The 138,200-nt window shown below is 45.9% G+C and overlaps 1 protein-coding gene and 1 long non-coding RNA gene across 2 annotated transcripts; one reads left to right on the top strand and one right to left on the bottom strand.

Moving 5' to 3' along the window:
• Positions 1-38,993: 38,993 nt before the first annotated feature.
• On the bottom strand, positions 38,994-71,105 carry MEX3C (mex-3 RNA binding family member C). The gene is made up of 2 exons (XM_074995778.1): positions 70,158-71,105; positions 38,994-42,287 (listed from the first exon to the last, which is right to left on the bottom strand). Exons 1-2 carry the CDS (start codon positions 70,855-70,857, stop codon positions 41,062-41,064), a joined length of 1,926 nt encoding a protein of 641 aa, XP_074851879.1. The 5' UTR covers positions 70,858-71,105; the 3' UTR covers positions 38,994-41,061.
• A 239-nt stretch (positions 71,106-71,344) lies between these two features.
• On the top strand, positions 71,345-117,825 carry LOC142013245 (uncharacterized). The gene is made up of 3 exons (XR_012645591.1): positions 71,345-71,481; positions 73,094-73,198; positions 117,728-117,825. It is a non-coding gene; the product is annotated as an uncharacterized LOC142013245 (long non-coding RNA).
• Positions 117,826-138,200: the final 20,375 nt, after the last annotated feature.

Here is a 138,200-nt window from a genome sequence, read left to right as displayed (position 1 = left end):
ACCATCTTGATGTGGTTTTGGGTTTTTTAATAGGTTATTGGAGAATTGGAACTTAAATAGGCAAAAATACTGAGTGTAAATCTAGTGTTACATGCAAATACTAATAATTAAAACTGCCTGCTTTGTTGTGTTGAGAGTCTAACAGCACAGTTTCAGCAGGTAGCACAGTAAGGAAAAGTCTTGAGGTTATTATTGAGTTTGTTTTGTTAAGTTCGTAGTATCAAATCAAGAATGTGCAGAGCACCATGATAGCATTTAGATCGAAAGCTGTGGATGAAGAGGGTTCTAAGTGCTTTAGGAAGGTGGTCAGCAGTCATTCCAGTTTTATAAATGAGCGCACAGAAGGCAACTGACTTGGCCAAATTAGTGATAGCTGGGAATAGAACCTGAGCCATTTCCCCATACTGCACCCTTCTTCCTGATCTGTACCCCATTGTTATGTTTATGGTCAACTTTAGGTCAGGGTAAGTCCTTCCTCCACGTTTCTCACATATTAGCTCCTTGCCTGATCCGAAATTAGCAACACTCATTAAAGTATTTATCAAGGTCTTGCCTCAGGCACCTATCGTCCAGCTTAGGTGATTTTATTTTTCTTTCTTTTTCTCCTCATACTTTAACTTGTTCAGAAAAGAAAGTGGATTCCTCCACTGGGGTGCTTCTCTTAGGTGGTAGGGTAGCTTCGAAGCAAATGGTTAGAGATCCTGACTCATCCAAAAAAAAGGGGTGAGGTGCAGAGATAATCTTTAGGAGAAGGTTTTTTTTTTGTGTTAGTGAAACTAGTGAAGCCTGACCACAGTTGGTTCTTACGCAGATGGTTGTTGAATTATCTGTTGTGCCCTTAATCCCAAATTCTTGGTTCCTAGCCATCTGGAAAGCTTACAGACTTCTGACTAGTTAATTGTCATAGGGCAGTTCACAAGAACTAGATTCCTTGCAGTTTTCCTATGAAGAATCGTGCATCTCCTAAAGACACTCATCATTTTCTAATTGCTGATTTTTGCACATCTACATCAGACATCCTCCAGAATTTTGTATCCAAGTCCCCAGATTTTCTACCAGCTCGGTGTTGTAACAGAAGATTCCTTCTACCTGATTTAAAGTAAGCCAAAATGTTCAAGGGAATCAACAGATTAGGCTGCACATGCAGAGGCATCACAAAAAGGAGCAATGATCTCCTTCATTTCTTGTCAACAGCATCTGGAATACTGTGTTCAGATTCAGCCAAATGAGAGTATTTAGATAAGAGCAACAAAATCAGATGATTTGAGGGATTAACCAAAAGTACAAATTCCAGATTTATAATCAGGAAAAAAAAATGTTCTGCCATGTCTATGAGATTGTGCAGCTGTGGTTACCTCCTTCTAGAGATACTGATTTAAGAACAATCTTGAGCTGGCAGGGAGATAAATTAGAGCAACAATTCCCAAACTTTGGGCTCTAACCTCCTTACAGAAATTCACCTCCCATGTGCACTCTTCTCTTCAAAAACAGGCCCATGAGCTGCTTCTGCCCACGGTTATGTGCCAGGTGGAGCAGTCTCATCAGGACACAGACAGCAGGGCTGCACCTCTCTCCTCATGCCCCACTCCTGTAGTCCCCTAGAATCACTCAGTCTGCAGGCTTCTCTGCTTGTGGCACAGTTCCCGGCCTGAATGTGGAAGAGCCTCTGTAGACAGGAAGAACTACCTCCTAAGCGGGTGTATGGGCCTCAGCCTCTGGAGAGGTGAGCAGGCAAGAATGGGAGAGGACACACTCCTTTGCTTTTCATCCTTCCTTCCTTTGTTCTTTGGCCTCAATGGAGAAGCTGCAGCTAGTAAGAGGACAGTCAGGTCCTCACAGCCCCTAGTAGCCCCCTGGAGACGCCCTGCAGTTTGAAATAAGAGGACTGATTGGTCTGTCTTCCATGTCTTTTTCTTTGGATTCCCAAGCTGTGATCAGCCAAATGATGAAAACTTAGGATGGGTTTCATCTTCTGGAGCTTGTGCGGTCATTCCTGACAGGGGTGTTTTAAAAGCTGAATTCCACTTAAGACTAAATTTGATTAGCAAAGATCACATACTTGCTAGGCTCTGGACAAGAACCTCTTGTCTGTAAAATAATGGCTGCTGTGAAAGAATCTGTACTGGTGCTGGACTGGTGGACTGTCACAACTTACACTCTCCAGAGATTCCTGGGTGGTGCTTATTTGCCGCAGGCTGACCTCAGGACAGCTGACACGAGCAGTCCCTGTGTGGCCATCTGCAAAAGCTAATGAACATGAATGTACTGTGATTTTTTTTATGCTGCTTGTCCAGCCATTGACTACATGAAGAACAAAAGTGAATTTGATTATCTTGAAGGCAGACAAATGCTGTGCTTATTTTTTTTTTATACAGCAGGGAAAACGTCTGTCTGTCTGTCTCGGTGCTTCAGCCCTGGCACAGGCAGCCACCCAAGCTTAGGGCTTCAGCCCCTCTACTGCTGAAACATGGTTGCCAGGGTTGCTGGCCCTGCTAGGTCACATGGTACTCACCCCTGCATGGCAAATAGCTGGGAGCTGCAGGAAGAGCAGCTGCCTTCTCTCCACACAGAGCTAAAGCAGGGGTTCCTCCCTGCAGCTTCAGCTCTTTGCCAATACCTCCTCATGTGGTGCTAATGGGGGGGGGGGCGCTGCTGAGGGTCAGAGGTGTGTGTGCACCTAGGTGTGCCTCAAGCTGTTGCAGGTGGTGAACTTTAAATTTTGCTCCCCCTGCTCTCAGTTGGCACCCGTCATAATTTGCCAGGATTGAGTCTGTGAGAGAGTATTTACCAGTTGATTGATTTTTTTAGTAAAAGCTAGTGACTTTTTCCTGCAGTCGCCCTTGGATTGTCTGGTTCTTTTTCATTCAGGGAGTTGAAGGCCAGACAGGACCATTGGATCATCTAATCTGAACTTCTATGTATCACAAACCATTAAATTTCACCCCTGACCACAGCTTGTGTTTGGTTCAAGTCTATCTTCCAGAAAGGATCCAACTTTGATTTGAGGAGATGGAGAATCTACCACCTCCATTGATGGTTTCTTCCACTGACTGACCACCTTCCCAGTTAAATTTATTTGCCTTATTTCCAAATCAGTTTGTCTGGCTTCAGCTTCCAGTCGCTGGTGGTGGTTACGATTTTCTCAACTAGATTGAAGAGCTGCTTTAATACCTGTTATTTTCTCCCTGTGTACTGCAGTCAACAGAGCTGTGCACGGAACAAAATTTGTATCCCCATCTCATTTACAAAAACGAGGTGTGGAGATACACAAAGCTGCAGAGTTCTAGCTCTACAAGGTGTAACAGTAGCTGGAAAAGAGTTGTGGGTATAGGAAGCAAATACCTGGGGATTTACAGGGCTCTACTAATCAAGTTACCTTTCACATTTCCTGCTGCACGAAACACATTGAGGTCTATAAATCTCTCACATAAGGAATTTTTTTCTGTGTCTCCAATAATTTTTGTGGCTCTTTTCTTCATTGGCTCTAATTTTCAGTGTCTTTTTTTTTTTTTTTAAATGTGAACCAGAACTAGAGGCATCATGAGTGTTACCTTGCATTTGTACTACTGCAGCATCTAGTTCTAGACCAGAACCCCATGAGCACTGGCCTCACTGGTACCACCTAGAGGTAAAATCAATGTCCAACTCATTTGTTTATATAATAAACTCTCAGTTTAACGCACCCCCATTTAACGGCCACTGTCTTCCAGCCCCACCCCCCCCGGATAAATGCCAGTGACTTGCCAGAGCTGGAGCTGCTGCTGCCACTGGAGCTGTTGGGGCTGGAGGAGCCAGCATCGTGTGCGCGAGGCTGTGGCAGGACGTGGGAGGTCTCCTACGTGGGAGGTCTCCTACGTGCCCCTTGTGTACAGACCGTGTTGGCACTCAACTGCTGCTGCCGCCTGCCATGGCGCTGAGCAGCAGCTGCAGCATCAGAGGCGGCAGGCTGGGGGTGGCAGCCATGCTCTGCCCTTGCACGGGTAGCTGGGGGCTGGAGAAGCAGCAGCGTGAGTGCGCTGAGAGCCTCAGGGGGTGGAAGGAGCCAGGCTGGTGTGCAGCTCCTCTCCCAGCAATTGGGAGAGGGAGGTGTGAGGGGAGGAAGGGGACAGAGGACAGGAGTGAGTGATGGGTATGCAAGTCAGTGCATTGTCATGCGGTATTCTGATTTAACAGACTTCCCGCATTAACAGATACCCTTCCCCATTTAATCGGTTAAATTAAGGGTTTACTCTACACCCGAGGGTCAAATGAGTCCTCTTTGCCGCAGCCTCATACTACACGTTATGTGCAGTTGCTTGTTCACTGTGACAGTTAAATCCTTTTCAGTCAGTGCTTAAGTACAGCCCCTGGCTTCTGACTTTCTCTATGCGAGGCCTGCGTACCTTGCGCCTTGATGTTTCATTTTGCCTTCGGCTGTATTAAAATGCATTTTGTTTGGCCTCTTTTCCAAGTGACCCAGATCTCGCTGTATGATTGCCCGGTCCTTGGTGTTGTTTACCACTCCACAAGTCTGCGTGTCATCTTCAGCTTTTATCAGCGGTGACTTTATATCAACTTCCATGGATGAAAATATTGGCTAGTACTGGGGCTACTGCTGATCCCATGGTTCCCTAGTAAAAATACTCCGAGTAAACGCTGATTCCCCATAGGCAACTACTTGGTTTATGTGAGCCCAAGGTATTACATCTGTGTAGCGACCTTTTACACCCAACTGTGTAATCTCATCAAAGAATGAAACCAGATGTGTTTTTGCCAAAATTTAGCTTTCCATAAAAATCATGCAGCCTGGCATTAATTATATCACTTGCCTCATTTTTATCAGTTCAATCAAATAGTAGTTTTCCCCCTTGATTTGTTCAGGATTCTGCCTGTTGACACCAGTTACCCTGTAGGCCCAGGGTCCGCAACCTTTCCCAGGCAGAGTGCAGAAATTTGACCTTTTGACCTCCCTGTATGGTCCAAGTGCTGGTGATACTTTTTAAAGTCACTAATAGTCATCCTTACAATATCTTCATTAATAAATACATGAAGATGCGGAGCTTTACCATTTAGGTGGTGATTGGCAGCATTAGCTGGTCTTCTGTCAATTCACAGGCAGCATGCCTTTGAGCAAGCTCCCAGTTGCATGCAGGAGGAGGAGGAGGGGGCTGAGCTCCTGCCTTGCGTGCCAATAAAAATCAGCTCACATGCCATTCACCCGTGCCAAGGGTTGCTGACCCTGACTTTAGACTCAGCTGCTTGTTGATACCATGCTTATGCTTTTTAGAAACTGGCACAGCATTGGGTCTCTTCCTGTCTTCTGGAATGTCCCCAGCATTCCAAGTTTTAACAATTAGCATCACTGAGCCAGAGAGCTCAGCCAGCGATTTTGCTGGCCAGAGCCGGCACTTCTGAAGGATCAGTAAGTCTAAACCAGGTAGTTTCCTGTCATGTACTTTCCCTCCCTGACCACCTCTTATTCAACTCCATCCTTCCTGAACTGGTGCGTTCCCACAGTCATGTGAGACACCTCACTAGGTTTCACTAATTATTATCAAACGTCTTCTGAGTGACAACTTCCTCTGCCTTGTGGTACCCACAGTCCCAGCAATGATGTGTAGATTGTGGCATTTGGAGGGGAGGACAGTGAGAGAATCCCCTACATCTCCCATCTGTCTTGTGATTAATGTTCTGGTTAACTTGAGTGTAGGGGCCAGGAGAGTTTAGATGTTTGAGGTTGGTGTAAGTGAGGTGGATGTGGGACTGGTGAAGGCGCAGGACGACATCCTTTGAAAAGATCTATTAATGAAGACCCAAAAGCAAACAAAGGGAAGTCTTTCTTGACTCAATGCACAGTCAGCCTGTAGAACTCCTTGCCCAAGGATGTTGTGAAGACCAAGACTTTAACAGGGTTTATAAGAGAACGAGGGATGTTCATGGAGGTTAGGTCCCTCAATAGCTATTGGGCAGGATGGTGTACCCGGACTGTTTGCCAGAAGCTGGAAGTGGGTGACAGTGGGTGACTGACTAGATGATTGCCTTTTCTATTCATTCCCTCAGGGGCATCTGTCATGGCCATTGTCAGAAGTTAGGATACTGGAGTAGATGGACCTTTGTTCTGATGCAGTATGACACTTTTTTGTTTCCTTTTGGGCAGATAATCTTTTAAGAAAGGCCAGGCAGGAGGTCTTAGGCCAATGTCTGGCCTATCTGAATAAGCTGAAGATTCAGTTGTGATCTAACTCTGAGCTCTGTTTGGATGCGGCTGCAGGCTCGGCTTTGGCATAGTTGGTTCTGAGTGAATGAAAAATTTCTGGAGATAACTCAGGCTCAACTGGCCATTCTGGGGTAGCTGTGCAGCTTTCAGGGTTAGTTACACCAGGAATTGTCGTCAGGAGTTGACACACCTGGAATCACGCTCCAGTGTGTTTCAGCCATCCCGGGAAATTAGGGCTCAGTTGGTGTAGGTGACTATTTGTGCCATTGTTGGTGGATTTCAGCTGCAGTGTCCCTCAGTGGGCTGCCTCGTTGCCTGTGCTGTTCAAAATACAAATCCATATGTTGAAGGGAGACAGAGTCCAGCTCTTGCCCTGTGGAGGCCACTTCCATCACTGTGGAATGCTTGAGTAACGTGGGTATGTCTACCCTGCCCTCGGACGTGTGTTTGCTGCGCGGGTAGGCACAGCCCTAGTTATTGTCAGGTGTGCAGGCTGAAAACTACCTTGTTGGAGAGACTCTCCAGCAGAGAGCCTGGTTCTGGACTCATTTACATTGGTTCATAGTCACTAACTTCAGTAGGATTCCTCCTGACTCACAGTGGTGTAAAAAGCATCAGATTTTGGCCCTTTGACTCTAGATCTCTGCCATGTGGCTCTGCTTGACTGTTTTGTCTGCTTTTAATGTACGTTGTAAGTACTAACAGTATTAAGGTGTAGAGCTGCACCCCTACTTGTTGCTTTATCAATAAAATGATTATAGAGAGTTGTGGCTGAGCAGCTGTTTGAGGCAAAAAATAGAGCTTACAGACGGCAGCAAAGGATGTGACCTGCACTTCAATGAGAAAAGTCTCTTCACGCACACAGAAATGCCTTCGGTGGAGGAAGGAAGAACAGAGTCATTTCGTTTTTAAGTGATGTGGGTGTTACGCTGATTAATGTGAGGTTGTACTGAGATGGGTTTGTATAACCTGTGCTGATGAAACCATTTATTCTGATCTTGTTCTGAGCTGCCCGCATTTTCCCCTGTTCACATCTCTGTACTTAAAGGAGAAATTAAAAAGCCATCAGCCCCACAGCACATGTAGAAAAGGAACAAATGCCTTTAATGATTTTTATTGTATCAAGAACAAGCAAAATGTTCCTCGAAGTTGGATTACACCTCATGCATTGATTATGCTGCCTACTGAATCAGTAGCCCCTGGGCATTTCCAGGGGCGCTCTCATTCCAGCAGGAGCTCGGCTTAGCTTGCTAGAGCTGCGTGGGGCACAGTGTCGGGTACAGTGGAACAGCACCACAGAAACTTGACTCATTTTTCCGACTCCAGCCCAGCCCGTCTTGTGCTAAGTAAAAGCAGCCTGAATTCTTTGCAGAGACCTTCACCTGAGGACACCCTAAGACCTTTACAAATGTTAATTAGATCTCACCACACCCTTTTGGAGCAGGTATGATTTACAGGTATAAAGGGGTTAAATGAGGTGAGCGAGGTCACAGAAGGAGCTGGGTGAAGAGCAGAGAACAGACCTCAGGACTGTAGGCTACTGGCTCTCGCTCAGGTATCAAAAACTGCCTGCTAAAATACAGGTTGGTTGGTTGCTTCCCTGATAGATGGGCACAGTCTCTGCCTTAGCAGGGACACATCTCCTGCTTCCACAGGCCAGAGGCTCAGGCTACCAACTGAGGTGAGTGAGTGTTCATCCCCTGCTTGGTCCTTGTCTTGCTTCTGCTTTATTTAGCCCAGGCCTTCACCAGCTCTGTCAACAGCACTTGCCACTTCAGCTCTGCTACAGGCAAGGGCTTAACAAAGTCTAACATTCCCTCCTTTGTATGCTGTCTCTGTGCAGTCTGGCCTCCCACCCTCAGACACACCTCCTCCCTGCTTTCTGTCTGCCAACACCCTCTGACAGAATTCAAACCTTCTAGGGAGGAGCCTGCATCAGTGAGTGGGGCTGTGATGGGCAGAGGCTGCTGCATTTTGAATGCTTAGGCAACGATTTCCCTGAAACCTTTTGTTTAAACACTGCAGTTCCTTCGTGATCTGAGCCTGAAATGTGCATGTCCATTAGCTTTTTAAAACTCTCCCAGGTTTGCCATGATGGGCCAGCTGGTGTGAAAAAGCAAGTTAAACACACCAAGTTAAATTCCTCCTTGCTGAGACACCATTGGCTGTAGCGGAGGATGATGGGCCTTTTGTCCCTAGCAGTCTGACACTAACTTTCCCAGCACTGCATTAAAATCACCAAACATGCACGAAATGCCAAATGAGAGAGGGGTTTGTTTAAATTTTATTAAACTTTTGGGACTGTAAGGTTGGCAAATTCATAATTTGCGTATCAAGCCAAGCCATGTTAATGATCTTTGTTTAGCTTGCAAAGTCAAGCCTTCAAGTGCTAGGAACCATTTGAATGAAGGCCGTCTTCATTTGCAACATGAGATGATTCTGAATTACTTGTCCACATGTGTTCTTTCCCCCACAGAGCCTTGGCCTGCCTCAGTGTCCACGACAGAGAGTGCTCAGGGAATGAGGCGGTTGTTAAATATTTCTTTTTATCTTCCCTCTTGCATAGTCCCAGGGCTTTTCTTCTTTGCACACTCCCCAATATCTGCACTGTTAATGTTGTCGTGGGCTTTCTCATAGGGCTCATCACCGCTATTGAATGCCCCAGAATGCTGTTGAACCTGACTTCCTTGTGAGTAACATGGCTTGTCCAACTCCACTTTCCAGAGAGGGAAGCAGCTTGTTGCCATAATTTGCAAGAGTCCATTCACTTTGAGAGTTTCAGTGCTGAACTGACAAAGCTGGGGGGCCTGATTTTCCAGACTCTGAAGGCACACACCATACTGCACTAGACACTAGTCGCCAGATACCACCACTGGGGATGGGGTATCTCTATTTTATACATTGGCAAACTTGATTTACCCAATGCTGCACGAGGAGTCTGCCAGAACTGGGATTAGAACTCAGGACAGGCCGATTCCTTGGGCTGTTCTGAGGGCAGGTCTCCATGCCAGGGTGGTTGAATTAAGGTATGCAATTCCAGCAATGTTAATTACATAGCTGGAGCCCTTAATTTGGGCTTCTGCACCATCTCCACTAATGGAGGTCAATGGGAGCGTGCGCCCTCATCGACTTCCCGTTCTGGTGCCGACGCAGGTGCTCTGTAAGTTCAATGTAGCTTGTCCCTACCGGGACATGCTAAATCGAACCCCAGAAGATCGACTGCACTGGGGTCATGTTCTGCATTGCTGCAATGCAGCTGGCCAGGCCCCAAAATGAACAGAGATGAAAGTAAGGTGGGATGCCACATGGGCAAGAGCCAGCTAGGGCACTCTGTCATAGGAGTGCTTGGTGCAGCTGGGGCTTCTGCTGCAGGCTGGCACGGGTGGCCTGGTGCACTCAGCAAGATGAGTCAGGCAGATGTGAAAAGGACCCGCTGGAGCCCCATTCTCAGAGAGACTGTGCTCCCAGCTGGGCTCCTGGTGCCCCTCTCTTGCTGGACACCAGGCAGTGCATGCAATCCCTGCTGCTGGGGGTCCCTGGGCGTGGCAGGTCAGGGGGACCCTTGCATGGCCATTGTTTTCCCTGCAGCAGTGTCCCATGCAGCTGGCCCACAGCTCCTTTGTAGCAGCGCTGAGAACAGGAGTGGCAGGGCAGGGACCTGTCCCCCAGCCGGAGAAGTTAATCCAGGCCCGGCCAGGACTGCCCCAGCCCCGAGTGTTTCCCCCTGCACCTCTCCTAAACACACTCCCCCAGCCCTGAGCTGCCCTGTCCCACACACACCAAGCCCCTCACCTGAGAACTGCAACCCCTCGCACCCAAACCTCTGCCCTGGGCCCCTCACACCAGTAGCCCTGACTTCTGCACCCCCTTCCTCCACAGACCAAGCCTCTGCCCTGGTCTTTGCCTCAGGCCACACAACCCTGACTCCAACATGCCCCCAACCCACTGCCTGAGCCCCTCGCATCCCAGCCCTGACTCTTGCACCCCCCTATGGCCCCATCCTCTGCCCTGATTCCTGCATCTCTCCACGCACCCCAGCCCTCTGCCCTGAGCCCCTACCTGCACCGGCCTTCACTCCTGCACCTTCCCCTATGCAAGCCTGGAGCACCCGCCCCCGCGATCTCCAGCCCCACACTGAAATCTCCTACAGGTACTGTTGAATTGCAACCTCCACTGTAGCTACTGCCCTGAGGCCCCACCCCCAAGCGGCAGCCTGGGCTAGGACAGTACCTGTAAGAAATTTAAGTTACTTTCACCCCCTGAAAAATGAGACACGTAGCGGCCACGTATGAAAAGGCTGGTTGACGTGACTTGCCGAGCGTCCTGTAGGAATGCTGGGGCAAAGGCAGAGCTAGAATTGCGTTCTGGGGCGCAGTCACTTGCCTTAACCAGAGCCTTGTGTGCTGCTTTTCAGGAACAGTTGCATACTGGCAGTGGAGACTAGTGGTGAGAGACAGAAAGGGGGCACCAGCTCAGGGGGGCATACCCCTCCCCACCCCTGTGCTCTCCTGGTCGCCCATGGCATATTTGCTGGGGGGCAGCGCTTGCTAAGCACTCGCCCAGGCAGCCTCCAGCCCCCTCCTGCCTGGGCTGCTGCTCTGCAAAGTCCAGCAGCTGCGTGGAACAGAGCAGCCACCTCTAGGCAAGCTGCATGGCCGCAACCAGAAGATGAAAGTCTCTGGCCCTGTTTCTGCCATTCCAGTTCCGCCGCTAGCCACCCATCCCTTGGTATGAGAGCGGAGGCCATGTGCTCATTCATCCTTGCCTCCCCCACTGCAACCCCCCCCGACAAACTAGCGACACTGAAAAGGTTTGACTGTCAAACAAGCTCACTGTGTCGGTGTGTGGGTGGCGGGGGGGGTTCAGGCACCACAAACCAGCACTTACTACCTCAGATTTCTTTTCCAGAAAAGCCGGTTGTGCCATTTGCTCCATTTGGCTGTTGCTCTCAGGCTGAGCACAAGGCCACACGGCTCCGCCTGGTCTGCAGCAAGAGCTGCGTTTGATGGCACCATAATCAAGAAGGCAGGCGCTTGAATCCCGCGCTGGTTGACTACTGTGATCTCAAGCAGTCCAACCTGCAGAAGAAGGCTGGCAGTGCTTCAAATGAAACGGCTCAGTTCGCTGCAGCGGTCTAATCAGCACAGCTGTGGCTCCAGGACAGTATTATTGCTCCGCTTCTGCACATAGGGTAATGAGACAAAAATATTGGCCTGAAACAATGAGCTCTAATCCAGGCTGGCTGCTATGCTGTGGGTTCAAATAGAGGGTTTTCTGACAGCGTCCAGGTGCTTTGCAGACATTAACAATTGAATCTTCCCATATGCACAAGGCAGATAAAGATCATTATCTTTCACTGATCGCTGGCTGTAATACCTACAGGGTGCACAAACCTTTGATAATGAGCTCCTCAGTCTCGTGCACAAAGGCACAATACGGTCCAATGGCCGGAAGTCAGACATGTTCAGACAAGAAGTCAGGTGCAGATTTTCAGCAGCGAGGAACAATTGACCAAGGGTTGTGAGGGTGTCTCCATCACTAACAAGTGTTAAATCAAGGCTGGCGGCTTTCATACCAGGTGGGGTCCTGTTCAAACAGGACTCAGTTCCAGGAGGACCTGTAGTGGGGCGTGGGTGGCTGGCCCTGCCAGTGCAGGGCCTGGGTGGCTGGTGGGTGGACAGCTGACCCCCAGCAGCGCAGGGCTCAGGCTTCTGGCAGGTGGGTAGCTGGCCCCAGAGGCGTGGGGCCCTGGCATCTGGCAGGCAAGTGGGCGGCTAGGCCTAGCGGCTGGCGGATGGGTGGGTGGCTGGCCCTGGCAGCACTGGGCTTGGTCAGCTCAGGCACGCAGCTCTGGCAGCACAGGGCTTGGGCGGGTGGGTGAGAGGCTGGTGTGGGCAGCTCTGGCGGCTGGCACAGAGCTTGGGCAGCTGGGGCTGCACCAGGCTCCCACAAGGGGCCAAGAAAAACCATTTGTGCTTATTTTAAATTTTAACTAAAACATTGTGTATCAACTTCATTTTAAATTACAAAAGGCATATTTTTGTTAAAAGGGGGTTGGATGATGGTAAAAGAAGAGGGTGCGGCGTGTGAAGGTTTCTCAAAAATCAAAGGGAGTGGCATCATGCTGAAAAGTTTGGGAGCCATTGGACTAGCTGAACCCAGCAGTCTCTTGGCTGCTGTATGCACTCTGAAGCGCGTCTACAGCTGGCGGGGGCTAGACAAACTTTGTCTGCCGCACGGTTTTGGTTTGCAAAATGTCTCCCAGGTAGTGGCTCCAGTGAGCGTGCCCCCTCTGAGCTGCAGGCAGTGCGACAGCCGGCGTTAAGACCACTGTGTAGTGTGGCCCTCCTCGGAGCAGGTGGGTGGTGAGGACCTACTGGTTAACATGCTGGTGAGTGCCTGGACTGTGGTCTCACCTCATCATTGCTAGTCCTAGAGCTACAAGAATAGGAAAGTTTGCAGCAAAACGCCAAGTACAAAGACCATCAGGAAGGTTTGTGTGTGACTGGCACACTGCACACATGGAGTGGCAGCCAGACGGCAGGGCTGTCAGCCCCACAGTTATCACTGCCACCACCAGGCAGGCTGATAGGTCACATTTTTCTGATATGCTCCCCTCTGCTAATACAAGTGTTTTAAAAATGGTATCACCTTGTTGCAACCCCTGGCAAAGCCTTAGCACTGCATGCAATCTGGGCAAGGCTGTTTCTTACATTGAATGTTGAGCTGAATTGCCCATTCCAAGTATTATGTGGGCCCAGCAAAGGGGTGTTTTTTGTTTCCTTGGGGCAGCAATTCTCAGGTCAGGCTGACAAAGGAATCCAGTCCAAGGTTTTCCTACCATCTCGGTGACAACTTTAAAAGTAGAGCTCAGCCAATGAGGTCCTGTCAGCTAGTTAGTAAGTTGCTAATTTTAAAGCAAAAAAAAAACAAAAACCCTTTTAAAACAAAATAGGTTTCTACTCTGAAAAGTTTCTAGGTTAAAAAAAAAAATGGCACCATCCAACTCCACAAGCTGCTATGCCTTTGTTATAGCTCCAGCGACTTGTAGCCAAGACAATCTGCCACTAGATGTCCCCAGTGCATCACTTCCCGCTGTGATGAAAACAGTTGCTTTATGTTTAGTAAATGGGAAAACCCCTTTTATTTGGCAGTTATCTAGCCTGACCTTTCATCAGCCCTTGCCACGGCTGGCAGGAGGGGCATTTTCATTTCCTGTTCCAGTTGACAGGTGCCTGAATCTTCCACAAAAGTTGTGCAGGCATCATAAAATAGGCAGCGTAGAGCGATTAAGGCTAAAGCAATGCCTTTGCAGGACCATGACAGGCTGCAGCTGGCTGGCGGGCACATGCCTGAGCTGGGCCCAGCTATCTCAAGCAGGGCTCTATTCCCTGACTGGGAATTAAAACCCCCACGACAGCGGTGAGAATGCTGAATACTAATGAATAAACCATGGGGGGGTAGATGAATGCCCAGGCAGGGCTCAGGCTGGCCAGCAGTAAGGCTGCCCTGCTGCAGGCACCCTCCCCGACAGCCTAGTGAAGGGGCTACTTGGAAGGCGGCACAGGCGCAGCGCCCAGGGCCAGAGCCAGCATGCGGGGTGTCAGACGTTGGCGAGGGGTGAGGCTTGGCTGAGCTTAGGAGCACTCTCTCGGGGAGCAAGTTCATTGCTGAAGCAGCAGCAGGCTAGGTCCCGCCAAAGGGACACCCAGGCGAGGGGGGCAGGGTATGGGCCAGACGCATGCAGCCCTTGGGGCTACAGCACTACTGTCCGGTCGCCCCAGGGGTGTGGCCTGTGGGGCAAACATGGCAAAGTGGGCAAGGCAAGCGCATCATTGGGCCTGTCTGCTGGGGGAGCAGCCAAGTGGTGCAGCTCACACAAAGCTCCTCAGGCAGCAGCTGTTGCATGTTCATGGCTGTGCTGGGCGCTGCCCATGCTTGTGGTAAGAGCTGGGCCCTGCCCTGAGGCGCTGACACAAAGGGCCAAAGCGGGGGGTGGGGGGGGCAGCATAGATTATAATGCCAGTGCTTGGCCTTCTTCTTTCCAGCCATGAGGGAGACAGACACAGACTATCTCCCTCCAAGGACAGGCCCTCCAAGCTTCTGTAAGTAGGGTAACGTTTAGATAAATCCGTTCGGCTTTATTGTTTTATGGCTTGGGAAGTGGGATCTGATGTGTGTTGGAAATGGCAGAGGGTCCTGGAGAAATTTGGGCATCCTGTGAAGGGCGGGGTAATGGAAGGAGCAGGGGCTTTGCAGTCGGGTGTGGCAAATGGGGGCCGTGGGGGGGACGGACGAGTGTCCTGATACAGGCCAGTGGGGCTCTAGAGGAGAGGGGAGCTATGGGCAGTACCGGGGTCCCAAACTGGGGGGAAGGGGCACCATTACCAGCACTTTCTGGTGGAATTTGAAACCCTGCTTGTTCTGTTGTTTGCCTCATTTTGCCGTGTGCGGGGGCTCCCCTGCCTGCCCCTTGTGAGGGGGTGGGGCAAGGGGGTAGTCCAGCTGGTTTTGAGCAGCATGAGCAAAGAAGTCACTTCATAGAGACCGAAAAGCTGGCAGGTATTTCTTTTCCCCATCTCCCCCAGCAGGAAGAACAGGAGAGGGGTTTTGTCCACCATGGGAAACTTCCTCTGAAGCAGAGGGATGTTCTGCCAGTGAGAGCGTGAGACAGGGTGTTTGTGTGATGGCAGTTTGTGTATTATTACATGGTCATGTTCCCAAGGGCCTCAGTCAGGATCAGGGCCCCATTGGGATGGGTGCTGTGTAAACATGTAAGTGACATGGCCCTTGCCCCGGGGAGCTTACAGCCTAATACAGGGGTGTCCAATAAGAATTCAAAGATCATGACATTTGTGGTCGTCATCCTTCCATTAAAGCCCCCCCTCCCACTGCTTGAAATGAATGCCCTCCCCCACCCCCAGAGCCATGGTCCCCCAGCCTCCCTCCCAAATAAATGCCCTCCCCCAGAGGTCAGAAAGGGCCATTCATGGTCATTTAGTCCCGGGATTCTAGATCCTCCTTGAGGAGCTTGGCTATGGTTTTCCACCTGTGCCCCGCAAGGCAGCACTATCAGGAAAAGGAGTGTCTGAAGAGAAGAGCCTGAAGAGCGATGGTGGAAGGTGGACCTGGGGGCGCTGAGAGCAGCTGGGGGGAGAGGGGCCAGTGCAATGAGGGCGGACATGGGAGCAGATGGGGGTAGTGGGTTGGGGAGGGTCCTATGGTGATGGTAGCTGGGGGGGGGTGCGGCGAAAGGTGGGGAGGAGGGTCCCGGGGATATGAGGTCATTGCTCCACAGGGAGCTATGGTGACTCGTGGTGACAGGGAGGTATGAAGTAGTGGGATCCTTAACCACATTCTCCACACCCCACTGCCTTGTGGGTTATCCTGGGAAGGAGAGAGGCTCAGGAAGTAAACCCTGACAGAAAATCCGGAGTGGAGTCCGAAGGCAGTTCAGTGTCAACTTCTGGCCCTGTCCCAGCAACTCCTGCAGCTGAGCTGGTACCAGACGTGGAGGTTATCCTCTCCTTTGGATTATATCAGTAAAGCTGAGAGGGGGACACTGGTGTCTGGGCAGCCCAGAGTCTCCATAATAACTGCCCAGGCTCGCACCCAGAGAGGTGCTCCGGCATCGCTGAACAGCATTGCGTCAACACGGGAGGCAACAGATACTGGTTATAAGCTCTTGCTCGACTGGCGTAGAGAATGAGCGCCAGGGGTTGCCTTCAACGGTGGGAGAGATCCTTGCATCTCACTGAACAGTCACCACCCGCCTCAAGCTGGGCAGCCCCCAGCCAATAGGGTACTGTCCCGCCACAGTTTACCTGCCTCGCTGGGTGCGTGAGGCTTAAGGTTCCTGAACCTGACAAGTGACTGAAATTTGGGCACCAGGCAAACCAATAAGAAAATCAACAAGAAATGAGAAACATCAACAGTTTAAGCTTGCTTGCTGGAATGTGCGGACCAGGATGACCAGCTTGACTGAAGATCTTCAGGCCATCAGTGACACCCAAAAGACCGCTGTCATCAACGAGGAACTGAAGAGGCTCCGAGTTGATATCGCTGCACTGCAAGAGACGCGACTCGCAGATTTGGGATCTCTAAAGGAAAAGGACTACACCTTTTTCTGGCAGGGTAAAGCCCAAGAAGAACCCAGAGAGCATGGTGTTGGCTTTGCTGTCAGAAACACCCTTCTACAAATGGAGGAATTAGTCATGGGCGGATCAGAAAGACTTCTTCGGATCATGCTTCAAACTTGTGCCGGTCCCGTCCACCTGATCAACGCTTATGCTCCAACCCTGTACGCCACACCAGAAGTAAAAGACAAGTTCTATGACGTGCTTAGTGCTGCTGTAGCGCAAATACCTGCTCGTGAACAACTGTACATCTTGGGTGACTTCAATGCAAGAGTTGGAGCTGATTGGGCCTCATGGCCTTCCTGCTTAGGACACTTCGGTGTGGGAAAAACGAATGACAATGGACAGCGTCTCCTTGTACTGTGCACGTACCACGATCTGTGCATCAAAAACACATTCTTCCAAATGAAGCCACAGCACAGAGTGTCGTGGAGACACCCACACTCGAAGCACTGGCATCAACTAGACGTGGTCATCACTCGGCATAATAACCTCAAAAACGTTCTTCTGACATGCAGCTATCATAGTGATGACTGTGATACAGATCACTCGCTAGTTTGCTCCTAGCTCAAGATGAGACCCAAGAAGCTGTACCGCTCTAAACCTGCTGGAAGGCCCTGCATTAACACCAGAAAGATGGCAAACTCGGAGAAAGCTGAAAAGTTCAGAGAGACCCTCCAGGAAAATCTGCACAGCGGCCCTGGGGGCGCCAGTGTGACATCCAAATGGCAACATCTGAGGGATACAGTTTACAACACGGCCTTGTCGGTGTTTGGAAGAAGAGCTAGAAACACGAACGACTGGTTTGAAGCTAACTCCGATGAGATGATTCCAGTCATTGAAAAGAAGCGCACTGCACTCCTGGAGTACAAATGCTCACCGAGCCAGAGTACCCAGCAAGCACTTAGAGCGGCTAGAAGAACAGTACAGCAGACAGCCAGGTGCTGTGCCAACAACCACTGGCTCCAGCTATGCAGCAGCATCCAGACCTGTGTTGACTTTGGTAATCTCAGAGGAATGTACGAGGGTAGGAAGAAGGCATTAGGACCCACTCAGAACAAGATGGCAACTCTGAAATCCAAATCTGGTGAAGTCATCGCTGACAAAGCCAAACAGATGGAGCGCTGAGTTGAGCACTACTCTGAGCTGTACTCACGCGAGAACGTTGTGGTTGACGCAGCCCTCGATGTCGTCGAGCTCCTACCAGTAATGGATGAACTGGATCAAGAACCGACTGTGGATGAACTGAAGAGAGCCATCGACAGCATTGCAGCAGGAAAGGCCCCTGGCCAGGATGGTATACCACCAGAGGTAATTAAGCGTGCCGCGGACACACTCCTGGAACCCCTACATGAGCTACTGTGCCTGTGCTGGAAAGAGGGTGAGGTTCCACAGGATATGCGCGACGCTAACATTGTAACATTGTATAAGAACAAAGGAGACAGAAGCGACTGCAACAACTACCGTGGAATCTCCCTCCTAAGCGTCACTGGTAAACTGTTCGCTTGCGTCATCCTTGGCAGACTCCAGAAGATTGCTGAGAGGGTGTACCCCGAATCACAGTGCGGATTCCGCGCACAGAGATCTACTGTTGATATGGTCTTCTGTCTAATGCAGCTGCAGGAGAAGTGCAGGAAGCAGAGGAAGCCACTCTACATAGCCTTCATCGACCTGACCAAGGCCTTTGACTTGGTCAGCAGGGATGGTCTGTTCAAACTGCTCCACAAGATAGGCTGTCCTCCACAGTTACTCAAGATGATCCAGTCGTTCCGCAAAGATATGAGAGGAACCATCCAATATGATGGCGCATTATCGGATGCTTTCAGAATCAGGAGCGGCATCAAACAAGGATGCGTGCTTGCTCCGACATTGTTCGGGATCTTCTTTGCACACCTCCTGAAGCATGCCTTTGGATCTTCAACAGAGGGCATCTTGCTGCACACAAGATCTGATGGGAAACTGTTTAATCTTGCAAGGGTGAAAGCTAAGTCTAAGGTGCGGGAAGACATCAGAGACATGCTGTTCGCAGACGATGCTGCTGTACTGTCTCACACAGAAGACTAGCTTCAAAAACTGCTGGATCAGTTCTCCAAAGTGTGCAAGGACTTTGGGCTTACCATCAGCCTAAAGAAGACAAACGTACTCGGTCAGGATGTTGCTGAATCCCCATCAATCAGCACTGACAACTATACGTTAGAGGTCGTCCACGAGTTCATTTACCTCGGGTCCACCATCACTGACACCCTGTCGTTGGACACTGAGCTAAATAGGAGGATCGGAAAAGCGGCCACAACTCTGTCCAGACTCAGCAAGAGAGTGTGGAATAACAACAAGCTGTACACTCGCACCAAAATGCAAGTCTACAGAGCCTGCATCCTCAGCACCCTCCTTTATGGCAGCGAGACTTGGCCCCTGTATGCCCACCAGGAAAAGAGGGTGAATGTCTTCCACTTGCGCTGCCTCAGGCGCATCCTTGGAATATCATGGAAGGACAGAGTGACCAACACCGCCGTCCTCGAGCAAGCTGGAATCCCAACCATGAACACCCTCCTCAGGCAGCGTCGGCTCCGCTGGCTTGGCCACGTCCACAGGATGAATGATGGAAGGATTCCAAAAGACATCCTGTATGGTGAGCAAGCCTCTGGCAAAAGACCTCCCAGATGCCCCCAGTTGCGCTACAAAGATGTCTGCAAGAGACACCTCAGAGAGGTAGACATTGAGCTGGACAACTGGGAAGAACTAGCAGACGACCGCAGCAGATGGAGGCAGGGGTTACACAAGGGCCTTCAGAAGGGCGAGATGAGGATCAGACAGCTAGCAGAGGAGAAGCGAGCGCACAGAAAGCACGCTAAGGACTTGCCAGACACCCACCACATCTGCAAGAGATGCAGCAAGGACTGTCACTCTCGTGTGGGTCTTCATAGTCACAGTAGACGCTGTAAATGAAGTCCTCAATTGAAACTATAAAGGGCGCGATCCATAGTCTATGCAGACTGAAGGATGCCTACTACTATTACTGCTTGGCTTGTCACAGCTCCATCAGCAAACAGCCTGGGGCAGGGAAGGGGTACTGCAGTTGTACTAGTGCAGACTTTTGTTCACACTGGGTGCAGAGGGCTCATCTATTCCTGTCCCTGCTCCCTTAGAAAGACCTCAGGGAAGCAGGCAGCAGAGAGCAAAAAAGCCAGCAAGAAATAATTAAAAAAAAAAAAAAAAGAAGCCTGAGCGTGGAGCACTCCTCAGCTAAGGTGCCTCCCCCCATCCTGCCACTAGCGGAGGCTTACCAGTTATGTCTAACCAGCACAGGCTAGGGCAGCCCCCTGCCTCCCTCAGTCAGGGACAGCTCTGGCTGGGCCAAAGAGCCTCTGCCTGCAGCACTCCCGGGCCAGGCCAGTGCGGATGGCAGGTGCGCTGGCTGTGCTGGAGTGTCGTCATCATCGTTCCCCCCCCGCCCCCGCCCCCGCCCTGCCAACCTCCACCCCTCCAGCAGCACTGCATGCACCAGGTGGGATGAAGCAGCCCAGTCCACAGCCTGGCTGGCTGGAGTGGCCACCCCAGCTGCCTCCTAATGCATTAACCGATTCACTGAGATAGTTCCATTCCCTACTGTGCCCATCACCCAGTCTCCTCTGCATACCGGCTTCTTTTGACACTAGTCCTGACTTAGCTGGCCCCGTCAGCTAACGTTAGCACTGGCAGTGACCTGCTGACCGGTATCTGGCATTTAATCCTGAAGCCAAACTGTTCATTCCCCCACGTTCATGGCGAGCGACAGGAGAGAGTCTTGGTGCACATTCCTTTTCTCTGCCCCGTAGCAGGGGAGGATGTGGCTAACCAGGGCCTGGATGGGCAAAAGGGTGGGAAGTGGGGTCCTTGATGTGGGGACAGGCAGGCTGACAATGGGGGGAGGGAGGTAGGGGGGTCTGTGAGGAGCAGTTATGGCAGCTCTGCGATGGAGCAAGTGAGGCTGGTGGTAATGACTGGCATGGCGGCTGGGAGGGGTATTGGGGAGGCGAGGAGGCTGAGGCAGGGTCTATCGGACAAAACATGGTCATGATGAGCATTACAGCCAATTTATTTTTTTGTTTTGTTTTATTGTAGCTAAAGGCTTCCCATAGAAAGCATGCGTTCAGTGCACTGAGCCACACAGTATAAACTCCAGGAAGGACGTGTTGGTATGACAGCCATGACACACACTGTTCTGAATGGTGCCACAGTGCCCAGTTTTCTGTAGGAAAACTGGGTTGAAAAGAGCATGTGATAATGCCCTGTCAGCTCTTTTGATTGGCCACGTAAGTCCAGTTACTGTGGGTATGGGCCAACTGGGTCATCAGCTCCTCCTCAACTGGTGTTATCTACTCCCTGCATCCGGCAGCTGCAGCTCCCAAGCCCAACGCCTACTGGAGTGTGCACTCTTTAACTGTTACAAAGTTGGCAACCCCAGCGATGCAGCATTGAGGGGGGGGTGTGCGCATCAAAGCCTCTGCCCTGATGAATGTTTCCTTGCTGGAGGGGGGTATTTCTGCAAGTCCGTGTGCTTAGTCTCAAAGCGTCAAATGCAAAATTACAACTCCTGTGCAATAGGAGGTAGATGAAGCCCAGCTACGGGAAACGGAAATACAGCATAACATGGGCCAAGCTACTTACATGATTACCCATATATATATGTTTAATAAAACGTCCTGTTCCATAGCTACAAATGCCACAGTTGACCTGGTGCTCCAGCACCTTGGGAAAAAAGATAGAGGGGGCTCAGCACCCTCCAGCCACACTGATTCTGGCCTAAGGGTTGGCTGCTGATCTGTTCACCTAGATCCTGGGGCTTCTGCCAATCGGCTGTTTGGAGGCAATCAGAAGCAGAGGAGGGAGCTGCAAGTCAGTGTGCGGGGGAGGGATAGCTCAGTGGTTTGAGCAGTGGCCTGTTAAACCCTGGGTTGTGAGCTCACTCCTTGATGGGGACATTTAGGGATCTGGGGCAAACCGATTTAAAAAAAAAGAAAACCTGCCAGGGATGGTGATAGACCCTGCTGGGAGTGCAGGGGACCTCTGCAGGTCCCTGCCAGCTCTATGAGACTGGGAACCCTCGGGGAGGGGCAGACTCAGCAGGAAGAGGTGGATTAATAGGATCTCAGGAGAAGGGGCAGAACAGAGGTGTTACACCCCCTCAGAAAAAATACAAGTCTGTATCTGTGGAATAAAAACTAAAGGTCCTTTACTGACAGCCCCTCAGGGCAGACAGGCTGTACCCTCCTTTCAGCATCAACCAGATGGCACATAAGGACCCATAAACTTTCATACAATGGGCCTGTCACACCCACCAGTCACCTGCTGTGATCTGAGCCTTTGGCAGCCTGCTGCTCCAGGAGGCTGTGTTCTAAGCTGCCTGCTGTTGTGAAGATTGACCGGAACATGAGGCTACAAGCAACTCTTAATTTGTTGATATTTAGCTCAGACAATTTGATATCAGAGCATCGAGGGAAAAGAAAAATGCCACAGGGCCTGACTGCCAATAGATTTTTGTGGGGGGTCAAACTCCATCTAAGCACTTTGCTCTAGGAAAACACTACAGCCATAGTAATTACCCTCTGGAATGTTTTTCCATTGGCCTATCAGACTGTCAGCTGCAGTAACACACTGCACAAGTGCGAGAGCTCCTCTGAGTGCTTCAGGAGTTTCCCCTTCAGTCAGTCGCTGCTTCATTCAAGCACCAGTCCGTGCCAGTGCAGTTTCAGCAAGCAAATCGTTTGGATTAAAAATAAAGCGGCTTTCTAGCTGGTGAGAGCCTTAGGCTGATATTCCATAGATTCAGTCCTGGCCTAGAGAAAGTTACCTGTTCATTATCAAGAAAGGTAAAGATTCTGAATGAAAGCAAAGAAATCAAAGTTGTGGATCCTCCAAGGTGTTTAAACACCTAGGCTAGAGCTACACTCATCCCAAGTGCCCATGGATAAGGGGCTGGTGACAGATGGGGGTTTTGCCAGCAGAATCATGTCTTCACTGCTTGTTTGCTGCAGTGAATACACAAATGAGATGCTCAAAAATGCAACTGAGTGGTCATTTTGCATTTTCAACACTGCTTATTTGCCTCAAGCTGTCGGCACTAGGGGTGAGTGTAGCACTAGCCCTACCCTCCATCGGGCTCAATTAAAATAACTGCAGTCAGACACAGAACATTTTTGAGGAGCTGAGAAAAAGATGCCTACATGAGCCATGTTCAGTAAGCACTTACTTGCACACACTGACTGGCTCCATAGTACTCATGCGGCTACCAAGAACGGGTTTAACAATGAACTAACAAGGCAACACTCATATACGTACAGACTGGAAAGGTACAAGCCCAGCTGATGCAAGAGAAGATTCTTTGCATACTAAGTAGCGATGGATTCTACTGAAGGTTCCAGCTCAGAAGACCCTGAACTTTGGCACAGTTGCATTCTAGACTCAACCTCCCCAGCTCGAGCCTCTCTTTCGTAATAGCACAGCTCCTACAAGTCAGCTCATTTCAGGCTGGTGCTAGGCTTTCAATGAGTGTCCTACTCAATTGTTCTGTGTGGGCCTACATCTGGGGTGGGGGCAGAGACACAGCTGACTGTTACAGAAGAGGAAGTTACTTGCCTTGTGCAGTAACGCTGGGTCTTCAAGCTGTGCCCCCCACCCCCGCGGGTGTGCCATTCTGGGTGTCCATGCATCCTTGCGCTGGTGGTCCAGGATTCGTCTATAACCAGGGCTTCCCATCCCACACATGTGCAGTAGTGCCTCCTCATGCTCTGTAGCATACACCCAGCATGGGCCCCTCTGCTCCATCTCTACCCTAGCAAATAGAGCAGGTCGCTCCAAAGCAGAGAAAGGAGGGAGGGAAGTGGAGCACCTGTGGGGACACACATCTCAAAGAGCCATCATTACTGCATGGGGTGAGTAACTTCCTCTTCAAGTAGTGGCCCCATGGGTGCACCACCCTGGGTGACTATAAAGCAATAGTCACACTTTGGAGGTGGGTTTTGAGACCAGTAACAATTAGTCGGCCAAACTGCTTGACCCACTTGACTGGAGGAGGCAATGGCAGATGAAAGAGTGCAGTGCTGTGCAAATGTGTTGCTGGAAGACCATGTCACCCCCTTGCGCATACACGTAACGGGTAAGGTCTTGAAAAAGGTGGTGGTGGAAGACAGCCTGGGTAGAATGGGCAGTGACAACACCCAGAAGCTCTTCTTGGTGAAGCGCATAGCATGTAAGTGGAGAGCCACTTGGCCAGTTGTTGAGATGAAGAGAGCAGGCCCTTGGAGCACGCCGTGAAGAATAGGAAGAGGCTAGGGGACTTATGCCAAGGCTTCATGTGATCAACGTAAAAGACCAATGCTTGGTTAACACCCAGCATGTGCCATGCTGCATGTAAAGGGTCACAGTATGTCTTCGGGAAGAACGCAAGTAAGTGGACAGGTTCGTTGATGTGAAATGGAGAGGGAACCTGCGGGAGAAACTTAGGATGAGGGTGAAGAGTGACTATCTTTAGTAAACACCGTATAAGAAGGTTCAGCCATAAGAACAGAAAGCCCCGCCCTCCCCCCCCCCCCCCCCCCAAATGCCGCTGGCTGGTGTGAGGGTGACTAAAAACGAGACCTTCATCGATGGAGCCAGGAACATGCTGCCAGGTGTTCAAAGGGTGGTTTCATGAGGCAGTTGAGTACATGGTTAAGATTCCAAATAGGGACCAGCAGACTTATTTATGGAAAGGTGTTTTGCAGACTTGTCAGAAAACATACGGTAATGGGATGGGTGACGGAGGAAAGCGCATCCTCCACTTGGTGGAACACCGCAGCATTCACCCAGACAGTACTGAGGGTGAGGCCTGACCCACATAGATACAGCAGGTAGGCCAGGAGAACAGGAAGGGGAGTGATGTGAGGAGGCATGGAATGATTAGCGCCCAATCACTGAGCGAACCATGTCCACTTGTAGAGGGAGGATTTAGGGGTGGACGCCCATCTGTTGTTAATGAGAACCCTCTTTGCCGCTTCAGAGCATGCAATTTTGGCATTCTGGAACCATGAAGGAGTCACACGTGGAGATGCAGCCTGAATGGATCAGGGTGAAGGGTGTAGCCAAAGTCCTGAAACAGAAGGTTGTGGCCAGGAGGAAAGGGATACGGACTTGCCACTGACAGGCAGTACAGGTAAGGACGCCAAGTTTGTCTCGGCCACACCGAGGCTATCCGGCTGAGGTGAGCCAAATCCAGTCTGACTTTGACCAGAAGTTTGTGAATCAAGGGAAGGGGAGGAAACATGTAAAGAAGGGGCACATCTCACTTGAGGGAGGCAGCGTCCCTGAGGGAGCATCTCCTCAGACCTACTTTGGAACAATACTGATTAAACTTTCTGTTGACTTGGGTCGCAAACAGGTCTATGCACGGCTGGCCCCAAAGCTGGAACACATGGTTGAGGGCCACTGTGCCGATTTCCCACTCATGATGATTGCTGAATGAGCGACTGATGGTGTCACAGAATCACATGGCTGGAAGGGACCTCAGGAGGTCATCTAGTCCAGCCCCCTGCTTCAAGCAGGATCAACCCCAACTAAGTCATCCCAGCCAGGACCTTGTCAAGCCAGGACTTAAAAACCTCAAGGGATGGAGAATCCACCATCTCTCTAGGCAACGCATTCCAATGCTTCACCACCCGCCTGGTGAAGTAGTTTTTCGTAATATCTAACCTACACCTCTCCCTCTTCAGCTTCAGACCATTACTCCTTGTTCTGCCATCTGACACCACTGAGAACAGTTTCTCACCCTCCTTTTCAGAGCTCCCCTTCAGGAAGTTGAAGGCTGCTATTAAATCACCTCTAAGTCTTCTCTTCTGTAAACTAAACAAGCCCAAATCCCTCAGCCTATCCTCATAGGTCTTGTGCTTTAGACCCTTAATCATTTTTGTTGCCCTTCGCTGAACCTGCTCCAGCAAATCCACATCCTTTTTATGCTGGGGGGCCCAAAACTGGACACAATATTCCAGATGCGGCCTCACCAGTGCTGAATAAAGAAGAATAATTACTTCTCTAGATCTGCTCGAAATGCTCCTCCTAATGCACCCTAGTATGCTGTTAGCCTTCTTGGCTACAAGGGCACACTGTTTACTCATATCTAGCCTTTCATCCACCATAACCCCTAGGTCCCTTTCCATCGTACTGCTGCTGAGCCAGTTGGTCCCCAGCCTGTAACAATGCTTGGGATTCTTCCACCCCAGGTGCAGGACTCTACACTTCTCCTTATTGAACCGCATCAGATTTTTTTTTCTTTCGGCATGGATGCACACTCTTACAAATCCAGCCTCAGGAAACAGAAGTTACCATGCTATGATTTAGACCCAATTTAAATTGAACTGCTTCAGCTTGTGGCTAGACCCAGCCTGAGAATACAGCCTTCACTGGGATTTGCTTACATTGAAAGCTAGCACACAGTGGTGAATGCAAGGTATAAGTAGTACTTGAATTACAAAGATAGATTATGAAGCTGTGGTTTACTCAGGAATACAGTCATTTATAGGTTCCTGAGGGCTAAGCAGATTATCTTTATGGCTGTTTAAATTCTAATTAACTGTGTGTGCGCGCATGTGTATTTGGCAGCAGGTCCAATGCATCCAAATAGGGCTTGTTTGTCTAAAATCCCTCTGTTGCATCACCCCCCCCGCCCCCAGCGCTAACACTGGCTCTCACCACAGCACCTCATTCTCGGTTGCAGTTTCTCCGCCGTGATCTGACACTGTTTTCCCCTGGATAACTGTGACAAGATGTTTCCACAAATATTCGTATGCCATTGCTAGTTTTGTGTGATGTTGGCTTCTCCCGCAGGTTGGATTTCCACCTTATCCCAGGACATTTTTGCCCCCATCTTCACACTTGTGATAGTTGAAAAACTGGGGGAAAGTTCCATTTACAAGACATCAGTCAGAAGAGTAACTGGGTGAGAAACGATCCGGAGGTCTAATTCCCACTTTGCCCTGGCTGGCTTTGTAACACATCCATGAAATAAGCAAAATATCACTCTCTTCATTTATAGAGAGGGAAGCCCAGGCTAAAGGTAAGGGATGTAGCCAACGTCGTAGCAAGGTGAGAATCTGTCTGAGCTCCCTGTCCTATACCTAACCCTCCAGCTGAAAGCTAGGGAAACCCAGGCTGAGTGACGTGGCTGTGATCATAATAATGCAAGCCAATGTTGCAGTTAGAGTTGGGTGGAGCGTGATGACTCCATTTCATGAAGGAGTTTGAGATTTGGTTTCTGTCCAATTCAGAATGAAAACCAGAATTCAACATTCTCCATTTACTGGAATTACTGTGCTCCAGCATCTGCATAGCAAGTCCCTGCTCCTAGGTCATCTACTTAGGAGGGAGCCACCCCAGACTGGAGGACCCAAGCTGCCAAGGAACAATGACAATGAAAGGACTCCCGAGGCTTCTGGCTCTCAGGTCCCTGACAGCCCATGATGTAAGCTTCCAAGAAGCCAGGCAGGCAAGATGGCAGCCAACCAGGCAGTGGAAAGATCCCTGTTTGCAGCAGAATTTAGCTGAAACCGACACAGTCCCAGACACGCTTCCATTTTGACGCACCAGCAAATTCAGATTTTAAAAAAAATGGTTTGTCTATAATTTGCTGGACCAGCTTAAATCACAGCCAGAATTAGAGTCTCTTTTGGTGCCCTGTTGTGTAGCTAATCCACCAGATTACAGATCCTGACTCCCTGAAGCAACAATGGGCAACCTAAAATGGTGCGTGTGGGCCACAAAGAGTGGCCCTCCATCTCAGCAGGCTGCAAGATTGTCCCAACCCAGACAGTCAACATGGGTCAATGTTGCAAATATTTAAAACAAATAAGAGACCAAGGTATGTGAAGTGGCATTTGTGGTCCTTCATCTTAGCTTGAATAGTCTCAGAGGGGTAGGCATGTTAGCCTCTACCTTCCCAAAACAAAACAAGCAGTCCTGTAGCACCTTGAAGACTAACAATATTATTTATTAGGTGATGAATTTTCGTGGGACAGCCCCACTTCTTCAGATCTGGAGACTAACAAGTCCATTTTGCAGGAATCTCTACCATGCATATTTGAGACATTTCGTATCCTACTTAAGTTAATAACAAAATTCAAATAAGGAAGTGAGTCCAGTATAATGCCAAGATTCTGGAAAGAAACAATTCCTTACCGTGGGACTGTTCAACTGTCTTCATTAACCATTGGGAAGCTGCAGCCTGACCTTACACTGGAGCTAGGTGAAATACGAACTGAACTGAGATTTCTCAGCTGTGACATTTGCATAGATTTCCATGGCCTGGCAGCACTGCGTGAGTGAGCTCACCTTTGGGAAGGATGGCTCCATTTGCAGGGTTGTGAGGACAAGGAGCTAGCTCAGAACTTACTGCTCATGTACAGTGATTGCCAGGAGAGTATGTTGTCTTGGAAGCTCTCCATATTTTAGCACTGAGCAGAGTAGACACCTTTATGCTACAGTGACAGCAAGAGTGGAATAATGATTTCTTTGTCACATAAAAAGCTGCATGAACTGTCTGCTGGCTGCTTTTCATGTAGGTTAACGCCTACATGGAGTTTTGAAATGGCACATGTGCCACATTGAGGTAAGCTGCACAAGTGGAAGTCAGTTCACATTGCAGAGCAGCTGTCCTGGGATTTGGTACCAGTGTAGCCTGACTGATGCAAGATGCTGTGTGCAGGCAATCAGAGCCCTGCACAGATACAAAATGTGTATCCGCATCCATATCTGCAAAAATCAGCTGCAGGTACCCATGGGTTGTGGATATTCGGATATAAAGCAGATACCTGCAAATTTGTAGGGTTCTAGATACAAAATTCCTAGCCAAATTTGTATCTACAAAAATGAGCCATGGATTTCCACATCCCTGTCTGTGGTTGTGGATACCTGTACATAAAAAGTGGATGTATCTACAAATTTGCAGGACTCTGTAGAAGAGGCCTACAGCATGGGTGCAGACCTCTTGCAAGCAAAGAACAAGTAAACTTTCCACATTTAAGGAAATAGGTGATGTGTGCCTAGGATCAGATCTTTCAGACCAAGAGGAAGAGCATGTGTTGTGATTGCACCAACATTTCCTTCCATTATCATACACTGGAGGTTACAACCAGAGCTGTCCCTCCTTGCATGAAAAAAACCTTTCCTTTCAATGCCTCACCTAACAACATCTTAAAGATGGACATACCCATGCACAGCTCCTCTTTATGGAAGGAAGCATGTTCTTCAGCAACAACAGTTTGGGAATGTTCACAAAACCTTGGACCTTTAAGTTTCCACTGGGGTCAACCAGCAATCCTGAATCAGCAGTTAATGATCTGTGCTCGCCCTTCCCAGTCCAATAGTATTACTAACACACAGCTCTGACTGGTTTTGAGCTTAGATATCTGTGTGTTTTGCAGAGGAAGGTTCACAGAATCATCCCTATTGTATAGATGGGCAAAGGGACACATGAAGGAGAAGTGATTTGCCAGCAGCTGACCCTTCAGGTCAGAGGCAAGGCCAAGGAATAGCGATCACACCTCCTCAATCCAAGTCAAGTGCCCTGACCATGAACCATGCTGCTTCCAATAAGGAGTGTTTCGTCAGGTAAAACACAGAGGCACAAGCCCACCTGCATACGGTTTGGTCAGGAATAAAACATTATGAAGCTTAGCTCCCCACCCAGTTATCTTTTGTGTTTCCGATAACGTTGTCTTCATCTCCTTGAAACACAGAGAAGCCACCTTACTCAGCACTGATCATCCTGTTACTTCCTATTTTACATGTCATCATGCTTCATTTCTCAGTGGCTAAAATGGGTTACTGCCCATTTTAGCCGCTGAGAAATGAACTCTTCCAGGTACTGCAAAACAGCATCAACTACTTAGCAAAAAGCCTCCTTGGGCACTTGCTTAAAAGTGAGTCACTAGTGAAACTGCTGAATCCAAAATGCGTCTCCCACAGACACCCAGGTTTCAGTCTGAGACTGTACCACGCCCTGGAACATGTTAAAGCCCATGTAGTAAACAATGAAGGGAAGCTCCACACTGGCTCCTAACTGCTTATCTGAAAAATAAAAGTCCTGGCAGGAGTTCTACATAGCCCATGTTTGCTTAAAATTGTTTTTGAAGGAAGAAATGACAGAAGCCAAATCTGAAATAGATGTCAAATTTGCAAGAAAGAAGCTAAACTGCAGTGCCTAAGGAAAGTTGCCAGTTGGTTAGCAGCACATCATATTATTGTATTGGAAATATATATTACACGCTCAGGAATCGTCAATGGTGTTGTCTAATTACTACACACTTCTAGGGTCGATTGTCTCTTCTGTCACTGACTCACTGTAGAACCTTGGATAAGTCTCAACTGTTCTGTGCTTCATTCACTGATTTAGATACTTACACGCACCTGACAAAGTATCAGCACTCCTCACAAATATGAGCTTTACAATGGGCTGGCAAGACCAGGAAGCACTCGCTTTCTTTTGCATACAAAAAGCCAGGACCCACAGACTGAGCAACTTGCCCAATGCACTGAATGTTCAGTCAAGTTACTTAGGCCTACTGCCAAAGTTTTGCTACCCAGCACAAATGGGGGGAGGGGGAAAAGGTGATTTTTAACTGTTTATAACTTGGCTAAACTTTAATAAATTTCATTGGACCTCTTATTCCCTGAGGATTTTCTCCCAGCCAGATTTCAGAAGCCTGCTGCAACCTGTGGCGGTGTTGGAACTTTGCAAAAACAGGGTTACACAAAACACAATGGAAGTGTTACGCAAACTTAATAGTGTGCAGTCACGGATCCTCAGGCTCTGTGCTGCTCGCCAGCTTTTAAACAATCCCTTGGGGAAACCCCTTCAGAGTGCAGACATGGAAAAGTGGAGGGCCCTTAGGGTAGGTCACAGGGTCACACTGCCTCTACGACTGAATTTCTGGGCTCCAGCACTTGTCTCCTCCTCTGAGTGCTGCACCACAAGTCCAATTCTTCTCTACAAAGATTTTTACACTCTCCAGGGATCACTGCGCCTCTTAGTATCTGCAGTCACAGCAGGCAGCTTTGCCACAACTTGGCTGTGTCTACACTAGACAAAAACTTCAAAATGGCCATGCAAATGGCCATTTTGAAGTTTACTAATGAAGTGCTGAAATACATATTAGCACCTCATTAGCATGCAGGCGGCCGCGGCACTTTGAAATTGACGCGGCTCGCCACGGCGCGGCTCGTCCTGACCGGGCTCCTTTTCGAAAGGACCCTGGCTACTTTGAAGTCCCCTTATTCCTATGAGCAGATAGAAATAAGGGAACTTCAAAGTAGCTGGGGTCCTTCCGAAAAGAAGACCCGTCTGGACAAGCTGCGCAGCAGCGAGCCGCGTCAATTTCGAAGTGCTGCGGCCGCCCGCATGCTAATGAGGTGCTGAATATGTATTTCAGCGCTTCATTAGTAAACCTCGAAATGGCCATTTGCGTGGCAATTTTGAAGTTTTTGGCTGGTGTAGACGTAGTTCTTGGGCTTTAAGCTCAGTGGGGTGTGGGGAGTAGCAGGGACGGAGCAAAAATCAGCTCCAGAAATGCTGCTGTAACCCACACACCTCTGTGTGGTTAACTGTCTCATGTAGTGGCACCTAGCCTACTGTACTGAGAAAGAATAAGTGTTCTCTAAGCTGGAGCTAAAAGCAAGCAGGGCTTTAGCTCAAGCTGTAGAGGTGCCTACCCTAAATGCCAGAGGTCACTAGTTCAAGACTGCCTGTGAGCAGAACAGTGTGAGGGTCAGGGAGCACTGGGAAGTGTAGGGCTCTAATGCATGAGGCCCATGGGGAAAGGGGCCAGAAGAGAGGGTACCAGGGCTACACAGGTGGCCCACTGAGACTAAGGTGGCCTATTTATCCCTCTAGGTTGCACATTGCTCCTTAATCTGTTAACTGTTCTAATTTAGGCCTGGGTGTGCAACTTGGACCCACTAAAACCATGAGATCCCACCACCTGACCCTTCTGTAGCTGGGGCAGCTATGGCCCTACTGCAACTGGCCACTGCCAGCATTCATTAGCAACAGCAGGTTAACCTGTAAGCATAGTGGCAAGCCTCATGCTTTACTGGTTACCCATTTAACATCCCTCAGTCCCTTAGCTGCCTCTTGCAGAGAAGGGAGGTTCTACCTGCTGGAATTCCCTGTTCCTAGGGGGTCTTTAGTTGTTCATTCCCTTGGGTTCCCATTGTCTTTCTGGATCCCTCACCAAAGGGAGGAGGCTTCAGCCAGACATTAATAATCCAGTCACAGTACCCCAAACACTTACCTGACATGGATTCATTGTGTGGGGGCAACTTTTTAAATCTTTTTGCCCCCAAGGGGGCAGCAAACCATCAAGTAACTTACTACCATGGAGAAGATTCATAAAAATATTACAGAAAATTCCCACTTTAGCACCAGGGCTCACTAATTACCAGCTCCCTTTCTAATTTCTCAGATGGATGTCTCTCACCTGTGCATCAATGTAGTCTGCATCAGCTGTTTGAAGGTTAACAATCTGCAGGGCAATTGCCATCCATCTGTATCACCCCAATAGGGAAAATTATCCCCCCCCTCCCCCACCCAGCTGCCTGTTCTCCTTTTATTGCTTAGTTTGCCTTGAAATGAAAGAAAATCAAGCCTTAGCCTTTTTATTACCTGCACATTAGAAGGAATGCACACTCGGGTAATATAAAGGTATGCTAATTCACTCCACTTTATTCAAACACTAACAAGGAACTAGATGTGCCTTACAATGAAACCTTGGAGATGAAATCTGGATTAAGCCACATGCCAACCCTTACTTAGAAGGCTCCAAGGAGCTTCCTCAGACAGCACAGGCATCATTAGAAACTTGGACCCTTCCCCGCGCCCCCCCCAAGATTATTCAGCCAACAGGCCTCCCATCAAACCCAATTTATTGTATATGGCACCACAGGAGTCACAGATCATGTTGAACTACACTTGCTTCCCTGCTGGTTTTGGCACTATAGAAAGAGCCGCATTCCTCTGTGGCTGAAGGCCAAGGCTCAGCTCAGTTTTTCCACTCTCAAGCCACCAATTGCTCTTGAATGCCTTGAAGTATGTATGCAATATGCACCCTCCAGCTACCCTGCGACCAGCGTCAGTTCCAGGCTGCTTGGTGCTCACATGCACCAGTAAGATTTTCTACACAATTTCTCAGGTGAAAACCACTGATGTGTATTGGCCTCCCTCCTGCAACTTACACATCTTTGGCCCTCCCACTAGTTTTCTTCATCTCTGCCCTAGACCCTCTTCTCTGAGTCCAAAGGAGTCTTTTCATCTGCTGCTGCTGGGGCAAGTGAGTTCCATGGGCTAGCACGTAAACAGTTCCACGCAAAGCCCAACTAACAGCCCTGGCTGCTAGGGGATTGTGCATGAATAATCCACAAAATACAACTACTGTAGTGGGAAATATGCTACACAACTGACCAGCTCCTCAGCTAGTGTCAATTGCACAGTGCTCCTTTGCGCTTCAATTGAGCTATGACAGCTGACCGAAGTTGAAGATCTGACCTATGACATGCAGCATATTTAAGGCTATTTATTTAGCCTCTCTAAACAACACAAAGTATCTACCACCTGGCAGCTCACTACAAGAAATCCTCCCTCCAGCTAGGCTGATGGTGGATGTTGCCTAGTGTCCATCTGAAGCTATCCCTTAGGAAAAACAGACCAGTGGCTCTACTTCATCCACATTCAGTCCTCCCAAAAGAGTGCCATGGGTTCCTAAACATTCAAAAGGAGCCTCACTGCTTTCTTCCTTTCACAGGGGATGTGGAATAGATCCAAGGAGAGAGGCATTTCCAACCTAGCACCCATAATTAGTACATTAAACTGGTGCTTGCCAAGTGAACAAAAACTAAAAAAAAAAGTTTCAGTTCATCCAATCCATTTTTTGGTTTTGGAAATGCAACCAGCTTTGATTTCTTGTGGTTGTATATGGAGGGATACAAAGGACCTCATGCTGAACTTACCTAAGTGTTTTGGACCCACAGTTTAATTTCCACTCAGGGTTAAACACAACCTTTTATCCTTCTCAGGAAAATACATGGGAGGACAATTCAGTTTGTTTTCCATCACTTGTAGGTCTTTGGCATAAGGTCACTCTAGTCTATTAATGTAAATGTTAAAGATCTCGTGACACTTTGAGAAGGGCGTTTGACCCCACGTCTTCACCAGACAGTTGCCGTTTTGGGGGCACTTGAGTCATCCAATTTGTATAGGACTTTGGAATGAAACAGGCAAATAACACTCTTCCACACTCCATCCTGATATCTGAGAGTCCAATAAGTGGCTTTCTTTACTTCCGTCGTCACATGATGCCCTACAGTTCTTCATAAACAGAAGTGTTCATTCTTAATAACATACTTGAACTGAATGAAAAGATTTGAAATTCTCTCAATCCCCCCCCCCCGCAATATGTCTGTTTTAAGCCAATTCTATTGGCTACTTACAGGCTACTATAGCTGAGTGCTTTGAATAGTGGGTAATTTTACCACTTAACTGATTTTTACAAGAGGAATTAGTGCCATGGTATAAGTAGATGCATCAAAAAATTAAGCTACCAGGCTATTAACTCAGAGTTGGCTCCTGAAACTTTAAAACTCTGTCTGGTGTTGCTCCTTTTTTCCCCTTTTTCAAAAAAGATCAGCCAGTTGGGTTTACTTGTTCCAGGACACTGTGGGAGGCTCAGGGTAATGAACTGGCATATTACCTCCCTGTCCCTTCCCAAACCTGCTCCTTGGGTGTTGAGACAGAACATTTGGAATCACAACTAAGCAATGCCTGGAAAGCATGTGGGAAAAGTGGAATCTACTAACAACTCAAACATTCAAGAGCCTAGGTGATACTAAAGAAACCATCTCTCAGCAAAGCAGCTTCATGCTACCACCCATCGTCTATAGTGCATAAACACCAGAGTAATGGGTGACCTACAAACACCTGCCCTCCCACCTCCTGAGCTAAAGGAAGCTTAGGTAACATTGCAGATGTTTTGGCTATCAGTGCCTAGGGCCTGATAACTAGACAACACTGGTGGATGCCCCCCGCCTAGTCCATAGACAAGGGCCATATTTCCATATTCATCTTTAGACTCCATAAGCCACAAAGCTCTATTGTGTCCTCAGTAACAATCAGCACCCTTATGATGGGGATGCGATGAGAGAAAAATCAAAAGCAGAGCCATCAGTATTTACATGACACCTCACTCTGCTTTACATCTGCAGAGCTTTCTTAGGAGCACCGTCAAGATCAACACCTGACGGAAGTTGAATCTAATGGAGCTGGAAGCTCATTAAGGAGCTTGTCTCCACACCTAACATCCCCCTCTGCTGACAGTAGCTGCTTGCTCTTCTGGGGCTCAACTAGACTTACTACTAGTAGGTGACAGGATGGCCACAGCTATGAAAAATGTCCATTTTCATCTGTGTCTGACAAGTGTACCATGCTTAGCCTATCGGATTCAAAGGTGGCCATAGTGAGCCAAGTTTCCATGAGATCTTGGTCCAAACACTGAGAGACTGTCCTCAACCCTAGATAATACCGACAGGTGAAGAATGCAGCAGCCTAGCTACAAGGCACAACGAAGCACATCATCCTCAACAGACTTCTGCCTAAGTAATGTGATTTTCAGAAGTTTAGTGCACAAGCAGCTCTCTCAACTTTGGTAAGAGCTGTTGATTGCTGAGCACTTTTGGAAAATCAGCCCACTTATTCAGAAACCTAATTCTAAACTGTAAAAAGTCTTGATCAAAGTTATGAAGAAGCAAGGTGCTCCAATACACAGCCAGGCATGCCATAGAAATCTAGATGTATTGAGACCTCTGGGCCCACCCCTGGAATGTTCCATTCACAGAGCACTTGTATTTTTTAAACCTTCACTACTCCACGTTCTAACTCAAATCATACTTAAGACCATCCCACTAAGGCTGTGGCCACACTTAGACAAAACTTCAAAATGGCCATGCGCATGGCCAAATTGGAGGACCCTAATGTGGTGCTGAAATGATTATTCAGCCCCTCATTAGCATACTGCCAGTTGAAGCACTTTGAAACTGCTGCTTTCGATGGTGCAGCTCAGCTACATGGGGGTTCTTTTCGAAAGGATTCCACCTATTTTGAAATCTCCTTTAATCCTGTCATTTCAGCCTCATTAGTATCCTCCAATTTGGCCATTCTCATGGCCATTTTGAAGTTTTCGCAAAGTGTGGCCACAGCCTAAGTATTCTATGCATATCAAGCTTTGGCTCTTTGTGTAAGCGGACTATAATCTTTACTGTCACTTTTGCTTACCTATGCCCTAATCACTGGGGAGTCAGGCATAATTCTTCATGTTTAAGGAGCAGCTTACATTATAGTTTCATGGAAGCTAAATGAAGTAATATCAGAATCATTATCCTGTTCCCCCTTGCTGTTTTGAGAAGGCAAGAAAAAAAATGTCAATCTTAAAAGTTCTGACTATAAATCACTTTTATGTAAGTATAGAAATGCATCCATGTCTTCCACTGGGAAATCGTAATGAACTATTTTTGCGGACTGCATGATGGCACTTTGCCTTCTGATCACCTTGAAAACACCTCAACACCTTTGTAAGGCAAATACTAGCTCCTTCATGAAGATGAAGAAATTGAAACCTGAGGGTAAAATGGATGCAGCATCTCTGCCAGCATTTGAACCCAGGAACTTCTGACTGAGTTCTGGGGTACAGGATTCATTGTGTATGACAATTTCCAGGCCACCAGATTTTTGAAAGGTTAATTCTTCTTGGCATCTGTAGTGTTCAAAATTAAATGCATTTAACAAAACTCAGGACAAAACAATCCTTTTTTGCCCCTTCTACCTGCCCCACACAAACAGAGGAAGGGAAGCCACACACTTGCACATTTACTCAAATTACAATACACTCGATCACATATTGCAGCATGGCGTATCTGTAGCACTTGACATGACCAACTCAAATATGGCTTAAAATGTATAGGATATTAAACTGAACTTCTACAAAACCAAGGAGGGATCTAAAAGATAGTTTTAAAAAAAACTGGACACCCCCTTAATGTTTGCAGTTTTACCAAAATCTAAAAATAATATGACTGACTTTCTACTACCCAAGCTGAAATAAAACAGATTAAAAAGTGTTCTGTATTAATAAACGTTATACAGGGGAAAAAAAACCAAAAACTATGAGGCTTTAAAAAAAACTAACACTGACTTGTCAATGAATTAAAGATTAATGGATATTGTTTAAACTATCTAAACAGACACTAAAATTCTACACTTTAGTCACTGATTAGAAGAGTTTGATGGAGAAAATAAAATATAAACAGTTATAGTAATAAGAAAATTAAAATTAATCCTTTAAGCCACTTCCAGCCTTGTACAATCTAATATAGCTGGAACACTGGTTAAGAAACAGATTTTACTGGATAATCAGCTGTGTATTTGAATGTTGTAACAAACACCTCTAACTGTGGCAACTGCTCACAGCCTGAATGATAAATTATTTTCCTTGCCAGGCGGCACCTCAAAGTGAGCATGTGTTTAATTTGAGCTTTATTTGCCTTGCCCAGGAATCTACCAAGTAAAATAAATCAATAAATGAAAGAATGAGGGAGAAGAAAGTTTTCATTTCAATCGCAAGATGGAAATTTCCAACATCTTGGTGTTCCACAGCAGTGGGTTTATCACACAGGAGGACTGGACATCTCTAGAGAAGACAAGGCATACGACTTTCAGGGCAGGCAATGATTAGAGAGTAGCAGGATGTCTCAAATAATCAGGGCCTGACATGTTTAGAGGCTTGAAGTAAACAGCATGACTTTTATTCGATACACTTGTTATTGCCGCTAGTAGAGAGCAATCACTTCAACAGTGCCTACTAGAAATTGATTACTGAGAGAGCTACTCTATAAAAGTTTGCACTGAAGTACAGCATGGTTCTGAAACAGCTAAATGCTGCAGATACAGGTCCCTTCAAACGGAGAGGCCAAAAGACATTTGTCTTCATGCTTTTCTTTTAATCCTAATGGAACAGACAAACACCCAAAGCAGCGGCATCAAAATCTGATCAAGTGGTAGCACTCACGTTTATGCACACTGTTGGATTATTTTGAACACACAGACCTCCTAGTTCTGGACAGTTTCAGAAGTTCTACTCACACTCAGTCATAGTTCACAGAAATCAGAGGACAAGTATCCCAATGGTTAGGGCAGCAGACGAGGATTTGGAAGACCCCCTCCCCCCATATTGCAGGATTCTTTTGCAACAAAGGATAAGCAGCTTAATTGTTCTGCGCCTCAGTTCTCCATATGTCCAATGAGGATAAAAGCACTGCCCTCTCTCTTAGGGATGTTGTGAGCATATATGCATTAAAGTTTGTGAGAAGCTGACATATTACAGGTTTACACTCCTTCACCTAACACCCTTGGGACCTGACTGGTGCCGAACGACTGAATTTGCCAGATGACAGGAGGTCAATATTGTCTAGCACATTATCAATACTTCCACTGCTCCTTGGGCTCTCAGAAGACATTTAGTGTTAAATTACAGTAAATTACAGCACAGAACACAGAGCTGGGACTAATGGCTGGAAACAAACTTTATGGGACCATGGGAAACTTGACCACACCCATGGTAAGTGGCTGTCTGTCTAACTAAAATCATACTGGATTATGGATATTGCCAGACGAGAGTGTTCTGGATCAGTAAGGTTCAACTTGTACGGCAATGGGAGCTATAAACTCCTAAAACAAGTCAGAGCTGGGCAGCTTGCAGAGCAAGTTACAGATCAAACTGAGGGTGAGCAACAAAATCTGACACTTAGTAAACAGAACAGATACCATGCTTCAGATCTCAGCACATCCATGGTTCACATTCAGTTTAACAGCAAATGCAATACGCCTGATAAAATTTATACCTGCAACTCTAAATCAGCATGGAACTCACACTGCCGAAATAAAGGAAAAACACCACTTCAAATACATAAGGGATTATTCTTTTCTGCTGCTGTATTCGTGTGTCTCTAAGAAGAAAAGTATCTTAGGAGTGCTTGGAACAGAAAATTCCCAGATTATTTCAGCTACTTGCCTTCAGACATTACCAGTCCGAAGAACAGTCATAAGTTTGGTCAGTCATTGCTACTTTTTAAACATGGTGGCTACACTAAACGAGTTTTGCCAACAAAACCCCATTTTTGTTGACAAAACTGGTTGAACGGCCATATGCAAACTGCATTTTGTCGACAATATGCCAACAAAAATCAGCACTTCTGCTGACAACCTTCTTCCTCTCCCAGATGAGGAAGAGCGGCTTTTGTTGATAGATTCTGTCAACCAAAAATATTGTATGGATGCTCTTGGGGGCCCACTCTTGACAGACTGAGCATCCAGGACAATGGGCAGCCCTGTCTGCTGTGTTTCTGGGTGCCTGTTTGTCGAGGGGGCAGCTGGACAGTCTGGCCGCTCTGTCGACAGAGCGGTGCACTCTTCCCATTGGCTTCTGTGTATGGCTGCACTCTGTCAACAGAAGTTGTGTCAGGAAATCTCTTCGGACAATGACTTCTGTCAACAGATGGCTGTAGTGCAACTGTAGCCTAATGGAAGAGAAGCAAAAAGATTTCTTTTGTATGAAGTCATCTAAAACAATAAAAGTAAAGAGATCTGAAAAAAATACTGACTTACAGAACATGTAATACACCCCACCTAAGTTTTAAGGGAGGGAAATAGAACAATAGTTTCACAAAAGCTGCTTGAAATGAGAACCATGAATACAGCAAAATCAGAAAACATTCAAGTTAATGGAAACAATTCTTTATTAAGTAACTTTTAATATCAGAAAAATAAAACTCTTATTCTCTTTACAGCAAATATATAATATCAGTGCTTTGGCCATCATAAGTTAAAGGCCCTTTATCATAAAATATATGGTTTTTAAACTTTACTCAAATTGAATTTATAATCCCTATGACCTCCCTACATATACATAACAAAAAGAGTGTAGTAAAATTAGCAAATACTAAACTATATTGATAGTTTATCATTGTTAGTTTGTGGTTTATAGAAAGGGTACACGCACCTAATATCTGTCGATTCCTTGGCTTATTAGTTGCAGTGTACAATGCAATAAAATATAAAATACATGCTTGGTGAACATTTGTTCATATCTACAAGACTGCATCTAAAGGTTAGGTTTCAATACTGACATTTAACTATTCTACAAGCAATTAGCATTAAAGTTATGCATTACATAATAATATGCCATCAAGGCAACTCTTATACTGAAAAATCATAAAATAAAAACCATTATTTGTAAACTTTTATACGAAATGTAACTCTTCAAGTGGAAATAAAAATAAAATTTCTGTATATTTAATAGTTCAATACATAGGATTTATTTTGCTATACTGAGGAAAAAAAGCTTTTGTGCGCCTTGGGAAACTAATGCTTAAAAAAAATAGAAAATTCCACTAGAACTCCACTTTGGGAGGGGAGGAGGGGACAAGGGAGGGAAAGGGGTGTTTTTTTGTATGCCAGCACAGATTTTGGAACATACTGAGGATGAAGAAGCTAGAGACATCCACAGGTTGAAATGTAAGCAGCATACTCAAAAGACATTTCTCTTTGTGATTTGAAGCAGTTTTGAAATGATGTAAAATGGCTGAAGGGCCATGGTCACAGCTACTTTCAAGAATTATACAAGAGCACAAACATGCCCCCCCATTTTTCCTTTACGTTACTAAAAATAAACTATATATATTTATATAATGTGCAAGACAAATATGGATTGAACATAAAAATGCTTCACATTTTGAACTATATAATTTCTAAAATGTAATTTAAGAATACCTTGATCAGACTAGTGAATGGAATGTTAGCATCCTCACTATAAACCAAAGTATGTGCACCCCAAAGCCCTTAACTGAAATGGGATTGAGCCCCAGGCAGGCTATTCCACATTACATTAAGAAAAATAGTGGGTAGGAATTTGCAATGAAGCAGCCCAAATCATTCCTGAACCTCTGAACATATTGTTATTCACAAAAGGGTGAGATGAGGGTTGATTTGGCAGTTTCTCTCCCCACAACCCAATTAACAACAATCTATTTAAAACTGCCAACAACCTAACCCGTTCTCACAAAAAAATCAAAGGATGCATTAAAAAGTAGTTTGTGATACTGAAGAATTAGGCATAATTGTTCTAAAGTAAAACAAAACCCAAAACCTAGTTCAAAACTGGCAGTGTAAAGAAGGCAGCTTTGGAAATATTTCTTGATACATCAGTAATACCATGAACTCCCTCAGAGAAGACACTCTCTGTTTAGGCTATCAGGTTCATTGTCTTCAGAACACAGAAGTTACCAACACTTAAATACAGATCACTAGGAAAACCTGTAAAATTCATTTGTTTACTTGGTTGTGAAATTCATCCAGAAGTTTCTCCCCTACTGATCCTTAGCCTGATGCCACACGTATCTCTGCTAAACATGCAATCTGTTTCAACCAAACAGACAGAGACCATCTACGCTTAGTGTTACCGTAGCAGCCTTTTAGAAAGCATAAGTTTACTAATAACTTTAGCCTAATCCCAAGAAAGCCCAGTAACAGTCAGAATTAATTAGGAAGTTTACTGGGTGGGGGAGGGGGTTACTATTACACCCATGCCTTTAAGAGTTAAAAAGTCCATATATAATATCTATATATATTTAAGAGTGAATCTGGATTGCCTGAGTAACAGCTGTCTGGCAAACTGGACATGATGGCGTTTCTTTTTCACAGATCTTGTTGGCACATTCCATACAGAAGAGATTGTGGCCACAAGGAACCAGGGCAGCAATAACTTCATTCTCAAAGCATATCACACAGTCATGTTTTCGTCTAGACTCGGGTGGTGAACTGGATGTGGAACCGCCATTGGAAGAAGAGTAGCTGTTGGTACCATTAGAAAAAGCAGGGATGTATATTGGAAGGCCAGCCTGGTTGCATGTACTGGGTGGGTCACTTCTTACTCTCCTAGCAAGTGGATGGTCCAGAGTTTCAGGAAATGTAGGCGACAGTCGAGGCGTGGACGGCTGACTCCCTCGACGCTGAGTCTTCATGTTACCAGTAGGGTCGCTACCAAAGCCAGAAAGTGGATTTACTGGTTCAAAAGGGGTCCAGATGGTTTGGGAAGGTGTTGGTAAGGAGTCATATGCAGGAGAGTCAGCTGCAAGATCTTCTGTGCCCACAGGCGGCAACGTTTCTCCGAACCAGAAGTTTCCTGTGTTGAATGGACTTGTTGGGCTGAAGTCAGCCAATCTATTGCTTCCAAAATACGAATCAGTGGAGCCACTTCCTAAGGAGCTGGAGCTGTCATTTCTATAATTAGAAATCATTCTGGTGCGGCTAGGAGGGACAGGATTGGAAGTAAGCCAAGCAGAGCCAAGCATGCCTCCTTCAAAGCTCACATCCGTACCATTGTAATGGAAATCATTTTCTTCATTCAGCTCAATGTAGTTTCCAGTGCGCATGGCAATATGCATTTCTATTTCTTCACGTGCACGGTCTACATTTTCAGGCATCCCTGTAACCTCAAAGACTGGTTCCTTGTCTCTGCTGGGGGTAACGATGTATGTGTGGGTCTGCTGCTGAATTCTTTTGATTGTAGCTCCTTTGGGTCCAACCACTAGCCCAACTACACGGTAAGGCACCCTGACCTGGACTGTAGTCTGACCTGGCAGGTTGGGCGTACATGGCAACCCGCCCAGAGCAGAACCGTTTTTGTTGCGCGATGCTCTGATCATGGAGAAGTGTTCAGCAGCGGAGAGAATTTCCCTTTTGGCCATGGCTACATCCTCTTTTCGTCCAGTGACGACAAAAATGGGTTCTTCTCCACGAACAGGGGTCTTAATGTAAGTATTCGTCTTGGCCCTTAATGCTTTTATTTTGCAACCTGTTCAAAGCAGAAAAAAAAAAACAACAAAACCACACATTTAGTAAAGAATGCTTTGGAAGACCACGAGAAAACAGTTGCCTGTTTTAAACTGTTTGCGAACCTTACAGAACTGCAAGTGTGAAACCTGAAGCCATCTGTTCTCACAAGTCATATCAGTGAAAACAGCAAAACCTCAGTTATTTGCATGCTGATCCATGGTGAACATAAGGGTGAGACTAGCACACTGGGCAGTAACATTTTAAAACTGTTTTTTCTTAAATCATTTGAAAAAGTGGTTTTACATTAGGTCTTAATACTACCATCTTTTCTGAAGGCAACTCTTCCTAATGCTCAGTCTATTTTTTTTTAAACACACACTATTAAAAACAGCATCTTTGCAATGTTTCCAAGAGAAGAAAGTGAAAATAAATGCAGTGCAATAGAGTTGTACATGATGCAATAGAAGTTTTCATATCCTCAAATCTTGGCGTTTATAGCATCAAGGGGAATTTTATGGAATGTCAGTTTTACTGACAATAGTAATCTATTATTAGGTGCCAGTTTTCAAGATGAAAAGAAATTCAGTTGAATGCAAACAGCTCACCCATGAAAAGGTTGGGGGGGTGGGGGGGGAGAATTTTTGCTACTCAGATGTTCAGTTCAACTCTTTAACTCTGTCTACATCAGTTACTTTGTGATAATCTTCAGTGTTAGCAGTGGTAGACCTCTGCAAGTTGTAGCAACAATGGCAACACCAGGCAAGGTGGAGGCAGCCTTTCAATGCCATGTCAATTAGGCCCATGTACCTGAAGCCTTGTCTACACTCGTGGTCCATGAGTTGTTTAAAAAAACACTTTGGCTAAATGTTCACCACCACCACATAGCACTTAGTATATTTACAGGCACTGTGAAAATTAACCAGAATTCTGCCGTTGTGGGGATATACTTTGTCAGTCAATTCAGGATGCACACCGAACACCTGCATGATTAAGTTAAACCCCTGGGAGATGGGGGAGGAGGGAGGAACGACAAACAAGGCACATTAATGTGCATTAACATAAGGTTGCCAACTCTGGTTGGAAATATCCCTGGTGTTTTCATCACATGATAATCTTTAATCAATCTTTAAATTCCCAGAGACTCCACAATAATCCTTGAGGGTTAGCAACTCCACATTCTTCTGAACCCCCTGCCTCAGCCTCAGAAGTACTCAGTACAGAAAAGTCAAACATTGACAAATGTTAGGGGAACAGAAAATACATGCACAATAAGCTAAAGGTACTTCAATCAACATCCTTAAACCATGACATTTACCAATAAGGTGTCTCTGTTGCCAGTGAGTACTGGTATAGTAATTTGTGCTTTACTCTTGCCTCATTTGAGAGCTGGATATGTCCCTACCAGCCCGGGTGAGTAATAGCCTGACAGTTTTCTCCTCATGCATAATTTCGTATAAAATCTTTGTAACTTAGATGCTTGCTGGGGTTTTCAGGCTGCATTAGCATAATGAATGCGGAGAGCAGAGATCAATAATTGAAGAGCTTTTCACTTATATAATTCAAAGTTTGAGGACAAAGAGGCAGGAAGGTCTCTTCCTAGGACACAGGAGGGTATTTTAGCATTTTGCACATAAGCAACTTGAACCCACGCTGTACATCAGAACCCCCAAGTAGCCAACAGATTTGGTCAATGATCTGCAAAAGTTCCTTAAGACACAGGACATGTCTATATTGCAGCTTGGAAGAAGCCTCCTACCCCAGACACACAAACTCCGGTTAGCAGTGTTTGAGTCAATCTGAGAAGTACAGGAGCACTGACACTGCTAAGTCTGCAGCTCCAACCCCTAGGCTTGAAAGCCCAAGTCACAAAAATCTCACTGTTACCCTTCATGTGTTAGCTCCAACCCCACTAGTATAACCTTGGTGTGCGAGGCTTGTTTCCAGCTACAATGCGCACATAACCAAAGGAGACCACCTTTAATAGTAGCTACTGAAGAGTCTTGGGGGGTAAGCCAATTCAAAGAGCACTTCAGCAAGGAAAACTATCAATTTAAGCAATTGTGAGGAGTTAGGGTGGTCAAATGGAGAAACGCTCCTGTTGACCTTCCTTAGTGAAGACAGTCAGGTAAGTCCATTTGCTATACATTGATTCTAGCTACACAATTGCTGTAGCTAGAATTGCATATCTGAAATTGACTTTCAGGTCTAGTATAGAGCTGGACTAAGAAGTCCTGCATTACAATGTTGCTGTGAAGGCCAGAAGAGAGGCACAAACAGGGTAAGTGGTATTGTGCGTGTATCCAACTACTCTCCCCTGCTGAGCACACTCCTTAGAAACCAGAAAACGTTGTAAAAAGGTTCTTTAAACATTAAGGATTTTCCATTAAATATTCCAGGCTATAGACTGTACAAGAGTGCTTGCAGAAAGGGAATTTAACAAAATTTTAAAAGTGACAATGTGTTCCTTTTTCCCTTAGCAAAGCAAGGTTTTAGGCAAGTGGTTTGGGAGTAAAGTTTGCTCATATTCAAATCCATCAAGCAAGACTACTGCCACACCAGCAATTGGTGGGGAGGACTAAAAAAACGTCAGATATAATAAGTACTGTGGGAACTTGTAGGGATCAGGTTTTGGGGAAAAGTTTGATTTCTCTACTAACATTGATGTACAATATAGGTCTTAATTTAGGTGATTTTATCATCTCCCTTGACACCCTTGATTGTGTTGTGGGCTTCTAAGAACATAAGAATAGCCATACTGGGTCAGACCAAAGGTCCATCAAGCCCAGCATCCCATCTGCCGACGGTGGCCAATGCCAGGTGCCCCAGAGAAGGAGAACAGAAGACAAGTGATTTATCTCCTGCCATCCATCTCCTGCCCTTGTTATGAAGGCTAGGGCACCATACTTTATCCCTGGCTAATAGCCATTTATGGACCTGACCTGCAAAAATTTATCAAGCTCTTTTTTAAACCCTAATAGAGTCCTGGCCTTCACAGCCTCCTCGGGCAAGGAGTTCCACAGGTTGACTGTGCGCTGTGTGAAGAAAAATTTCCTTTTATTAGTTTTGAACCTACTACCCATCAATTTCATTTGGTGTCCCCTAGTTCTTGTATTATGGGAAAAGGTAAATAATTTTTCTATATTCACTTTCTCCACACCATTCATGATTTTATATACCTCTATCATATCGCCCCTCAATCGCCTTTTTTCCAAACTGAAAAGTCCCAGTCTCTCTAGCCTCTCCCCATATGGGACCCTTTCCAAGCCCCTAATCATCTTAGTCGCCCTTTTCTGAACCTTTTCTAATGCCAATATATCTTTTTTGAGGTGAGGAGACCACATCTGCACGCAGTACTCGAGATGTGGGCGTACCATAGTTTTATATAGGGGAAGTATGATATCTTTTGTCTTATTATCGATCCCTTTTTTAATAATTCCTAACATCCTATTTGCCTTACTAACTGCCGCTGCACACTGCGTGGATGTCTTCAGAGAACTATCCACTATAACTCCAAGATCCCTTTCCTGATCTGTCGTAGCTAAATTTGACCCCATCATGTAGTACGTGTAATTTGGGTTATTTTTTCCAACATGCATTACCTTACACTTACCCACATTAAATTTCATTTGCCATTTTGCTGCCCAATCACTCAGTTTGCCGAGATCTTTTTGTAGTTCTTCACAATCCCTTTTGCTTTTGACTGTCCTGAACAACTTGGTGTCATCTGCAAACTTTGCCACCTCACTGCTTACCTCATTTTCTAGATCATTGATGAACAAGTTGAACAGGATCGGTCCCAGGACTGAGCCCTGGGGAACACCACTAGTTACCCCCCTCCATTGTGAAAATTTACCATTTATTCCAACCCTTTGTTTTCTGTCTTTTAACCAATTCCCGATCCATGAAAGGACCTTTCCTCCTATCCCATGACCACCTAATTTACATAAAAGCCTTTGGTGTGGGACCGTGTCAAAGGCTTTCTGGAAATCTAGGTATATTATGTCCACTGGGTGCCCCTTGTCCGCATGTTTATTAACCCCTTCAAAGAATTCTAATAGATTAGACAGACACGACTTCCCTCTGCAGAAACCATGCTGACTTTTGCCCAACAATTCGTGCTCTTCTATGTGCCTTGCAATTTTACTCTTTACTAGTGTTTCTACTAATTTACCTGGTACTGATGTTAAACTTATCGGTCTATAATTGCCAGGATCTCCTCTAGAGCCTTTTTTAAATATTGGTGTTATATTGGCCGTCTTCCAGTCATTTGGTACCAAAGTGGATTTAAAGGATAGGTTACAAACCACTGTTAATAACTCCGCAATTTCACATTTGAGTTCTTTCAGAACCCTTGGGTGAATGCCATCTGGTCCTGGAGACTTGTTACTATTCAGCTTATCAATTAATTCCAAAACCTCCTCTAATGTCACTTCAATCTGAGTGAGTTCCTCAGATTTGTCGCCTAAAAAGGCTGGCTCAGATTTAGGAACCTCTGTAACATCTTCAGCCGTGAAGACTGAAGCAAAGAAATCATTTAATCGCTCCGCAATGGCACTGTCTTCCTTGATTGCTCCTTTTATATCTTTATCATCCAAGGGCCCCACTGCTTTTTTAGCAGGCTTCCTGCTTCTAATGTATTTAAAAAACATTTTACTATTGTTTTTTGAATTTTTGGCTAGCTGTTCCTCAAACTCTTTTTTGGCTTTTCTTACTACATTATGACAGTTAATTTGGGAGTGTTTATGTTCCTTTCTATTTTCCTCACTAGGATTTGACTTCCACTTTTTAAAAGCTGCCCTTTTCTCTCTCACTGCCTTTTTAACATGGCTGTTTAGCCATGGTGGTTCTTTGTTAGGTCTCTTACTGTGTTTTTTTATTTGGGGTATACATTTAAGTTGGGCCTCTAGTATGGTGTCTTTAAACAGTTTCCATGCAGCTTCCAGGGATTTTAGTTTAATTACTCTACCTTTTAGTTTCTGTTTAACTAGCTTCCTCATTTTAGTGTAATTCCCCTTTTTGAAATTAAATGCCAGAGTGTTTGACCGCTGCGGTGTTCTTCCCAACACAGGAATATTAAAAGTTATTATATTGTGGTCACTATTTCCAAGCGGTCCAGTAACAGTTACCTCTTGGACCAGATCCTGCGTTCCAGTCAAGACTAGATCGAGAATCGACTCTCCCCTTGTGGGTTCCTGTACTAGCTGCTCCAAGAAGCAGTCATTTAAGGCATCAAGAAATTTAATCTCTGAATCCCGTCCTGAGGTGACATGCACCCAATCAATATGGGGATAATTGAAATCTCCTATTATTACTGTGTTTTTTATTTTGATAGCCTCTCTAATCTCCCTCATCATTTCAGCATCACTATCACTGTCCTGGTTAGGTGGTCGGTAATATATTCCTAATGCCATATTCATATTAGAGGAATGAATTGTTATCCATAATGATTCTATGGAACATTTTGATTCCTTTAGGATTTTTACTTCATTTGATTCTATATTATCCTTCACATATAGTACCACTCCGCCACCCGCACGACCTGTTCTGTCTTTCCGATATAATTTATATCCCGGTATGATAGTGTCCCACTGATTGTCCTCATTCCACCATGTTTCTGAGATGCCTATTATGTCAACTTCCTCCTTTGATATGAGGTACTCCAGTTCACCCATCTTATTAGACAGACTCCTAGCATTAGTGTAAAAGCATGTTAGAAAACTACCACTATTTATATGTCCGCCTTTCACAGACGCGTTGGATTTTTTTATGCACGATTGTTTCACATCTGATCTTGCCCATATATTATTTCCCACATTCCCTATCTGACTAACTTCTAGGGAATCCCTGTCTATGGAGCCTCGTGTAAGAGAAGTCTCCGTCCGATCCAGGTGCTCCCCCGCACCAATCGGCTTTCCCCCACCTCTTAGTTTAAAAACTGCTCTATGACCTTTTTAATGTTTAATGCCAGCAGTCTGGATCCACCTTGATTTAGGTGGAGCCCATCATTCCTGTATAGGCTCCCCCTACCCCAAAAGTGTCCCCAGTTCCTAATAAATCTAAACCCCTCTTCCCTACACCATCGTCTCATCCACGCATTGAGACTCTGAAGTTCTGCCTGTCTATCTGGCCCTGCGCGTGGAACTGGAAGCATTTCAGAGAATGCCACCAAAGATGTTCTGGATTTCAGTCTCTTTCCTAGTAACCTAAATTTGGCCTCCAGAACATCTCTTCTACCCTTCCCTATGTCATTGGTACCAACATGTACCACGACGACCGGCTCCTCCCCAGCACTGCCCATAAGTCTGTCTAGATGCCTCGAGAGATCCGCAACCTTCGCACCAGGCAGGCAAGTCACCATACGGTTCTCCCGGTCATCACAAACCCAACTATCTATATTTCTAATGATCGAATAATTTCTCACTGAGTAAGTGCCCAGCCTGCCCTTGTCTTTTGATGACATCACAAGCACTATGTTTACAAAGCAACACGAAATTTGCCTTTTGGGATAAGTTAGCCGTATATGCTGCCGCTAAACTTTTCAATGCAGTAAAACTGATTTATCTGAACTCCTCAAAGAGAAAGCATAACCTCCTGATAGGCACCAATTATCTCTTCTCCCTCCCCACGCAAACATTTCTTTCATTCCACTTGGATAACTGATTCTAAGCCCTTATACTTCACAAAGGGTATGAAAATATGAACATTTAAAGAAACAACACCTGAGAGGATTTGACATGAAGAGTGATTTTAACAGGCAGATGTGAGCTTGAGTACAAGGTTCCACAGTGCTTTACCAAGTTGTATAAATTACATATTCCAAACAACAACAGAGAGGGAGCCATGCTAGTCTATACACTATCAAAACAAAAACCAGTCAAGTAGCACTTTAAAGACTAGCAAAATAGTTTATTAGGTGAGCTTTCGTGGGACAGACCCACTTCTTCAGATCATCTGGCTATGGTCTGAAGAAGTGGGTCTGTCCCATGAAAGCTCACCTAATAAACTATTTTGCTAGTCTTTAAAGTGCTACTTGACTGGTTTTTGTTTTGATATTCCAAACAAGTTTCCCTAGTAGCTAGTCTCTCTCTAGCACCAAATCCCACAACCTGCAGTGCCACACTTGTCATTTCAGACGAAAACTCCTAAAATGCTGCTCCCAATAAAGTTTCAGTCATAGTGCATTTTTACATGTATAAGATTTAACAAAAGATCAGATTCAGAATGGTGCACAGACCAAGAGGACCATGGCTTTTAAGCAAGGACTCATCAGCCTGGAAAAGCAAAGCCGCAGACAGGTTTCTTACCAGAGGTGGCAGAACAATACTCTTGCACATTTAAAAACTGTTCACAACAAAAGCTGTTTCCATCAATTCCTGGCTCACGTGAAGGATAGAAAAACTGCCACTGAAGAAATCCTTAGGGCCCTTACAAATTCATGGTCCATTTCAGACATAAGGTTTTAAAAATAATCAATTTCATAGGGGTACAACAGGCAGTCTAAGAAGTGGCACTGACCCAAAAGATGGTTGTAGGAGTTGCAAGATTATTGTAAGGAGGACATGAGATTGCCACCATCACTTCCGCACTGCTGCTGGCAGGTACATTTTCCAAAGACCTGGACACCTGGAAAACAGTAGCTGCTGACCAGGCATGAAGCACGAAAGTAAATGCCACCATCAACAGCACAGAAGTCAGGTCAAGAAGCGTGGAGAGGTGGGTTACCATACTTCCACATTTTCCCAGAATTCTCCCACCTGGTTGGAGGCTATTCCAGTCAGCAGTCACAAAGCTTCTCTCCACTGTGTGAGGTTCCCAGAGGTGGGTCTGACCCAGCTCCCTGAGTGGCCCCTACAGGGAAAAAGGAAATCTCATTCCTTCCTACCTGGTACTTGGACCCTAGCCCAGGGTAGGACCCTCTTGATGGAGCGCCACCACTCTGCTCTTACCCTACAATAGCCAGATTTTATGGTCTGACACGTTTGTGGCTGTGAATTTGATAGGGACCTAATCAACATGAGCAACACTGGAGGCTGATGAATGCATCAATCAATACCAGTTCAGTTTAGTTTGCAAGGTTCCCGAGAAGGACACCCATAACAGGTTATTGTAATAAACAGCCATGTCAAAACAAGATCATTACACTGCATTATGTAGTTCTATTAGAATGACTTCTGTTGGTTTTTACGTAGTTGTTCCAGTTCAGTATCCTCCTCTATGAGTCACAGCAGACATAGTGATACACAGCTTGGCTAATTCCATTTCCTTGTACAGTATACTGTAGCTGAACACATTGCCTCCATTCTGACATGGAATCATTAACCTATTAAGAGTCACATGGCTACTGTACAAAATCAAGAAGTTTCTAAGCCTCATGGGCCAGAAACAAACCCCATGTGTATGAAGAGAAATTCCCCAGCGTCTCCAAATTCCTGAACAGAATAGATGTTCTGATACAAAACAATATAAAATACCCGAGTAACACAGGAAGAGTGAAATCTGAGCCAATGAGCAGACTGGAGCTGCTCTACACTTACACTGACCTAGATGCATTGCTCAGGGCTATGAAAAATTTCTCATCCTGACCACTGCAGTAAGGATGACCTAACTCACATTCTAGGAGCTGCTAGGTTGAGAGAAGAATTCTTCCATCAACCTAGCTGCTACATCTTGGAGAGATGGACTAACTCTATTGACCAAAAGTTTTCCATTGATGCTGTGCTGCTGTAGTACAGATATATCATTGTCTTGAATAGTTCCACTGATTTTAAAAGGGCCTACGTCTACCTGTGCTTAACTCTACCACAAAATAAAGGCATGATAAAACTAAGTGTAGACTGGCATAGCTGGTGACAAGGGGCAAAGACTTTTTCTTTAAAGTAGGGGGAAGGTACCTTTTTTGAGGGTCAGGTGCTGGCCTCTGAGTGAGACACTCCCCCCCTCCACCCCACAACAGTGCCATGGGCAGGAGGATGGAGTTCGGGGGGCAGGGAAGAGAACGGAGGCTTCCCTCAGGCCACATCAACTATTCTGCTGGTCCGGGAGGCATCTGGACGGGAGAGAGGGTGTAAGAGCAAGCTAGGGCTGGGGCATCTGGGTAAGAGGTAAGGTGCATAAGTGGGCTGGGGCAGTAGCATGGGTGGTTCAGGATCTGGGCAGGAGGGCGGGTGCAAGAACAGCATGGAAGTTGGGGGGGTCTGGGCAGGAGGGGTGTGCAAGAGTGGGCCTCTGCTGCTGCCCCCTTTGCCGGGGGAGGGAGGGGGGATGGCAGCATGGAGAAACACTCCTGAGAGAGAGACTTTTCCCCGCTTCTCTTCTAGGCCCCGCCCTCCCATCAACTGTTTGGACCACAGCAAAAATCAATTTTAGATGCGTCAACTTCGGCTATGCAATTCTTGTAGCTGGATTTGCACATGTAAAAATCGATTTTACCTCCCAGTGTAGATCTGACTGGAGTGTTGTGGTTTTCCTGAATTTGGCTCATCTTTCTCAAACTTCCTCCCCATTTGTCTTCAAAGAGACTCATCTAACCAGAAATTTTATGAGCGATAAACATTATGCTTCCCCAAGAAAATTCCCTTCTTCAGAGAGTTCCTCTTTTCTCAAGGAAGAGTATGTTGAGGCTCAAATCAACATCTAAAAGGACAAAATAGGTCTTCAGCTACAACACAGAATTCATACAGCCTAAAAACCCAGATTTGGCATGCTGAAGTCGGGGGGGGGGGGGGCGCTTTCTTCTGAAAGTTGTGATTTGTAAAACAAACAGCCCCCCAAAAAGGGCGAATGGCTGCAAGTGAGCTTCCACACTGTATTAGACAATGTTTATAACACGAGTGCTGAGAGCATGCTGAGCTCTGTGCATTGTAATGCAGGGTGGGTTGGGCTGGGGGGGGGGGGCGGGGGAAGGGTTTACAGTGAACTCTTTCATATCCGGCAGCCCCAGGACCAGAAGCTGCTGGATATTTAAGTATGCCTGATGAACTTTATCTCCCCATCCCCAAGCACCTACTCCTGCTCAACTGCTGCCCTGTAACCTTGTTGGTGCGGATGGTGGAGAGCAGCCTGAAGTGCTTGGGTATGGCTGCGCCATGTGGGGAGCCATTGCCGGTGGTGGGCACTGGGCAGGGAGCACCGCTCTCAGGGCCGTGGCTGCTCTGGGAGATGAGCACTGGGCAGGAGAGCGCAGGAGCCAGAGTAAGAAGGGGATTACCAGGGCTGGACAGAATGCTGGTGAATTGAGAGTTCTGGGTGATCAACTACAGGATAAGCAAGAATTTAACTGTATTCTAGGACAATATTGCCCAGGCAAAAGGCCTTAGCTTCCCTGTTAACATGTTAAATGTACATACATTTACAAACAATCAATCTAGGACATTTAGGAAGAAGATACAATTGTTTAGCTCGGAAGTGGGAGGGAAGATGATTTGTGCTGTATGCGATTGTCATAATTACACAATGGATGTCCACATTTATCCCGTACAGTCATTAAGTCTTTTTTAAAGGGCAAGGATTATTTTATGGCATCAGTTCCAAGATATTCTGCATTTGCTTCTACCAGGTTCCACCACTGCAGATAGGGCAACTCCAGACAGACCTGATCTATGTACCTAGCCATTTTATTTAGCATTTGTTTATTTAAATCTAATCTCAAAACACGGGTGGAGCTGAAGTGTCAACTCCACTGTAGCTAGTGATGCCTACCAGGAGCAAAGGAGAGACCATTTTTAGTGTGTGTCAAGTTTCAACTTTTGCCTTCAAATTTTTTTTAAAGCTAGTTGAGGAGAAAACAGATGTTCCTAAATGGAAGATGTGAAATGGTAGCACTAATGCTCCACGCCAGTAGCCCCCAAACTGTGGGGTTTGCCCACTCAGTGGATGTAAAGGACCATCAGGGACCAGGTGAACCCCCCACCAAGGGGCAGGGAGGGAATGTCACGCAGCCCAGCTCTTTCTCAGTCCCCCTCTGCTGATCCAATGGTGTAGCAACAAGGGAGGCGAGAGCATGGATAGATGCCATTGCTGGTAAGAGGCGGTCGGGCAGCAATGTTGTATACCATTCTCGCTACTTGTTAACAGGCAATAAAAAATGTCACACTGAGGTCTGACTTGCAGACTTTGACATCATGAACCTGATAAAACAAACATAAGTTTCATGAGCCAAGCCTTGGATGGGCAAACTCCAAAGGACTTGATCAGAGAACCATCTAGAAAAGCAATAGCTACTGGAGCCCCTTCTTGTGCAGCTCAACACAGAGGACGCTGTCTACACTTGAAAACGAGATCTACCTAACTATATTGCTCAGAGTTGTGGAAAACTGTGTGTTCTCAGCACTGCAATTAAGCTAACCTCTGGTGCACACACAACCAGGTTGCCCTAGCTACCATCTATTGGAAGAGTGTAACAACTGCCATGACAGAAAGACAGCTTACTTTGAAGGAAGAGGCGTCTATACTATGGGTACTATTGTGTCACAGCTATTCGGCTGTACTGTATGTACACTCAGAAGCATTAAGGAAGGAATGGCTGTTCCAGTCACCCTCAATTCTTTCCTTTCACTAAAGCTGAAGAAATTCCGAAGCAATTCTTCAGAAGTAGGAACTAAGCATAGATCTGCAGAAACAGTATACCCACAACGTCTTGTGGATTTCACAACTGATGTAGTCAAAATATCTTCAAGTTTTTATTTGATATCTGGGCCATACAAAGAGTCATTTCCTTCATGGGTAAAATAGCGGTAGGGAAATGTCTTGGTTAACATGAGAAACAGAGACCATCTTAGGTAAAAACGCAGGGTGAGATCTCAGCCTAATCTCGTCCTCGTGAAACACTGCGTACAAGAGGTCCGCTGAAAGTGCCCTCAAGTCAGATATGCTCCTGGCTGAAGTGACTGCTACCAAAACCACTGTTTTTAACTCAGAAACAGCAGGAAGCAGGTAGCCAGGGTTTCAAAGAGGGCCCCCATAAGCTTGGCTAACACCAAAGTGAGATCCCATAGGGACAGTGGAACCCAAACCTGGGGCTTGATTCTTTCTAAACCCTCTTGTGGAGGGTTTTCTACTATTTAACGATACTTCCTTTATGGGATCCAAACATGCCAGCTCCCAGTCCCTCAGCCACAGCGATCAAAGGGGAGGTCCTGGATCGTCTGCTGGATGTCATGAGGCAGGCCGGAAACCTGCAACTAAGCCCCCCTGCACATTGCCACTCCAGAGGCCATAACCCTCGTGGCAGCATCTGCAGCATCCAATGCTGCCTGCAGGACCGTCCTTGAAACCCATTTGTTCTCCTCCACCACAGCTGTGAAGTCCTCGTTGGCTTCGGATGGCACCATCTCAGAGAATCTAGACAGGGCGCTGACTGCATTACAAGCACATATGCTAACCAGAGCTTGCTGGTTAGCAATTCTGAATTGCAACCCTCCAGGTGAACAGACTTTCCTCTCATAGAGGTCCAAGCACTTAGCTTCTCTATTTTTCAGGAAGGGACCCTGGAATCCTTGGTGCTCTCTATGGTTAGCAGCATCCACTACCAGGGAGTCAGGTAGGGTGCGTGAGAACAAGTTTTCATTGCCCTGGGATGGGACAAAGTACCATCTCTCATTCCTACCGGCCACAGGAAGGGCAGAATCAGGGGTCTGAAACCATTTTAGCTGTAGTGGTAATTGTTTTGATTATGGGCAGAGCCACCCTGGTGGGGCCTGCAGAGTACAAGACATCTGTGACAGGGTCCATTGCATCCCAGGCCGCCTCCTCCTCTTGCACCCCCCCCCCGCAAAGTCCAAGGCCACTCTCCTAAGGAGCTGTTGAAAAGCCCTGCTATCCTCCGATATAGGTGAGGCCAATAAGCCTGCCACTGCCCCATCCAGGGAGAAAGAAGACAACAGCCCTTGCTCCTCCATTTGGAGGGGAAGGGCAGTAGTGACCTGTTCAGGTACTTGGCCCCCCCCATGGAAATTATGGGCAAACTGGAGGGCACCATAGGCGGAGCTGGCAGAAGCTCCAGCTGGCCAGAAAACCCCGCCACAGGTGGCACGAATGGTGCTGTTACTGCTCCCTACACTTGAGCTGGTACTGGTGCCTGGGCTGGTGCCTACCCCGTTGGAACCAGAGGTACAATTATGGATGGCAAAAGCACTGAAGAGGTCCAGTCCCGCTGCGACGGCGCTGAGGTTGATGCCACTGAAGTAGATGCAGGCGGCTCCGTGACAACTGCTGCTTCCTGTCTTTGTTCTGGTGGTGGGGTGCCCAGCAATGCCGATAGTGTGGAGCACAGAATCAGCAGGATCCCTGGCACCGTTAAAGACACTCCAACGGCCTGGCCCTGTGTCATGTGAAACGCCCACGGGGCCCAGAAGGGCCACTACTGAATCGCCTGCGAAGCCAGCAGCCAGCTCATATCGTCTGAGCAACGACTATTGTGGCTGTGATAGCTATGGGTGGGAAACCAATACAGCGGGGCACAGACTATCCAGTAAGTTCTTGGATTGTATTGGGGACAAATTTTTCATTCCAAAAGGCTGAAAAAGCTACCGGGAGGGAAGCTGTTTTAGAACTGATTTTAACAAACAGGGAGGAATTGGTAGAGAACTCGAAGGTGGAAGGCAGCTTGGGTGAAAGTGATCATGAAATCATAGGAGCTCACAATCCTAAGGAAGGGTAGAACAGAAAACAGCAAAATAGAGATAATGGATTTCAGGAGGGCAGATTTTGGTAAAAACCTCAGAGAGCTGGTAGGTAAGGCCCCATGGGAAGCAAAACTGAGGGGAAAAACAGCTGAGGAGAGTTGGCAGTTTTTCAAAGGAACATTATTAAGGGCTCAAAAGCAAGCTATCCCGCTGTGTAGGAAAGATAGAAAATATGGAAAAAGACCGCCTTGGCTTAACCAGGAGATCTTGCATGATCTCAAAATAGAAAAGGAATTGTATAAAAAATGGAAACAAGGAAAAATTACAAAGAATGAATATAGGCAAACAACACAAGAATGCAGGAGAAAGATTAGGAAGGCTAAGGCACAAAATGAGCTCAAACTAGCTACAGGCATAAAGGGAAACAAGAAGGCTTTTTATAAATATATTAGAAACAAGAGGAAGACCAGGGACAGGGTAGGGTCATTGCTCAGTGAGGAGGGAGAAACAGTAACAGGGAACTTGGAAATGGCAGAGATGCTTAATGACTTCTTTGCTTCGGTCTTCACTGAGAAGTCTGATGAAGGAATGCCCAACACAGTGAATGCTAGTGGGAAAGGGGTAGGGTTAGAAGTTGAAATAAAAAAAGAACAAGTTAAAAATCACTTAGGAAAATAAGATGTCTGCAAGTCACCACGGCCTGATGAAATGCACCCTGGAATACTCAAGGAGCTGATAGAGGAAGTATCTGAGCCTTTATCTATCATCTTTGGAAAATCATGGGAGACGGGAGAGATTCCAGAAGACTGGAAGAGGGCAAATATAGTGCCCATCTATAAAAAGTGGAACCACCACCACCCAGGAAACTACAGGACAGTCAGCTTCACTTCAGTACCAGGAAAGATAATGGAGCAGGTAATTAAAGAAATCATCTGCAAGCACTTGGAAGGTGGTAAGGTAATAGGAAACAGCCAGCATGGGTTCGTAAAGAATAAATCTTGTCAAACTAATCCGATAGCTTCCTTTGATAAGATAACGAGCCTTGTGGATAGGGGAGAAGCGGTAGATGTGGTATACCTAGACTTTAGTAAAGCATTTGATACAGTCTCTCATGATATTCTTATAAAAAAACTAGACAAATACAGTTTAGATGAGGCTACTATAAGGTGGGTGCATAACTGGCTGAATAACCATACCCAGAGAGTAGTTCTTAATGGTTCTCAATCCTGCTGGAAAAGTATAACAAGTGGGGTTCCGCAGGGGTCTGTGTTAGGACTGGTTCTGTTCAATGTCTTCATCAATGATTTAGATATTGGCCTAGAAAGTACACTTATTAAGTTTGTGGATGATACCAAGTTGGGAGGAGTTGCAACTGCTTTGGAGGATAGGGTCATAATTCAAAATGATCTGGATAAATTGGAGAAATGGTCTGAGGTAAACAGGATGAAGTTTAATAAGGACAAATGCAAAGTGCTCCACTTGGGAAGGAACAAATCAGTTTCACACATACAGAATGGGGAGAAACTGTCTAGGAACGACTACAGCAGAAAGGGATCTAGGGATTATAGTGGACCACAGGCTAAATATGAGTCAGCGTGATGCTGTTGCAAAAAAAACACACCACACGCAAACACGATTCTGGGATGCATTAACAGATGTGTTATGAACAAGACAGGAGAAGTTATTCTTCTGCTCTACTCTGTGCTGGTTAGGCCTCAGCTAGAGTACTGTGTCCAGTTCTGGGCACTACAGTTCAAAAAAGATGTGGAGAAACTTGAGAGGGTCCAGAAAAGAGCGACAAGAATCATTAAAGGTCTAGAGAATGTGACCTATGAAAAAAGGTTGAAAGAATTGGGCTTGTTTAGTTTGGAAAAAGAGAAGATTGAGGGGAGACATGATAGCAGTTTTCAGGTATCTAAAAAGGGAGTCATAAGGAGGAAGGAGAAAACTTGTTCTTCTTGGCCTCTGAGGATAGAACAAGAGGCAACGGGCTTAAAATGCAGCAAGGGAGGTTCAGGTTGGACATTAGGAAAAAGTTCCTAACTGTCAGGGTGGTCAAACAGGGGAATAAATTGCCAAGGGAGGTTGTGGAATCTCCATCGCTGGAGATATTTAAGAACAGGTTAGATAGATGTCTGTGAGGGATGGTTTAGATAGTACTTGGTCCTGCCATTGGGGCAGGGGGCTGGACTCGATGGCCTCTCGAGGTCCCTTCCAGTCCTCATGTTCTATGATGGTGCAACCTTCGAGCTCCTGATCTATCCAGAGCTTGAGTAAAAGGAGTCTGACTCCGACGCAGATTCAGAATGAGTCAGTGCCGATGACGGTGCTGATGCCAGAATACAGGGCACCTGAAACTGGCCCACAGTCTGCTGGGTCGGCACTGGTGCTTGGCACCGAATACTTGTCGGTATCGACATGAGTGCAGGGGTTGGCGCTGGTATCACGTACATGAGCCCCAATTGCTCTGTTTCAGTGCTACGGTGTGTGTTCTCCATAGACAGAGAAGGACTCAGCACCATCATCTGCAGGAATCCTTGTGCCACTCTCAACACCTCCAGCGTTGAGGGCAAGTCCAGCGCCTGCGAGCTCCCGTTCTGCATGGCTTGAACGGACGCGCCTCCTGCCCTTCAGCAGTACATACCTGAGCCTTGGACTTGAGGCCGCCCTGCTTTGACTTTGGTGAGTGATGCCTCTCAGGCCTCCTCCTTCATTGGCACCGGAGATTGATTCCTATGGTGCTGAGAAGGCAGTGGTGCCTGCACCTGCTCGTGGTGCTGCGAGTCCTTAGGCGGCACTGTGGTTGACTGTGCTAGTGCACTTTGCACCAAGGAGGCTTCAGTCTCTGCTCCTGCTGGACACTCTGGAGGCTTAAGAGCCATCTCTATTAAGAGAACTTTAAGGCATTGGGCCCTATCTTTCAAAGGTCTGGGCTTAAAGGCCTTACAAATTGGACAGGGATCACACATGTCCTTCCCCCAAGCAAATCAAACAGGCTGAATGGGGTCACTTTTGGGCATGTTTGCCGTATTTTGAACACGCCTTAAAGCCTGGGAAGCCAGGCATTCCCGAGTGGGAAAGTGCCAAGGGGGATGGAAAGCCCTGCCTTGGCTATTAGTTAAAACACTAACTATTAAAGTACTAGAACTATTTACACTTCTTCAAGAAGTATTTACACTACAATAAGCTACTAGCTAAAGAATTGAGCAGAGAATGCAAAAGTACCAACGACAAGCAGCACAGCGAGAAAGGAACTGAGCTGTGTGTTGAGAGTGGTGGTGCATATATTGGTCGCCATATCGGCGCCACTCCAGGGGGTGCTGCACCAACCCTATGGCTGCTGGCTAGGGAAAAAGCTTCTGGTGACTGGGTGGGCACCAGCACACACCCAACTTGGAATGGACATGAGCAATCACTCGAAGAACAGGTTATTTAGAAAAAAGCCTCTTCTATTGGAGAGTAAAGTTTTACTGAAGTTTTTCCCCGCTAGATTACAGCAGATTTTTTTCCACTTTTATAAGATGTGAAAGGTAAAATGTAATTTAATGTCTCATAATTCATACAAGGCAAATAATTCCAGACTGGGATGGAAGGCAAGACAGAAGGGCTTATGATAAAGGTAAGAAATGCCTAAGGTCCACTAAAACATCTGTATGCTAATTACATGCGCCCACGTTGCAGCAATAACTGTAACTTGGGTTCTAGCCATCTTTATGAACAGTGATAGAATAGACAATCAAAGGGCACACACTGTGACTTGTAACAAATCCGGCTATGTATGCATGGCTATCCTCCTTGAAAAGCAGACACATCTGTTTAATGCATCAATTATGACGTTCCTGAAGTATATGAACTGTTACTGTGTTCACTTTGAGTTCCAGATAGAGAAATCAAGGGTGCACTTGGGCAGTGAGTAATCCCATAAAGCCAATATCTCCTGCCATTGTTGTACCTCCTCTTCTGTTGATGTTATACACCAGCGTTTCTCAACTGTTTTTCCATAAAGTACCCGCAGTCTTCCCTTGCATACCCCTAAGGGTACGCGTACCACTGGTTATGAACATGGCCCTAAAGTAATCCGAGATCCTGAAACAAGTGCCATTCAACCTTTTCAAATTACTCTACCCTTTTCAAGAGTCAGATTTGCACATGACCAAGTTACACGTCACTTAAACTACTTACAAACACATTGAAAAATATCAGAATACTACCGAAAACTTGCCAACTTTCTACCATCAAAAAAATTAATCAGAATAGAAAGTGTACTTACATTTCAGTGGAAAACATATGAAGCAGTATAAACAAGTGACTTCATTAGTGTTTTTATGTAGCCTGTTGTAAAACAGGCAAGTACCTAGATGAGTTATGTAGCCCCTGGAAGACCTTGGTGTACCCCTGAAGGTACAAGTACGCCCCTGTTGAGAAACACTTACATACAGCCTGTAACTCTGTTTGTTGGCATTTGAACACTGCAGCCATCCATCAGCCTCAGAGATTTTACAAGCAGTCCTGTGGTACCTTTGAGAGTAACAAATGTATTGGGTCATGAGCTTTCATAGGTAAAGCCCACTTTATCAGATGGATGGAAAAACAACAGAATCCAGGGTATATATAGCAGCAAAACAAAACCAAAAAAGGAAGGAAAAGTAAGTTGCTTTTCATTAGTAGGACCAGTTAATGAAGCAAATTAAGCTGGATGTGTCTCATTGATAACTTGATGCAGAAGTGGGAATGTCAAAGGTGGGAAATTGCCCTTGTGATAGCCGCTTAAGATCTTTTATTTAAGCTAAAGTTAATGGTGTTAAATTTGTAAATTAATTCCAGTTCAGAGGTCTCCCTCTGTAATTGGGTGGGGAAATTGTTTTGTAAAACAATGGCTTCTTTTAAATCCATTATTGAATGTTCAGGCAGGTTAAAATGTTCCCATTTCTGATGTCTGGTTTGTGTCCATTTATCCTTTGGCACAGGCACTGTCCAATCTATCCAGTGTACGTGGCAGATGGGCACTGCTGGAATTTGAGGGCAAATATCACGTTAGCGGATGTGCAGGCATATGAGCCCCTGATGATGTGGTTTATGTGGTTAGGTTCTGTGACGGCGTCACTTGTATAAATATGTGGACAGAGTTGGCAAAAGGGTCTGTTACAGGTACCTGAGTAAGTGTTTCTGTGGCGTTGTTTGTAGCTGCTAGTGAGTATTTGCTTCAGTCTGTCGGGCTGTTGGTAGGTGATGGCTGGCTCCCGAAGCCTGAGTGTGAGAGAGAGGTTCCATATTGTTAAGGACGTGCTGGAGGGGTTTAAACGTGGGTCTGTAGGTGGTATTCGGTGGTGTTCTACTGTTTTTCTTGTTGGGGGTACCCTCAAGTAGATGACTTTGGGGATTCATGTGGCATTGTCAATGGATTTCCTTTCTTTCCCAGGCAGGCATCTAAGTTTTAAGAATACTTGACAGAGATTTTGTAGATGTTTGTCAGTGGGATTGGAGCAAACCTTATAACTTTTGGCTCCTCAATTCTTGCAAGCAAGTCTCTCACACATTCTGACACCACCTAAATGGCCAGCTTCTGGTGATGGGCTCTTCAACCAAAATAGATCTGTTCCAGTTAATATTGCTGGGGCTGAAATACTGAAAATTTCACTTCAAACACGTGGTGTCAAGTTGCAGACAAATCGAAGAATAACCAGCAGAGCTCTACCATCATCCACATTCACAGTGAACTGTTGCTAACCCTGCTAACTTGAAATAAGCTTTTATAAAAGGTCTCAAATGAGAAGCCATCTATTCCATTAACCTCTGTTGAGAGCTCAGTGATTCTAGCTTAAATCACTCAGAGGAAGACAGATTTAGGGACACTTAAGCTCTGTTACAGGAGGGAAAAAAATGTCTTGGCCCTAGGTCAGTGCCCTAATAAAGTTATTTGGCTCGGTACAATGCGCCATTCAACCATCAATGTTATAAATCTACAGACTGAAAGAGCCTGCAAGTCTTACGAGAAGAGGACTCAAAATCAGCAAGTTCAGAAACATGCTCATGTTAAAGACAGGCAGCAACCAGTGCCAAGCACTGTGAAGACACTTTTGATCCAACAGAAACAAGTAATATTTATTATTATTGACATTATTGCAGCACCAAGGAGCCCTACTCACAGACAAGGACCCCACTTTACAGTGCCTAGCACAAACAGGACAAAGACAGCCCCTCACCTAAAGAGCTTGCCATCCACTATAAATGTCATCTTCCACATAAAAATGGAGGCATTTTCTGAGTTAGTCCAATACAGATATGAATTTAGGCACCTTTACGCCAAGAGCCTGAATTTAGTCTAGAGGGGAAAGGCAGGGAACAATGGAAATTGTACTCAACTAAGCTACCTAATGAAGCTGATCAATCTTCGGAGGCCAACTGTGGGAAGAAGGCAGTCTCAATATGTGCTCTAACTGCCCAAACAAAACTGAGATACCTACTGTCTCTTTCTAGGTCAGAAAACCCAACCATCAGAACTCTCAGCTGCCCTCCCAACAGTGTTGACTACATACCGACGTGTTTTCAATTCAAAACCCTATTGTACAAAACTTCCATGTTATCAATGGCAAAACAGGGATAACTACTCTCTTGCATTTGCAGGCAGCAGAGGCTCCTGGCAGTTTGCTTCCTAGAATACAAGACCTTCATATGAAACAGTAGTAGCACATGGCTTGTACCATCAACCTAGATTTAAAGTAGGCAGAAGTAATCTTATGAATTCAGGAAAAGCCTGTGTGTGGAAAATATGGTCAGAGAAATATCTGAATAGACAGAGGACGTACTGGGAGAGCTTCTTTGTAAAAAAAATACCTGAAACATGAAGTTGAATTTAGATTTTCCTGGACTTTTAGGTTGCTTCCCTAAAAACAAACCAACCAACCCCACCGGAGCTTTCAAGACAAAAAACTAAATTATTGAATTTTGCAGACAAATTGATAATCCAATGGCAGTTTAAAGGGTTTCAGAGGCCATTTCCTCCCCCACCTCCACAATCATCTTTTTCCATCTGCACCTTGGAACTGGCCACTTCGTCTTTCAGCTCAATTATGTTACATTATGATTTTAAAGAGACACTTAATCCACCAGTGCACAGCATCTAGTAAAGCTTGTGTGGTACACCAGAATCAGAGTCTTTGCTCACATTACAGAGTTCGTATGTAGCATGCAGGGAAACACTCAAGAGCCAGTAGCTTTGCTGATGCAATGTGACATCATTTCCCTCCAGGGCCAGTTAGTTCAGCATGACTGAGAATTACATTAATCTGGATTTAGCTGGATGTTCACACATGGAAGTCCACAACACCTTTGGCAACCTATAGCAATAGAAAATCTTCACATTTCACATGCAAGTTGGATAGGAAGGAAATCAATCACCACAAGTCAAACAAGGATCCTCAGGAAGCATGTAAATCAGAGGTGGGAAACCAGTGATTCTCATGCAGCCCACTGGAGATCCATCATGCAGTCTGTCCTCTCCTGCATGTCTCTCCTGCACTGCAACCCCACACTTACCTGCTCCCTCACTCCCAGCTAGAATGTCACAAATAGCTGTTTTGCAATCAACTGTTTATGGCATTCCAGCTCAGGGAGGGAGGAAGGGAGGGAGTACAAATCAGGTGATCTGCGGTGGGCTGAAAGTGCTGAGAAGGAGAGGGAGGAGTAGGAAGTGTGGGGCTCTGGTACCTCAGTGCATGAGACCCATAGGGAAAAGGTGGCACAGAGCTGCAGGTGAAAAGCCACAGGCTGCTGAGGGCCCACCAAGGTGAAGGAGGGCCTCTCATGCAGCCCATCTGCTATTCCTGACTGAATTTCCATCCTAAAATGAGCAAATTTAACTAGTTAACCAGTTAACTGATTAAAAGGAGGTGACCCCCTCCCCACCGCAGATGGGGACTACTCTCACCAGTCTGGATTTCCCTGCCTGCAGGGCTCCTGGACCAGCCTGATACAGACAAGGGCTGCTCTGGAGGAGCTGAAGCACCCTTCTGCCCATGGCAGGCCATGTGCTCTGCACGCTGGAGGAGGGCTGCTCTAGCCCCCACTGATTAACTGTAACTGTTAAGCCTCATGCATTTAGGGTGAGGCTTACTGGGTTAACCATTAACTTCCCTGGCTCATTCTTGATGTAAATCCACAAGGGATCTTTACTGAACCGTTGGGACCTTTTAACAAACTTTGCAGCTTGGACTGAATTTTTATATAGCATAAGGCAAATCCTTTTGACAAACTGCATAAAGCCCACTGAACCCTCAGCAAATATTCCAAAATCTGCCATCCACTAAACACATGCATATGTTCCTGTTTCTAACACAACTAACTATAAAAATAGAGATCAACTTCACAAAAAAAGTTCGTGCACTAAACCTCACCAAGTACTGTTGAAAAACAAAATTGGAAGTTACAGGCCAAGTATTTGAAATATGACATGACAAAAAAAATATCACCTTTGTAATAAGCTGCAACAGAAGATGCTGGAAATTCAGAAATTAAGTTGGAGTATGAGCATTCATTTTGATATTGCTGGCATTTGTCAAATTAACTGAATAACTTTTACACTCAGTCTGGTTTGTGAGCTTCTTGCATGTGGGGATCAAACTGCCAAGAAGGCTGAAATATGCACTCAATTTTGTCATGCAAGTTAGGTTTATTGCTAGAAATATATAAAACAGCAATTTTGAAGACTTGTGCGCTCAGGCTATGTCTACACTACAAATTACTCAGATATAACTTCTGTTACTCAGGGTGTGAATAATCCACATCCCTGAGCGACGTAAATTATACCAACCTAGCTGACATAGCTACTGACGCTCACACAGGCAGAAGATGTAAGAGCCCTTCTATTGGCTGAATTAGTCATATACTGACTGTCCACACGTTGCATTCAAGCACGCACACTTAACAGTAAGTGGAGTTTTTCTGTCATTCTACAAACACTGGCTCCTTGAGCTTTGGAAGCTAGGTCAACTTAAATGTTCTTCCACAAACCTAACTGCACCCTCATCAGGAGTTAAATCAGCTTACCTATGGTACCCAGGCATGTTGCTTTATCATTCCTCCCTCCCACACAAGCAATGTAGCTACACTGACCTGTTTAAGGGTAGACAAGGCCTCAAGTGGCAGACCTCAATGAAGTGTCTGCACAAGAGACATCCACATTTGCAATTTACACATTAACACCACCACTATAGTATGCACTAGTGAAGGGTGTCCGCACTATGCATCCTTGCTAGTGGAAATCTGTTTACTATACCCACACAACTCCTTCATCTTGGATTCCACATTAAAATTAGGTCAACCTAGCTACAGCACTCAGGGGTACCACCACTGCTATGCCAACCTAATCTCTGATGTAGACCAAGCTAGACTGACAGAAAAATGTTTGTTGACTTAGGGCTTTTATCCTCACCCAGGAGATTAAATTGCAGCAAACTGACCCACCAAGGTTGATTTAGTGGGTCTAGTGCAATTGATTTTAGCAGGCCTTCACATCACTCTTTTGTCAACTCCAGCACTCCATCAGAATGAGAAACAAATTAAGCTGATGAAGAAGTTTCTCCCAAAGACCTAGCATGGTGTAGAAGCCACAGCAAGTCAAACAAAGACACTTTAACCCCAGCTACATAGCTGGAGTTGCACAATGTAGATAGACTTAATACTGTAGTAGCTCCCATGGCTCAAGAAGTGGAGTTCTTACTGTGATGGAAAAATCCCTCCCATCATTGTAGTTCCTCATCAGAGCTCTGAAGTTACAGTAGCACAGCTATGGGGCTGCACATGTGGTTATACTGCTCATAATGTAAACAAGGCCTCCAACTGCTCCAGTACCTAGACATTAAGAAGCTGTCTGTTGCCTATACAAGCCCCCAAAGTCTGCTGGAGAGTTGCAGGAGTAGCAATCCAAAAGGGTAAGTGCTTAACAAGATTTTTAATACAAAAAAACAAGTGTTTTGAGAGTTTAAACATAACCTATAAAATAAAAGCCAGCTTACACCTTTTTTGCTTTGTTATGCTACACAAAGAACACCTGCAGTCCACTCACCATGCCTGTCCTTTAAAAATTCATCTAGGCTAAAGAATGTTTTTGTAAGTTCCCATCACCCTAACACTTCCTTTTAAACGTGCACAATAAATATACCCTTTAGATCCCAGGAGTCCCCCAGAAAAAAATCCACTCCAGACTTGACAGTCCTGATATTTCAGTGATAAAACAATCAGGAAACACATAAGAAAACATCTTCCAGGTTCTATTTGTACATAATAGAAGAAGAATAAATACCAGAAGGACACAAATGCAATTGCTGTAGGATCTTTCACAGACCACATTTAACTGCATGAGCACTGTATATTAATATTCTTTATTTTTGTGTTACGATATTATAAAAACAGGAGAGCCATGCATGGTGTTACAGAAGCTGTATTAGTTCGATACCAGAAAGCAACCAGATGTTCAGGGGTTATAATGGGATAACTACATTCAACAACGCAACAGCAGGTCCTTAGAAACAGTGAAATGAATGTAAGGAAGACAAGAATTTAGCCTTTATCTCAGTACCAGTTCCCAAACTGCTGTGTGTGTAGGTTTGACGTCATACCCATTCACCTCAACACTCTTTTTAAAAGACGGTGGCAAATGCACAAACTATGTTTGAGAGTCATTGCTCTATCAACATGTGGCTAGAGTGTGTGAACAAAAAAAGAGAGCACTTTGATTCAATAAGTAAATACTAGAAGAGTAATGAGTATTTCTAAACGCAATTTTGAACATTCCTTTCATATACACCAGGGGTTCTCAAACTTGTGATACTGTGACCCCCTAAAATGGTAAATGAATTTGTGACCTGCCCTCCACTGCTCCATGAGTAAAGCTAAAACACGTTGTACAGTTAGGTCTCAGAATATGTGAGCCCAGAGTACGCAACACACTCTTAGGCGGCTGACGCCCGATTCCTACAGTAAACCCTCAAAATGCAGAGTTTTGACTTGCACTTAACTCACATTAACGAGTTAAGCGCAAGTCAAAAATCTCACTTCTCCCAGCCCCCCACAAGCCCCACTCAGGGCTTCGGCTCATCCCCGCCTCTGGCTCCTGCTCAACACCCCGGGCCTGGCTCAACCCCCTGCTGCTGGCTCACCACCCGCACATGGCTCCAGCTTAACCCACTGCCCCAGTTTAAACCCCTGCCCCCCACAAACATGGCCATGGTTCCTTCCTCCGGCCCTGGTTCAACTCCCCCGCAGCATGCAGCCCTGGTTCAAACCACCCCCTTCCCAGCCCAGCTTACCACCAGAGCAAGGCTCTGGCTCACCATCACCTCTTGCCCTCCTGCAGCCCTAACCCACCCCAGGCTTAGCCCTCCCTCCCACAGCTTTAACCCACCACCAGGCTTAACACTCTCCAACTGCTGCCCCTCCCCTCCCCCAGGGCTTGCCTTTCTCCTGCTTCCCTGGCTGCAGAATGTGAGTTCTGCTGGGGAAAAGGCCGGACCCTGAATTTTCCAAGAGAAAAACCAAATCCAGCTGCAGCCCCCTGGAGGGCCAGGACCCACAGTTTGAGAAACGTGGATATACACCATTTTTATACTAACTCTTTACCTATGTGAAATACAGACTTTAATGAATTGCCAACACATCTTTAAGAAAAAACAATACTTTCATGCCAGTGTTTTGGTAACAAGAGATATGATTTTCATTACTCAGTTCTCTCTTTCCAAGCTGTCATTCTGTTTGACATAATCCACTCCACAGCAATTAACTATTTTATCACAAACTAAAAAGTAAGACTTCAGATTATGAATAAAGATCTTGTTTTCATACAAACGCCATTCTGAGAGTCATTTAAAACATGAAAAAAGTACTGAAGAATATACTACAAGGAACAAAACTAAACTGGTGAAGAATAGACTACATGGCCTAATGAGTCATTCATTTCTAGTGTCTATGATTCTCTGAAAGAGGAAGAAAAATACAGAAAAAATGTTTTCAATTGTGTGAGACCAAGCTTGGAGTCACTCATGTTTGTTTCCTGGAAAAACATTTTGTTTCTGAATCCCGACATTATTTGTTGCTCTGCTGGACACACACTTTTAAAGGGCCTCATACCTGTGTAGCAGACCCTGTTGCACATGGAAATCAAGGAGCATATGTCTACTTTAATAATCTGATTTTGAAGTTTGTTAAATGAATTCAAGTAAAGAAAAGAAGTACTGTGTATAGGCTTTTTATGAATAGAGAAAACCCTTGACCATAGCAATTTACAGCCCGAACTGATAACACAAAGGATGAGGGAAAAGTAAACCCAATGAATAAACTGTGTTGAAAATGCATCTTGCTCCACTCATTTCACACTGATTAATTTTATTACTTTAGGACACATTTCTTCGAGAAAATATAACAGGGGCGGAAGATTGTTTAGTTTAATTCTATTTGACAGAGCAATTGTAAACAATGTAATATATAAAGGGAAAAGGAACAGAGTACTTTTGTTTAGGTGCCTAACTTTAGGGAATCATGTCTGATAATTTTGACTACTCCCTTCACAAATTAAAAAAAAAAAAAAATCACTTTTATAATATTTCTCCTATTTCTTTGACACTTTCCAGAAACACCCCCATCTTTCTCTCCCAATGTGACACAAGAAAGAGACAATACTGAACCTGTGACATCACAAGCGTGACCTTACCATGAAAGTATGATTTGAAAACAGACATGTGACTTTGCAGTAAGATCAACAGGAAGCAAAAACTGGAGTGTGAGGGCAAGAACACTGTCAAACAAGCAACAGTTAAAAATAGCAACAAGGGAAACAACACACACTTATTGCCCATGGTGGAAGTCTCATCACATCTATCTGAATGAGCATGACCAGAAGTTTACCATAACACAGAATTAAGCATGCAATTCTGCAAACATTCAGGCAAGTGACTATCTTCATTCATATATTAGTCCCACAGAAGCTAATGAGACCCTCACGTTTAAAATTTACTAACTTTAGGCCAGATTCTGAAAACTCTGCTAGATCACAGATTTTATTTTCAAAAATCCCAATCATACTGAAAGCAAAACAAACTATTTGTGCCCAACCAGATTATACTGAAATGTATGTTTTAAAGTTTCACACACAGAGCCAAGGAATCACCACTAAATGGATGAGTCTGAACAAATATTGCACTCAGTTCTTCATACAGGCTTCCCAGGCCAGTCTGGTCTCATGTTTTATTACATGCAAGGGCCTGTTCCCAAAAATCCTGAGTCCTGGTTATTGTATCCCCCAGACAGGGAGTTAGTTTAAGGGACCAGCTGGAGAATCTGCCCCACTGACTGAGAATGAAGAAAAGCATTCATTCAGCTCTTTCATACCATTCTGCAAACCTGAATAGCTGCAGCTACTAAAACTGAAAGAAAAAAAGAACAACTTCATCAAGTTTAACCAAGCAGTCTGATTCAGACAGGCTGTCCAGAAAAAGAGATCACAGTGCTGCCCCTTCACAATCTGACCTCTGCCTAATGGCAGTGGCTTGTGCCGGTGTATGGCCCAGCAACCCCTCTCCAACGGAGAGAAACTACACTCTACAATCCACATCAGGCTGGTAATGCCAGTCTGTTAAGCAGACTCCCTCTACCAGCAGTACCCTGTGCAGCTCAGGTCTGCAACCATGCCCCACTAGTGCACCCAGGCTTCAAGCCACTGAACTGGTGAATTTCCTCTCTCAGAGGCCCACTCCATTTAGTACAGACACAAACCCCTACCTTGCAAAGGCCAGTGAGAGCTGCTCGCCCTGGCTCTGGCAGTCTGCAAGCTCCCCGCCAGGCGCTGCCGCCCTACCGACCCACCACACAGAGCTCTTCCCACCCAGCGCCCAGCAAAGCCTGTGGCCCGTCCCCCAGCCAGGCTGCTATTGTCTAGCCACCTGGCAAGTCTCGCCCTGATGCTCCACCGGGATAGCGAGTCTCCCGGCCCCGGTTCACCCCGACCCACATCTCCACCCGCTCCGCAGCCTCCAAGCGCACCCCGAGCCCCCCCAAGGATCACCTTCCCCCCAGCTGCCCATGCCCCAGGATTACCTCAGCGCCAGGGAGCCTGCTCGAGCCCCCAGCACCTCCAGGGCCTGATCGGGCTGCAGCCTCACCTGCGGGGCGTACCCCGGCCCGCACCGGGTCCTCTCCGCTCCCCCCACCCGACCAAGCGGGAAGGCCTCAGCCCCGCACCCCCTCCCGCTGGCCTCGCCCGGGCGGGATCGACTCACCCTGACGCCCGACGATCTCGGCCACATGCTCGGAGCTGGGCACCGGGACGCACTCGGTGGTGTTGACGCTCTTCCTCCGCAGCAGCGCCGCCTGCTCCCCGTTCAGCGCCGGGGCCGCCGCCGGCCCCCCGCCTAGGCCGCCACCGTAGGCGTGGGACAGCATCGCCGCCATCATGCCCGGGGGATCCTCCGCCCCGTACAGCGCTCCGGCCGCCGCCGCCTCCTGCGCATCGAAGGCGGCGGCGGGGGAGAGCAGCACGGAACCGAGGCCGGGCAGCAGCGGGTGAGGCGGCGGCGGGGCCCCCGGCGGCGGCTGCGAGGGCGAGGAGGAGGAGGACGAGGAGAGCAGCAGCAGCGAGGCCGGGTCCTCCTCCTCCTCCTCCGCCAGCAGCTCCTCCTCCTCCTCCAGCTCCAGGTCCCCTTCGTCCTCGACCTCCTCCTCCTCCTCCTCCTCCGCCGCCCCGGCCGGCCCCGTCTCTCGCACCGGAGCGGGCAGCCCCGCCAGCCGCTGCCGGGCCTGTTGCCGGGCGGCCGCCTCCCCGCTGCCCGCTAGGCCATGATCGTGGAGGCCCAGCCCGGCCAGGCGCTCCCGCAGCAGCAGCGTGTCCGGCTGCCGGAGCAGCAGCTGCGGCGGCTGGGGTAGCCGGGGGGCCTCGGGGGGTTCCCCCTGGGGGCAGGCGGCGGCGCTGCCGCTCGGCATGGCCGCGAGCGGGGGCGGGAGGGGCTCGCCTAGGTCCGGGTCCTACTGCCGCCGCCGCGCAGCCTAGCGGGGCAGCGCCGCCTCCATGCCGCGGCCGGGGACACCGAGTGACGCGGGGCGGGAGGCACCGGGCGCGGCCTGGGCGCTGCTGCCGCCGCCGCGCTCAGCGCTTCTTTTGTTCCATCGCTTCCCACTCCAGAAAGAGCCGCAGGCGGCGGCGAAGGCAGCCGCGGCCCCGCCCACCTGCGCTCTCCCCGCCCAGCGATTGGCTGCGGCAGCCGGTGCCGGGCAGGCCTGCGAGAGCGGAAAGCGCCGCGCGCCGCCCCGCCCCGCCCGCGCCCTGAGCAGCCGCTGATTGTTGGGTCTGCCCGGCGCTCATTGTGACGCCGCTGGGGCCGGGCTGGGTCCCCCTTTCCTCAGTCTCCTCCCCCGCCTGGGGGCAGGCCGCAGTGGTCGGGCTGGCGCGCCGACCACGTGCGCCCGGGCCGCGGGGCTGGCCGGAGCGCGGCCCGCGGGGGCTGCCGGGGCCTGGAGGCGGCGCTGCGCGCGTGTCTGTGGCCGACTGCGGGAGCGCGCAGGGGTTTGTGTGTCTGTGCCAGTGTCCCGGGGCCGTCCAGCCCAGCGGTGAGTATGTGCCCTGGCCGAGTGTCCCAGTCCCTCCGGGATTAAAACGGGGGCCGCCTTTCCCAGCGCGTGCGAGGCTCCGACGGTGGCGCTTCGCTGCGCGAGCGTGGCCCCTGTTCAGTCTGCTCCTGCAGCAGTAACCGCGCGGACTGGGCACGTGCGGAGGGTGGTTGCCTGAGCAATTAACTCGTAAAATATCCGGCTTGAGGGGCTCCGGCGCTTCACAGCAGAAGTGGCGGGGGGGTCTGGTGTTCTCCTCGGCCTCTCCCTGTTCATTTCCAACGGTCCGCTTCCTGGAGCACAGTCGGACCTAGGATTAACAGGAGCAGTTTTGTAGCTTCTGCGAACTGAAGTTTCTTTGTGTCTGTCTGACTTTCGAAGTTTCTTTAGCCAACAAATTCCAAAGCTCTCTTGCTTTCCCCAGAGTCACTGTACTCACCAGATACTATTTATCTTTCTCGCTGTCTGCTTGTGCCTCTTGCTCTGTAATTGTCTGTCCTTGCTGCCAGTGTGTTCTTTCCCGTGCTCAGACACGTCCTCCCACACCTGTTTGAGGTACGGTCCCTTAACTTTCTTATTTAAATGGCAGGCATACTCGCACATCAGTTTGAACAAGTTTTAACCCTACCTATATACCATGGCTTTACTCAACTCACAACAGTATTTTTAACCTTTCATGTAAACTGTGTGTGCATCATCTTCACACTTGTGGCCATATTCCTTAGACCTCCAACAAGTTTCACTACATTCAAACTATTGTCTCTCAAAAGTCAATGAAAGCCCTTGGATAACAGTCTGGTATTTTCCCAGCGCCATTCCTCACCAAAGGCATCTATCAAGCACACAGCTGTGATACTAATTTTCACCATACTTCTCAGCTGTCCACAGCTACCAGAGATTTTGAATATTCAAGTGTCCTTGATCCTTCAGACCTAGTCTGTGACATTACTAAAGATTATGTTTACATCACCAACTTTACATCTGTACTGCTGCACTTGCATTGCTGCAGTCTCCCATGTAGCTGCTCTCTTAACCTCCGCCACCAAAGAGCAGCAAGCTGTCTGATTGGGAGCATATCTCCCTTCGACATAGCACTGTCAGCGGAACTTATGTTGGTCAAGAGTGTGAATGTGCATGTTTTTCACACCCCTGACTGATATGTTTTGCTGAGAAATGTGCTAGGTGTAGACAAAGCCTAATGCTTATACATGTTTGCAGGATGAGGGCTATGGCAGGAAATTAATCTCACCAAAAAAAAAAAAATTGAACTCCATTTGTTTCACATTGGAATGTTTTCTTTGTTAGAACCAGAGGAGGACCAGTTGTTCTTTCTACATAGGTGGAAAGAACAACCATTTTCCCCTGCACTTTTATTAGTCTAATATATAGAGCCCCTTCAGTTTTTCCCCTAGCACAGGCAATGTTTTTTGCTCATTCCCTGTACAAGAGCCTTGGTAAAGCCATCCCATTTAAGATACATTACTGAATACAGCAAAAAAGAAAAAAGTACAGCATATTATTAAATTTGATTTTGTTTTAGTTTCTAATGCAATAGACAATTAGCATTCAAGTGTTGTTGGTGTATGGGTTGTTTATGTCTCAATTCAAATAGTTCTCAGCCAGCCATTGAAGGGAACCATGCAATGTGAGTTGGAGCTGGAAAACAGAATGCACAATCCTGTGTGAGGGAAGACTGCGACAAGAAGACTGCAAAATTGTACGGTACTGTTTCTTGCGTCGAAAGGCTGTTTGTGAATATAGGTAGGAAGATCAGCAACTGCCTTCTTTTCCAGGTTATACTTGCCAATTTGCTTGCAAAGACTGGTTTTAAGTATCAGGAATGAGGAGTAAAGATTCAGGTGTAAAACTCATCAAGAAGCTACTCTGAGGATGTAAACCCTGGGATTTTGAGAACAAGATTGTTATTTCTTAAAATGTAATTAATGAAGACTGCAGGTCACAGATACAGAATGACCTGTTCGATAAATTGAGTGCAAGCAAATACCTTCAGCTGCAAAACAAAAAGCAGTCAAGTAGCACTTTAAAGACTAGCAAAATGGTTTATTGGGTGAGCTTTCGTGGGACAGACCCACTTCTTCAGACCATAGCCAGACCAGAACAGACTCAATATTTAAGGCACAGAGAACCAAAAACAGTAAGCAAGGAGGACAAATCAGTTAAAAAAAACAAACAAACAACACACCTTTGGCTGCAGTTACACTACAGCAATGTGTCAACAAAAGTCACTGTCAGAAGAGATTTCCTGACAGAACTTCTGTCGACAGAGTGTGGCCCCATGTAAAAGCCAATTGGAAGAGCATGCTGCTCTCTTGACAGAATGGCTGGACTGCTTGATTGCTCTGTTGGCAAAACAGGTCCCCAGAAGCACAGCAGATGGGGCTGCCCGTTTTTTCTGGATGTTTTGTCTGTCGAGAGAAGGCTCCCCAGAGTGTCCAACCAGCTTTTTTGTCGACAGAATCTGTCAACAGTAGTGTTATGCCTCATGGCTGAGAGGCAGAATGCTGCAGGCGAAAATGCTGAGTTTTGTTGACAAACTGTTGACAGAACGCATTTCATGTGTGGACATTCCAACTAGTTTTGTTGACAAAACCAGGAATTTGTTGGCAAAACGCACTAGTGGAAGTGTAGCCTTTGGGAACAAAGAACATAGGAAATACTTACAGGATGGGGGAATCTGTCCTAGGAAGCAGTGACTCTGAAATAGATTTAGGGATTGTGTTTGATTGCTGAATACTAGCTCTTGATAATATCCTTTGGTCTAAAGGGCTAAAGCAGTTCTTGGATGCACAAATAGGTGGACCTCATTTAAGATAAGAGGTTTTTTTTACCTTTTCATTTGGCACTTGTGCAACTGCTGCTGGAATATTATATCAAATTTTGGTGTCCATAATTCAAATATGATGTTGAAAAATAGGACAAAGTTCACGGAAGAACCATGGAAATAATTACAGGATTAGAAAATACGCCTCATTGTTATAGACTCAAGGAGCTCAATATATTTAGCTTAACAAAGAGAAGGTTAAGGGATGACTTGATCACAGTGTGATGCTCTGACCAAGGCTGGGGTCATTAGCTGTGGCAAAGTCATAGCTGGAAGCCAAACCAGTTCACCTTTATATGTTAGTTTTATCCAAAACCAACATTAGCCTTATAAGAATATAGTTAGTGTTTAGCCTCTCTGAAGTAGTTGCTACAAGCATTAATCTCACCTATAATATCTCAGTTCCATCCTATCAGGTAAAATAAGTGTTATTTTAGAATTGTAAAGATGTCTGCTCTTCACGTGTGAGCCCAGATGGGAAGAGTACTTTCCCTCTGCTCATGGAGAAGAGTTGTCAAGACTTAATGGGCCAGCTGGGACAAAAGGCATTGCTGCCTGTTGCATCCACCCGTGAAGAAGTTGCATGCAGGAACCCTCAGCCCATCAGTTTGAACTCTAGGGCTGCATCTGCACTAGCAAGTTCTTTTGGAAAATCCAGCCCTTTTTCAAAAGAACATGCAGGAGTGTCTACACACAAAATGCACTCTTTCAATCTGAAATGAAAAGACTGCAGCTCTTCTTCTGGAAGCCCTCTTCCACTCCTGGATCAGGAAGAGTGACTTCTTTCAAAGCTTTTTTTTTTTTAAAAAGGCATGTAGACACTCTGTGGGCCCTTTTTTCTTTTTGGCAGATTTTTCGATCCCAAAGCCCATTCTTTGAAAGGGTAGAGGCTGTGTGGATGCTCTCTAGCAAAAGAGCGTATTGATTTTTTGATCCCCTTTTGTGTGTGGACATGCTCTTTCCAAAGAAGTTTTTTTGGAAGAGATCGTCTGGAAGAACTTCTTTCAAAAAATTGCTGTAGTGTAGACATAGCCTAGGAGAAGGTGATGTAAAGATGCTGACAAGCAGAACTGGGTTATTATTTGAGCTCTCCCAGAGCCGGAGACACTAAACTAAGGCAGAGATCCTCTGGGGTTATCCTTGGTTCTGATCGGAAAGACATTTTGAAGTTATAGATAACTGCATCTCAGTCATCTTTAGGAATCGTAGACAGTAATTCATTTGTGTGTACATATTTGCTTGCTTTAACTTGTAAATAAATTCCTCTTATTTCTTTTGGTCAGTTTATTACAAGACAGGCTACAGGTGTGTGTGGTGTGAGTTGTACGTTACAGTTTGATCTGGGGTAAGTGACTGGTTGCTTGAGACTGGAAGTGACCTGAATATTTTGTCATTTTTGGTGTAAGTGGGGTAGGGAACAGTAAGGAGAGGAAGAGACAGAGGAATTGGACAGGGAAATGGAGAGAGAACAGTAGGCTAGCAAGTGTTGTCCCTTTAGCAGTAACAGCAGCTGGGGCTCTCCCTGTTAATCAGCTCATCTACTCCCTCCCCACCCTGAATGAGCTCCACCCCCCTGCACCTGGACTGGCCTGAAGAGCACACTGCACCTAGACACCCCATTGAGCCCTAACCAGCTGTACCTGGACTCCCTAGCCACCTCGGCCTACTCCCTGAGCAGCCAGAACCACCCCTGTTACCCTGTTGAGCTTCCCACCCTCAGATCCTCCCCACTGAGCCCCAACTGCCTTCATGTGGATCCTTTTGCAGGGTCCCATTGCTCCTGCACGTAGAACCCCTCAGCGAGTCGCTGCGCATCCAGATCCCCCACTGAGCTGCCCACACCCAGATTACTCCACAGGTAGATCGGCCCACACTGAGCTCCTCCACACTTAGATCCTGCTGGTCTGAGCCTGCCTGCCCTCACCTAGTGTGTCTGGTGCAGCGCTTCGGAAGTTTCGGGGGCATCCCCAGCTCTTGTGCTTTGTTGGGATCAAGTGAAGCTTCACTCCTGACTCTCTGTACCGGTGTGGGGGAGGAGGGCTGCAGGGTGATCTCCCACCTCCATGCACCCAGTGGCCTGTGCTCCCCATTGCTGTGCTAAAGCCTCCACATTTATTGAGAAAGCTTGCAGAATTTTAACATACAGGTTGAACCTCTCTCATCCGGTATCCTCTGGACCTGACTGGTGTCAGATGAGAGAATTTGTGAGATGATGGGAGGTCAGTATTGTCTAGCACATTACCAACATGTCCACTGCTTACTGGGTTTGGAGAAGACATTTGGGGTGAATTACAACTAAATAACAGTATAGAACAGGACAGGTGGCTGTAAACAAACTTTATGGGACAACAGGAAATTTGGCCATGCCTATGATAAGCGGTCATCCAGCTAACTAAAATCATGCTGGATTGCATAGTTTGCCAGAGAAGAGAGTGCCGGATTAGAGAGGTTCAACTTGTACTGTGTTCAGAATATTTATTTATTTGGTGCAGAGTGCCCTCAGGAGTAAAGACTGGGTGTTTTATTAGAAGGTATGCTGTAGGAATCATTATTGGGAAGTTTTGTGGCCTGTGTTGTGCAGGATCTGAAGAAGTGGGTCTGTCCAATGAAATCTCATCACCTAATAAATTATTTTGTTAGTCTTTAAAGTGGTACTTAACTGCTTTTTTGTTTCGATAGATTACAGGCTAACACAGCTATCTCTCTGTCACTATTCAACGTGGTATGAACAGAGACATCAGCTACATCGCACATTGCAAGGACTCGCATGTTGATTAGTAACAGAGAGAAAGCCATGCTAGTCTATATACTATCAAAACAAAAAAGCAGTCAAGTAGCGCTTTAAAGACTAACAAAATAATTTATTAGGTGAGCTTTCGTGGCACAGACCCACTTCTTCAGATCATAGCCATACCAGAACATACTCAATATTTAAGGCACAGAGAACCAAAAATAGTAATCAAGGTTGACAAGTCAGAAAAAAAATTATCAAGGTGAGCAAATCAGAGAGCAGAGGGGCAGGTGGGGGAGTCAAGAATTAGATTAAGCCAAATATGCAAAAGAGCTCCTATAGTGTCCCAGAAAATTTGCATCCCAGTTCAAACCACGTGTTAATGTGTCAAATTTGAATACGAAAGAGTTCAGCAGCCTCTCTTTCCAAAGCAGTGTGAAAATTCTTCTTCAATAAGACGCAAACTCTTAAGTCATTAACAGAATGGCCCACGCCATTAAAATGTAGACTAACTGGTTTGTGGATCAGGAGTGTTTTGATGTCTGTTTTGTGCCCATTAACTCTTTGTCTGAGAGAGTTTGAAGTCACACCAGCCATGACTTGTAAGCAATCCCAACCCGAAAAACTCCATTTACAAAGATTGTCTAATTGCTTGTTTGAACCTTTCACCTCTAAACACCTTTTGTGACACAGCAAAACATCCAAGAGACAAAACACAATGTTGTGCCATAGGTCCTTCTGCATCTGATAGCCAGCTTGCACACTTTTGTCAATTGTGCAACCTTTTTCCCCTCCATTCTGCAAGTTTCATTGTGTGCGATGGCCTCCACGTGGTCTTTTGAATGTTTACATTGGCATTCCCTTGCTGTAACATGGAAGAAGCCTGTTTTATGGTTGCAGGGAAAGATGAGGAGGTTGACTGGAAAAGCAAACAAGTGAACAGAACAAAGAGGCAAGATTCAAACTGTTCATCAACCAAGACTGCTGGAGGAGTTTTGTCAAACTGTTCATCAACTGAGGCTCCCCACAAGGAGTTTTAACAAAGACCCATGCTTTTTAATACTTGCCTTTCTTTGAGTGAGTTTGAAGTCACACCAGCCATGACTTGTAAGCAATTCCAACCTGAAAAACTCCCTTTACAAAGATTGTCTAATTGCTTGTTTGAACCTTTCACCTCTAAACACCTTTTATGACACAGCAAAACATCCGAGAGACACAACACAATGTTGTGCCATAGGTCCTTCTGCATCCAATAGCTGATTGTGCCATTGGTCCTTCTGCATCTGATTGTGTTTGTGTTGGGTGAAAGGCCTTGTCTAAATTAACAGGACTATTTTTTCCACCAAAATCCAGCACGCAATCTGTTGTTTGTGGCAAATTAGCTAGATCTGCCTTGTGTCAAAATGAAAATTCTGCCCTACACTTTCAATAATCAAACCAGCTTCAGTGTCCACACTCATAAATCATGTTAGCAGTCAGTGCCCCAGAATCAGTGCCCCAGAATCAGACTCCCACATCCAAGAAGTCACTGTCAAGTTCTGCATTGGATGCAGACTCCAGCTCTTGACAAGCCTAAATCAACATCCTCCCTAGGTAAGAACAGCTCAGAAGTGCAAGTAGCAGAACCATTTTCGGATTGTTCACTGAGTACATGACAAAGCTTCACATATTTCAAGAAACTTTGCAGCACATTTCTGATCTTTCTCGTAGATCTGCTGCAACTTGCCCTTTTGGGCACCATTCTTGTTTTTTTAGATATTCATTGAGGAAATGATGGTCGACTATAAGAATACTCACACCACACTCCTGACAAAATGAATTACTAGGGGCAGGTCTGGGCTAATTAATTACACAGCTGGAGTACGTTGTTTCGGGCTTCTGTGCTGTCTCCACTGAGGGAGGTGGATGGGCATGAATGCTCCTGTCAACTTCCCTTATTTCTAACGAAGGGCAGGATTGTTGGTGCCAACATGGGTGCCTTGTAAATTTGATTTAGTGCATTCCTACCAGGCATGCTAAATTGAACCCTAGGAGATAGACTGCAGCAGGGTCAATCCTCCCTGAAGTAAAGATGTATCCTAGGTTGGAATGACTGTGTTGGACCAGGTGGAAGATCTAACCAATAACTCTGTAAAACTCTTGAGAGAAATCCAGGGGAAGTTCATATACATCTGAGTTTCACAGAGGTTATCAGGTGAAACTGATGAGCCAGAGTTCAGGAACACAGATGAAGTCAATTGAAGGGAGCAGTTACAGAGGAGACTAGTGACCCATGACTGAAGAAAAGAGCAAGAAGTGTGAAATCAGGGCCTTTAGGGGGTCCTGGCCTGTTTGCACTGGAGCTATGTGTGCCCTCCTTAGCGTGGCCCTGGTTACGTGTCCTCACTTTCAAGGCCATTCAGGATCTGCCCACACCATACCTATTTCTTTCATTCACCATTAAAAGGTTGACTCCCATATCTGATTGGCCCATGATGTCAGTCTCCATCACGCAGTTGTTAAATTTTTAAACAGACAGCTTTTTGCTTTCTCCTGGGCTGACCCACACACATGGGAAGAGCTCCTCAGAAATATCTGCAAAGCTAACTCATTCTTCTTCAGTTCTCTCCTTAAAACTGAAGGCTTGTGGGGCTCGGGTGGCTAGCCAGCTTACGGGACTTGGGTGGCTGGCCCTGGCTGTGCAGGGCTCAGGTGGTTCGAGCTGGCAGCTGGCCCCTGCAGCACAGGGTTCAGGTGGCTGGCCCCAGCAGCGTGGTCCTTTGGCGGCTCAGGCTGGTGGGTGGGTGGCTGGACCTGGCAGCATGGGGCTCGGGCAGCTGGCCCCAGCACCATGGGGCTCGGGAGGCTTGGGCTGGCAGGCAGGTGGCTGGCCCCAGCAATGTGGGGCTTGGGCCGCTGGCCCTGGCAGCATGGGGGGGCTCGGGATGGCAGGCGGGTGGGTGGCCCTGGCGGCAGGTGGGTGGGCATGTGGCTGGCTCTGGCAGTGTGGGGCTCGGGTGGGCAGACGGCTGGCGTGGGCAGCTCTGGTGGCTGATGTGGGGCTTGGGCAGCTAGGGCTGCACCAGGCACCTGCAAGGGGCCAAGAAAAACTATTGTTAATTTTAAATAACATTTTCATATCAAGTGTTTGTGTTTATTTTAAATTACAAATTGAATTTTTTGTTAAAGGGGAGGTTGGATGATGGTAAAGAAGAGGTTGGGGGTGTGAGGGTTTCTCAAAAATCAAAAGGGGGAGTGATGCTGAAAAGTTTGGGAGCCACTGATCTAGATCGTCCCTGATAGATGTTTGTCCAATCTGCTCTTAAATATCTCCAATGATAGAGATTCCACAAGCTCCCTAGGCAATTTGTTCCTTTTCTTACCTACTCTGACTGTTAGAAAGTTTTTTCTGATTTCCAGCCTAAATCTCCCTTGCTATAACTTAAGCCCATTGCTTCTTGTCCTGTGCTCAAAGGTTAGGGAGAGTATTTTTTCTCCCTCCCTCTTGTAACAACCTTTTAGGTACTTGCAAGGGAATGGGACATTATTATAACAGCTTCCATATCCATATTCTTATAAACACTTCCAATACTGAAAGTATGTGACTGCTAATATTTTACATTTAAAGCCATTGTCCAGTTAATGACTACCATTATAATTACTTTAAGAACTAATTCTTTTACTACAAACTCTTTTTTTTAGCCAGGCAAATAAAATTCCATTGCTTGAATTATAACAGATGAGAAGTAACTTTATAAAAGTGTGTACTACAATGGGAACTTCTCTTACTCTTCACATTCAAATCTCCTCCCTTCACTCCTTGATACACTCAGAAAGAGCCATCTTAACACACATTGTGGAGTCCTTCATTTTTCAAGTGTTCCTGATTAGCAAGATCATCAAAAATTTTAAATGCCTCTTTGCCACAGATCCCTGCTGAAATCTCATTTATAAATGTAAATTAATAGTTTTAGAGTTACAATTGGTTTTAAAGAATTCTGTAACACAGCAGTATTTTCTTGATGCTCTCTGGCCCTTAAGCAGTTGTTGATCCTGCTGGGAAGGGTTAAATATGCTATTTTTGACTTGTTAGCTTATAACCCTCCTCGAATATGGCACCATGTGCAGGGAGCAGTTCTAGGAAGGAACCCTGGGGGGGCAGTCCAGCCTGGGAAGAACACCTGAACTGTTGTGTTATCTTTTTATTGTTATCAGTCTTTGCTGATAAAATTAAATTGCAGGAAAGGGATACATTTAAACATTACACAGGGTGTGTGTACACTAGGAACTAACTTCAAAGTTAACTTTGAAGATAGGCACTACATCGAAGTAGCCAGCAGAGAGTCTACACGCATTTTTCCCTTACTTTGAAGTTAGCTTCGAAGTAGGGAGCCCAACTCGAAGTCCTTACTCCATTCCTGGGAGTCAACACACATTTTTCCTTACTTTGAAGTAGGGTGTGCGTAGATGCTCTACTTTGATGTTGCTCACTTGGAAGTTGTCCTTCGAAGTAAGCAACTTAGAACTTATTTTTGTGTTGTAGACACAGCCATACCGTATGGACTGGGTTTGTAGAGTTGAGCAAGACAGGCATCTGCTCACACCAGTGGAATGTTTCCTACAATATATTAATGAATCACACCTAACTTAAATCTTCTTTGGAAAATCATGAGAGAAGAGAGATTCCAGAAGACTGGAAAAAGGCAAATATGGTGCCCATCTATAAAAAGGGGAATGAGAACAATGCAGGATACTACAGACAAGTCAGTTTAACTTCTGTGCTGGGAAAGATAATGGAACAAGTAATTAAGGAAATCATTGCAAACACTTGGAAGGTGGTGAGGTGATAGGGGACAGCCAGCATGGATTTGTAAAGAACAAATGTCAAACCAGTCTGATAGCCTTCTTTGATAGGATAACGGGCCCTGTGGATAAGGGAGAAGCAGTCAGTGTGGTGTACCTAGACTTTGTTAAGGCATTTGGTATGGTCTTGCATGATATTCTTATCAATGAACTAGGTAAATACAACTTAGATGGAGCTACTATAAGGTGGGTGCAAAACTGGCTGGATAACCATACTCAGAGAGTACTTATTAATGGTTCTCAATCCTGCTGGAAAGGCATAACAAGTGGGGTTCTGCAGGGGTCTGTTTTGGGACTGGTTCTGTTCAATGTCTTCATCAATGATGTAGATATTGGCATAGAAAGTATGCTTATTACGTTTGCAGTTGATACCAAGCTGGAAGGGGTTGCAACTGCTTTGGAGGATAGGGTCAAAATTCAAAATGGTCTGGACAAATTGGAGAAATGAAGTAAACAGGGCGACGTAATAAAGACAAATGCAAAGTGCTCCACTTAGGAAGGAACAATCAGTTTCACACATACAGAATGGGAAGCGACTGGTAGGAAGGAGTATGGCAGAAAGGGATCTAGAGGTTCTAGTGGACCACAGGCTAAATATGAGTCAACAGTGTGATGCTGTTGCAAAAAAAGCAAACGTGATTCTGGGATGCATTAACAGGTGTGTTGTGAACAAGACACAAGAAGTCATTCTTCCTCTCTACTCTGTGCTTGTTAGGCCTCAGCTGGAGTATTGTGTCCCGTTCTGGGCACCGCATTTCGAGAAAGAGGTGGAGAAGTTGGAAAGGGTCCAGAAAAGAGCAACAAGAATGATCAAAGGGCTAGAGAACGTGACCTATGACGAAAGGCGGAAAGAACTGGGCTTGTTTAGTTTGGAAAAAAGAAGTTTGAGGGGTGACACGCTAGCGGTTTTCAGGTATCTAAAAGGGCGTCATAAGGAGGAGGGAGAAAACTTGTTCTTCTTAGCCTCTGAGGATAGAACAAGAAGCAGTGGGCTTAAACTGCAGCAAGGGAGGTTTAGGTTGGACATTAGGAAAAAATTCCTAACTGTCAGGGTGGTCAAATGCTGGAATAAAATGCCAAGGGAGGCTGTGAAATCTCCATCTCTGGAGATATTTAAGAACAGGTTAGATAAATGTCTAGCAGGGATGGTCTAGACAGTACTTGGTCCTGCTGTGAGGGCAGGGGTCTGGACTTGATGACCTCTCGAGGTTCTTCCCAGTCCTAGTATTCTGTGACTCTTCCTCTAATATTGTATGCGTCATTTGGCAGCTGTGGTATATATTTTATGTATATGGAACCATAGGTATATATTTTCAAAGAGCAGTGCTTTATGAGAGCTCTGTTATCTGGGTATTCACAGAGGTGAGTCCTGATTCAGCAACAAATAGAATAAAATAAAATAAAATAAAAAATACACAACTGTGGTCTCATAGAACACCATTTCAGTGCTTGGGCCGCAGTCAGTGACCTTTTTGATGTTGTATCTCTATTCGTGAACACATACAGATAGCAGCCCTACTGAAGACCGCATATGCTGTTGTAGGAATATGTTTGGGTTTTCAGAAGCAGGAACTGAGTTAGTTTAGAGGGGACACTTGGTAGCCTATCATAAACCTACCTCAGCCAGATCATATGTATTTACAAGCAGAGGATTAAGAGATTTGCAAATGTCCCTTTGGCTTTAGATGACCTGGAGTCCTACTTAGATAGTTGCAGCTGCAAGCTGGAATCCAGGCATCATTCTGTGTAAACTCATCAGAATTGGTGTAATCACCCTTCTGTAACTTACCCAGGACTGACTTGCTGTGGCCTTATAGAGAGTAATTTATGAACTGGAGAAACAAGTAATTTATCTCTGGGCTGTATTGTCTCCAGGGCAAGGGAAAATGTGGAAAGAGGGAAGACTTTGGGAGATGAAGCTTGTGTCCCAATGTGTGAGGACAGAAGGGTGGAATGGTTTCAAACACATGAAATGGGAGAAGCTCACATTTCCACTTTCAGCTTCTGGTTGTATTGTGCTCCTTCTCCTATGAGCTTTGGAAGGACAGAAGCCTATCCACCTACTAAAGGATCCTGAGTCACTTTAACTGAAGCAAAAGACAGACCAGGCGTAATAAGAACATTTCAAAGAGCTGTCCTGAAGTAGGCTGCTTGCTTGATGGAGTCAGCAGAGAATCAGCATGCCCTGGCCTTAGGCTTGCCTCTGCAAATATCCTGATTCTGGCCGTGGGTCAGATCCCGACCATTGACTTTGGCTGGGACCCTGGGCTTTGGCATCTGGCTTTTGGCTTCTAACTCTCATCTGGGCTTTGATTTGTATTGTAATCACTTGTCATAACTCGTGCTCCAGCCTCTAGGCATGACCACCCACCCCTTGGTCCCAGGGTCCTCTCCTTAGCTCTGTCCTACAGCCCCACTCCCAAATGGCATGCAACAATCCATTTCTAATATTCTGATCTTTTCCTGCTTAAGGGATGTTATGCAAAACGTGAGCTTGCTATTTAAACAACATGTAGAGCGGAGAAGAATATCATTCCGTGTGTACCCTGTCGTCTTTCACTGTGGATCACACAGCTCTCTGTTGTGAAAACAAAACCTACACTGCTGTTTTGTAGTAGTTTTTCTTCATGAATTTAAATACGTTACTCATTTTCAGTCACGTTCCCAGGCAGAGTAAGATGCTATCATAGTGCAACTTCCCACAGACCCCTGCACTTGGTCATAATTTACCTAATCCCTTAAAGAGAGCTGTTCAAAAACTGGTGACAAACGTATCTGTTTTTTGTTCTTCTCATTGGTTTTTGGTTATTTTTAACAGTGAGAGATTATCTTTTGGAGCAAACTAAATTGGAGAAACGGTCTGAGGTAAACAGGATGAAGTTTAATAAGGACAAATGCAAAGTGCTCCACTTGGGAAGGAACAATCAGTCTCACACATACAGAATGGGGAGAGACTGTCTAGGAACGACTACAGCAGAAAGGGATCCAGGGATTATAGTGGACCACAAGCTAAATGTGAGTCAACAGTGTGATGCTGTTGCAAAAAAAGCAAACATGATTCTGGGATGCATTAACAGGTGTGTTGTGAACAAGACACAAGAAGTCATTCTTCCGCTCTACTCTGCGCTGGTTAGGCCTCAGCTGGAGTATTGTGTCCAGTTCTGGGCACCGCAGTTCAAAAAAAGATGTGGAGAAACTAGAGAGGGTCCAGAAAAGAGCAACAAGAATCACTAAAGGTCTAGAGAATGTGACTTATGAAAAAAGGTTGAAAAAATTGGGCTTGTTTAGTTTGGAAGAGAGAAGATTGAGGGAAGACATGATAGCAGTTTTCAGGGATCTAAAAGGGAGTCATAAGGAGGAAGGAGAGAACTTGTTCTTCTTGGCCTCTGAGGATAAAGAGGCAATGGGCTTAAAATGCAACAAGGGAGGTTTAGGTTGGACATTAGGAAAAAGTTCCTAACTGTCAGGGCGGTCAAACAGTGGAATAAATTGCCAAGGGAGGTTGTGGAATCTCCATCGCTGGAGATATTTAAGAACAGGTTAGATAGATGTCTGTGAGGGATGGTTTAGACAGTACTTGGTCCTGCCATTGGGGCAGGGGGCTGGACTTGATGGCCTCTTGAGGTCCCTTCCAGTCCTAGTGTTCTATGATTCTACTGAGGGAAGTGGTAGATTCTGCACACTTGAAGTCTTGAAATCAAGACTGAGGGCCTTTCTTGAAGATACACTTTTAGTGAAACCAAGATTTTTGGGCTGAAAAATGTGCTTGTCAGACAGTGCGTAAGTCCAGCCTCTAAACAAAATAAGTGTATTTACTCATCTGATGACACATTGATCACAGGCTGAGGATAATGTAAGTATATTTACACATATAAAGGAAAACAAAACCATTAGGCTAACAAGCATGGGAGCAGACCATTTAATAACCACAACAAGGGACGGAATCTGTCCAGTTAGAGCAACTGGATGGTGCAGAGATGTCTCTGGGGAAGTAGAGCTCCCTGTTACCTGGAAGGCAAAATTCGTACAGACCTTGTTTTAAAGTGGAAATACACATCTGACAGAACTGGAAGGGACCTCAGGAGGTCATTGAGTCCAGTCCCCTGCCCTCTTGACAAGGCCAAGCACCATCTTTTTTCTTTAAAAAAAACTACTATTTGCCACGGTTTCCTAAATGGCCCCCTTAAGGACTGAACTCTCAACCCTGCATTTAGCAGGGCAGTGCACAACCCACAAGTGTTTGCTGACAAGATACATGAGTCAGTGGCTACATCTACACTTAGGAACAACTTCAAAATGGCCATGCTAATGGTGAAATTGAAGAATACTAACAAGGTGCTGAAATGCATATTCAGCGCCTCATTAGCATGCCAGCTGCTGCGGCACTTCAAGAGTGTTGTGGTTCACTCGCCTGCGGCTCATCTACACTGGGGTCCTTTTTGAAAGAACCCCACCAACATCGAAATCCCCTTATTCCTGTGAGGTCATTTATATGGAATCATATAAACTCATGTGAGCTCATAGGAATAAGGGAATTTCGATGCTGGTGGGGTCCTTTTGAAAAGCACCCTGGTGTAGACGAGCCGCAGGCGAGCGAAACACAGCACTTTTGAAATGCTGCAGCTGCTGGCATGCTAATGAGGTGCTGAATATGCATTTCAGTGCCTCATTAGTATTCTTCGATTTCACCATTAGCATAGCCAAGTTTTTACTAAATGTAGACATGGTCAGTGTGTCAGGGATCTGACCCCTAGCTTAGCAGCTGCAAAGGTCTCACGTGTTGAGGTTGAAAGGGACAACCTGGTGCCTTTCAGTTCTGGGTATCCTAGAACCTTGCTTATCCTAAGCAAGAATAACATATGCGTGAAGATGTCTAAGCATGAATGACACAGAGTCCCTGATGCTGGGAGGATGGGACCTTGAAAAGCTCAATGATTGACAAAAGCCTCACTTTGAGTACCTGACTCCAGGAGCATGTTTGCCCTTTCGGGAGAACTGGCTTGTTACTGTTTAAGACCCCAACACTCCCTTGTTCTGTTACCTACACATTTCTTTATTTGTATTCCCAAGTGTCTTCCCAGGTCTGTGTCCCCAGTGCCTACACTCACACCTCTCCTTACTGCTGCTATTACGCCCCTCTGGGGTCCAAATAATGTTTTCCTGCTTCTGTATTCCCTGTCTGCAGACTATGGCCACTGCTTGTCTGGGCCCAATCCTTATTTTCCTGATACCACTGCTGAAATAGGTGAATATATATTGCAAGTCCCTTTGGGCAAAATTAAAATTGTAAAATAATTGCCACTGAGTCTGGGCATGTGGTAAAACTGGATTACAGAGAGGAAGCTGTTGTATTACCAATACGATCTCTGCAGAAAATTGAGCTGGACCTTACAGGGTTAAATGTGTCCAAGGGCATACCTCAATGTGACCCGTACGTACAAACATTCCAGAAAGGGTGCGCAGCCCAGCTAAAACTATGGTATAGTGACAAACCTGTAAGAAAAAGACCCCCCCACGGGTGTACTGGAAACTGTTTTGGGTGGAACTGGAATAGGAATTGTAGCACTGGATGCCACTACAAGAGATATTGGAAAACAAATTACAGCTGAAATACAAGAGCTGGGAAAGCCTATCAGTGCATCTTATCAAAATTAGGAATGGGACAACTGTTTACTAGAATCTTGCCAGTGTGGCATCATCAAGAGGAAAAAGATTTGTTCCTGTTTGCAGGAACTATGGGGTTAATACAGGGAAATCTGTCCCTAGCATTAGCCTGTACTCAAGCTCAGGAAATAAGTCAGCAGTTGGTCATTCAAATAATCCAGGAAGGTATGCAAACTCAGTTCTGGGTATCTTAAACAAGATGACGTGCACCAAGATGTGTCTCAGCATGGATGACACCAGAGTACCTGATGCCAGATAACTGTGACCTTGAACCTCATGATGAATGGCACAAAAGCCTCAGTTTGAGTGTGTGACTCCATGAGCATGTTCACTTTTTCAGGAGAGCTGGCCTATTAGGCTGTGTCTACACGTGCCCCAAACTTCGTTCGAAGTTTACTAATGAAGCGCTGAAATGCACATTCAGTGCTTCATTAGCATGCGGGCGGCAGCGGCGCTTCGAAATTGACGCTCCTTGCCGCCGTGCGGCGCGTCCAGACGGGGCTCCTTTTCGAAAGGGCCCCGCCTACTTCGAAGACCCCTTATTCCCATGAGCTCATGGGAATAAGGGGACTTCGAAGAAGGTGGCGTCCTTTTGAAAAGGAGCCCCGTCTGGACGCGCCGCGCAGCGGTAAGGCGCGTCAATTTCGAAGCGCCGCTGCCGCCCGCATGCTAATGAAGCGCTGAATATGCATTTCAGCGCTTCATTAGTAAACTTCGAAATGGCCATTTGCATGGCCATTTTGAAGTTTGGGGCACGTGTAGACGTAGCCTTAGTGTTTTAACACCGCAAGTTCCCCTGTCCTGCATCCATGTGGAAGGAGCTTGTGCTGGAGGAAATCAGAGTTATGCCACGGCAAAATGTCCTACTCTCCCCCTGGCAAACAGGAATGGTGGATGAAACCCACATTTGGGGAGGTTAGAACTTTGCCCTAAGCTTGCAGCTCTAGTCCACTCCTCGAGGAGTGGGGGGTGGGGAAGGATGCAGTGGGTGGCCTCAAGGAGTGGAGGTGAAGAGGGATGAAATGATAGGGGGACAGACACCAGGAATTGGCAGGGGCTTTGGGGAAGGGGCACAGCAGATAGGAGAAGAGGCAGAGTGTAAATGGGGCCATCGCAGCCCGGACATCCTGCAGCTGAGCCTCCCCTGGCTCATAGCTGCTGCCCATGCTGGCACCATAGATCCACATCAAGGGGTATCCATCTCAACAGAGTTGTGGGCTGTGCGGGGATTTGTTTGGTTTCATATTGTCCTTCACCGTGACCAGTAGTTTCATCTATTCCTGACTGCACGCTAGACCCCCACTTTGTGGGGAAGGCGTATGGTAACAGTTATAGTCAGAGTCCCTGACAGCATGGCTCCAATGGACTGATCCTGACAAAACTTCTGGAATGGAGGCCTTAAAAGGCAGAGGTTTCCCCTCACAGAGATGACATGGGAGAACAATGCCTCCAAATGGCTGACTTTGTGGTGCTGACAGATCCTTTGTGATTCACTCCAGTTCCAGGGAACCTGCAGCCAGCACCCCAGTGGAAGATTTCCCAGCAAACCATGTGAAGGGCAGGTTGGGGCCCTTTGAGATTAGAATTTGCTCACTGGGGGAAAAGATTTCCTGTTTCCTTTTTGTCAGGTGTCTATTCAAACCTGGCCTCTGCCAGAACACACTGGAGTTTTCAGGCAATTTCCTGAGTCTGAGTCTCTCTGTGATCCCTTTCTTCTTTCAGGCTGTTGTTCACACACACTTTACCAGACTAATGTTTCCTCCTCTCTCTTCAGACTTCCCCGTACTTCCCCTACTGCCCAAACACAGGTGTTCTTCTGTGTCCAACAGTCAGAGAACCTCCCAGCATTTTCTGATTGCAGCCTTCTCTTTGAAGGGAATAGTAGTGCTTAAATAAAACTGGGTGAAATTCACCTCTCAGTTGCAGTACAGTGACTAGGTACACCATCTGCCTGCATCCCAAGGAGGGGGATCATGTCAGCAAGTCCTGGAACTGCAGAGCAGGAAAGGCAGCGTAACTTCAGTCAGACACAGCAGGGCAAGGAAAGAGTTGGAGGCCGTTAGTTTTTAAAGAGCATATTACAGGTAATAAGCCAATAGCAGGGGAATGTAGCTAGAAGTTTCTGAGTCGCCCAGTGTGGCACTGATCAAGGACTCAGAAACATTACAGATTTCATGGTCAAACCTTTTGGTTACAGACATCTTTATTCCCACCGCCTGCCCCCATCATCTTCCCCTCAGGGATTAGCATTTAGGAACTGTTGGGTTTCTATTTCCTGCCTTGTCCCATCCCCCAAAGGGCTTGTTCTGCTCAACCTTAAATAGGGAAGGAACTCCAATGACGGGCTGCAAAACAAATACAGACTAAAGAGCTAGACTTGACTTCATTTGGAAAAGGGAAGAAATCCCAGAGGCTGGGCCCTTGCTTGTTAGGGGCTGAGATCCCAAAGGATCTTTCAAAGTCAGGAAAGAGGTTTGTGAAGCTGATCTTGCCTACTGCCTTTATTCAGTGTCCACATTGGGAGCTCTCATGTTCATGGCAGGCTCCCTGTGCCCTCCTGCAAAATGAAGGGATGGCTGCTGGAAGCTTGATTAAAAATATTCTGTTGTAAATCCAGAGTCATTCCACGGGCATAGGGGAGTAAGTCTAGCTGTACACCTTGCTATATGTTGAACAGAGTCCGGTCAAACCTTTCCAAATATACTCACGGTTGCAGCTAGCAGGCACACCACACTCTCGACAGTGTTTAGGTTGGGAATGTGCCTTTGGGCTGGATGGTTTCTTCCGGCAATGAAATAGTGTCATATCCCTGAAGATGGTAATTCCCTACTCTAGGGCACAAGTGCCTAAACCACATTTTGTAAAAATAAAATATGAGCCATCAATTGGACAGCTGCATTTACAGGGAAAATAGATAAAAATCACATTTTATCTGTCAGCTGACTTCAGGGCATGGTCTGATATGACCAAGAGACTACTCTGCTTTCCGCAAAAACAGTGTGAATGGGCTCCTGGAACTATCAGCCATACACTTGTTCTTTGCAGGTCAGAACAGCTGGAAGTGCTTGTGAAACAAGCAATAGCACTTTTCTTGCAGGAGGAAGATTTGCTCCACCCTCTTTGTGTTGGAGGAAGCGATACACTGCGCCTTTCACCTGAGCTTCTTGCACTTGAACTATTTCAACAATGCTTTTAACACTACACCAGTCTTCCTGAGAAGAGCATAAACAGTGCAATTATTTTGTTGTGTATTGTTTTGGAGCTGGCCAAATTATTCACTGAGACCCATTTTTTCCCCTCCCAGCTAATGTAGCCATAGTTGATTATGTAATTCACCAAGCTACCAGGGAGCTGTAAATGTTGACTATTAACAGAAATGTGACTAACAGGATCAGCTGTCACACAAGCACCCTCTGGTGGCTAGAGGTCACTCTGCAGCCCTCTGTCTGCCCTCCTGGTTGCCCAATACTACCACACATCCCTAGTTAAAACACTCACTTATGGGGTTTGCCAATGTATGTGGTTTTACCATCCATCCAGGCCCCATTTGCAGTTCAATGTCACTCTCCTCGGGGCAGGAAGCCTCTGCCTTCCTCCCGCAGGAGGTTTCAGCACATCATCTCTCAGGCTTTACCTACCGGTATACTTCAGTGTTTGACATCTGAACTCCCATGGTGTCAGCACTTCCCTCCGACTTCACCAAGTGGCTCCTAGTCCTCTCACCTAGAGCAGCTCCTCTGGTCTCAGGATCTTCCCTGAAGGATCATTCCACGATCTGTACCACAGGTTTCTAACCTTCACTTTAGCCTCCTGATGCTCCTTACAGGGGACTCAGCTGTCTTCCATCAGGCCCCATCCAGGGTGTTAACATGGCACAGGTGGGCTGGAGCAATTCCTTCAGCAATCAGGGTTGGACTTGCTGACAGGCCTCCAGCCCTGAAGGGGGAAGCCACCCTGTTATGATACCTTACCTCATTGGGTATCACTTCTGCTCCCTGAGTGGATGAGTGAGGGTTTTAAAACACTTGACACACAATAATAAATGCCCTTGTTTATCTGCACACACAGTCTTTGTAAAAAAAACCAGCCATTTCCTAGATAGTCCTACAAACAAGCTAGTTCTGTGAATGGTCATGAAAGCATGATTTGCACCTCTGTTACAATAATGCCTGGTGGATATTTGAGAGGGGAGCACCATATCTTTTGGGATCTAAATAGCCAGTACCTGCTGCTTCATTTCTTCCACTGGGTGATCTAAGAAAACTATCTTTTTTTAGAGGCTGTTAAGGAACAAATTATGCCATCTGTAGCCAGAAGGTTGTATACATGGCCATGCTTAGATAAGTGGGGGGTGGTCCCCCTTGGAGGACGGCATGAAATTTCATAAGGGGGGGTGCAGCATGATTGGCTGCTGGATCCATCTCATTACAAATGTTGAAATATGTTACCATTGTTATGTAAGTGTATTCCCATTTCTACACCGATTAATCATGTTTACAGGCTACCTATTTATTTTTTACATGTGCCAAAAAGGGTTGGTTTTTTCCATATGAACAAAATTTCTGTCGGTTTGAATTACGACAGTTGTGCGGGGGGAGCTGCTAATTGCAGGGATGAAAAGTGGGCCCAATGTAAAAAGTTTGCTCAGCCCTGCTGTAGACCAGCCTATGAAATTCAGGACCAGAGACTATTATGGAATGTCAGTATTCCAGCTATATGAAACTTTAAAAATACACTGTTCGGAATTCTCCAGTTTACTGCTCTAGACCAAGACATGGAAGAACATCATGGGTTTGGGTTGTATGCTGAGTAGCAGTGAGCAGTGCCTCACTGGATCACAGATACTACAGTCTGAGAATGCATCATTGTTTTCTGGTCTGTTCCCCCCCACTCCTCTTTTGGAGGTTTGATAGAATGGATTTCATTTTTGTTTTCCATTTTTCCATGGAAATATTTGGATTTTTCCCTAGTAGCTCAAAAGCTGAAGGTTTTGCAGTTGAACTATTCTGGAAAAAGCACCCCAAAAGTTTTATAGAGAGCAGACAGTTCTCACTAAATGTCATTCAATCAAAAACCCAACTTTGTGTTGGAAAACAGCCTCAATGAGAATTTTTCAACCAGCCATATTCCCTATTGTGTATTTTCTAATGTTTTGTCCTATTTTAGGTGACTTGAGCAGTGGGTCATCCGCCCTGGTCCATGGGAGACTATAACAACTCGATATATCTCACCATGAGGAATTTTTCTCCCCAATAGCCTAATTTTTCCTTTGCTTAGTTCCAAGTGGGTGAGTGATCAGACCTCTTAATACATATTCTAGGGAATATTCATTTGCTTAAGTAGGCAAAAATGATCCAGACATCTAATTTGGTCACTAACAACTCACCTTATAATCAGGAAGGGCAAAGATTATATAGCTTTACAAATAAGAACTTCCAAGAAAGGAGAACGAATTCCCACAAGCTCTATTCTCTGCACAGAAATTGGTGTCAGTCAGGTTTTCCCAGCCTAATACATGTCATTGGGCTTGACTATGCTTAGGGGAAAATCAACAGTTATTTAAAGAAGTTTACCAATTTTGAGCCAGAAAGGACCACTGTGATCATCTAGTCTGTCTTCCTGCATACACAAGCCATATAATTCCCCCTGTGATTTACCTACAGGCATTTCTATAGCACTCACCACTGTCATATCTGCCTACTTAGTTACACTGGCTCATGCACACGAACAGGCAGAGTTATGTGGTACATCAAAAGCAGCCCAAGAAGGGGAGAAACTACTATATTCCCCTGACCTGCTACACAGCAGGTATTGAACAGGTTGCCATGAATATAAATAACTGGATCAGTGCAGATCAAGGTGTGACTTAAGAAGCCTCTCTGCTGCAAACTATCCATATTAAATTCTATTAATTCGGTTCTGGTATGGCTATGGTCTGAAGAAGTGGGTCTGTCCCATGGAAGCTCACCTAATAAATTATTTTGTTAGTCTTTAAGGTGCTACTTGACTGCTTTTTTGTTTTGATAGAATATAGGCTAACACGGCTCCTTCTCTGTTACTACTAAATTCTTATAATCCTTAAGAGAGACACTCTCCAGCCCCTTAATCATTGTGCTGGATAAGGAGTGTGGCTTTTGGTGGCTAGAGAACGCTTCCTCCAAGTCAGTTGCCATCAGAGGCTTCCAGAAACCCAAAGGCAGAAAGCAGAGAGCTACTCCATGCCACTGACCCAGACAAGAGCCGGAGAGTTTTGTCTTTCTCTGAATGGTGGTGAAATGGTACCTTGTACTTGATACTACAGCTGTCATTTTCCACCTTGGTGGTTTTAAGCTGATGAATAAACAGCATACTAATTGTTTCAGCCTGGAGAGCAATGGGCTTTGTGAGGTGGCCTCGGTCACGCCTGGAATTTGTGTGTCTGTAATTCACTGTCTGCTGTGGATTGCAGGCATGTTGCTGTCTGCCTGGCTGATGTATGGCACTTCTCTCTTAAAAAAGTATTCACTGCAACACTAGCACCAGCCTCAGCCTTATGCTCTCCATGCAGCTGTTAGAACATCTACCGTGCAGTGCAGTCCCCGAGGTAGCCGAATCTCACACACCGTAGAACTAGGGCAACAAATATGGGACAGGGAGAAATGCAGGGCTGGGGTGGCCCCTCCTGCCTCCACCAATACCCCGGGAGCAAGGAAGGAGGCGGCAGCCATCACTGCTCTCTGGGAGCCCCAGGGAAGTGGTGCCACTGGCCCTCCCCTGGACCCCAGGGAAAGTAGCAGCCCAAAGTGGTCTCTGGGGTAGCGGCAGCCACTGGTCCCCCTCCCCCCCCTCTGCCGGAGTCCGGGGAAGTGGCAGCCCCCAGCGCTCTCCAGGCACCCTGGGGAAGTGGCAGCGACGTGGCAGCCGCCCACGCTTCACTGAGGCTTGGGGAAGTGACTCCCGCCAGCTGCTGCTGGTTGAAAAGGTCAGCGAGGGAGTGAGGGAGGAGGGCCCAAATATGGGACAATTAGTCCCTTTTTAAAAATAAGTTCCTCAGTATGGGACACATGGTCATAAGAAGATAAGAGTGGGTCCGTCCATAGGCCCATCAAGCCCAATATCCCATCTTCTGACAGTGGCCAATGCCAGGTGCCCCAGAGGGAGTGCACAGAACAGGTAATCATCTTGCAAACAGAGGCTAGGGACACCATCCATGCCCATCCTGGCGAATAGCCACTGATGGACCTATCCCCCATGAACTTATCTAGTTATTTTTTAAACTCTCCTATTGTCTTGGTCTTCACAACGTTCTTCGGCAAGGAGTTCCACAGGTTAACCGTGCATTGTGTGGAAAAAATATTTCCTATGGTTTGTTTTAAACCTGCTGCCTATTAATTTCATTGGGTGACCCCTCGTTTTTGTGATGTGAGAAGGAGTAAATAACAATTCCTTATTTATTTTCTACACATCAGTCATGATTGTGTATTCCTTTATCATATCTCCCCTTAGTCATCTTTCTTCCAAGAAAGAAAGTCCCAGTCTTATTCATCTCTCCTCATATGGCAGACATTCCATAACCTTAATAATTTTTTTTGCCCTTTCCTGAACCTTTTCCAATTCCAATATATCTTTTTGGAGATGGGGCAACCACATCTGTACAGACTATTCCAGATGTGGACGTACCATGGATTTATATAAAGGTAACATGACATTTTCTGTCTTATTCTCTATTCCTTTCCTACTGATTCCGAATATTTCGTTAGCTTTTTGACAGCACCTTATGTACAACAGAAGTCAGAGCTTCCTTTTATGTTTGGTTGAAGGAGCTTCTGCAACCACGACTCCAGGCTGGAGGCCCCTCTAGAATGTGTGGGTATAGCAGAGGCAAAAGAGACAGACAATCATTTAGGTAGCTTCCAAAGGCATGTGTTCCATACAAATAAAATGGCTATGTATTGGATTGAGGGAATAACTTTCATTTCATAAATTGGGGGAACTGGTGAGAAACAGACAAAATATTCCATTTTTAATGTTCTGTCCATGTGAAGCCCAAAAGCAACAAGCATGGTGCTTAGGAAATTTGAGACTATTACGATAATCAGTGAATGGGAGTAATAAGACTATCAAGATAATGTAGAAAAACAGGAAAATTTGGTGGGATAATAGTAACTTGCAGTTAGCTAAGGCTGATTACATATACATCACCCTGAATGCTTTACAAACTGAAACAGAAAAGAGGCAAGGGGACCAATTTCAACCTTCCCTATAATGCAGCCACCTCTGCAGTCCAGCATCTGACACACATAGAGCACTAATCTATAGCAACAGGCAGCACCAGAAAACAGACAAGGAGAAAGAGTAATGATGCATGCGCTTGAAATTGTCTCTTGGTCTGGTCTGCATATAGATTTCCCCTGGATTTCCAAAGGCAAGTAGGGAGTGGTTAGGTACCTCCCTGGTACCATTCTTCCCCTTCTTAGTATTGTAAAAAATATGACAATTTCCTGCAATATCCTGGACAAATCTCACTGAAGTAAGATAAACTTTATTGATTTCAGCTTCTGTATTTTAGGAGGTCATTGCATTGAAACCTTCTTTAGCAACATAGCCAAGGTAAACCTTAGGGCTACGTCTCGATTGCAGGGTTTTGTTGACAAAAGGCCATTTTGTTGACAAAACCCTTGGAGCATCCAGATTGTAAAGTGCATTCTGTTGACAGTAAGTCAGCAGAATGGAGCGCTCTTGTGGACAGCAGTACCCCACTCGCCACGAGGAAGAATGCCGCTGTCGACAGAGATCTATTGACAAAATGCCAGTCTGGACCTTCTGGGGCCCTTCTGTCAATAGAAAAGGCCTCCAGGATGCTGTGTAGGTGCTCCAGCAGACACCCTGTCCACAGCAACTAGCGCTCTATGGTTTCTGCCTCCATCCCTTCTTAAAGCCACCAGGAGCCCTGGGAACCCCATGGCAGGAAGCCAAGAACGTGCAAGCAGCAGAGCTACAAGCTGCTTATTGCAATGCTCTCACAGCTGCATCCAGCAGCCAGAGGCAACAGCAGAGGCCCCTGAGCACCTGCCCCCACAGGGCCTGCAAGGGATCAGCCTGAGGGGTCCCAGCACCCGCTAAGGTCCCAGTGCTGTGCCCCTTCCTTGAGCAGGGCAGAAATCCAGGCCCTTGTGGACTTGTGGGCAGAGGAAGAATGCCTGCAGGAGCCCAACGCCCGATGCAGAAACGTGGAGATTTATAACAGAGTGGTCACCGCCACTCCCCAGCACATCCTGGAGCAGGTCTGGGCAAAGGTAAAATAACTTCACCAGGACTATGTGTGGGCCTGGGATGCTGCGTGATGCTCCGTGTTGGACCAGCAACATGCCTCTACTGCCAGGAGATCAACAACATCCTGCGATGGGGGGACATATCAGCCCTGTGTCTGAGCCTTGGCATGGGGCTCAAGGGCTCCCCACTGCAGCAGGAGCCCCTGCAGGAGGAGGAGGCATCTCAGCTCTAACCCCCACTGGAGCTGGACTCAGAGACCAGCAGCCTCATCCTGGACTCAGTCCCCGCCAGCCAGGCCACCTCCTGGGCATCATCAGAGCTGGGGGAGGGTGCCTCTGATGAGTACCCCCTGTCACACACCCTAGGGCAGAGGAGGGGGGCACAGACGGGGTGTGCTGTGAGCATTGCTCGGTTGGCACATACAGGACCTTGCACTGTGGTCTCAGCATGTGGAACCCCATGAAAGGTGGTGTGCACCTCCCAGACCCAGCAGACAGCCCCTGAAAGGCCCTCCTAGCACCTGTCATGGCTGGAAGCGGGCGAGCCACAAGGGCACCGGCCTGACCCCAGGCACACCAAGGAATGTGGCATCCGACACACAGGCACAAGGCAGCACCCACTCCCATGGGCAGTGCTGCAAGCTACAGGTGTGTGCGTGGGCTCCAGGGAGGGCAAGGATGCTCCCAGCCCACCCACCATGCATGAGGGACCCTTCTGTGGCCGACACCCCCCCCCCAGCCGCTATTCCTTTGAGTAGTGGGGGGTGGGGTGCACTAGTTAGTACGGTCCTAGAGGCACTACAGAGTTCCTGTGGCTTTGCTCCCAGGACATCCCCATCCCTGGGCCTGTGAGGGTGTTGGTCACTGCTCAAGGTGAGGGGACGGACCTTAGGGGCTGCACTGCACAAATGGCTCACCGTCTCTCCTCCGTGGCTTCCTTACACCTGGATCCGTACCATCCACGGGCTGGGCCACCCCACACTTGTCACTGGGCCAAGCCAGCCCCACCTCACCACCAGGCTGAGCCTGAAAATGCAGGAGCCAGTGGCGCTCGCATGAGGAGCTGATGAGGGATCACAACACCAGGGCACCATAGAACACCAGCTCAAGACCAACATGGAATGGTGGTTGCAGGCCTGGGACCAGCTCATGTCCCTGTTCAGGGTTGTCAACAGCATCTGGCGGGACATGCTTTCCCGGCTGCCTTGCACCCAGCCCCCACTGTCCTTCACCCACTGGCCTTCTTGCATGGCATCCTGGACCCTTGCCTGATCCCCTGGGTGATGGCTATGGCACCTCTTCTTGCCTCCCAGACCCCCATGGGCCTCCTGCCCCCCAGTTGCCCCCTGCCCCCAAGCCCCCTGCTCCCCCTGCCTACCCAGACCTCACTGCAGCCCCTCCCTGCTGTAACTTTCCCTGGTTCCAGCCCCAGCCCATCCATGATGGGGGACCCAAACCCATGGTGGGAGGGAATCCTGAGGTTGACATTGTTTGGAGTCCCAGTCCCGTTTGGGTTCATACCCCCACCCCTTCTATGTTCTGAGACTCTCCCTGCCCCTGTCCCAAGCCTACCCCCACCAAGTTCTCAGGCCTCCCATCACTACATATAGTTCTTTGCACGTTGTTTTCACGTAAATCATGGTATCCCAAACTGGGGGGGAGGTGCCCTCCTGGGGGGACATGAAGAAATTCCGGGGGGGGGGGATGAGGTGACCCAGCCCCCCCCACTTCCCCCACCCAAAGAAAGAGCCATCCTTTGCTTCCGGCTCTCAGCCGCTGCCATTTTATGTGGGTGACCCGGCACAGCTGTTATAAAAAGCAGGCAGCCAGCAAAAACCCATGTGGAGCTAGTTGCCTTCTGCAAAGGTGAGTGAGTGTGGGTTGGGGATGGGAGGAGGAGGAGGGTGCGGTTAGATGGGGGAATGGGGGTGCCTGGCTTCGGTGAGTGAGATGGGGATGGGGTAAGAGCAGGGGTGGGTTGGTGGTGCCTGGCTTTGTGAGGGGGAGGGGCTCTGGTGGGAGGCTTGTGGGGCTTGCAGGGCTCAGGCAGCTGGCCCTGGCAGCATGGGGCTTGGGCAACTTGGGCTGGCAGGCGGGTGGCTGGCCCCAACAATATGGGTCTCGGGCAGCTGGCCCCAGCAGCATGGACTTGGGTGGCTAAGGATGGCGGGGGGGCGTGGCCCTGCCAGTGTGGGGCATGGGCGTGTGGCTGGTAGGTGGGTGGATGGCTGGCCCTGGCAGTGTGGGGCTTGGGTGAGTGGCTCTGGCAGTGCAGATCTCAGGCAGGCAGGTGGTGGGTGCAGGCAGTTCTGATGGCTGGCATGGGGTTCAGGCAGCTAGCTAGCTAGGGTTGCACCAGGCACCTGCCAGGGGCCAAGAAAAACTGTTTGTGCTTATTTTTAATTTAAAAAACATTTTTGTGTTTATTTTAAATTACAAATTGAATTTTTTGTTAAAAGGACGGGTTGGATGATGATCAAGGAGAGGTGAGGAGGGTGTGAGGGTTTCTCAAAAATCAAGGGGAGCCTGGTGCCAAAAAGTTTGGGAACCACTGATGTAAATAGTTATGTGCAGCACGATTTCTTTCTTTTGCACATGTTGTTTTTTTGTTCATTAAAACACAGTTATTTGTTCACCAGACCTGCATCCCTCTTCATTGTGCAGGGGTCAGGGAGGGTTGCGGGGTTGAAGGAAGGCATCATGGTGGACACAGGGTAGGGCTGTAAGCCCAAGGTCCCCAATGGGGGCTGCCCTGGGTAGGATTAATTGGGTCCATGGGAGAAGCTGTCCCTCAGAGCCTCCTGGATCCACAGCCCATCCTAATAGGCTTGGCAGATGGTAGCTGTGCTCGGTTGGTCATAGGCATACCCCTTGTGGCCGGTGTTTGTCCCCCACTCCAGGAGGAAGGCCTCCCCCTTTCCCTCCACAATGTTGTGCAAAGCACAACAAGCCCCCACAACTTGGTGGATGTTGCACTCCCCCATGTTGAGGTGGGTCAGCAGGCACCTGAACCATGCCTTAAGGTGGCTGAATGTGCACTCATCCTGCATCCTGGTGCAGTTCAGGCAGGCATTGAATAGTTCCTGGTTGGGGTCCAGATGTTCGATATAGGGCTTCATCAGCCATGGCAGTAGGTGGTAGGCTGCATCTCCCACAATGCAGAGTGGCATCTGCATGGCCCCAACCACCAGCTCATGACAGCGTACGAATGTGCCTACCTCCAGCACAGGCTGGAGTTGCGAAACACTCGGGCGTTGTGTGCCTGGCTTGTCCACCCAACATAAATGTCCATGAACTGTCCAGGGTGGTGAACCAGCCCTGAAGCACCATTGAGAAGTAGTCCTTACGACTGATGCACTTGGCCATCCTGTGCTCTGGGGCACAGATCGGGATGTGGATCCCATCGATGGCCCAGGGCTGCGAATCCAGCCACAGCTTCACCAAGTTCTCCCAGATGGATGACCCTCCATAGCAGGATCACGTTAATGGCTATCATGACCTGCAGATGGAGGTGGCTGAATGCACACAACTGGGACTGAGGGAGGGAGTCCCAGGGCCCTGAAGAGGTCCCCAACCCCCTCCGGTCCCATTACCCTGAACTCTCCAGAGGCCCCCAGTGTGAGGCACCTCCCCAGGAGCAGGGGTATCCACCCCCCTGCTGAACTAGTTGCCCACCAAGTGTTAGCTGTCAGGGATGGCAAGCTTCCAGAGGGAGATTGTGACCTGCTTCTCCATGGGGATGGCAGGCCGAAGCTGGGTGTCATGCATCTGGACGGCAGGAGCGAGGCAGGCACAGACCTCCAGGAAATTGGCCTTCCACATTTGAAAGTTCTAGAGCCAGTGCTGGTCATCCCACTGCTCCATGACCAGCCAGTCCCACCAGCCCAAACCGGTGCAGTGCCTTCAGAGCCACTTGTGCACCAGGGCTTGGGGCGGGTGTGAGAGTCCTGCAGCCAGAGTGCCATCCCTGAAGGTGATCTCAGGCTGTCCCTTGGTGAGGAAGAGGAGGATGACTTAGAATGTTCATCAGCTGCTGCATCATGTCAGTATGGGGCCACCACAAACCCTGGGGCAGCTCCGGTGGCATGGATCCCAGGGATAAGCTGTGTCGCTTACAAAGACACGAAGCCCTGCGCTAGCTGTGGTGTCCCTCAAGGAGGTAGGCACGCCTGAAGCACAGGCATGAAATGGGTGTCTGGGGGCAGGAGTCCCTTTAAGCATGCATCTTGGCGGGGCTCCCAGAAGGAATTGGTGACCTGCAACCCTGGCTGGTGTGGTTCTGGGTTGCTGTTTGGCTGATAGAAGGGCTGTGCAGTCTGGCTGCTCTCTGTCAACAGAGCGGCTTGCTCTTTTGAGGCACCTTGGTGTATGGATGCACTCTGTCAAGACAAGTTTTGTCACAAGATTTCTTCCTGCAATCCAGACATAGCCTGGGAAATGCGATAAGCTTCGGAGAGCTCTGACACATCTTGCTGGACAAACAAGTTTTAGTGGGTTTCCTGGGAAATACTTAGGAGGAGAGGAAGGCAACTTCTCTTGTCTGCAGACTTTTTGAGAAGTGGGGCTCCCAGGAGACATGTGTTGTCTGCTGACTGATCACCAGTTACATGAAGACAAGAGCAGAGGTCCAAACTGGATAAAACTGGGGCTCACAGGTTCATGTTGGTGCTTGTTCTGAGCCAAGATGGCTATAAACTTGTGACCTCAGAAAAACCTGTGGGTGGGTTTTGAAAGACTGTTTGCTTGCAAGAGCCCTTGTTGGAGGAAGAACAAATATCAGAGAGTGGCTCCTTTTGCTAGGACTAGGCAGCAGCTGTGTTGAGCTTTGACAAGTATTACATCTAGCCAGTGATGTCTCCCTGCGACCTCTAAAAGCCCTTCTTTTCCTTTGCCCTTCTTCTTCTTAGAACCTCCAGCTTCTGACTTTTGTTTATTTGATTTTTGTAACTTATTTCAGTCTTGCTCTAATTCTTCCCTGTTGCCTTAAGAGAGAAAGATAGCCGAGTAAGAATCTCCCCACCACACCTTTCACAATTGCATAACATCCCCATGGCAACTGCAGCAATAGCTTATGGGGAAAGGTAAGATAGTAATGCAGTTTAAATTGCCATTAATGCAGTGTTGTCTCATCTTTGAAACAAAATTAAGCACGCTCTCTACTTTTGCCATACATTTTGTCTCTCCCCAGCCCACTTATTCTATTTCTTTTCTTCTCCTTGCTGTCCTGCTCATGCTTCTGGGCCATCTGGTCCTTTTGTTCCTGTTTAGTCTCTTGGCAAACTGCCATGCTATCTGCATCCCCTCAGCGATCCCAGCTTTCTCAGTTTTGTTGCAAATCTCCTGAAATGTGATGTTTTTCTTCATGCCCCGACTCCCAGAATCCTCTGATTCCATAACAATCTCAGCTTTCACTTAAAAAAGAAAGCACATTTCAAGCTGTCATGGTCACAGAGAAACCATGAGCTCTGAAGGCTAGAACACTATGAAGGAAATAAGAATAAATCCACATTTATTATTTCAATATCTCATGATTTTTAAAAACAACGAGAAGTCCTGTGGCACCTTATAGACTAACAGATGTATTGGAGCATAAACTTTCACAGGCAAAGCCCCACTTTGTCAGACTAACATGGCCACCCTGCTGACACATGAGTTTTTAGTCAATCTCATGATTTTTGGTTGGTAGTGGGGACCTGACTCACAATTTTTTGATTGCCCAGGGCTCACAACCCTACATACTACTTATCTTCTCCATCTGCTTCTCTAGCTCGGGGCAAGCAAACGTTTTACATTGGGTCCCACTTTTCATCCCCACATTTAGCAGTCACCCTCACCCAACCTGTCAGATGTAATCCAAACTGATGGAAATGTTGCTTATGTTCATATGAAGAAAACCCTTCCAGCACATGTAAGAAATAAGTTTGTAGAATGTGAAAACTTTATTAATCAGTACGTAAATGTGAATACACAGACATAAAAACAGTCACATATTTCAACATTTTTAATTAGATGGATGAACGTGAGACCCAATCACGTTGGGTTTTCTCCACTTTGGACGCCTCTGCTGTAGACGTATTTCCTTGTTCCTTTCTCTCCTGTTCCCTTGGTCACTCTTTCCTTGTGCTGCCTATCAGCTCCAGTCCCAATGGCAGCTCCAGTCTCTGATATATTTTTCTGTATCCTCTATTATTGTTTAGCTGTGACCCATCATACTAGGTTAGGCTGCCTCTGCCGCCAGTTGCTTTTAAAGGTGACCAGCCTCCTTCTTGCAAAGAAAAGCCTGGACACCAGTGTTCCCTGTAAGCTGAGCACTTGGGTAGCTGTCCAGAAGAGATTCAGGTGCTGCCCAGTCAACTAGCAGAGTGCACGCAGCCCCCCACAGCCAGCAGTATGTGTCTATTGGTGGTGCACATCACAAAATTTATTCTGCCCAGGGATGGAAAAATTAGAGGAAATGGTGCTGGACACTTGTAGGGACATTTGGAAAGGAGGAGAGCCTGCACCAACTCACCAGCTAGCTCTCAGTGGACTCCCAGACAATCCGGAGTAGGTTCCCAAGCCCCAGTCTGGGAAACTTTGCCCCATAATAATCCCTTGGAGCCATTTCTTAAACATTGGAATTCAGTGGCTTGCAGTACCTTATATAAAGTAGCCCTTGTGCTGTTAAATGTATCTGTTTATTCAGTTCAGGATATTTTCAGGCTAGAACCAAACTCTGTGCTGGAGTTTGGAAATAACCAGTCTGCTTCTAGGAAATCTGGGGTGGGAATGGAGGATGAGGGAGTCTAGGAGATGGACACACAAAGTGAGAAAGAAAAAGAAATATGGAGATTTGCATTTCATAGAACTGGAAGGGACCTTGGGAAGTTCGTGAGTCCAGTCCCCTGCCCACTTGGCAGGGCCAAGCACCATCCCCTTTTTTTTTTTTTCAATCTGTTTGCCCCACATAGCCAAATAGCTCTCTTAAGGATTGTGCTCACAACCCTGCTGTTCCAGGAGCCTTCTGCTGACATCCCAGTAATCCTCGTTCCACAAGGAAGAACAGGGGTGTTGGCAGAGAGTTTCTTCCCGACATTTGACCTCGTGTGAATGGGCCAGATGTTGGGAGAGCTTCTCCCAGAAGAATTGTCGGCAGGAGATATGCAAATGCTTTGCGCCATTTGCATATCTTCTGCTGAAAATTCTTGGCAATCTAGACATAGCTTAAGACTACCGGAAACTTGAGTTGGAGTGCGTGTTAACACTGCCATTCTGACGTAGCAAAGTAGCGGAGAATCAGGCTCGCTGTCTTCTGTTGTGATCTGGCCTTCCAACAGAAATAAAACCATAGAATTGCACATTTCCTGGTGCAAGGAAATTCTGGTTTCTTACAAGGAAACCATGAGTTCCAATAGATTGTATATGATGGACTGTGACTGGAGATAACGATTAGATTAGGAGTCAAAAAAAAAAAACCCCAAAAACAAATTTAGCTAAGGGCATTGCCAATCTGGGTCTAATGGAACATGTATATTTGTGCCTTGTTATCAGTGTAAATAAATTTACTCTCTAACTTGGGGAGAGGTGAAAAGGTTAATTGGAAAACAGCTAATCAACAGCTGTGCTGAGGCTTGCTGATAAAAGTTGATTACTCTGACACTTAATTGGCATTTTAAAAATAGAGCTAATTTAGAAACAGTTATAAAAATATATTTGAATATATTGATTGTGATATTTTGTCGGGGGGAGTGGGAGAATGTATATGTGGGACAGAAATGGATGTATTGTCTGCGAGAAAAACATACCAATGTATCTGTATGCAGCTGTACTGGTTTAAGGTACCCCTGGACCTTTGGAACATCATGAGAGGAGGCATTGTGCAGTTCTCTTCTCACAGCCCTATCCAAATCTCCGGATGGAAGGTCTTTTAGAAGTATGCCATACTATTATTATTATTATTATTACTATTATGTATTCTTTAGAGACAGACGTTGTATAAGAACAAAGGAGACAGAAGCGACTGCAACAACTACCGTGGAATCTCCCTCCGAAGCGTCACTGGTAAACTGTTCGCTCGCGTCATCCTTGGCAGACTCCAGAAGATTGCTGAGAGGGTGTACCCCGAATCGCAGTGTGGATTCCACGCAGAGAGGTCTACCGTTGACATGGTCTTCTCTCTAAGGCAGCTGCAGGAGAAGTGCAGGGAGCAGAGAAAGCCACTCTACATAGCCTTCATCGACCTGAGCAAGGTCTTTGACTTGGTCAGCAGGGATGGTCTGTTCAAACTGCTCCACAAGATAGGCTGTCCTCCACAGTTACTCAAGATGATCCAGTCGTTCCGCGAAGATATGAGAGGAACCATCCAATATGACGGTGCATTATCAGATGCTTTCAGAATCAGGAGCAGCGTCAAACAAGGATGCGTGCTTGCTCCGACATTGTTCGGGATCTTCTTCGCACTCCTCCTGAAGCATGCCTTTGGATCTTCAAGAGAGGGCATCTTGCTGCACACAAGATCTGATGGGAAACTGTTTAACCTTGCAAGGCTGAAAGCTAAGTCTAAGGTGCAAGAAGTCCTCATCAGAGACACGCTGTTCGCAGACGATGCTGCTGTAGTGTCTCATACAGAGGACCAGCTTCAAAAACTGCTGGATCAGTTCTCCAAAGCGTGCAAGGACTTTGGGCTTACCATCAGCCTAAAGAAGACAAAAGTACTCAGTCAGGATATTGCTGAATTCCCATCAATCAGCATTGACAACTATACGTTAGAGGTCGTCCACGAGTTCGTTTACCTCGGGTCCACCATCACTGACACCCTGTCGTTGGACACTGAGCTAAATAGGAGGATCGGAAAAGCAGCCACAACTCTGTCCAGACTCAGCAAGAGAGTGTGGAATAACAACAAGCTGTACACTCACACCAAAATGCAAGTCTACAGAGCCTGCATCCTCAGCATCCTCCTTTATGGCAGCGAGACTTGGACCCTGTATGCCCGCCAGGAAAAGAAGCTGAACGTCTTCCACTTCCGCTGCCTCAGGCGCATCCTTGGAATATCATGGAAGGACAGAGTGACCAACACCGCCGTCCTCGAGCAAGCTGGAATCCCAACCATGTACACCCTCCTCAGGCAGCGTCGACTCCGCTGGCTTGGCCAGGTCCACGGGATAAATGATGGACGGATTCCAAAAGACATCCTGTATGGTGAGCTAGCCTCTGGCAAAAGACCTCCCGGACGCCCCCAGTTGCGCTACAAAGATGTCTGCAAGAGACACCTCAGAGAGGTAGACATTGAGCTGGACAACTGGGAAGAACTAGCAGATGACCGCAGCAGATGGAGGCAGGGGTTACACAAGGGCCTTCAGAAGGGCGAGATGAAGATCAGACAGCTAGCAGAGGAGAAGCGAGCGCACAGAAAGCACAATAAGGACTTGCCAGACACCCACTACATCTGCAAGAGATGCAGCAAGGACTGTCACTCTCGTGTGGGTCTTCATAGTCACAATAGATGCTGTAAATGAAGTCCTCAATTGAAACTTTAAAGGGCGCGATCCATAGTCTATGCAGACTGAAGGATGCCTACTACTTAGAGACAGTAGATACCTGTAATCAATGTTAGTTTAGATCATCACGAGACCACTCAGTGCCCCACCTGGGGACTCACAGAAGCAATGAAAGGCTTGTGCACTGGTTAAAAGAGTTAATATCTATGTTCAAATGAAGAACTGAATCTTAAAGGAGGACACTTAACAAAACTATAGCAAAACACATCAGATTCCCTTTTTGAGGCTACTTGGGCATGGAAGATGGAGAAATAGTTCTTCAGATTTTTTTATATCAGGACACCTATCCAAACCTCTTATTATTTTCTGTCCTAGTGAAATGGGTTATTGCCTTATGTTTATGAGTGTAAATCAATTTATGGTGCTATATAAATATACAGATTCATAGTAACCTCCTATTTTACTTGTGATGCTGAGTTTACCCAAAGGCTGTTTTCAGGAACAAAATGAATAAATAGGTCCTGAATCTTTAACTAAATTTCTCAGCAGGGATGTCCGATACCAAAGTATCTTATTTTAAATAAATTTAGATCCATTTACAACTGAGCAGAATGAGCAAGGTTCAGGATGGTTGCTTTGTGCATGAGACACTAATTCCCAGGAAGGATCTCACTAATTCAGAGAGGCAGCTACTTCATTTAGTATGGCTATAGTCAGGCTTTGCATTTCAACATGGTCCTTGCATGTGTCCTCTCCTCTCCTGGAACTAGCTGATAGGTGCAAACCTTTCCCATTAAGTATGGAACTCAGAAAACTCAGCAATAATGCTGTGAGACTATTCTGAGAATTCCAGGACAAGCTGAGGTGACCAAGTGGCAACTACCATGAATAGATCTCCCTGGCAGAGAACTACCAGGGGTTTGGGACAAGACTGTCTCCTTAGCCAGCATGTAGTTGGAGGTTCATAGGATTGAGCCCAGCAGAGTTCTATAAGAATGTAATAAGTTTCCATATAAATTACCCGAATATTCCGTAGAACAGCATAGAGGAATCTAGGCTCCAGCTGGGCGGTGCTTACATCAGTTGGTTCCCAGGCAGTGGCTGGCATGTCTGGCTCCTTAGGCTCAAGGGCCCCCAGATGGCTCTGCGTGCTGCCTCTGCCTGAAGGCACTACCCCTGCAGCTTCCATTGGCTGGGAATGGGCAGTGTGCAGAGACCCCTAGTCCAAGCCTGCACCTAAGAGGTGGGCAGACATGCCAAATGCTTCTGGGAGCTGTGAGGAGCCAGGGCAGGCATGAAGCATGCTTCAGCCCTGCTGTGCCACTGGAATTTTAGCAGCCTAAAATCTTCCGGACTGCCTTCACTAGACTCTGGGAAATCAAGCCCAATTCTGGGCAACTCCTGGCTAACCCAGGACGATTGGCAGCCCTAGTTCCCATTGTTATTCTAGCAAGCTGGTTAGAGTACAGTTAGTGTGGGTATGTCTACAGGAGCTGCAAATTACGAGCAAATTAGTTACAGTAAACCCTCGATTCACCAGACTGGTTTAGTGGACTTCAGAAATAACGGACTGTCCGCCAGTCGTCTCCCCAGCCCGCAAAGGAAGTAAATACTAGCGATTTATCAGACCCACTGGAGCCAGAGCTGCTGCTGGAGGAGCTGCCATGGCTGGGGCCGCAAGAGTATCTGGGACTGCTGCCGCCACCGGAGGAGCTGCCAAGGCAGCCAGGCCACCACCGCTGGAACCGCCACGTGCTCCTCCCACCGGGGGTGGGATGCGTATGCAGGCAGGCAGCACTTGTGCACACGTCCCACCCCTGGTGGGAGGACTGTGTGGTGGCCACTTCTGTGGCCCCAGTGGTGGTGGCTCCTCCAGCTGCTCTGGCTGTGGTGGCTCCTTCAGCCCTGGTGGCGGTGGCTCCAGTGGCAGCTCCAGTGTCTCTGGTGAATCACTGGCATTTATTTGGCGCAGCGAGTGGGTGGATGGGGGAGCGCTACGGCGAATACAGTAAATCCTTCAGATTTAACGGACTTTCGGCATTAACGGACACCCCTCCCCCCATTAGTCCGTTAAATGGAGGGTTTACTGTACTCCTTGTGAAGGAAGCACTTCAGCGAATTCAAGAAAATTTGATGAACAGCAGCAAGCATTGGCTAAATATGGTATCTCCCTGCTTTTCTTTGATGCAATATAAAACCTCTTTGTAAACATTTTGGCCCAGACTGGTAGAATTTCATCTCATCAGGCCAAAATAGAGGATGGATGCTGAAAAACAGTGCATGTAACTAAAATCTCCCATTAACAGCAACTCAGGGTGATTATCTTTTGTATCTGATCTGATGGGGAGGAGGCCTCCCTGGGGAGAGAAATATCACTATCTTAAATGCTGGGTTTTTAAAAGTGACTCCCCAGCCCCAGTTACGTGCGTGGATAGTATCACATCCTTCTCCTGCAGAGCCGGTGACACTACGGAAGGGTGGAAGTTACAAAAAAACTCTCTCTTTTTTGCATCCGCCGCTCAGAGAACAGTAACAGAGAGGTAGTCGTGTTAGTCTGTACCCCAACAAAACAAAGCAGCAGAAATGTAGCACTTTAAAGACTAATAAAATGATTTATTCGGTGATGAGCTTTTGTGGGACAGACCCATTTCATCAGAAAGCTCATCACCAAATAAATCATTCACTCAGAGAACAGTCAGTTGCAGTGCTTGTGCAGACAAATCACCCCAGGGTCAGAGAGGATCGGGGGGACATGGCCTCACCCTCTCACTCAGGCAGCAGAGAAATCTATGTACAGGGAGGTGTGCAAGTTGCATCCCTTTATGTGGTGCAGAAATGGCTACATTCATCTCGTGTGCTGGGCTACGCAGGGGCCGGTGCAGCTCCAGAACTCAGGCCTGAGCCTTACGGAAAGGACAGAGCTCTGATTACAGAAGTTATTTTAGTTGTGGAGAAGAGTGACGGCAGCACTCAGCAATGCAGTGCTAAGTTGGACATTATCCGCAGGGACTGAACCTGGGAATCGTAATACATGAGCCTCTACTCAGCTGAAATATCCTATTAGTTAAGTTTGCAGGAGGCTCATCAGCTTCTCTATTCCTTGCCCAGGGTGGGTGGGTGTGGTTTATACCTAGTGACAGGGTTCTCTGGAATTTCTCCAAACTAAGGTATCAGAAATCAGTATTTTTATCTGAAATCACAGGTATCTGCTACATGCCTTAAAGGAGGGAAGGTCTCCACAAATAGATCGTTTCTATTGCTGGTAAACTTCTGTGATTGCGATTACACAATGACGGAGTAGGCCGAAAGATACACTGGGTCCAGTTCTAACATAAGCAGCTTCCATCTGGAGCCAGCAAAACATGGAAAGGCTCAGCGGCATCTCTGCAGAGATATATAATCCTCCTCAGAGCCTATGGCACCGACTGAAGTGAAGCTGACAGGAAGTGAAAGTGGGTGTGGGGGAGACTAAAACAGAATGAAAGAGTTTATGCTTCTATTGATTTCTTTTCCTTTTCTCCCTTTTTTAAGGACACGCTTAAAAACAAAATCTCACATAGAAAAATAGACATTAAATAATGTTTAAGTTCCCTCTTTAGGTGTAAAACTTGGGAAAATCAGATTTAAACACATAATATCCCATTTTCTAACAATTCTGCCAGATACTTTTCAATCTGGAATATCCTTAATGATGGTGTTAGAGGAAAGTCCCGATTTACCAAGATTAACCACAGTATGTACCTGTTTAACAGCCTTGTGTCTGCAATCAATAAACGTGGTTGAAAAAAGAAATGTGTGGTATAAATATGTAGTTGCCAAGACAATAAATTAAGCAAAATGGTACTTTTATTTGATTAAATAGCTGAAATTTTTGAGCAAAGATTGATCATGTGGAAAGAATGAAAAATAACAGACATATATGGTATAATTATAAGTAGTACTGGTAACATTCTTTATAGACACATTAATTATAGAAAATTGGGTTTTTGTACACGTGCTTTCTGTGAAATTTTTTTTGATTTTTGTCAAAAATGAAAAAAGAGAAAATTTTACTTCCACCCACCCCTTTTGGTTTTTTAGCTGGAAGATGAAATATTGCACATTGCTGTTTGAGTGCCTTATGCTTCCCTAGGACAGGCTCCTGACTGGCCTATGTTTCCCATCATGCATTGTGGCCATCAGACGCCTCTGATGTGCTGCATTCTTGCTTATAGAGGACAATTAGAGCACAAGGCACCCACACTACAACTCCTATAACTTTGAAATTTGCCATGGGAACCTCTCCTGCCCCCCCCAGTTTTCTGGCCAGCTGTAATAATAGGCATACTGGTTGTAACCTGTTGCCTTGATTGCATCTGCTCTGTTGTGTGCAGCTAGCTTTTCTTTTACTGTGTGTATTAAAAACAACAACCCAGCTGTCCTGCCAACCTTTCTTTTTATCCATGATTGAACCCCACCCTCCACTCTAACAACTAAACAACCATGCTGTCCTTATGCAATTGCCCCAGGATAGCATCATTTCTGCTCTGCCCACAAGGGAAAATTATATACTGTAGTAGATAAAGATAACAGGTTGAATAAAGAATGAATTTAAAATAAAGTATAAATACAACTTTTAAATAAATTGCACACATTCCTGGCATCTCCACGGGAACAGCTGAGGGAAGCCTCCTCCCAGATTTTATTTGCTAAGTTTGGTATTGTTAGTTGAGCTTTGTTTTTCATTTAGCTGTAAAACACAGATGGGGAGTAGGACTTCCTCACTATTTATTTCATTTTCTTTAGCTGTTGGTTTGGTCACCTTATAGTCATCTTGTGCTGAGTGTTGATGACCTGAGTGTTACGTAATGTGTTAAATTTTTCTAATATACTGCACAGTACGGTGCCTATTTGTATTGCATGTCATGGCAAGCATCTCAATCTGCTGTAAACTATTAAAAATTACAGGCCTCATTTAATAATGGAACTGTAGCACTGCCATAAGAGGTTTTACACCATTTTAAAATGCTCATGAGGACGTTATTCAAAGCGTCAAGACACTCTGGCTGAAATAGGAGTTAAAAGCAAAATGTTTATGGATGTCAAATGAAAGAGCATTTCTCTCTCTGGGATTTAATCCTACGAAGTAGGGAATTCCAGACCTCAGGGAAACAGTTCAATAATGGTCAGAAGATTTCTTTTTTTCTCTGTATTGGGTCTGAATGATTTTTATGCTTAAGGACAATGTGTGAGAGGGACTATCAAGATGGAAAAACAACAAAGGACTTTTTAGGGTAATAGAAGAATTTGCTGTCCCACTGATATGTCTAGACCTGAAACTGAACAGCAATATGTCAAAATGAGGCTGACGATAGTCATAAAATTAATGGGACATTCTTGCAATAACCTTCCTCCATAATATCAGCAGTAGAATGGTAATTGCCTGGATCACTGGGAATATAAAGATCTTCTTTTAAATAAAGGTGTCACAGACACTGTTATGTGCTTGAGGTCTTTCCTTGCATCACAGAGAAGAGTTAATCAGCACAGTAGGACAGGCACTCCATGGCAGTACCATTAATTAGCAGCCAAAACCATTAAGACAGGTAGAGCCTTCAATTGCATAGCTAACACTATTACCATTTTTTTCACCACAGCGCCTATTCTGATTTTTGTCGGCCTGTTAGTTTCCTCAGACTGTGTAAGAAACCTTAGCTGCTACTCAGAACTGAGTAGGCTGCTGCTACCAACATATGGGCGTGTACTGGAGCCTGAGTGATGGACTCCCTGGTGATTAGTACAGCACCCCTGGAGAATGCAGCAATGAAGTGCCTTTAATTGTGCCCCTGAGGCTTTACTTCCCTCCCTGAAATAATAGTGTTTGAACAAACAAGTCACTTGAGAGGAACAGGATCTCCACAACACCTCCTCGTAGCAGCTGTGTCCAAGAAGTCATAAAATTAACTCATGGTACTACCACCTGCACCTGAATTTCTAACAGAGGCTTAAAATGACAATGGCTTAAAATCAGACAACACAGACATCCTTGGGTTCTCTGAAATATGCCACCTGGGTAGCGATGCACTTTAACATGGCATTTATTAACAAAGAAAAAAAAGACTTGTTCTATTTTATCTCACCAGAGGCTCCAGTCTTTGGGTTAATGATGATCATGGAGCATAGAAAGAAATCAAAAGTACTTGGGGAACCCATTCGCAGTTCATTCTGATATCTTCCCTCCCCCAGTGGCAGATTTTGAAGACAGAGAGTGAAGATATCAGATCTAGGAGTAATTATAAAGTCATTAGACTCATTGAAACAACAATATAACTTGCAAAAGAGACATGGCTCTTTAATGTTTACAGCTACAGGAGCGACCCACAGGTTCTTCACAAATAACTACTCCAAAGCAAGTGATTATATTACCAAGGAAAAATGTTAGCTTCTTATACTTTATTCCTAACAGCCAGACTATTTCATACTTTGATGTCCAGTTGTCTGGAGGACTGGAAAGCACAACTGGACATACAGTTATATGGAAGATGAGAAATGTTCTCCTCTCCAGGAAGCATAATCTCTCCCTATGTTATCAAGCTCAGACTCTTTATACCTATTTCCCTCTAGTTCGTGGGTGTCCAACCTTTTGGCTTGCCTGGGCCACATTGAGTGAAGATAGTCTTGGGCCACGTACAAAATATATAATATGGTTAATGTATAAAAATCACATAATAATGTTAAAAGTTTACAGTCTTGTGGGGCCGCATTACTAGCTGTCCAGGCCTGCATGCGGCCCGAGGGCTGCAGGTTGGACACGCCTGCTCTAGTTAATGCAGCTTGTTACAACGTTACAATGTTAGCGTTGTGCATATCCTGTGGAACCTCACTCTCTTTCCAGCACAGGCACAATAGCTCATGTAGGGGTTCCAGGAGAGTGTCCGCAGCACACTTGATTACCTCTGGTGATATACCATCCTGGCCAGGGGCCTTCCCTGCTGCAATGCTGTCGATGGCTCTCTTCAGTTCATCCACAATCGGTTCTTGATCCAGTTCGTCCATTACTGGTAGGATCTCGACGGCATCGAGGGCTGCGTCAACCACAACGTTCTCGCGTGAGTACAGCTCGGAGTAGTGCTCAACCCAGCGCTCCATCTGTTTGGCTTTGTCAGCGATGACTTCACCAGATTTGGATTTCAGAGGTGCCATCTTGTTCTGGGTGGGTCCTAATGCCTTCTTCATACCCTCGTACATTCCTCTGAGATTACCAAAGTCAGCACAGGTCTGGATGCTGCTGCATAGCTAGAGCCAGTGGTTGTTGGCACAGTGCCTGGCTGTCTGCTGTACTGTTCTTCTGGCCGCTCTAAGTGCTTGCTGGGTACTCTGGCTCAGTGAGCGTTTGTACTCCAGAAGTGCAGCGCGCTTCTTTTCAATGACTGGAATCATCTCATCAGAGTTAGCTTTGAACCAGTCATCTTCCACTTGTGCGGCCTCAGGCGCATCCTTGGAATATCATGGAAGGACAGAGTGACCAACACCGCCATCCTCGAGCAAGCTGGAATCCCAACCAAGCACACCCTCCTCAGGCAGCATCGGCTCCGCTGGCTTGGCCACATCCACAGGATGAATGATGGAAGGATTCCAAAAGACATCTTATATGGTGAGCTATCCTCTGGCAAAAGACCTCCCAGACGCCCCCAGTTGCGCTACAAAGATGTCTGCAAGAGACACCTCAGAGAGGTAGACATTGAGCTGGACAACTGGGAAGAACTAGCAGATGACCGCAGCAGATGGAGGCAGGGGTTACACAAGGGCCTTCAGAAGGGCGAAATGAGGATCAGACAGCTAGCAGAGGAGAAGCAAGCGCACAGAAAGCACACTAAGAACTTGCCAGACACCCACCACATCTGCAAGAGATGCAGCAAGGACTGTCACTCTCGTGTGGGTCTTCATAGTCACAGTAGACGCTGTAAATGAAGTCCTCAATTGAAACTATAAAGGGTGCGATCCATAGTCTATGCAGACTGAAGGATGCCTACTAATGCAGCTTGATAGTAATTCTGACACATGGTGATGTAGAAAGATGACAACTCTGCAATCTGGTTCATTTGGAATGACTGTTAATCACGTGGGTTTTGAGACATTATATCAAAATCTGTAAATAAAATGAGCAAAGAAAAATCTAACATTGCGTCCCTTCCTGGGCCTGTATTAAATCTCAGGCAGTCTGGGAAAATATGGAGTTATTGTACCTTGTATTGGCATATGCAAATCTAGGAAAGTGTGGCTGTCTTTGTCCCTCACTTATCACTGTAGCTGAGTTTATAGTAGCTGTCAGTGAAGTTATTCCTTTGGTTCAAGAGACTTTGCTTTTGTCCAGGGTTCAATACCAGCTGACAGCAAATGATGGCTTTGGTGGATGGTGTGTGTTACATGGAAACAATGGATGCCGTTAGTGACACAGGAAGCCCTGATCCACGTTACCTCTGTGTTACACACTAGAAGAAAAAACACAGAGGTCAAATACTCATTTACTCATTCTTGCAAACTGTCAGGAGAGCGGGAGTTTACCTGAGAAAGCACTAAGTAAACATTTAAAGATCTGGCCCTGTCTGTGCAGAAAGGAGCTCTTGTCTTCCTACTTTATATGGAAATTCTTGACAATGTATGTAAGTTTATGTAAGTGGCTTTATCAAATTCTTGACCTCCCCCCCTCAGCCCTCCACCCTCTAATTTGCTCACCTTGATAATTTTTTTCTGATTTGTCCTCCTTGATTACTGTTTTTGGTTCTCTGTGCCTTAAATATTGAGTCTGTTCTGGTCTGGCTATGGTCTGAAGAAGTGGGTCTGTGCAACAAAAGCTCACCTAATAAATTATTTTGCTAGTCTTTAAAGTGCTACTTGACTGCTTTTTGTTTTGCTAGTATATAGACTAGCATGGCTCCCTCTCTGTTACCATTCAACATGCTAGGCGCTACATTTAGCCGTTTGGAAAGGAGATCCATCAACTGCATGAAAAAAATCGCCCAGATACAGACAGACATCTGTGTAAGTTTATGTGTATGTACCCTTCCACATACCTTGGTATTGAATCCTTTATAAGTAGAACAAAACGAAGTGCATCTACAATAATGTTCAGGGATTAATTTACCAAAATGTTTAGTGTACCACTGACTTGGTAGTCAGAAAAATTGCTGAGTAACCTGGGGCAAGTTGCTTCTCCTTCCAGTGCCTTAATTTCCCCATCTGTAAAACGGGGATAGAGATAACAATGTTCTTTGTAAAGTGCTTTGAAAGCTACAGAAAAAAAGTGCTTTATAAAAGGCAGATGTTATTAACTAATGGGTTTTCATGTTTCCATTAAGCAAAGAGCTTGTCAATGTAAATTCCACAACGCCAAACAGATATTGCTATTTCCTGAAATGAATGGTGCTTCATGATATTTCATTTAGCATTCTCTTTTTTCAGTTTGCACCATAATATACATCAATAATTCCTACTATATTGTACTGTTAGTGTGGGATTAGCCTCTTCTTGTCACTTCAGGGAACATGAAAATCAAAAAAGCAGACAGTTGTGTCTGATCCAGTAACGAGGCTCAGGGAAAGAGTGAGCACTAATGCTAATTTCCAGTGCCAGAGTTTTCCCTCAATATACTCCAAATGAGAAGCAGAGATAGAGAGACACTGTGTATAAATGAGACCAGAATTTCATCTGCCACATTTGTCTTTTCTGGTCACAAGTAAACATAGAGATATCATAGAACTATAGGGCTAGAAGGTACCACAGGGGTTATCTAGTCTTACGTCCTGCCAAGATGCAGGATTTCTTGTGTCTAACCCATCCAAGAAGAACATAACTCTGAGGCATTATCCTATTTTTGTATTGAGTAATACACATAAGCATGGCCTGGTGTAGCGTATTTTCATGGTGCTATTTAATGGGCACCCGATATTCCCAGAAAAATTAATTCCATAATCTCAATAACAGTGATAAAGAAATGTATATTGGTTTATACATGGCTCGCTTGTACAGTTAGTGTACGTTTTAGTGTAAATCGGGGTCCAAAGATAAAGGAAGAGGCGCTGATTAAAAAAAAGCAGTTAGCTGCTGTGTCACAATGCTTTCTTTTAATCTTTTGCATTACCATGGACTAATTGTGGTGCGTATTCTCCTTTTTCCAATTTTCAGACTCAAGTTAATTCAAAGGATTTGTTTAATACATTGGTTAGTTAGCAGGCTTTCACTCATGGCTTTTGCTGACTATCAGAGGTGACAGTCAGTTTGACTTGGAAAACTTATCCCTACCATCCTGATTGAAAACATCCACTCATGCAGCAATAACTATTAATGCTAAATCCAAAAGAGTTTGTGAGCTGCTGGTAGCTTCAGTGGATATAATGCTCATTGAAATAATTAAAGAAAGTCTGTTCCCAAACACAGAAATTGAATGCAGAACTAGGGACCCATCCCTGCAAGAGTATACACACATGCATAGCTTTTTTTCCCTTGAGTCATCCCATACCAGTCAATGATACTGCTTGGGAGGGCTGTAGTTATACATACATATACATATCTCATAGAACTGGAAGGGACCTCAAATGGTCTATCTGTTTCTCAGATAGGGCCTTAGTTCATAGCAGACAAACTGCATAAGAATTGGAGACTTTGCACTGCTCACACTCTATAAGGCTATATCTTCACTATAGAGATCTTTTGAGAGAAGGTTTTGTGGAAGAGCTCTTCTGAAAAAACTTCTTTCAAAAGAGCACATCCACGCACAGAAAAGCGGATCAAACAATCAATCTGCTCTTTTGATAGAACGTGTTCAAACATTCCTTGCTCCTTTGAAAGAATGGGCCAGGTTGAAAAATATGGCACCATGAGGACTGCTCTTTTGAAAAAAGGGTCACTGGGGCGTCTACACTCATTTGTCACCAAAAGAATCTTTTGGAAAAAGGCACTGTTCCTCACCTGGGAGAGGAAGAGGGCTGCCTGAAAAAGGACTGTGTTCTTTTTATTTCAGATTGAAAGAGCGCACTTTGTGTGTAGACATAGGTTCTTTAAAAAAGGCCCATTTTTTTCAAAAGAACTCGCTAGTGTAGACACAGCCAAAATGTAAATTTTTTGGTGTTAATACAATTAAATGTGCCTGGGGATAGTGAAAAAGCTCCTAGAATTAACAGTGCTGAAATTCCACTTTTTCTGACTGTCAGCCCCACCAAGAGATCAGGTTGCTGGGTCTAGTGGCATTATGGATGTTGCTTGACATGATCATGGATAGCTCATTGTCACTCTGCTTGGTCTTCTTGCTCCTTCCTTGTTTTGAAATTTTCAAGATTTTTGCCTGGCACAGGGTGAGAAGGCCCTATAAGAGGGTTGGGAGCACACTCCTAAGGGACATTTGAATTTTGACATATTAACACTTTCTGACCAGATAAGGCTTTGAACTTCTTCCAAACAGTTCTAGATGGCTGCAACATCACAGACATGGCAAAGCAGTGTCAGGATATGGAGCAGGCTGCTCACTCAGCCTGAAGCTTGAGAAGACGAGAATGTTGAGACTCGGACCCCAATCCAGCCAAGAATTTGTGTACATGCTTAACTCTAAGCCTGTGAGCAGTCGTACTAAGACCAAAGCTAGCACCTACTTAAGTACTTTCTTGGATCAAGACCTCCAGGTGCCAACATGAGATATCAGCTTTCAGGTAAAACAGGCAAAAACTGAAGTTAATAACCATTCTTGGTCAGTTTCAAGACGTATTAAAAATATATGACTTGACTCTGTGTTGAATTAAAAGAAAATGTAATTGCTTCATTTTTAATGCCTTTTGTGAGTAACAATGTTCTAGTTTTGCAATACATTGGATAAAGGTGAGGAAGAAAAATAAGACTTTGACCTTTAACATTTATAACCAGATATGTATATTTATCCATGAAGCTTTGCACAAGAATATTTTATGCTGGACATAGAGTTTTGCATGGAGGGGAAATTTTTGTTGCTAGTTTTAGGCTTCAGAATTGATTGATCCCAGTTATGGTCTTCCCCCATAGGGTTCATAAGTCAAACCACAAAGTTTTCCTGTGACATATGCTGGAAACTTCCAGACCCAGAAGTGAGAATTTATGTTGGATGCTTAACTTTAAAGAAGGCCTACAGTGTGGGGAGGTTAACAGGTGACAGTAAGAATAATTATTTCCACACGGAAACTTTATATGCAGAAAGCAGTCATATAATTTTGGTGATGAACATTTTTAAAGCAGATAAATATGCTTACAATTTGTTAGCATAATTACCTCAGTTTTGCATAGTATTGCACCAGTAAGTTCTTTCTCCACAGTTTAAAGATCTTAAATAATTCTACTGTAACATTAATTTCTCCCTCAGGTTTTTGGACTCTTCTCTGTAATATCTTTGCAGAACTCAGCTGGGTGCCATTAACTTCCCTGCATGATTACTGTAGTTGTATTGTGATCTATAAATGTCTCTTTGGAAAGGCTGCTTCATATCCATGTATGAAACTTAAGTTTTCCTTATGCATTTACATTTTTAGGATGGGAAAAAGTCTTCATTTTTTAAAAAACAATCAACCTCCAATACAAACTAGGCATGGGAGTGAATTATGTGCAGTTATCGATTCATTTCTCATCAAAGAGAAAACAGTCTCCTCATTCTCCCTGAATTGCATGTCTAAAAAGCAGACAATGTAGCTTCTATTAAATTTAATGTCCATATCTTGACTCTGGTAACCTTGCTTGAAACTGTTCTGTACTACAGGTTGAACCTCTCTATCCAGCATTCTCTGGTCCATCAACATCTGTGGTCCAGCATGATTTTAGTTAGCCAGACGTCCACTTATCATGGGCATGGCCCAGTTTCCCATGGTTACATAACGTTTGTTTACAGCCACCTGTCCTGGCTCTCAGTGTTCTGTGTTGTTCTTTAGTTGTAATTTACCCCTAAATGTATTCTCAAAGCCAATAACCAGTGGAAATGTTGGTAAGGCTGCTAAACAATATTGACTTCTCATGGTTCTGCAAATGCTCTGGTTTGGCCCTGGTCTGGTTGCAAGAGTGCCTCATTAGAGAAGTTCACCCTGTACAGTTACAGTCCATACCATAGCTGCCTCCCCACCCTGACACTCTGAGTGCCGCAAGTGGGGACCTGTGAACCTTAAAAAGCCCTCCAAGGTCACAGATTCCCTGACCCTGGGGAGTGGTGGCACCAGCACCCAAGTGAGAAAAACCCCCTTCAATGCAGGATGACACACCTGGGAGGTCTTCTGTGGGATAAGCCAAATTCTTACTCCTCCCTCAGCAGAGTGCTTAGACACAAAAAGCTGTAATCTCATAGCTGATCTCTCAGTCTAAGGCACAAATATATGCAGACACTTTTCTAGGACACAGGGATCAAATCAATACCTTAAAAGCAGTAATTGGTTCACAGAATTAAAGAAAAACACTCAAACATTTCAGCTGCAGTACAGAGAATTACTTCCCTGAGAGTCAGCTTAGAAGTTACAGAGTACAGGGGAAAGAAATCATTTACCAGAGCAACTCCACACCAATTTCAAAATCACGAATAACATGATCATGTCTAACTAAAAATTCTCCTTCTACTTGAATATCTATTATGAGATGGCCAGGATATTTACTGGACTCATTCCAACCTCTGAGGAGCAATCATTTCTCTCTGTCCCCTCTGCATCAGCCACACAGACCAAGACCCTCAGACTGCAATTGTCCTCAGTTCAAAAAATTTCTCTTCCTCCCATTGGCTTACCTGACTGCCCCCTGCTGAGAGCCCTCTGTAAGGGTTAACCTTTTACTGGCATTCATTCATGACAGCCCACCAGTGCTGTTGTAAGAAGAAATGGCACACACCCACAAAGCTCGGGTGCGAACTATGGATCAAAACCCCACGTGCACTTTCAGGACCTAATTCTGCTGTTAAATTCATTTTACATCTATGTAGTTGCTGTGTCTTCATTAGAGTGACTCCAATGATACCATATCTCTACAATGGACCTACTCCCAAACCTGATATCGAAACACTTTTAAAATGGAGGATAGAAATCTGGATCCAAATCAGAAACTTTGATATTTCAGAGTGCTTGATTTGGCCCGCAATAGAGAACTCTGTGACCTCTCATTCAAATCCCCACTGCTGGCTTTTGTTTAGGCCCAAGGATTGCTGGAACGTAGCTTGCAGAACAATTGTACTTGTCTTGTTAGTTTGGGGTGTTTTATTAAAAACAAACACACAACCTTCCTGTGTGCATTGTATGCTGGGTCCAGTCCAGAAATATACTCCCCAAAATGTGGCTTTTGCTTCCATTGTGGACAAAGACCCAAGTGGGCCAGCAAGCATTCAATTAATCAAAGCAGAGTAGTTTCCTCAGATTTTTTGTGTAAGAAATTAATGTGTGTACATGTGTACGTGAGGGGGAAGTGGGTGTTGCGTGTGTATTGGACCTGGTACTCAATATTTTACAGTCCTTCTGGTCTATGCAGCTTTGATCTTACTTCAGACTGATGAGGTACATCCTCTTCCCAATGAAGCCTGAAGGGATGGTTGTCTGCTTGGTCACATGACATTTTACCTCCTTGAATTACAACAAACAAACAAAACCAGAACCATCTGCCATTTACCTTTGATTCTCACAGGTCCTTCCTGCTCTCTTTTTAAAAAAATATTCTCCTTAGTGTCACAAGCCACCCCTCATGCTAGCTTCATAGGTTTTTTTTTAGCTCTCCAGATCATTTTTTGAAAAACATAAAAAACACAGAATAATTTACAGGCTTTGTAAGATGCTAAAACATCTTGAATCAACATCTAAATATCTGTCACCCTCCCACAAAAGCCCATTCTACAGAGGAGTTTATTTGCTCTGGTGTGGTTCTACACTTGGGGTATTGCCAATGTAACAGAGTTCTTGTGCAACGATGGCTTAGCCTTTTTTGAAACTACAATGACGTAGCTGCACCACTTCCAAATCCCTCTTATTTAGCAAAGGCCAAAGGCTATTTTTTCCATGATAAAAGCAGGAACTATTAGAACTATAATCCTGTCTCTACAACAAAACTCTGCCATAAAGGGGAGCCCGACAGTTTACACAGCTATAATCGGGTTTCCTGAATGGTAGATTTCAATTGTGCAGGAGCTAGTGTGTCAGCCTTCCATTTATAGAATGAGCTAGCAATTCCTGTTCTCTTTTGTATCTTATAAAAAGTACCAAATGAAAAAAGAAAAAGCATTAAAGACCTAGGAGAAAGATCCTTTATTTAGACGGGATCTTGGATAATCTGTCTTTTACTGAAGATCAAATTTAGTAGCAATTCTGAGGGACTATGTTCTTCCCTTGCCAGGGCTTAGTTTTGCTGTAATGCATATTTCCTATATTTAAGAGCTATGATTCTAAGAAGCTTTTACAAGCTCAGCTGAAGCTTTGAGAATGTCTGATTCCAAGTCACTGTCTCTTTCTGGTAAGACCAGGCTTTCAAGATGAGTAGGTAATATTATGGCATATGTTTTGGTGCACTTTATATAATCTTTTTCTCTTTTTAATGAGTTGCAGGTGTAAGACTGACACTTCTGGGGAATGAAGTGCTCCACTGAGCCACAGAACATCAATACAAGCTTCCAGACATTATCCTCCCCAGCTCAGGAAAGGAGCAATAATTTGCTACTTCTGATATTGTGAACATTTACTTCTGTAGTGTGGGTACTTGTCTTCTGAGAATTGGTCTCTGAGACCACCACAATCTTAGCCAAATGCTCATTAATGAATGTCAGTTTCCAGCCTGAGGGAGTGCTGTGGATGTGAAAGGTTTGGTATCTCACTACTGGTCCTTTGGCTTGCCCCAGAACTTACTCTCATGTGGATGGTATTTTTAAAGCTGCCTAATTCCCCTTTGGTGACTGCGTAAGACTCTCCAGCATTTTGAAGGTTTTCATTTTGGTTTTTGTACAGCGCCTCAGTGACATTAGAACTATTTTTGGGTGGAGTGCACCTCCCTGTCCCCTTTAGACCTATTGAGGTTGGGTTGCCAACTCTCCGGGACCAAACAGACTGGACTCCATTGCTGGAAATGGCATCTGGTCTGGCCAGTTCGGGAGAAGTGGCAAATCTCATTATGCCAGGTTTGGGCCACAGCTGGGTGAAGCTGCAGAGCCTTGGGTCAGTGATAGGACCCTGGGGGTGGTGTGGCCAGAGGTCTGAGGAGCCCATAGCAGGGTCAATGGGCAGTGTGACCGTGAGGGCTGGTGGAGGGCAGGATCCTGATGGTCATTGGAACCAGTGGGCAGCAGGACCCCAGGGGACTGGCAAAACCTGTGGGGCTAGTAGGTGGTAGGACCCCGAGGGCCAGCAGAGCCCACAGGGCCAATGGAACCTCCAGGACCTGGTAAAGCCTATGCAGTTGGAGGCAGAATGCAGGGGTCGGCAAAGTGCATGGAGCCAGCAGGACCCCCCTATGGCAGCTGCCCAGAGGCTGAGACCAGCAGCGGGGCTGGCCCTCAAGTGCAAGAAACCAAGGTGCTGCAGCTCTCCCCCTCCCCTCTCTGGACCCCTACTTCGTGCACCTGTGCAGCACTTACTGCAATGAGATCCTGGTATAAGGACACTTTACTATTGTTTAAATCCAGTAGTGTCACAATGCACTAGTATCACAATGCCTGAGGCTATGTCTAAACTGCAGCCTTCTGTCGGGAGCCCAAAAGTCTCCCAACAGGCCAAATCTGAGGAAAGCCGCTCCTGACAGAACTATTGGCAGGAGATATGCAAATGCGTTGTACAATTTGTGTATCTTTTGCCAACAGTTCTCGGCAATCTAGATGTAGCCCAATAGAAGATACAATCCCTACCTCAAAGAAACTAAAGTGCATTGTACATGACAGCTCCATTAATTCATTATTTTTGGAGCTATTTTGCCTTGACCGTTAAATAACATTATGGGAGGGAAGGAGAGAAAGACAATAGACTGATACAAAAAAGGATCTTCTCATGGAAGTGGAACTTGGCTTGTTTTGTTTCTCTCCCAGTCAGTACATCTGGCCACTTCTTCTCAATGATGGAATCAGAAACAAGCCCTCACATAGCCCATGACAGCCAACACTGCTTCAGCCCCTAATTTGTCATCTTGATTTTCTTCCCCTGACAGAAACAGGATAAGAAACACCCTTTTTGTAAAGGAACAGGCCACACTACATTCATGAACATTATGACATTACCCAGGGTATCATCTGAAGGGATGGACAGCTGTGTCCCCTCAGTTTTCCACACTGGGGTGCCTCTTGCACTGCTTCACTTTTGCTCTGCTCATACACAGCCTCCAGCATACAAGTCACTCCTACCTATATTGTACGGTAGGAGGGCTATAGCTAACCACCCATGAATTATGCCGGGCTCACCACCAGCAAACCCCCAGCCTCAGACTTTCCCTCCAGTCTTGTATTGCACAGCCCTCCTGGACTATGCAAGCTTATGGAACACTCACAAAGCTCCTTATCCCAAATGAAGTTTCCCATGGGCAATGGGTGAAGCTGCTGCTTTGGGATGTGACCCCGTCCACACTCCATCCTTTCTCTGCCCAGGCTCTGCACCCACTCTGTTCAGGCCCCACCCACTGTCTTCTATTAGTCTTCCTTCTCCCTTTCTGATCACCTCTTCCAGCCAATCCCTGAGCCCGAATACAGCAAATGATATTTCAAAAAAACAACACCACCAACAACAAAAAGCCACACACACTCTTCTACGAGACCTTTCTAAAGAAAGTGGAACATGTTTTCCAGGGCATACCAGATTGTGAAGACTGGATACGCATACACTACCTAATTAAAAACACTAAATTTAGGAACAAAAGTATCATTCACAGGTTTTTGGATATACCCTGAAATTTTTTCAGAGATTTATTTGCAAAACTTCATAATAAGGGCAAGTTAGCTGTCCTGCTGAATGTAACATTAAATATTATGGGACATGATGCAGCTTTTCTCAGTTTTACATTTTCTTAAACAGTATTTCTAAGCTGATTTTATATTTTAAATGCACTCTTAAGCCTTCATAAAATAATCATGTCAGTCTACTATATATTTAATGCACTGAACACAGGATTATTTTGAATTAATCAGCCAGAATGATTTAGTGTGTTCATAACAAAGTTCATTGCCTTTAGAAAAAGGGAATGCTATATTTTGTGTGAGCTTGGTAACTAGACACATGTTTATTAAACTTACCATATGTTTATCTTAAAAATATGTTTGCAAAGATTTTAGGCATAACAAAGGATTTTATATTTTACTAAGTTACTGATTTTGGTAGAGAGTTTTCTTAAAACTAGTTAACCAAATAGTCAGAAGCAAAGAAAGTGAAAATCATTTGTCCAGATATCTGGAGGAAAAGGATTGTTTTCACTTTAAGGGCTCTCATCAGCAGTGTGAAAGTAAAAAGGTTCTAGCAAGGATGGACAGAAAGGTCATGAGACTTTGGAAGCAAGTTTTTGTGTTACGGTAATTAAAATGAATACTGTAGTTTAGATAACAGTGGTCTTTTGAAGACATTATTTAAACACTTACATGTCTGAAGAGCCAAGTATTTAAGGTTAAAACTGTATACTCAGATTGTGTATCTAAACATCTATGCAAAGATTTTTTTTCATAGATGTGATTGTGTAATTTGCAGCCATAAACTAATGAAATATTTAAAGTGCATTTTTAATTAAGGACCTGTAGACGTATTACTGTAATGTAGAACTATTTTTGCCAGTAAATTCGGAAGTATGTAATTCTGGGTTGGCACATGCCTATTAAATGGCTCCATTACCACTTAATGGTTCTTTCACAGGTTCAGTGTTATACTAATAGGTCTAACTAACAGGAGTGTGGTAGTACTTTTAACTCAAGTTGACCATTTTCTCCGGGGTTGTCAGCTATAGTCATGTTAGCACAACTTCTCAGTTGCTAATACAGGTCATAGAATCAAAGGACAGGGAGGGACCTTGAGAAATCATCTAGTTCAGTCCCCTGAACTCTTTGAATTCTTATATATTATCTACCTTATCCTTGACAGGTGTTTGTCTAGGCTGCTCTTAAAACTTGCCAAAAATGGATATTCCATGAACTCCTGAGGCAATTATTCCAGAGTTTAACTACCCTGTTAGGAAATTTGCCCTAATGTCCAACCTAAACTTCCTCTTGCTAAATTTAAGCTCATTGCTTCTTGTCTTATCATCAGAGGTTAAGGAGAACCTCCTTTCTCTTTGTAATAGACTTTTATATACTTAAATACTGTTAAGTCCTCCCTTGGTGTTCTCATCACCAGACTACAACCTTTCTTTCCTCAATCTTCCCTCACAGGTCATGCTTTCTAGACATTTAATCATTTTTGTTGATCTTCTCTGAACTTTCTCCAATCTGTCCACATCATCACCACAGAGTTAAATCAAGTGGCTGGTAATCATATTAGTTTAGTTCAGGTATGGACTGCTAGACTGCAAAGCCACAGTCAACTGGACCATGTTTCCATGATTGTGTCTACAAGGCTGCACTCAGCGATGTTCCACTAGGACTTCTGGGATGTCCAATGCATTTTAGCACTGCAATAAGCTGAGATGCTTTATGCTTGTTTTCCATTGAGGTATGGGAGAATTTGATTGTCCTGCAGGACACAGAAGGAGGAATTGTCAGAAGGCGTTGGAGGACTACCTGCACTTAAGTGATTTAGCTTGTCTCTTCATGGAGAAGCGAGTGGGTTACCCATCCAACAGTAAGCAGAATACAGAATGTAGCCAAGCCATTTAGCCACAGGGCAATGAACCACAACATTCTAGAGCGGGGAAAGGGGTGTGTTTGTGTGCATCTGCAATGTGTGGTAGAGGCACATGGGGTCACAAGCACCCCTGTATTGTCCCTCACTCATGCTCACCATGAATGCTGCACCACTTCCAATGAGTACAGAGGCAGTCCTGCCCCTCCGCTGGAGTGGCACAGACTGAAAGTGCTACTCTGAGGCTGCACCAGTCCAGGAAGGAGTGGGGAGAACCTCTGCACCAAATGGAAGTGGCCTGGTGCTCCCAAGGGAAGAGGTAGGAGGGGGCAGAGCCTGGGAAATGAGTGGAACAGGGTAGGAGGGGAGGGCCATGGGCAGGGAAGGGGTGGCACATGGGAAGAGCACAGGAAGGAAGGAAAAGGGGCATGTGCATATGGCTGCCGCTGCCCCACCCAGCAATCCCTACATTGGTCACCTGTGTGTAGGAGAGAGAGAGCTGGGTTGGGGCAGCACCTAAGTAAGACTCCAACTTCACTGAAGAGTGAAAACAAGCCCTCAGTCATTCGAGGTCGTGTGAGTGTTATTTTGTAGATCACCACTAACTCAAGGGGAACTAACTGGAGTGTCAATAATTAAATTACTTCTCAGTGAAGGCATAGCCTTATAAGATAAAAAATGTGTTTCACACATAAATAAAAAGAGCATGGAACAGTTGGCTTGCACGCTCTTCAGAAACTGAGATGGGAACGGCCTCTTTGGTTGAGATTCCTTTTTTGCACAATGCCTACCCAATCGCTCTTTCCAGGAAAAATGGGAAGCAGATGCCTGTGCTATGTTGTGAGTCTTGAGGGGATAGAGCCTCTTTTTGGGATCTGATTCGTATGCCCTTTTCTGGCAGTGTGAGCATGTTTTATTTTTAACCATATTACTGATTGCAACAGTTCCTTTTGAATACCAGGTTGCATAGTAGGGGATGATCCTCTAAGAAACTCTGCAACTTTTTGGTGCATTAGAAACTGTTTTCCTTTGTTTGCACCTTCCATGTGCTTTTAGACTTCTGTACTCTCAGCTTCTGTGCCTGAGGAAGCCTCACCATTCCACCCAGCAATGCTGGGAGCTATGTAGTACAGTAAAAGCTGTGTTATCCAGCACCTTACCACCAGAAAACCCTATTAAAACTCCCAGCGCAAATCTGCAGTCTAGTAACCAGGACTATTCTACAGCCCAAGAAGTTATGCAACTGCACATTCTGCCCTCTACTGTTAGGCAAAAGAGGCAGAAGACAAATGAGCAAGCTGATAACAAAAGCAGCTTCCAGGGTGTGTCCTAAGGTCATTACAGATTCAGCCTAATCTCTTACACTTTCTACAGCTCTCCTGATAATTGATGCTGATAATAAGGACCCTGAGGTACTGCAAGATCCTCAAGTGCCTTCTGAATCAACGATAGAAGATTAAATTATGTTCAGTCTAGTTTTAGTGTTCAGTATCTTTAGTGATCTAGCTGTACATCATACACTGCCCATAGTGATATGCAGTGTCATAAGATTAAACTACTGTATAGAAAACTCTACTTGTATATGTGTAAGTGCTTCAGGAAACCACTGTACAGTCCAGATTTGATGAGCCCCTCTAGATTATTTTATACTTTATTAAATGTAATGTATTCTACTTCTTTGGAAGTTGGTATTCCACTGGTAAGTATAACTTTTAGTGGATTGAAATTTTTGACTACCTAGCACCACGACCCCTATTCTCCGCAACATTCTAGGTAACAGAAGATTCTACTATAGTTTACTCTTCAATAAAAAAAAGTCTTCAAATCACAAGCTACAGACAGATGCATCCTTTGCATCAAATGGTATGCCTTGGTCACAAACGAGGAGCTTTGGAACAGAGTAGGACAAGCATCACTCAATGTTCAAATCAAGAGAAGAAAGTGGGGATGGGTAGGCTGCACTCTCAAAAAAACATCACCCAGCATAGTCCGTCAAGCTCTCAAATGGAACCTGCAAGGAAAACGCAAAAGAGGAAGACCTCAGACAACATGGAGAAGATCTACTGAGACTGAAGGACAACAACTAGGATTACATTTTATCATTATTTCTTCTTATCTTTATTTGGTAGCGTCTATATTCATAGACTAGAACTCAGAACTTTGCACATACTTACTATACAGGTGAATTCCCTTTACTATTATCTAAATGCATTCATATTAAGAAAAATTTTAGTTACTACCACCCCACTGAGGAAACAATATTGCAGTTTTCTGTTAGGCTAACTGGGTCCTAATTAAGCATCTCCTGAGTTTAATATAATTATAATGATGTATGTTCTTTAAATAAAATGTCTAAGGTCCTTGGAGCACCTCATAGCAGTGAGAGATTTGGGTTCAACTACAAGCTCAGTGACCGATTTCTAGAACATAGTTAGCAAGTCATTTAACTCTCTATGCCTCAGTTTCTCTATTGGGAGAACAATGGCATTACTGCTTATCTGTCTTTGTAAATCTGTCTCCAAGCTGTGGATGAAGAGTGCGGGGCAAATGGTAGTTGTTGATAAATTATTAGATGATTGGCTCATTATGTTTTACAGACTATAACTAGAAACATAATGAGATTACAGTATGTCAAAGAGGGAATACCACCTTATTCTTTCCTGAGCACATGGGAATAAGAAAATACATTAGACTGCCAAGAACCTCACATGTACGTGTGGTAGGGAGGTCAGAGATTAAGACGTTTTGGCTATGTCTACACTACATTCCCCTCTCAAAAGGGGAATGCAAATGAGGGAGATTGAAAATGCAAATGAAGCGCTGATTTACAAATCTTGCACTTCATTTGCATAATCTTGCGCAATTGAGTTTTCAGAAGAGACTTTTTTGAAAACAAAAACAGGTGTGTTGACAGGGTTCCTTCGAAAGTAAACCCCATTTTTGAAAGAACCCTTTTTCCTATTTTGTTTCATGAAGAAGGGTTCTTTCGAAAACTGGGTTTACTTTCAAAGGAACCCTGTATACATGACTGGTTTGCTTTTGAAAAAGTCTCTTCTGAAAATGTGATTGTGCAAGATTATGCAAATGAAGCATAAGATTTATAAATCAGTGCTTCATTTGCATTTCCTATCTCCCTTATTTGCATTCCCCTTTCAAAAGGGGAATATATTGTAGACGTAACCTTTCTGAGGTGCTTTCTTCAGGGGGGAAAAAAACCCTGGTTGCATCCATTTGATTCCACACTCCCTCACTTGTGCATGCAAGTGGGAATTTGGGTGCCAAAGATGTGCAGTGTTAACCAAGATGGTCAGTGTGCATTGCCTGTTCTATTCATTCCATTGACACATCTAGCACAAAACACCGTTGGAAGACAGAATACAGTCAACTCATATACAGCAGCCCCGGAACTGTGATGTTGCCAGATATTCAAATATTCTGGATAATAGAGAGGTATAACTAGCAATGCATAACACTAAAGTAAAACAAGATTAGATATTAAGAAACGAAAATGTATGCAGAATACTTTATTTACTAACACTCACAGCATTGTACACTAAACTTATACTGTATTTTCTGTACAAAATGAAAAAAAACAGTCCTGTAGCGCTTTGAAGACTAACAAAATTATTTATTAGGTGATGATCAGGACTGCTTTTTTGTTTTGTGAAGATACAGACTAACACGGCTACCTCTATTTGCTGTATTTATTTGTATTTACTTACACTATAATATCCTTATGGAAAACATAACTAAAATTTACTTAGGGTTAAAATGCCAGTTGTTTGAGAGTTCTGGATGGTAGACTGCTGGCTATAAAAGAGTTTGCTGTACTAGGCCAGATGGACCACTGGTCTGACACAATATGGCTAGTCTTAAGGACAGGGTCACCTAACTTTTTTTTGTTTTTGTAGAAACAGATTAACAATATTTGGCCAAAAGTCTGCAATGTTTAAAATAAGGGCTTGTCTACACTTAACTCAGCAGCAGCTGTTGAGCTGCAGTGCTTCAGTGAAGACACTCTCTCCCTGAGAGGCGGTAGCTAGACTGACTGGAAAATTGTCCCCTGACCTACTGCTGTTTTTGCTGTGAGACAGTCGGTTCAACTGTGTTGCTCAGGAGTGTGGATTTCCTACGCGCCTGACTGATGGAGTTACGTAGACCTAGTTTCCTGGTGTGGACCTGACCTAAGTAAATAGTACCCTCCAGGGCTGTTTGTATGACTTAGCAGAATGGGGTCAGTAATGGGTGATATCAATAGGCAGAGATTACCACTATGACTTAGAGATCATTTATTCAAGCCTATACAATATGAGGCCTAATCTTGTGCTGGTAATTCTCTCTCAAGCCCCTACATGCCTGCTCACACATCTATGGGTGGGTCACTATGTTCTGCTTTGATGCTTCTGCTCTGTGCATATGTGGGACTCCCAAGGGAGATAGGAAATTGTTCCTTGTAATCTCATTTGAGAAAAAAAAAAAGCCGGTAAGACTCACAGGAATTTGCTGACTATCTTCTGTTTGTCTGGGTTTGAATTGCCTTCCTCATATCAGTTACTCTGGCTCCTTAGGCTTGCTTAACTTGCGTGGGTGACACGTATTTCACAGATAATAACAAGAATTGGCCTTGGTAACTTAGGCGCAATAATTTTCCCAAGAATGAGCTCTTAACATTTCCCTGCCCTCCCTGAGCTGACCTTTGAGCATCCGTAGTGCCACTTTCCTTTGTAACATGCAGTTTAAAAATAATTGTGCATTATTGCCTCATACCTCTTAAAATCAGGCCCAGCATGTTAATTCAGGCAGCTAAAATTGGAGGCACTGGAAAACAATGGTGGTATTGTTAGCAGGGTCGCTCCGTGGCCAGCATGCCCAAGCATGGGGTAGATTTTTCGGGTTTGCCACTCCCTGTCAATGGTCACATTGCACCCTTTCATGACTTGGCCCTCTGGCCAGATTGTTTATAGTCCTATTACTTACAGGGTAACATAGGGTTCAGTAAAGCAGAGCTCTAATGATCCTGTCCCAGACTTTCATTCCCACCCTGGGGTCGATAGTCCTCTTCCTCTTCCATGTCAGGGGTTTTTGCCTCCCCTAGGGGGATCTAGGCTATCCTATTCCTCTGGGTTCCAGCCAGGGACCTTGTAAGTAAACAGCTGGGTTCCATAGTCTCACTGCTGTTTTCTTGCCCCACTTCCTACTTTCAGCCTGACAGTGAACCTGGTCAGGTTTGGTATCAGAGTGCAGCCACTTGCAGAGCGAACCTTTTCCAGCTCTGCGGAGGTCTCCTCCAGTGTTCCCTGTAAGCTGAGCACTTGGGCAGCCATCCAGGAGAGATTTTGGTGCCCAGCTGAAAAGCAGAGAGCCTCCAGCCAGCAGCAGCATGTGCTTCTATTGGTGGTGCACATCCACCCAGGCCTTGGTGCACATAACAAAATTTATTCTGTCCATGGATGGAAAAAATTAGAGGGAATCCTGGGACCTCTCCTCCTCACTGCTGGAGTTCTCCTCTCATAAAGGTTTTCATTTCTGGGAGCACAGTTGTCTCTCCCAGCTGGGGAAACAACTCTTCTGCCCAGTAAACCACATAGGAGCAGCCTTGATGAGGTAATACACCCCATCACTGTCACACAGGTTGGAGTCCCCCTTAACTCTCCTTCTGTAGGCATTCCATGGACACTGCAAGGCTTTTTCCTGATTTGGTAACATGGCTACTAGACAGTGCAGTCACAGCTGGACTGCAAGGCTGACTCACGTAGGGCAACCAAAGTGTGAAATTTTCACTTTTCTTCTATATTGTGGTAGCACCTGGGAGTCCCATTCTTGGGCCAGGACCTTATTGCATTGCAAACTGTACAGATACACACCACCAGATGAAAGGATAGTCTCTGCCCCAGTGAGGTTACAATCTAAGCATCAGACCAGAGATAGCCAGTAGATACAGGCATATACAGAGGGAGCACAAGGAAACAGTGAAACAGTAATGGCCTGCGTAGGCTGTGGCCTCAGCTCACAAGCTGCCGAATCGTACAAAACTGAACACCCATGTCCTGCTCCTTCGCCAAGTCTCTGCCCTCAGCTTGCTCCATCTCTCTTCCCTCTCCTCTGGCAGGGGCAGTGGTTGGGGTATGAGAGAGGGGTGAAGGCTCTGGCTGGAGGTGCAGAGTCTGGGCTGGGGCGAGGGATGTGGAGTTGGGGTGCAGAAGAGGGCTCAGGACTGTGGTGGGTGTGGGGCTGTATATGGGGATTCTGGGAGGGAGTTTGGGTGCAGGAGAGGGTTGAGGATGCAGTGTCCTGGAAGTACCTACAATGACTCCCAGGAAGTGGCCTGCACATCCTTGAGGCCTTTGTGTGTAAGAGCAGCCAGTGGGATGGTCTGCCCAATGCACTTCTGGCTGCAGGTGCTGCTCCCACACATCCCATCGGTTGCTGTTCCCAGCCCATGGGAGCTGTGGAGGTAGCACTGAGGATGGAAGAAATGTGCAGCACATCCCTGTGCCTAGGGGTTGAAGGGGCCTGGCAACTGGTCCTGGGAGCTACACAGAGCCAGGGCAGGTAGGGAGCCTGCCTTAGCCTCAGGCCCTCACTGTGCCGCCAACGGGACTTTTAATGAAAACCAGATGTCTGGCAACCTGAGTGAACCTGGCTGCAGTCACTGGCATTAGTGGATACTAGTCTCAGTCACGTGAGGGGATGCCAACCTTTGTGACCCTGACACATGTCAAGCTGCTGGGGGGCTGTGAACAGAACCAAGTCACACTCCTGTGTGTCACACCTTCAGTACAACTCTGCACACCCCCCAACAGATGAATTCTTGTCCCTGGGTGGAGGGCTGGCTTATGGCTGCCTTCGCCTTTGCTGGCTAGAGGTCATTCACCATCATGTCTCTGAACCGGTCAAGAGAGCAAGACAGTGGTTCCCAGACTTCTGAGCTGGTGACGTCTTTCACATAACAAGCCTCTGATCACAGGCCCTTCCTGCATAAGTTAAAACCCTTTTTTATATACACTTGAATATCCCTGTTCCAGGAACACCCACCTTACAGACCCTGGTGAGGGAGGAGGAGGCAGCTCCGTGAGCTGCCACTCACTCTTTCCCCCAGCAGATGGAATACCAGTGCAGCAACATGCTGGTCCTGAGGCTCTTCCCTGGTGCTCCCATAGCATGGGGGAGGGGAGGACATGGAGTCCTATGTGTCTCTGGGAGAGAGGTGCCATGTAAGAGCCCCACCCTCCAGTCTTCACATGCCCTGTCCCTGCAACACTCTCCCTGGCCCAGGCATTATTTAATCTGGCATAACCTGCTCCCCAGTGTGTTTAACACCATTCTAAAGGCGGATGCAAAGCGGGATTTGGGGTGAAAGCTGACAGCTCATGTCATAACCTAGCAACTCCCAAGGGGCCCGGACACTAGTTTGAGGAACCCTGGGGTAGAAGCCTACTTGTGATTTTAGTGTTCCCCTTCACAGCCCTGGTTCAGGAGCTCATCACGATTCGACAGCTAAAGTCACAAGAACCCTAGCAGGTGCTTAAATGGTCTGCTGGGTTCTGGCCTGCCTGCCTCGTTGCCTCAGATCCAAGACCGCAGGGGTCTCCACCAGCAGGCTCCCTGGGGCCCTGCAGCACAGGAGTTGATCATACCTTGATGGAGCTACTGTCAGCTGGGCTTGCTAACACAGTTGGTTAGCATGGCTTTCAGCTGCATTACCACTATTTTCAAAACACAGCAGCATGAGCTAATACGGTTAGGGCCTCTGATGTGCCTATTGAGGCTGTTCATCACCATGTGGTTCCCTTTAGAGTGACAGACTGCAGATGTGGAGGATTTTTTCTTTTATTGCCCTCTTTTAGCTAAGCGTTAGCTTTCCGTGTTAGCCCTGAATGATATTTTTCATACTGCGTGAAGAAGGATAAATCATCCCAGTGGAGAGCACAGTCACTCTGCCATTATTGTCCCCTTCGCCTTCCCTCCTAGCTTGAACACTTTTCATTTGTTCATCAAATTAAGCCCTCTGAATCTCTCTTGTGAGCAACAGGTGCATTAGTTTAAGTATATGCTAACTGCTGATAACCAACGCTAAGCCTCAGAACAGGGACAGGAAATATTAATTTTACAATTGCAGGCAAAGAGGAATTGACTGGTATTAAAGCAGAGAGAAAGGCAACTAGCTTTTACAGGGACCCAGGCACCAAAAGAAGGGAAGGAAAAATAGGAACAGGTTAACCACAGAATCACAGGAACATGGACTGGAAAGGCTGCCAAGAGGTCATCTAGTCCATCTCAGAAAGCAAAGGCAGGATTAAGTATATCTTTGTAAATAGGATACAGGCATCCATGGGATAGCCAAGTGGATTTTGATCACTTTTTAGGATTTTTGTAGTCAGTTGTGGTTCTAAGATGGGTAGGAAGGTAGGTTTCTGGTCTTTCAGAGCACGGCAGTTCCTGACTCAACATTCTTCAACTTGGCGACTCTTTCCCCTCCCTTATCCTGTGTTTCTGCCAGCTGCTTCCTATTACCAACTCCTTCAGACCAGGAATGATTGGCAGTGAACGCTTGCCAGCTCATTCTGAGGGTTCCTACAGTGTAGAACTGTGATGGGCAACCTACGGCCTGTGGACTACACACAGCTTGTCAAGGTAAGCTGCTGGCAGGCTGCCAGACACGTTGTTTACATTGCATTCAAAGGGTAAGGAAAACCACAGCTCCCTTTGGCTGCAGTTACCTGGGGCAGTTCTTGTAAGTGACCTGCCCCCTGCATCAGTGGTTCTTAGGAGGAGGGTCAGGAGTCTCTATGTGCCACCTGCCCACAGGCGCCACCCCTGCAGATCTCATTGGCTGCCGAGGTGTTTGGGGCAGTGGCAGCACACGCAGAACACCCCCACCCCTGCTCAGGGGATGAAGGGACATACCCGCAACCACCTCTGAATTTGCAAGTGGTGTGGAGTGAGAGGGCAGGAAGCTGCTTTAACCCTGCTGTGCTGCTGGTGACGGTGGTGGTTGTGGGCATCAGATGGGGTTGGATGAGGCACGGGGGCAGATGGGCAGGGGTGGAAGGTGGGACTGGAGGAAACACCCAGTCCAGAACTTTGGTGGAGCCAGGCCCCCATGCTCTCATATTGGTAGAGCACAGGCACTATGGGTCTATATTACTTGCTGCCTGTGCTCCCTTCTGAAGAGAGATTAAACCTCTCACCCCCTGACCTCAGGCAGCCCTGCTGGTTCTCTGTGCATTTCATTACCCAGTTGAACATTGCTCCTTTGTTTCCAAGATCCCCATGGACTTTATTTTTTTCTGTTTATAACATGTATTAATAACCAGCCTGATCCAGCTTCTCTCACAGCCCTTTCTGCTCTGTCTTTCTCTACTCCCTCACCTCAACACAGCGTCACCTCATCCTTGTCACATCCCGCAAACTAGCCACTCCTGCTCACGCTCACGTTTCTCTGCTTCATTGACTTTCCATCTTGTTCCAAACCTCAGCAGAAGAGTGTCCTTCACCACTGTGCCTATGCCTCTTCCTAGCAGAATGTCAAAGGAAATGATCTGATATTTAGCACTGTTTTATTCAATTCTGTATTGCACAACACAATTGGTATGAAAGAAGTTATTCGGCTACACTTGTTGGAACAGGCACTGTTACCTAGTGGATAAAGCACAGCACTAGGACTTAGGAGACCACATTCTGATTTATGAAGCAGGCCAATGGCAGAGCTGGGAATGGTTTACCTACGTGCCTTCACTTCCCCATCTGTAAAATGGGGATAGTGATGCTGGCTTCCTTTAAGTGTTTTGAGATATTCTGATAGAGAGTGCTGTACAAGAACTAGGTAGTCCATAAATCCAGATCTTTTGCTGGATTATCTTGTTTCTGGAAGAGCACTGGGTTTAATGCCCTTATCTTTGTTTAGCTGTAATTCAGTTTTAATACTTTTGATCCAAATTAAACCCATTATATGGAGTAAATATGGAGTCACTCCATTAAGCTGAATTACATTAAAGTTCAGATTTGCCTTTGTTTAACCGATATCAAAATCTGTCTATGTGTGAGCTAGTCTGCTTACCTGAAACCTGATCCTGCAAAGACAACAGAGGCTGAGAGCATGCGACGGCTTGTACTATTTGGCTTATAATAGCTACCGTATTTGCTTACACTCTATTACATGTATTTCTATGTCAGCTAACCTTGCAGCATCTGGCCATTTCAAATACATTACTGTTGCCAAACTCATTGCTTTCTCAAGTGATTTCCGAAACCTACAGGATGGAAGATGCTTGAGAAAGCCAGCCAGTATTCTCCGCATCCCTTGACAGCAGTTTCTCCACAATGGTGAGAAATATGTATATTTTAGGTTCATTTTGAGCCTATTGGAAAGTTGTCCTCCAGAACAATTGCACAGGTGAAGGTATTTCTCCTGTTGAATGTATAGCTCATGAGAGGTTAATTAACCACAGACACACTCCCTTCCAGCTTTCCCCTGGGACGTTCAACTCCCTCTCAGTCCCAGATCCCACCCCCAGGTCAACTCTTTCCATCTCACCCCACCTCTTCCTGACCTTCCTCTAAGTACATCCCAGCTGTGTTCCTCAGCCTCTCTCCCAGCATCTCCTGCACACCATGGAGCTTGGCTTTGGAGTGGGGTCTAAGCACCCGTTAATTTTTCTCATGGGTGCTTCAGCCCTGGAGCACTGATTGAGTCAGTGCCTATGGAATTAACAGTACTAGGAAATGAAATTCTCCTTTCACTCAGGTTGCAAGGGGGAGGTGCCCCTCCAACTCTTTCCTCACGGTATCACCATCCTAATCTCTGACCTTTAGATGTTACAGGAGTACTTCAGTTTGGGTAAGAGTCCATTTCTGAATTACCTGACTGACTGGGGAGAGGAAGATTCCAGGGGAAGTGGCAATCTTGTAGCCATTGTTAGCAGAGAGGACACACCAGCCAGCAAGGGAAAGCAGGATTTGACCCCACAGGGCAAGGAGAAAAGGAACAACTTGATTTTGCACAGGAAGGCTCCAGGTTAACCCTAAAATGCCAGAACCCCAAAGGTATTGAGCCAAAGAGATGGGCTTTCCAAACGAATTGTATCGGTTCACTTGAAATGGATGTGTTCTTTTTACTGATGTTAACTTTTGTAATGTATATGCTGGAGATACCCAAAGTTGTAAAAATGTACAATAATGGGCATAATGGTTTGGAAAGGCCCTGGAACAGGTTAAAAATGGTACCTAAACCCAGATTGTATGTTGAAAGGGACTGCTGGGGTTGTTTTAGGTCAGTGCTTGTGAACAAACAAAGCCACCTGCTAAAGAACACTTTCGGTCACTAATGACACAGCTCTGTCTCTTTCAGCAACAGAAGAGACACAAGGTGGGTCACCAACTAACAGTTACACGTAAAGTACGGTACAACAAACATCCCAAATCTGTAGCTACCCAGGATTTCCTGATTAGCCCAATGCCACACACTATAGCTACCCAGAACTCTGTGACAGAAGTAGGAACAGAATTTGCATTAGGCTGTATCAAAGCAGAACCTCCCCACCATCAAACAAACAAACGAACCAAAAAAGTAAGAATCAGAACAGCTGAGCATTTCTATCCAGCAGGCAGCATTGAAACACACACACATACAATTCTATTCCCCCACAGATCATCTAGGTATTTAGCAATTTACATGTTCAAAGCTTTCACTAACTAATCCTCATCACACCCCCACCAGGTAGGTCTGTAGGTAAATAGTGTGAGCCCCATTTTCAGATGACAAGATCTGAGAGGCAAACTGTTCACGTAGCAGTGTCTGGAATGGTGATTATGATTCAGCAGTTCCTGAGTCCCCACTGCATACTCATTTTTTCTATGCCACACACAGTCTCCTGTTAGTTCCCTTCATTGTCACTTTATCATGTGCTCTATTTCCAGATGCAGATTTTGGCACATTTCAGCTTGTACAAGTATTTGACAGGCTCTATGTCTTTCTCATGAGCATTTTGTTTTCCAGCTTTAAAAAGCCCCGTGTTTATTTTGATCACACCTCACAATACCACTTGCATTTTTTGACAGCTGGGTTTTTAAGTGGCTCTAAAATTCTTGCCTTTAGCACAGGGCAGTAATTTTTCCACCCTCCTGTGCTTTCTGATGAGAGGAATGACTTGGCTGGTATGGCCAATCATG

Source organism: Carettochelys insculpta, chromosome 5, assembly GCF_033958435.1.
Source record: "Carettochelys insculpta isolate YL-2023 chromosome 5, ASM3395843v1, whole genome shotgun sequence".
NCBI classification, from domain to species: Eukaryota; Metazoa; Chordata; order Testudines; family Carettochelyidae; genus Carettochelys; species Carettochelys insculpta.
The sequence above is the reverse complement of the archived record's forward strand: the minus strand, read 5'-3'. Positions and strand labels throughout refer to the sequence as shown.

What these genes read in the sequence shown, in the direction of transcription:
- MEX3C (XM_074995778.1), bottom strand. Translation starts at nt 70,857, where the DNA reads ATGCCGAGCGGCAGCGCCGCCGCCTGCCCCCAGGGGGAACCCCCCGAG. An exon ending in CGAGATCGTCGGGCGTCAGG is followed by an intron (nt 42,288 to 70,157) that starts GTGAGTCGATCC and finishes TGCTTTGAACAG; the next exon opens with GTTGCAAAATAAAAGCATTA.